This window comes from Eulemur rufifrons, chromosome 17 (genome assembly GCF_041146395.1).
Source record: "Eulemur rufifrons isolate Redbay chromosome 17, OSU_ERuf_1, whole genome shotgun sequence".
NCBI lineage: Eukaryota > Metazoa > Chordata > Mammalia > Primates > Lemuridae > Eulemur > Eulemur rufifrons.
In genome coordinates this window covers 36,714,552-36,858,730 of record NC_090999.1, presented here as the reverse complement: position 1 = coordinate 36,858,730, position 144,179 = coordinate 36,714,552, and positions in this window count along the sequence as shown.

Sequence of the window (144,179 nt, the reverse complement as noted above, 5' to 3'; positions counted from 1 at the left end):
CGATCCAGCAATCCCATTACTGGGCATCTACCCAGAAGAACAAAAGTCATTCTATAAGAAAGACACCTGCACCCGAATGTTTATAGCAGCACAATTCACAATCGCAAAGATGTGGAAACAACCCAAATGCCCATCGATTCATGAATGGATTAGCAAAATGTGGTATATGTATACCATGGAATATTACTCAGCTATTAGAAATGATGGCGATATGGCATCTCTTTGGTTCTCCTGGAGTGAGCTGGAACCCATTCTATTAAGTGAAGTATCCCAAGAATGGACAAACAAGCACCACATGTACTCACCAGCAAACTGGTTTCCCTGAGTGCACATTTGGGATTCACACCAATTGGGTATTGGACAGAGGTCGGGGCTGGGTGGAAGGGATGGGTGTATACCTACTTGATGAGTGCGATGCGCACTGCCTGGGGAATGGACACAATTGAAGTTCTGACTGGGGGGGATGGGGTGGGGGGAGGGGAGGAGTGCACACCTACATGATGAGTGTGATGTGCACTGTCTAGGGAATGGACACAACTAAAGCTCAGACTCGGGGGGATGGGGAGGCATGGGCAATGTATATAGCCTGATCTTTTGTACCCCCTTAATGAGCTTAAAAACAAACAAAAAATAAAAAAATAAAAAAAAATAAAAAAAAAAAAGAAGAAAAAGGTTAGTTATAAGAAGAACTGTCTGCACATAATCCTTCTTAAACACCAACTGAGATTGCCACAGGAAAGTGTGGGCTAGCTTTAGCAAGGACCTCTACTTTCAGGAAGGAAACCATCTATCAGGGAGTTTATCATATAAAGCCAGGCCATGTTTTTCCTGAAAAGTTTTTCTAACTTTATCTATCCTTGAGAAAAATATTTCTCTTTTGTAGGAAAATGCTCTGTATCATGCTTCTCCCACTCCTTAACAGTACCCCTAAGGAGCTACTTCATGCTCAAGTATTAATAATTTGTGTGGCATGGCATGATTAATTTTTCATTAGTCTCTAAATGTCTTAATATTCTCTCTCAGGGGTGGATAGGCACTAGGAATGAGTCAGAACCAAATTGTTCTTCTTGAAAGGATGTTCAATAAATGCAATAATTCATTTCTATCACATATAGTGAGGCTTTGATTTGCATTTCTAGAATCTAATTGTTACAAGGAAACTATCTTGTCTCTTGAATAATCCTTACTGAGGTAGACATTTTCAAAGAACACAGGAGTAAGTTCAAAAGAAGAAAGGTTGGCAGCATAATTCTAGCTGTCATCAAGGCCACAACCTGTTCTTTGGGATTCTGAATGCCAGCTTGGTATGACAGTGCACTCCACCCACTCTTGTCATACCAGCCTCCATGCCGGTGCTGAACATATGGTCTTCAGCTGCCTGCTCCATCCCCAAAGCTTCCCCGTGTCTCCAAAGAATATCATGTTCTTAAAGAAAAAAGAAAGTCATTTTTAAGTTCCAGTACCCCAAACCATTTGGGCTGTGTTTACAGGCTTAACACCAGAACCATTTTTATACTAACTCAGAACCAACTTTTGGTCAGCAGGTGTCTATTTTCATGAAGTTATAATTAGTAGCTACCCAGAATATCAGTCTCTACAAATATGTCACTGAGTCCAAGGATCATGTATAATTGGGTTGACCAAGAATCGGGAATCACAGTCAAAATTATTTTAGAATCATTTTAACAATCCGTGTGTGTAGACATTAAGAATTCAGGAAATTATAAATAAATTTGGGGGGCTGGTATGGCATGGGGCCAGTAGGAACTTGAATGAGGGTTCACATATTAAGTGAGAGATAATGATTTGTCTTTAAGCAGTTGGGGAACAAAGGTCAATTCTTGACTTCCCAGAGAGAATATTGGCAGGAATGGATGTACACTGTAATTATAGCGAATCAAGGACAACTTTTGCCCAACACTTACTGAGGATGGAGGAGAGAAAACAAGAAGAAGAGACAGGAGAATCAGCAAAGAGAAATTATTTTGAGTGCAGTAAGATGTGCTGTCAGTCCACTGATGCTTCATCCTAGACTACCAGTAGGAAACTGACTATTATGAACTAAAAATTCTAATGCACAGAAAATGAGTTATATTTCTAAGGGTGAGGTAAAAACTAAGGGCAGGTAATAGGCTGTCATAAAAGACCTATTATTGGTAATAGATAACCTTAGTCAAGTAATTGCTGGAGAGAAGCTAAAGAGCCTTGCCTTAGTGTGACAGATGCAAGTATTATGAGTTCAAGGTCAAAACTCAGAAATGCAATGTACTAGCATGGCCCTGATGAGTTAGCCTTGGCCTTCTAGAGCACATGTATCACACTCCTGAGGTCCATTTTCTCTGGAAAGAAAAACAATTATTTGACTTGTTATGAAAATATTCAAGTTTATACATGATTTGAAAAAATGATATACATATGAACTTCCTTGAACCAATGATGAAGCTTCAAAATTCTTCAATCATAGCCAAATTTGTTATATCTGTAATTCTTATCTACCAACTCACCCGAGATTTTGAAACAGATCCCTGATATCTTATATCATCTATAAACATTTCAGTATCTCCAAAAATGGGATTTCTTTTTAAAAACTTCAAAGATTAACACAACATCACACTTAAAATATTAACAAAAATTGAAGAAGAAAATTTTAAGGCAAGTAAAATGGGGGTTCCAGCAAATTCTCTAGAAAAGACTGAGCCAGACTACCAAAAGTGACCTGTAATATGACCTTCTTGAATCCCTGGTTGATGGAGCTTGGGAGTGAGGAAATGCGGAGATCTAGGAAGAGGACTCAGGTATTTGAATTAGAAACACTGTTCTGAGAATGTGTTGGCAGTAATGGAATGAATTTATCTTCGTTCAAGAAGAAATAACTCCTTTGGTTTTCTACATGCAAAGAGAAACTAATTTCAGTTTTTGCTTTGGTGTGAAACTTTTTCTATTGGTCCAGCAAGAAACAGAGTGAAATATAAGCAAAGACTATATTGCTGTTACTTACAAAATAACGATAAGTCTAATTGGTACTCATGGTTTTTTGCATGTCCATGCAATCCTCTCTATGAAGCTGAGTATGAAATACTTAAGAAAGTGGCTCCACATGACCACTTAACTGTGTATATGTTATAAGACCTGTCATATTTGGTAAGCATCCAGTTGTATCAGGTGGAATGTAATAAACGCCAGACCCACAAGAAGTCAACCCAGATTTATTAGTCTGCTCAGGTTGCCATAACAAAATACCACAGATTGGTGGGCTCCACAGAAATTTATTTATTTTCTTACAGTTCTGGAGACTAGATGTCAAAGACTAAGGTGCCAGTGGGTTGGTTTCTGGGGTTGGTTTCTGGGGCCTCTCTTCTTGGCCTGTAGACAGCCACCGTATCCATGTGTCCTTGCATGGCCTTTATTCTGTGCATGTGCACTCTTGGTGTCTCTTCATATAGGACACCAGTCTTGTTGGATTAGGGCCCCACCTTTATGATATCATTTAACCTTAATTACCTCCTTAAAGGCCTTGTCTCCAAATATAGTGATATTGAGAGTTAGAGCTTTAATATATGAATTTGCGAAGACAATTCAGTCCATAACATCAGCTATTTCTAAAGCCCTAGAAGAAATAACCTATTTATTATCCCTCTAAAATGATGATCATTCACCTGAAACATGAGATCCTATGTTTTAATTACTTCTCTTGCTATAGTTTAAGTCTCTTATTATATTTTTTAATATTTTTATTTAAAGTTTTGAGGTCATACTATGAATTCAGTTATGTATGCATGCATTTCATCTATATAATCTAAACACAGTTTGCTGTCAGGAAATATTACTTAATCCTAGTCCCTTGTTAACAACAGTTTTTTTCTAGGGGGGTCATAAACTGTTCCCATTCCCTACAGGGGACAGTCCTTAGGTATACATGTTTCACCAAGTGCCTCCACTTCTCTTTCCTCACCTACCCAACCCCAGGACAGTCAATCTGTGAGCTGGCCAGCAAACTACAAAGAAAGCTGGTATGGAAACATGGTCCAACAGCTTCCCTGTCTTTATAAGTTATATTAGGAAATATTGCAAGGTATGAGGGAGTTAGCAGAGAATCCCAAACTAGAAGGGCATTCCATTAGTCCTAAAAACTTTTAAAGTTGCACTGGAACTGAGTATGAAAATGATAATTATTTTACAGATGATAAAAACTAAGGCTCAAAGACTTTAAGTTAGTTACCCAAGAGCTATATATAAGATGCTGTACTGTATGAAACAGTCCTGTGTCCAAGTATTTGTCAAAGCTGGCACCATTGGAAGGGCCTCAGCAGATCAGCAGATGGGACTGCTGTAAGCAGTACCATGATTTAGGCAGTGGTGTCATCTGAGAGAAAATGATTCCTTCCCTCTCGGTCCATTTGAGAGTCAGTCAGCAACACTTGACAGATCCTACTGTGTATAACGCCAGCATGGTGGCCAGTTAACTTCTCTATGGTTACCATCCCCATTTTTCCTGCTTATTAACTACTTTTTGCAAGAACTTTAATTAGTTCCACTCTCCCTGTTCCAATAGCAGAACTGTGCTGCCCTGGAGACAGACTGATTAAAAGGCTACTAGGTTTTCTGGGATCCAACAAAGGACTAACCTAATTTAAACAACTCTAAACAGTTTATATATTTTTTCATCCAATCCTACTTTTTACCCATAACAGAAGCAAACTACTTTTAAACCATTTTACTCATGCCCGTCTACTTTCTACTATTCCTATTTTCCAAATAGTTTTTAACACATTAACTGCCATGTGAGTTGTATTTAACTCATGCTAGTTTTGAGCCAGGGGTCTCATGAAGCATATGTAACTCACACATCTCTTTACCTTAGGAGGCACGTGAACTATTTTTCAAGTTGCATATAACTCACACACAGAAAACAATAAAAAATAAAAAATTTTTTCATTAAATTAAAAGGGATCATTTTGTTTTCAAAGTTTTTTTTCATTTTATTTCATTTTTTATTTTTTGTCTTTCTGTGCCTAGTTTATTTCACTTAAAATAATGTCCTCCAGATCCATCCATGTTTCTGCAAATGACAAAATTTCCTATTTTCATGGCTAAATAATATTCCATTGTGTACATATACCACATCTTTTTTCGTAAAAAAACACCATGGCCCCAAGGAAAAAATTTTTTTTTTAGTGTGACAGTCAATGTGTTAAAAGTTTTGTTACTTTTATTCTCATTACAAAAGGGAATATTTTCCTTTTAAAAAATTGTTATTAGGGTTTATTCTATATTTTTTAAAGAAATTGAAACAAATACCTTAGGTCAATTAATCAAGCACAGACTTTCACCAGAACTTAAAATTCATACCTGTTCTTCCCCATCATTCATTGCTGTAACTGCTCTGATACAGTGCACCTCCCCTGGCTTCCTAAGAAATACTACTGGATAGCATTGGTAATTGTATCTTTAATATTTATTGTAATTTTTCCATTCAATCTCAGTATAATTTTATGAGTTGATAGGTTAGTGTTAATTTACATAGTTCTTTGAACTTTCTTTAAATGTTCATGATGGGAAATTAGGAAGAATTAAAAACATTATCCTCAAGAAACAGGATTTCCACTTCATTTAAGTGTGCTTACAGTTCCCAGGAATTGCAGAAATGCAATACATTTTACACCTGAGTTTGCAAATTTGACTAAACTCTTCATCTCGTTAGTGCAATACTTGTCCCTGGAGGTCCCATTCAGACACCACCACCCTGGGCAATCCTACAGAATTTGGCACAGATCGGTAACTAGATTTAATTAATCTGCTGCTAGTACAACCTACAGTGTTGAATCGAACGTGTTTCTGGAATAATCAACTCCTAAACAATAAATTAAGGCCAAATCCAATACCAACTGGCCGACATGTTTACCTTGGACATTTCTCTTTCTCATTAGGGCTGAGAGCAAGAAAATAATAAAAAATGGAAATCATTAGGAAGCTGAAGGACAGATATTGAAATATCCAGACAACAGAAGAGCCAAAAGCCAAATAATAAACGTAATCTTACTTCAAATGGACAATCACATTTTCAGAACACTGAGAGAGAGTGAATTATTTTGAAAACATTACTATCCACCTAAAGGGCCCTCTTTACAATGCTTCAAATAGCAAGCTGTTGAATTATTAACGTGAGCTATTAACACCCAGAAACACTTTATTTCCAAGGTTGTTATTACTTTGTTAAAGCCGAACTAACTTCTAAACTGAAACTTTTTATTAAGAAAATATTTTCTCTGGCTCATACTTCATGGTCCTATTTGACAGAAGAACTTAGCAAAGTAATTGATAGAAAATTAGCTCCCTCCTTAATCAGTACCCTCCAACAAGGATCTCCATGCCGCTGACTACATCATCTTACTTACATGGTAAAGTTTCCTTTGATGCTATCTTAAAACTTAGAAATCATGTTAATCTCATTAAAACTCTCAGGGACACATTTTTTAATTTTCACTAACAATGGAAGCAGTTACTTTCCTAGGAGAAACCATAAGGAGATACAAATGATTTTGAATTTCTATACCTGGGCTTCATAATTCTTTGTCCTTTACTGACCTTCTTGGTAATTGTGCTTGAGCTTAAGTTTTCTAATCTGAAAAATGGAATAGCTACTTTTAAGTTAAGAAGTGGAGGGGATGGTTCCTGGACGAGTGGAGTGGTACGTGATAGCCTTCATGTAGCCCTCCTCTTCTGCTGGGACATCTCTGTCCTTTACACCAAGGGTCCCAACAGCTAGACGATGTCATGTACTTACTTAATAAAGAACTTGTCACAAGTCCATGGTTAAATGAGAAAATCGAGAATGATGGAGTGAGTTTTCCTTGAAGGTAGGCAAACTCTTTACTTCTCACTAAATCTTTGGATGTAAAATATTTCTTCTTGTTGAACTAATTACTTATTTGTATTTAAGCATCTTTGCTTTGCAAAAGTAAAATGCAAGCAACCTGGCAGGGAGCTCTAGAATAAATATTGTCCAGTAAGAGTTGTCTCATGTGAGGCCAAAATGTCTAGGTCTTTATGTCCTATCTCTCTTAGTCACCAGATGTGGGCTGTCATTTGAAGGATGTTACCTCAGGCAAAGCAGGTTTCTGCGGCTGAGACCTGAAGGAGCTGACAGCTAGATGCTCTCTGCTGACCACACTCCTCACAGCTGGACATCAAGTCCTTCCCTGAACAGGGGACTGAGCAGTACAGCCCTGTTTCCGTCACGGCCCACCCTTGTGCCACACAGATTCCTTTCTTCACGCCATTTAGGTGGCAGCTCCTCCAGGATTTCAGGGGGCCTTTTTTCCCAAAGGAAAATAGTAGGATGAATTACAGCCACTGCAGGTAGTATCAAGCTACTATTATTACTCATTGTTTCTGTCTTCCAAAATCAATCTAAATTTCTGTCACTCTCAGCTACCAACTCTGCTGGAGCATGACCCGGACCCTTGTCACCAAGCATTCCCTGCTTCTGGTCACCATGTTCTTGCAGGCCAGAGTTGCTGTATCTGTCCATTTATAGTCACAATTACACAAGGAAGTATTGAGAGGTGCCAACAGATTACCTGTGTGCCAGACATACTCTTCCCTGCCCCCATTTTGCAATAGCAGCCTTATAACTTCCTGAAGATCAAGGTCACTATCCTTAGCAAGATGGTGATTCCTTTCCTTATTTGCTGGTTCCTAGAGAAAAGGAGCTCAAAGTTGTCAGGGAGCAGTAATAGCCCATAGTGTAATGAGGCTCCTTCTGTGTCCCCTGGTGAAAATATGCCCCCTTTGAAGACCAGGACCAGAGTTACATGTGGAAAAGCCAAAATCCCCCAGTGGGACATGAGAATTGATGCAAGTGAGGCCGCCCCTGCTTCTATTCTTTGGTAGCTTCCTTTCGAGGACAGAGCCCCATATAAGGTCTTTGATTCAATGTCTATATGCACTTCCTGAAGGATGGTGTCTCGTTCCTGCAACTCAGAGCTGGCACTCCAGCTGCGCCTTCAGTAGGCCATCAAATTGGCAGCTTTGGGTGGTTTAGTGTGTGGTACGTTTACTAAAGACCATGACCTGCGGAGAAAGAAATAGGAGAGCTTTATTTCCTATAAAGATTTACAAACTGCAGATTAGGAAATGGAGCCTCTGGAAAAAACCAAAAGTCAGGCAAAAGTCAGACAAAAGCGAGAGGCTGAGATTCATGCCCAACGAGATTAGCTGTATATGCATATTCAGTACGTTATAGGGGAATCTCACGGATATTTATGAGGGAGTCCTAATGAATGCATAGTGAATAAACATGTTACATATGTCCTGTGTTCACTTTGGGGTGAAGATTTAATATTAAAATGAAGTGAAACTTAGCTTTTTATCTCAGTAGGTGAAACACAGGGCACAAAGTCACCTTGTAAGCAGCCTCTGTGGACCGGCCAGGACCAGTGTGGGTCAGTGGTCAGTTTTCAAGATGGAATGCTTTGTCACGGTGAAGCTGCGATAAGGGAGGGGAGGTCAGCCCAGATGTCAGGTGGTCTGCAGGGATGGAGGGAGAAATCTTCCAGACGTTGTTTTTCAGGAACTTGTTTGTGTTTAATTGTAGGAAAGAAAGTCTTGAGGCGGTCAGTGAGGTAGGGGATTGTTGAGACGTGACTGATCTCCTGTCTTGTCAAAGCTGGGAAATCTAGTTTTCCAAAGTTGTCTGGGATCTCTTTTGCCACAAGGAGTTCCTTTCGTTTTGCCTGGGGGTCTAGGAGATTTGTTTTCATTTCACTGGTCTGACCATTGAATGCCTTAGTAATGATCCCATTTCTGCACTTGTCTTGCTACAAAGTGGGTTCCTTGGTCTGACACAGTATCATATGGGATCCTGGGCTGCTGGGTCTAATGTTTTATAAGCCCTATACTTGTAACACTACAAGTCTCTTTCTATGAAAACAAACCACCAGACTTTCTAAAGTGAAAGGGCCCAATGTAATCACCATGCCACCAAGAGACTGGTTGGTCCCTTCGAGGAATGGTGTGATTTTGGGTCTTCAGCATTAGTTTCTATAGCCAATGGGTTGGACAATCAATGGTGGCACCAGCTAGGTCAGCCCAGGTGAGTGGGAATACCTGCTGATTGGTTCATGCCTACCCTCCACCTTTGTCATCATGGCCACATTGTGTGCCCATCATACCAGCACTGAGTTGGCCAATGACAGAAACTGGTTGATGCCAGCTGGCTATGGTATTTTGTATACTTGGTTGTTCAGTGCCTTTTCCATGGTCTATACTCTGTAGTGTATGTTAAGATCTTCACACTTTGTGCCCACTCCCATATGTCCAATCACATGTCTCTACCCGAGACCTTTTTATCCCCAACCTTCTAATCTTTTTCCTTCCAGGCCTTTCACCAGCTGGCCAGGCCATCTGCCACCGCCCAGGAATTAGTATATATTCTAATTTCAGGCCACTTCTCCTTCCCACAAACAGGATAATAAACTCTTGGAGAGAATTTTTCTTTCAGGGCTATCTCTGGGTGAAGCTGGATATAGATGCCGTCATTTACAGCCAACCTAGTCTAGGCCAACTCAAATTTATCCTTCTTCTTCAGCTTATCCACTGAAGGGTACCACTTCTGCACCACTGCTGTTGTGCAGTGGATTGTCCCTGGGCCTGCCCAGCCTTGTAACTTGGTGGAGCTGACGGGACCCAGCTCACAATGAGCAGTTCAGGACTCGTGGTCACTCAGGGCCCTGTGCTCAGGAGTTTCATCTCGATCAGAGTCTAGTCTGAAGTCATTTTTCAAAAGGTGTACCCTTCTTTTCTAGAGATGGCCTCCAGGGACCTACATTGGATTTTTATTGAAGGTAGCTCCAGGAAACACCAGCAGATGTATGGAGGAGTGAGACAGGAAGAAGAAAGCAGGCAACAAAATATTTTTTTTTAATAAAGTTACCTGTGGGTAACTGGTGGTTAGTGTTTCCAGAGAAGGCTGTGATCCAGCATAATTGCCTCAGATTCATCCCACCTGAGTGTGCTGAAGCTGGGTTATTTGTACAATATCCCTTGCCAGTCATTAACTTCAGTGCCTTTTTCCAGACAGGGCAATAATTCCCTGCCTCTTCCAGCCTGCCTTGTGGACAGCAAAGTGAGCTGCAGAATGTGGAGAAAGCCTGCAGCAGAGAAATGCAGCTGGAATCTGGTCAGAGTGCACTGAACAGGTAAAGGTGAGAGCAGAGGGGCAGAGTGTCAACAGGATCTAATATAGTCCCTCTTTTATCATGTCTTTGAGATACTTGTTTGAATATTCCTCCTAGAGAGGGTCATATCAGTTTCTTGGGATTATGACATTTAGTATCACCCTTTGCCTCATTGAAAGGATAGTTTATTTGCTTTAAAATTTGTCGTAAATTAAGAGATATTCTAAAGAGGCACATTTCATATCGGGAGTTGGGAGGAAAGATGGGTTAGCCTGGATTGGAACCATACATGGGATCTTCCAAACCACTTGCAACACTCTGGTTGGAAATAAGTTTGCCCCCACCCTACCAAGGACAACAATGCTTTTTGTTGAATAATGGAAGTTTATTGTGTACGCAAAGCAGGTATAGACAGGAAGAAAGTGAAAATTGCTGAAGGGCTCAAATGTAAACCACCCAACTGTCACAGGTCGAACTTTTGTGCTGAGCAGAGAAAATGTGACTTTAGAGCAATTTCAATTCTACTGTCGTAAACCAGATGTCGTAACAAGTTTCAACTAAAGTGTCTCTTTTGGTCATAGGGATGATAAACTACTACTCTAAGCAAATAGTTTTCCTTATCAATAAAAAGAATTGCTTATTAATTAAAAGGAGTAGCACTGAAAGCTTACATATAAAGCCATGGCTTATTTCCAGAAGGGGAACAAAACTGATTCTAAGAGCAATATTCAGTAATAAAAGACATTAGCAACTCTGCTTGGCATTTTGTTTCCAGAGTGTTGTCATGGTCTTGAAGACTGTATGAGCTAAGCATAAGGTATAGAAAGTTAATAAACTTTTAGAAAAACACAATTTTAAGTAATATGCTAAAATTTTGTTCACCTTCCTTTTTATATTGGATTCCATGCTATGCTCCTTTGGCACTATGTTTATTTATCAGAAGTAAGGATGTTTGTTAAATGCTTTAAATTTTGCTTTCTGACAAGTCAAAGCATACCCTAACTGGCACATAGAAGACTTATGTCCAGACAAGCTAGAATGTCGGCTATATTAGCTGCAGAATAAATGGCTTTAGGTAAGAGATCGGATGGCTACATATCCAAAAAATAAGAAAGGATGCAAGGAAAAAAAAAAAATCCATTTTATTTCTGTTAACTGAACCATTCAAAACCAATAATAATGCACAATTGTCAAAAAGCTCTAGAAAACTCACATTCATTGAAGTAGATTCCACTGGTAGTTCTTGCCTAAAAATCTCCTTCCTGGGAGGGATAGTTGTCATTCCGGCAGAAAGTCATGGTGATGACAGATGGCCTCCTCCTGCCCCAGAGGCCAGGCTCTCAATCCGTGTGCACTTTGAAGAGCTTAGTGCTTTCCAGTTATAAATTTTGTCAGGGGAGTAGCTGCTTCATCATGTCAAATATAGCAACATCTTAGGAAATCTCAAAATATATTTTAGTGTATTATGTTTAGTTTTTGGTTACTGTTAAAATAAATAAGTAAAAATAATATTACAAGGAAAGGAGAAATAAAGTAAATATTGGGATAAATTTAGATTCAATGCAGGCTTTTTTCCTCATCATTAGACACGCCATCAATCAATATGAGCAGATAATTATTTAAGGCCAATATATATAAACAAAGACGTCCTTTTGTACACAAATATTGCACGTACAAATTTTACTAGTTAAAATTCTTTACTTCACAGTGTTCTAGTTTTCTATTGCTGCTATAACAAACTACCACAAACTTATTGGCTTAAAACAACAAAATTTATAGTTCTGGGGGTCATAAGTTCAAAATGGGTTTTATTGGGCTAAAATCTAGTGTCGGCATGGCTGGGTTTCCTCAGGGGAAATTCTCCCTAGGCTCTAGGGGAGAATTCATTCCTGACTTTTCCAGCTTCTCGAAGCCACCGCATTCCTTGGGTCACAGGAAGACCATCTTCAAAGCCAGCAGCATATCATCTGCCAATCTTTCTCTCTAACTCTGACCTACCTGACTTCGTTTTATAATGACCCTTGTAATGACATCGGGCCCACATGGGTAATCCAGGGTAACCTCACCATTTCAAAATCCTTAATTACATCTGCAAAGTTCCTTTTGCCATGTAATGTAATTTGTTCAAAGGTTCCAAGAGTTAGGATGTGGTCAACTTGGTGGTGGTTGAGAGGGTGCTATTCTGTCTATCACACATAGGGGTGTTATAAAAAGGGAAAAAGTAAAGTACATGTTTAAATAGCAGTCTCTGCTCTGGTAACCAAAGGACACAAAACGTAAAATAGTAATAACAACAATATTTATCATTTATACAGTGTCTGATAGATTGTAGGCATTTTGTAATGTCTTAATCCTCACACCCCATAGAGTCAGGATTATCATACTCTTCTCACGGCTGAAAAACCTTAAGCTACGAGAAGTTAAAAGTGTCACAGACCTAGTAATTTTAGTCTAGGATACTAAACTATAAGCCAGGCCAGGACTTTAAACCTAAGTCTTTTCAATTCCTAAACCAGGCTTCTTTCCATAGTTTCTCGTATGTCTATGCAGATTGCTACTCCACACTGACTCCGAAGACAGTACCACAGCCTGCCTTTTCATTGTGCAGAAAAAGAATTCAGAGGGCATGATTCACAGCTACCCGGGAAACACTGCCTGGCCTTCGTAGCTGCAGCCTTTTCTCTAGAGCCCAGTGCTGCCATCCTCCACGTGCCTTCTCTGACAGTGTCCCTGCTTCTGATGTGGATGGAGAGGGGAAGGGAAGTCACACTGAGCATAGAGAAGCTATAGTTTGTGCTTAATGGACCTGAAATGCAGGTTGCATGTCCAAAATGTGAGATAGACCACCCCGAAGCTTAAGGAGAAGTGGCACTTGCAAATATTCTTTGAAGCAAAACCTCTGAGCCTTGAATCTGAGAGCCTGAATTTAAGACCTGCCTTTGCCACTTTGTCACTCAATTTCTTTTTGACCCTGGGTAAATTCTTAATTTTTAAAATGAGGGTAAATTGTTATAATGAAGATGGCCTTTTGAAACCATAACTCTTAACAGATCACCTCTCTTCTCAAATTATTTCAATGGCTTCATCTTGTATTAGGGATAAAGCTAATTAATAATCTTCTGTGTGGCCCATGGAGGACCTGAGCAAATTGACCCAGGGCTCTCAACCAATCTCTGCTCATGCCCCATGGACTTCCTTTCTGTTCCTCTCATGTCCTGTCGTCCTTCTCACCTCAGGTCCTTTACGTGAGCTGTCTCTTCCACCTGGTATTATCTTCCTCCACTATATACCCTGTCGACTCCTACATATCCTTCAGATCTTAGCACAAACATCACTTCTTTCCATTGTCCAGCAGGCCATATGTCCTTCTCCCTCAAGTCCCAGAATGCCACCTGTCCTCCTTCTTTTGCTAATTAACAACCATCCTTCAGAATTCAGCTCAAAAGTCACCTGGAGAGAAAAGCTTTCCATAACTGCCTCTTCTCTGGATCAGTTAGATCTCCCTATTCTACTCTTTCCTGCACACCATGTTTCTTTTTAGTAGCACTTATCACAGTTCTGCTAAATGATTATTTACTTTCTTATTTGATGTTGAATTTCCTCACTAGAATGAGTGTTCCTGAGTGAGGAAGCTTCACTTATTGCTTGGCTAGCACAGTGCTTAGGCAAGGGTTAGGATACTCATTTAATGCTTGCTGGATGGATGTTGTATGAAAAGGACTTATCATCATCCTGACCAGGTTAAGTGCTCAATTTATCACATCTTTTAGATGACAGATCTTCTATAAAAGTAGCAAAGTCAACAGAAATCCTCATGTATTAGTCTTTCAGTTGTTCATTTTGAACACTACTTCTCAAGCACCTAATCTGGAAAAGGCACTGCTCAAAGAATGCCAAGAGATGAAAAATAAATGAGGAGTAGTCCTGCCTCCTAAGAGCTGATATGGAGTGAGAAGATAATATGTAAATGATAGCTTTAATTCAATATAAAGTATGCAAAGAATGATAACACAAGATACCCCTCCAAAAAAAAAAATTATGGAGGCTTAGGTGAAAGAAAGAAAATATCTGGTCTAAGGATGAGAAAAGGCTTAATGGAAGACAGGGATTTCTGTGGATTGATAGAAATTTCTAGAAGCAAAAAAGCATGGATATGAGCAGGATATTTCAGAAGAAGAGATGTACATAAGCAAAGTAGAGAGGAATATATGATTTATAATACAGCATAAGTAAACTGTATTAATCTGTCAGGTGATTGTTCTCCAAATAAAGTGTCCAAAATTTGCTGGTACTTCTTAGAATGAGTCTGACATGTAGACAAAAAATTAATCAGAATTATCTCCATATTAAAATAAATATTTCTGGATTCTGAGTACATACATGCAGTATTTTGAGACAAATCTATGCTTAACATTTCATCTTTAATTCATAGAACACCCTAAACATGTCTTAAGTTTTTAAAAGAGAGGAAAAACCAGAGAAGAATACGTCTCTTGTCTACTTGGATAGCTTTTTAGGTTTTGTGGTGGATTAAAGATGGCTACAATATTCTTTGACACTCCTGTCATTGAGTTCTGGGGCTTCCCTACCCCTTGAATCTTGGCTGGCTTTGTTAATCATTTTAGTGAAAGAATATGGCAGAAGAGATACTTCCTCATTTTCTGGGCTCAGGCCTTATGAGACTAGCAACTTCCATTTCTTGCTTCTTGGGACATTTGTTCCAGGAAAGCCAGCCACTGTCTAATAAGTCCAGCTACTGAGACCGTCACCTGGTGAGGAAGCTGAAGCTAGGCATGTTGAAAGACCACATGAGAAGAGAAGACCAGCCAGCCCCAGACAGTCTAGTTATGCCAGGACAGGTTCCAGAAATGTGAGTGAAAATAAGACAACTTTGATATGCAGCCAAGCCAAGGAACTCAGACAAAAGCCAGAACTGAGCCAGCAGATAAATGGCCCCATCCAAGCCACTTGCAGCCCATAGTGCCAACCAGCAGAGGCCCCAGCTATAGTGATTTAAGATGAGCTATCCCTGTGGTGCCCTGCCCAATTTTCTGACCCACAAAACTGTGTGCATAGTAAAATTATTGTTGTTTTGCACCACTAAGTTCAGGGGTGGTTTATGCACAGTAATAGATAAACAGAGAAGATATTTTTATTAGGGTTGACTATAAGATAAAGGAATATTTTTAAATGAACTCACTAGAACTTGCTTCTCAAAGTATTAGCATCTGAAGTTGTTGCTTTGGTAGAATATTTATTTATTTTAAATATTTTCCACCCTGAAAACATTTTTTGAAATTTCATTTACAGAAGCACTTTATAAGTCAAGGAACTGGAGAGAGCGGAGGAGGAGGGGGAGGAGGAGGAGGAGGAGGAGGGGGAGGAGGAGGAGGAGGAGGAGGAGGAGGAAAGGAGGGAAGGAGGGAAGGAGGAAAAATCATGCTTGTTATTTTAAAATCACATCTGAATTGGAGCTTAAGTAATGCAATTATCACCATATTCTCTAGACTTCACTCTGGCTTTTTCTTTTTTTTCCTTCACATTTTTCAAAACCAGTCATCAAGTACTGAGGAGTTGTCACCACTGAAAATGTTAAAAAGAAAGTGGCAGGCACTGTCAAGGCAACCGAAAGGGAAGAGGTAGCAACCCTGGGTTCATTGTGCAGCACATCCCCAAGGTGTCTGCTCTAAAGAACACAGAACTCATGTAGAGACATTTGACCCTATGAGCTAAGAAAAATCAATTCCATTATAAAGGGCAACTAAAGCAGAACAGAACAGAACTGTGATGACAATAAATTGGTTTGCTGCACTTGTTCCTTCCGCAATATCAATGAGCTTAAGTGCCACCATGCAGTTAATTTTTCTACATAGATTTATCCTGAATCCTTCAGCTGTTTGTGCAGAGAGGATTCAGTTTCAAGTAAAGATTTGTACAAATAGCTCTGTCCCTTACTAGCTCAATGGATAAGCTATTAACCTCTCTGAAACTTATTTTTGTTTTTTTATTTGCAAAAGGGGAAATTTAGTATTCACTTATTCAGTGAATACTAAAGTAGAACAATGAAAGTTTTCAAACCACCACATTCATACCTGACACATAGGAGGCTCTGAATCTCATATATTCTTGCAAACTAATCACCAGGCATTTTAATATATTATTATTGTTCTTTTTTTTTAAATTTTGTCTTAAAGAAGGAGCTGTAACCACTTCTTAAGTAGTTTTAGTAATCTTATCTCTTTTACCACGGCATATATAAAAAAGGACTCCATCATTCAAACATCAAGGATCTAATTCTAAATTTAGAAAATATTTAAGTTAAAAAGTAATAAAGTCAATTACTGTGTAATTTTGCCCAAAGAAAGTTAAAGGCAGCTTAGTTTACTTATTGCCTTGTTTGACGGTGGAAATAAACCGAGGTATGATATGAAAATAATTCTATTGGTATGATGAATAAGGCAATAATGTTTAGAAGACAGGAGAATGGTACTGTGATAAAGTATAGTCATTACTTGGGATTATGAAAATGAGTTTTGGGTAATTTTCTTTATATACCAACATAACAATCATGTCCTAAGCAAAGCTAAATAAACCACTATTAGATATTTCTGATGCCAACTCCTGTTAAGCATGATGAGCCAAACTTCTCTCTCTTATATCCTTCCTCAGTACCTGGTTGAGAGCGCTGAACTTAACAAATGCCATTTCCTCTGGAATTTTAAGTAGTACATAAGCACTTTAGATATTTTCACATAGAGACATGTGTGGGCTCTTCTTATGTCATGGAAGCTCCTAGGTAGCCATAGAAAATCTCAGATTTTAAAAAAAGAAAATTTTTTAAAAAATAAGCACAAGGTGATTGCCAGGCATTAAGCTTTGGAAATGCCACCTACAGAACTTGGAGAGAGTCCCAGTAGACATTCAACAGCTTCTAGATCTTCTATTATGAGAAGAGAGCTTGAAGTCTATATAACAGATGCTGTTCACCCTGGGATGCCATCTATAATTGACCACCAAGAGAACTGTCCGAACGATAGGCCATCCTGTATTATTAATGTCATTCTCCTTTTCTGGCAAGAAACTCTTTGAAAACAGGACAATTTCTTCCAGAATACAGATTTTAACAAAAGCCCTCGTTATATTGCACATAACTCCAGGAGAGTGTTTGTGTAGAGCAACTGGCAATGCAAATGAGATAGTCTGCTGTCTTTTATGGTTGATCAAATGTGTACACCATGTGCTTGCCACTGTCCAAAAACTTCTGTTACATATCAGCTAGGAATTTGATAGCAGCTGTAATGAATCATCATATTCTAAACCAAACAGAAGAGTGCTCTTCAACCAACTATCATTACAATCTTTATAATTTGGAAATCTGACAGAAAAACAAAAGAGTAAAAATAAATTAATTCTTAATCATCATAAGCCATTCTAACACTTCCCAGAGACTCGACTGAAATGCACACTATATTCAACACTCGCAAGGGTGGTGCATCCACAGCACAGCTTCTCACGTTACTAGCTGTGATTACCTTTAGTACTTTTACCACTGCGTTCTCTTTTAGGTGAATATCTTTACTACTGATGTTACTGTGTTTTTCACCTCTAGGTTGTAATCTCTGGACCTAAGAAATAAAAGGTTTAATTTTGAAACTGGAACTTTGGCAACACTGAGCCTACTTGCCCACATGGCGCTCATCAGCTGTACTGAGCCCCAGCTGCAGGCTGTGAAAACGTCCTGTCTTAGGGCCCGGACAGTCACTTCCAGGTTCACCCACTTGTGCTGCCTGTCTGGCCCCTGGAAGCATCTGGGAGTGTGACTCACACGCTCTCCAATCCTGATGATGCAAAGAAACAATTAACTTTCGTATTCTTTGGAAACTATTTGTTTTCTCATGATTTCTAATATGTACTACAAAATGCTACAAGCAGAATGGATTTATAAATTTAACAAAAAGAATTGAAAATAGTTGAGTGGTAGCAATCAAGGAAATAAGCAAACAAATATAACCACTGAGCACGCTTAAATTAGCAAAGAACAAGCCCAAATCCTCCCTTGTCTTTAGTGAAAATGGTACACTCATTTACTGTTAATGGCAGTAAAATTGGTAATATTCCTTTGGGAAGCAATTTGACATCACAAGAAAAGTCATTCATTTATTTATTTATTCAAAAATTTGATGATTGTTGTTTGTAACGATTACAACATGCCAGATGCCGTTCTAGGTGTAGAAAATACAAAAAGAATTAGGAAACAATTGTCGATTAGAAGTAACAGACAAAGAGAAAGAGAGAGGGAGTGGGGAGACACACACACACACACACACACACACACACAGAAAATGCTGCTCTGGGGAATTGAAAAAGCTTGTACAGAAGAGGTGAGATTTGGGCTCAATCATGTATTATTCATTCACTCATTTGTGCATTCTTTCATTTATCAAGTATTTAATGAGCACCTTCTCTATGTCAGGAGCTGTTCTAGGCGCCGGAGATGCAGCAGTGAGCGCAACAGACAAGATCTGTGCTCTCATGAAGGCTACATTTTAGTCACTGAGATAGAAAAGAAACAAGATAAATAAACAACATGTATAGCAGGTCGATAATAAGTGTTAAACAGGAAAAATAAAGTGGGATGGAGGAGTATGGGGGGCTGACATTTTAGGTAGGGTGCCAGGGAAGGCCTCATGCAGGAGGCAACATTTAATAAGAAGTCTAAAGCAGTTGAGGGATTGAGCCAAATAGAAACTTCTGGGCAGAACATTCCAGCGTGAGATGACCCTGAGGGTAAAGTCTCTGCGGGGCAACATATCTGTGAGGAAGAGCAGAAAAACCCATGTGGCTGGAGTGACGTGAATGAGGGGGGAGGACACGAAGGCTGGGAGGCCATGGAGCCTGGCTGCTCCAGTCGTTGAAATCATTTTGCTTTTTCTTCTAGTGCAATGTCAGGTCATTGGAGGGTTTGAGTATAGGAGTGACAAGATCATGTTTATGTTTTAATAAGTTCACTGCTCTGCTGCAAAAAAGGAGTGGGAACAGGGAGGCCAGTTAGGGGAATCAATGATTTAGGAAAGACATGATAATGTGTTTTAAAAGGGTGGAAGCCATGGAAGAGATGAGAAACAGTCATATTTCAGATTCATTTTAAGGCAAAGCTGGCAGAAGTTTTCAATGGATGGTGTGTCAGGAGTCCTCAAGACCACCCTCAGGTGCTGTGATGTGCTAGGAGGACTCACTGGACTCAGTAGATGGTTGTAGTTGCAGCTATAATTTACTATAGTGAAAGGATACAAAAAAAATCAGCAAAGGGAAAGGGCACATGGAGGAAGGCTGGAGGAAACCAGGCACAAGTTTCCAAGACTCCTCTCCCCATGGAGTCACACAGAACGTACTTCATTCCCCCAGCACTGAATTGTGACAACCCATATAAAATGTTGTCTACCAGGAAGCTCACTGGAGACTCAGTACCCAGGGTTAAACAAGGGCTAGCCATGTAGGCACCCTCTGCCTAGCATGTACCAAAATTCCAGACTCCCAGGAGAAAGCAGGCACCCAGCATGAACATGGTACAAATAGTATAGGTACCATGAGCCACTCTTATCAGTTAGGGAATGGTGGGAATTCTCCATAAATGTAAGTTCCTGACATCAGCCAAGGGCAACCAAGCAAGCAGCCCTTCTAGGGACAGCAGTCTTAGGCCTTCTATTTTAACTCTTTTCTGCAGAGATGGAATATGAGGCGTGAGATAAACAACTATTCCGGAAGAGAAATAGAGGATATGGGGTATCTAGGCAGTGAGAGAACAAGTGTGAAAGACTAGAAGAGCATAAATGCATGGTATCCCATCCTTCACTTAGATTTGTGCAATAAAACACACTGGAGACATGATGTTGTTTTCCATAGACATAGTTCCTCTCCCTGTGGAACTTATTTGCAATTTAATAGGAGAGCCAGATACTGATCAAATTATCCTCGCATCATCTGTCATTACCTTACCAACATGGGAGTGGTCAGCCCCAGCAGAGCAAACAGCATCATGAGGAAAGACCCTGAGGTGTTGAGTAACACGGTTCTGCCCACCCCTGAACAAAAGCCAGAGTAGCAAGAGTGTATTAACAGGATAGTTGTGAACAGGAGGCTGGACTTGGACGAGAGTTGTTCACACTTCCCAAGGCCTCAATTCTGCCAACTATTAACTATTTATTGACATCTTTGCCAAGGACTGACCCTGTTTGACATATTCATTCAATAAATATGTACTGAGCATTTGCTAACACCAATCAAGCACTAAGCAGTGGGAACATAGTTCCTGATGTCACGTTATTTGCAGCAGCAGAGAAAGAGATTCATTTGGTCCTGATAGTTTCCTTTGTATCTTCTCATAGGTTTGCCCTTCCTCTTCATTCTCACTATGCCCCGCAAATCTCTCTCAAACCTGGATCATCAGGAGCTCCTCCTCAATGATCTTCATTCTCTCCTTATTCGTCCTTCAGTATCTGTTAGTCCATTTTGTGCTGCTCTAAAGGAATACCCGAGGCTGGGTAATTTATAAAGAAAAGAGGTGTATCTGGCTCACATTTTTGCAGACTGTACAAGAAGCATGGCACCGGCATTTGCTTCTGGTGAGCACTTCAGGGAGCTTTCAATCAAGGCAGAAGCTGAAGGGGGAACAGGTGTGTCACATGAAGAGAAGGATCAAGAGAGAAAGGAGGTGGTGCCAGGCTCTGTAAAACAACCAGCTCTCTGGTGAACAAATAGAGCCAGAACTCACTCATTGTCATGGAGAGGGAACCAAGCCATTCATGAGGAATCCACCCCCATGACCAAAACACCTCCCACCAGGCCCCACTTCCAACACCAGGGATCAAATCTCAACATGAGATCTGAAGGGGCCAAACATCCAAACCATATCACAGTCTAAAACCAAATTAGTTTTCTTAAAATCTAAGTCCAAGATTATTTCTAATGCTTGAAAATGTTTAATATTTTTCTACTTCTCAGATTGTTTTCCAAGACCAGAAACTAGAGTTAAGGCCCTTACACACACACACACACACACACACACACTTATAAATTTCCCACAATAAATTTGCTTATTTCCATCACCATCTCTTCTGATCATATCCTTTCCACCAAGAAAAATTCTCTTGAATCGATTCTTAATTCTTCTATTGTGAGACACATCAGGTGCCATCTCTTCCAAAAGTCACTGACTGTCTGGTCTACCGTACAACATCCTTCCACTCTCTACAGGTCAAAATATCTGCAGAATGCAAGCACATCTCTCCAGATGCTCTTCTTATCTGAGGGTGGGACCTTGTGTTGCTTTAATTCCAACTTCAATGTCTGGAATCACTCTGGGCCATGGCGGGCCACTGCATCATGTTCTTTAGTTAATTCCTTGACTTTGCTATCCAAACTTCCAACCTGGATTCTTGCCCTACACTTAGGTATTAGTAATCTATTGCTGCATAATAAACTACCTTACAAATTATTAGCTTCTAATAACAATAAAAATTTGTTATCTCTCACATCTTCTGTGGGTCAGGAGTTGGTAGCAGCTTAGATGGATGGTTCTGGCTACAGGTTTCCCATGAGAATGCAATCAAGATGTCAGCTGGGGCTGTGGTGAGATGAAGGCTTGACTGAGCCTGGAGAAACTGCTTCTAGGGTGAGTTATTTATATGGCCAGCAAGCTGGAGCTGGGTGACAGCAGGAGACCTCACTTTCTCTCCTCATGGACTTTCCATGGACTACTTGAGTACTCTTATCCCATGGCACCTGGCTTCCTCCAGAGCAAGTGATGCAAGAGAGTACAAAAGAGAAAGCTCAAATGGTGTGTGACCTAGCCTTGCAGAAGTCAGCCACTGTCACTTCCACAATATCTTATTTGTCACATAGGTCAATAACATTCAACATAGGGAAGACCACACAAGGGCCTTGATGCAAGGGAGCAAGGATTGCTGGGAACCATCTTGGAAGCTTGCTACCATGCTACATTTGATTAAATTTTACTGCCTAGCATTTATTTTCTGTACAAAAGTGCTTTACTTTAAGCAAATCAAACATGAAACAAGTGGAAACACTAACGAAATGAACAATGATTTGGAGCTTTCACATAAGGACTTACCATTCTTCAAAAAAAGTCTTTGCAAGCAGACTTCAACCCCTTACCACCACACAAACATTTCCTCATTCTCTTTTCCTCCACTGATCCTCATAGATGTCCGCCCCCCTCTCCCACCATTTCCCTCAATCCTGACTTTCAATCCCTGAAGCATAGCCTTTTTTATGTGTAGGCCGAGTAAACAGCTTATGTGGAGTGATGTTAATAGAACTCAAGATTTCCTTTCCCACATCAAAATATTACCTCCACCTGCTCACTAATGCCTAACATTTTGCAATTAACAGAATTTTTAAAATTTCCTCTGACATGTGGTTTTCTTGCGTCAGGTTTAAAATACCAACATTCCTAGTAAATGGAAAGTATTATGATTTTAACAGCTGTCTGCTCATTAGCATGGGTTTTTCTGCATATCTCCTGAAAAGAAGTTTTCAGAAAGGGGAAGAAGTCAAAGAACACTAGGGAGAGGTAATTCTCCAAAGGGCAAAGTCAGGGTAGAGAAAGGAGGACCTTATAGAATAGAAGGATGCAATTCCTCACAATTTTGTTAAGGACCAATTCTTTTCTGAGACTCCATGAAGGGTACAAAATCAAAGGCCTCTAACTTCATTCTTGTATCAACCAAGCTTGCTATACTAAGCCATATTTCCTTTGTGCACCAACTTCCAAAGGCCATCAAAATGAGAAAATGAATCTTTTTAAAAAATAAAGAAAGGAAAAGAAATGAATGGTGAACATAAGTCATAAAGATGACAATGAAGAATTAGAAATGTATTAATACTATTCGTAGAGTGGCTGGCTTGTTAAATCTTGAGCTAAAGCTTGTTCATTTTAACAATAACTTTGGTCTGTAAGCCGTTAGTCCTGTTATTTATTCATAACCTTGCAGGGGTCTTGGATTTCTAATTTGCAAGTACAAAAATGAGAAGCAATTTGCACATGCCAGGTGTCTGGACAAATGCTCTCCATTATCTGCATAAACCAGATGCTCAAAGATTTGAACTAAGTTGAGCAGAATGCACAAGCTGGCATCACACTCCTACAGAGAACTTGGGTTTTACAAAGACTGTTCTGTGGCTTTTACCAATTATGGGAAAATCATTATTGAAAAAAATAAAAACTTTTCTTGATGATGTGCTCCCGACTATAATGGCTGGGCTGTCCACTAGAATTTAATAGCCCCAGACTCTTCTTATGATGCTTAAAATATGCCCCTAGGAAAACAGATTTAGAATACAGACACTAAAGCCAGGTTTACTCACTGCATCAAAGCAGTGCTTTTCTATTTTATTTGAACTGATTTCCAGGGGAAAGAAAACTAGCACTTATCAACACACATAGTGTGGACCAAGCATCATGCTAGGAGCTTCAGACATATTATTTCATTTAAGCAACTGACTGGATCATAAAATATCCAATTCAATTTTTCCTGTTAACCCAATTAGACTGTGGTTTGCCTATGTTTTTGTCTGGCAGAATAGGCTGTTCTGACAGCAGTAATTGAAGCAGAATTCAGATCCCCATGATTGAATGTGTTCACAATCTCACCTTGTTTTTGTAGTGCATTTGTGTTCTCATGCTCATGCATAACACGAAAGTGCCTACAGTGTCTCTGCTTCTGTGCATGGCAAGGGATGCTGATGGACTGATGTGAGGCAGAGCAAGCCTGGAAGAGCAGGATCAGAAGCTGGGATCAGCCATGTGTGTGTGAACAGTTCTGCAGACACCATCCATGCACCTACCGTGAGCATTGAGAATAGAGTCCACCGCCAGGCATAACATAAGGATACAATTTTCAGAATCTCGAGAGGAGTGCTTATATGAGTATCAGGATGTCCAAACAGGTCAAAAAGATGTAAGAAAAACTTGGCAAAGCTATTCAGACAAGAATTCAGCACACAGAGGTCCAAGTCAGGCAGGAGGAGTCACTGTGCAATAGCTAGGATTAAGAAATGCCCTGGACAAGAGAAGAAGGGTCAAAGCGTAAACCAGGGGAACAGGAAAGCACCAAGAATCTGAAATACAAAAGTGACATCATGGAACAGCCTACCTGGATAACCAGCATAGAGCCAGCTTACCTAGATAACCCAGATGAGCTTATATGCCTGTGCACAAGTTATGCTCTGGAATGATTACATGGGCTCCTCATCACCTCATAGCCTTGAAATGGACCTTGATAATGATGCTCTGGTACATCTGTATCAGATAGAAGAAACATTGAAGAGGAATTTTTCTTAATAGTAAACATCATTCAGTAGCACAGAGTTCTCCAGGTGATGACTAGGGCCAGGCTTCAAACGCACTCTAGGTATTGCCAACACGTTGATCCCATCCCTGGGCACATCTGGTAAACAGCTGCTACTTGTATAATATTATAATTTTATGTTACTGCTTAAACATAGTGAGGAACATAGTATAACAACTCCAGACCAGCAATTCTCAAACTTTAATGTGCATACAAATCACCTGGGGCTCCTGGTAAAATCCAGATTCTGATTCAATAGGTCTGGGTGGACCTGAGAATCCACATTCCCAACAAATTTGCAAGTGAAATGTATGTTGCTAGTCCTGGGGTCGCACTTTAACTGCAAGGACCTAGATTAAGCATAAGAGCCTTATTTTTGTTTTCTATCAACAAATGACACATAAAAATTCAATAGTAGTCCATACACAATTGCATATGAAAGAACATAGATCTTTGTTTTCTTGGTGATTTATATGTTTGGATAATTGTTTTTTATTAAATAAAACTCTCACATAAGGACTCATTTATGTTGCACGTAGTATTGCTCAAGGTTCTTCAGAGAAACAGAACCAACAGAATATATACGTGTGTGTGTGTGTTTACATATATGGAATTGGCTTGCACAATTATGGAGGCAGAGAAGTCCCATGATCTGCATCCTACAAGCTGGAGAACCAGGACAGCTGGTGGTATAGTTCCAGTCTGAGGCCAAAGGCCTGAGAACCTGGAGCACCAATGGTGTAAGTCCCAGTCTGAGGCCAGGAGAAGGCCAAAGTCCCATGTCAAGCCATCAAGCCAAAAATAGTGAATTCTCTCTTCCTCTGCCTTTTGGTTCTATTCAGGCCCTCCACAGACTGCATTATGCCCCCTCACATTGGGGAGGGCCATCTGCTTTATAGAATTCACCAATTCAAATGCCAATCTCTTCCAGAAACACCCTCACAGATGCGCCCAGAAATAATGTTTAACCGAATATCTGGGCATCCCATGACCCAGTCAAACTAACACAAAAAATTAACCATCACACACAAGTAAATAATTTTTCTGTTGTTTACTTTGGTCATGTCTGCAGGATGGCAAAATTCTAAGCCTATGCAAGATGGCTAAGAGCATGGATTCTGGAACCAGATTGACTCTTCCACTGCTCATTGCATGACCTTGGGCAAAGTAACCTCTCTGAGCCTCAGAGAGGAGATAAAATAGAGATAATTTGAGTACTTCAAAGGAATAGCATGAAGATAAAATATGTTATTTTTTAAATCATTGAGAATATTGTAAGAAATATGGTAATTGCTATTTTAGTGCTTGTAAAATTAAAATACATGAATAAATTTATAAAAAGTTAAATACTTAGAACTTATTAGAAATCTACCATTTATGTAGCATTATATCATACCTTATATATCATCTTTAAAAACCTTATAAAGGATTTTTCATCTCTATTCGACATATTAGGAAACTAGAAGAACAGAGACATGTAAAAAGTGACCCTTGAGACTGGACCCAACATTATTTGAAATCTTTGGAGGAGAAAATATACAGACCTAGACTACATGTGTATAGCTACATGCTGATATACTTTCAATGTTCTCCATGGACTAAGATTTAAGGTAGAATAACTCAGACTTTGACTAATGCACTGATGTCTGACTTCTTGACTATCTTGTGGGGTCCATAGGAACATGGCACACCCCTCTGGGCAGGAGAGAGTTTTCTCCTATAGTGAATGGATGCTGCTACAGTTAATAATCCTAGAAGGAAATGAAATCTGGAGCATAAATTGAAGGCTATGGAGATAGGCTTTCAAATGAGACAAGGAAAACACCTTCTTCTGTTTCTGTGGCTAAGAGTCAGTTATGCCTGGTCTCTGATGTCTGGAGAAGCCTGGAGCTCTGCCAGTCTTTCCGAGTGAGCTGCCCCTGGCACATGGAGACAGGCTGCTGTAAGATTAGGAGCCAGCTCAGAGAGGGACCACAGGGCCTGTTTAGTAGCTATGAGCTTTCCTTGATGTTGAACTTCCTACCCATTATTTCTAACTGCTCTTTATTTTGCATTAATAAAGATGCATAAACACTTACAGTCTGGTCTCTGTCTAATGTGGGGAGCTGAGAGGAAGGTCTTGTTTCCAGGCTTGGGAAGTAAGAAGCAAGAGTAATGTTGGCAGCAGAAAGGGTCTACAGAGGAGAGCTGGCTACTCACAACCTGTGAAACTTGGAAGAATTATCAATCCTCTCTGAGCAGCAAAAGTCAAGAGAGAGAACAGTGATCTAGTGAGATTTGGGGCATAGGACAGCTGGTAAGGACACAGGACATGGTCAGATGAACACAAAAGGCCCATCCTCAGAACCACAGAGACTGGCCAAAGAACACTTTTGCACAGGACTAATTTTCATGAAAAAAACCCAAATGTTTCTCATTTTTTCATAAATTGGGTTATGCATGCATGAAGACAGTTGAATCTTTTCATCTGCAGCCTACTGCTATTTCCAGTATATCACAAGACAGTCATATCATTAGGAAGATCTTGTACACATCATTGTCTTTATAAAAACTCCCAGAAATTTTAATGATTTTCCCATTTTTAATCTAGATCTTTAGCATAGCCTGAAATTTGAAGGCTATCAGACCATTGTTTTGTTTTGTTTGTATGCTTATTTGTTTTCAAATGCAAGTTACAACTAAAGTTAACTAAATTGCTCTCGATCAAAAAGAAAACATAATTCTTTCAATTCAGTTATATGGCGAGGAACCATTTTTAACAGACAACTAGAGCATTGCTAAACTATTTTGATGGAATTACAGGAGTATCACAAAGACTATGCAAGAATAATTTCCAGTGTGACAAGAAGTGCACTTAATTAAGCCACCAGATTTTGTCTGAGCTGGCCACCCATCACCTGTGAAACCTCAGAAGAACTATTGATCTTCTCAGAGCCTCTCAAGCTCTTCATGTCTCATACAGGGATAATAATCCTTGCTTTACTCAACTCAGGGTTGCCACTATCCCATGGTACACATTTGTGAGAATTAGAAGGTGTCCCCTCTGGGAAAATCCAGCCTGGTGTAGGTTCACAGTTTAGCAATAGGTGTGTGGATTAGGTTTGAGGCTCCACATGTTCCCTCAACCAGATGGTCATGTGTGCAGAGAACCAACTTGCACATCCATGTACTTTGGCCATGGCTTATTTCACAGGATGGTTAGTTGTGAAAATGAAATTAAGGCAATTTGCAAAATTTAAGGTGCAATACAAATCTAATAAAATGTATAGGTGTGAACATAATCAAATGTTGGCTTTGAAACAGAACATGTAGAAAGATCCCATGGCATGTGTATTTCTCAAAATTTTTAAATCAAAAGACACAAATTGTAAGTGCATGTGTCAAATAAATCAGTAACAGAGTATTTACTTAGCTTTGTACTTAGCCAGGGTGAAGAGCCAGAAGCATCTGAAATCTATTGGAAAGGACTTATTCTGAGCCCTTTCTGAAGAGTTCTGAATCAGAAGGTGTGAGATGGCTCTAACATCCTTATTTTACAAAGCTCCTCACGTTTTCTTTGACATATACCCTTGTCTGAGCATCACAGGCCTAAGGAATTCAAGCCTAGAAGCCAAATCAGGTATTTTTAAACCATAATCACTTCTCCTTTTCTTTTTTTTGCTTAAATTATCCAGAAAGCCATCAAATAAAATGGAAAGTGTATGATGTAAAGAATAATGAAAAAACTAAAAAAGATGCTATTTCCCCATTGAAAAAATCAACTAGGATATTGCTCAATAAGTTGATGGTTCATAAAATATGTATAAAATACATATAGCACAATATCTCTGTGTAGTCCCATTCACTGAGCTACCAGTGCAAAAATCCTAATTTTGTTCCCTATGTGGTCAGAGCCCACTGAGATGCAATGGAAATCCTAGACAAGTGTGTCTGTCATCAATTTTGATATCCAATGAGGCCAACATAAATCATGTCAAAGTAAGCAACTAATCATTCTTCTTTTATATAAATCCAATATTATCATATGTAAGCAATAATTTAAACCCAAGCATCCACAGTGAAACACTATAAATTAAGTGCCTCTTGAAAGCACACTTTTTCACTTTCATCTTGGATATTAAAACAGTTAGTTATATTCTTCTACCCCTTCTGCTGCTGTGTGTTCCAGGCATTGGACAATGAGATAGTACTTAGCACCTCTTTTAGGGCTTTATTAATACCATTGCTAGGAGAAGTTATAAGATTTTGAACAAAATAAAAAGTACCCATTTAAGTCTACAAAAAATAAGCTAGTGAATTTCCCCAGGGTGCTACATTAAAGTATTACATGTAGGATGTGAGCACTCTACTTTTATAAATCTCTAGAATTGGGTCTAGTTATCTCAGAATAGTGAAAAGTGGAAAATATACTGGACAAATGGCCAGGAACTGTGGGTTTTGAATTGACATATTACTCCCTCAAACTCACTGAACAGTCATTGTCCTTTAATTCAGGCTATGGACACACTAATTAATAAACAAACCAGTTTAGAATTTGATGTCTAATTCATCCTAAAATATTTTGGAGAAAAGCCTATATGTGGTCGATTAGATCTAGCATGTGTGGAGCCTTTCTATATAATGGATTTATAAAGTAATAATAGATAATGAACAATTAGAAAAACGAGTTGCTGGTTGCCATGACAAAACAGAGTACTACCGCCCACTCCAACAGCAACACTTAAACAATAAAAAGAGAGAGGTAATGGAGACTACATAGACGTGGATATCAAAAACTACAAAGCCAAACTCCAGACACTGCAGGGGTTCTGGTACCCTCAATACGATGACATAGGAAGTAGCCACTGAATAATAGGCAAATTTTCTTGAGACAGAGCTTAGACTGCTAAAATCCAGGAAGGTTCACACATGCCTTCACCCTGCTGTATGACAGACATCAAATTGTCATTTCTATGTCAGTAGGCAATTGCAGCTGACAGTTTTGCAGAGTGCTTATCAGACAGAGGAGAGAAAGTTTTAACCCATCCATCATGTAAATGAATGATAGCAGGTATGAACATGTAGTTAAAGCTATAAAAAGAAATGCTAATGAAAATGTTCTATTTAAAATTGTGAATTATGAAAAATGAATATATCATCTCTTAATGTAATAAAGGACAGGCCTACCTAGCAGAAATATACAGGCAAATACACAGGTAGAGGGGAGGTATAAACTGCATTTCTAAGAGAAAAATCTCACTGAGTGAACCCCCTGACAACTATGAACAAGGTCTGGGGTTCAGAATGAACATATTTTGAAAGTAATTCAATAAATCGTGTGCCTAGCTGATGTGTCATGTTACACTTGTATGCACTAAAAATTATATATATTTTTTTGTTCTTGTTTTTGTTTTTCAGCTTCCTACTTTATTTATAAAGTTTCTAATTTTATAACTAATTTATAAAGTTTCTTTAGCATCTTCTTTTTTTTTTATTTCAGCATATTACAGGGGTACAAATGTTTAGGTTACATATATTGCCTTTCCCGTATCTGAGTCAGAGCTTCAAGCATGTCCATCCCCCAGACGGTGCACACCTCTCCCATTAGGTGTGTATATACCCATCACCTCTTTCCCCCTCCCACCTGCCCGACACCTGATGAATGTTACTATTACATGTGCACATCAGTGTTGATCAGTTAATACCAATGTGATGGTGAGTACATGTCGTGTTTGTTTTTCCATTCTTGTGATACTTCACTTAGTAGAATGAGCTCCAGATCTATCCATGATAATACAAGAGGTGCTAGATCACCATTGTTTTTTGTGGCTGAGTAAAACCCCATGGTATACATATACCACATTTTATTAATCCACTCATGTATTGATAGGAACTAGGGTTGTTTTTGCATCTTTGCAATTGTGAATTGTGCTGCTATAAATATTTGAGTGCAGATGTCTTTTTTATAGAATTTATTTTGTTCCTTTGGGTAATCCAGTAATGGGATTGCTGGATCAAATGGTAGTTCTACTAGTAGCTCTTTGAGGTATCTCCATATTACTTTCTACAGAGGTTTTACTAGTTTGTAGTCCTACCAGCAGTGTAGAAGTGTTCCTATCTCTCCACATCCATGCCAACATTTATTGTTTAGGGACTTTGTGATAAAGGCCATTCTCACTGGAGTTAAGTAATATCTAATTGTGGTTTTGATTTGCATTTCCCTGATGATTAGAGATGTTGAGCATTTTTTCATGTGCTTTTTGGCCATTAGTCTGTCTTCCTTTGAAAGGTTTCTGTTCATGTTCTTTGTCCACTTTTTAATGGTGTTGTTTGATTTTTTTCTTGCTGATTTTCCTGCGTTCTATGTAGATTCTAGTTATCAGTCCTTTATTAGATGTGTAGCATGGGAATATTTTCTCCCATTCTGTAGTTTGTCTGTTTGTTCTTGTGATAGTTTCCTTGGCTGTGCAGAAGCTTTTTGATTTGATCAAGTCCCATTTATTTATCTTTGTTGTTGCTATGATTGCCTTTGGGGTCTTCTTCATAAATCCTTTCCGTAGGTCAATATGAACTCCAACAGAAACTCTCACCTCTAAACAAAGTCATAGAAATTAAACAACGTTCTGCTGAACAATTATTGGGTTAGGGAAGAAATTAAGATGGAAATCAAAATATTCTTTGGACTAAATGATAAAGGAGACACAAGTTATCAAAATCTGTGGGACACAGCTAAAGCAGTCCTAAGAGGAAAATTTATAACCATAAATGCCCACATCCAAAAGACAGAAAGATCACAAATCAACAATCTAATAAGTCATCTCAAAGAACTAGAAAAGGATGAGCAAACCAAACCCAAACCCAGCAGAAGAAAAGAAATAACAAAGATCAGAGAAGAACTAAATGAAATTGATAATAAAAAAAACTATACAGAGATTAATAAAACAAAAAGTTGGTTCTTTGAAAAAAATAAATAAAAATCGACGTGCCTCTCACTATATTAACAAAAAGCAGAAAAGAAAGGACTCTGATAAGCTCAATCAGGAATGAAAAAGGGGAAATTACTACTGATACCATGGAAATATAAAATATCATCTATGAATACTATAAAAACCTCTATGCACATAAACTGGAAAATGTGGAGGAAATGGACAACATCTTAGAAACACACAGCCTCCCTAGGCTCAATCAGGAAGAAATAGAATTCCTGAACAGACCAATATCAGGTACCAAAATTAAAGCAGCAATAAAAAACTTTCCTAAAAAGAAAAGTCCCAGACCAGATGGTTTCACACCTGAATTTTACCACACCTCCAAAGAAGAACTGGTGCCTATCCTGCAGAAATTATTCCACAACATTGAGAAGGAAGGAATCCTCCCCAACACGTTTTATGAAGACAACATCACCCTGATACCAAAACCAGGAAAGGACTCAACAAAAAAAGAAAACTAATTTGCTGGTGAGTACATGTGGTGCTTGTTTTTCCATTCTTGGGATACTTCACTTAATAGAATGGGTCCCAACTCTCTCCAGGAGAACAAAAGGGATTCTATATCACCAATTTGGTTTCCCTGATCATCACCTAAATGCACATTTGGGAATGACACCAATTGGGTATCAGACTGAGGTGGGGGGTGAGCGGAGGGGATGGGTGTATACCTGCATGACGAGTGCGTTGCGTACCATCTGGGGAATGGTCATGCTTGAATGTGCTGACTTGGGGGGATGGGGGGGAGGGGGAGGGGATGGGGTATAACTACATGATGAGTGCAATGTGCACTGTCTGGGGAATGGACACGCTTGAAGCTCTGACTTGGGGGGATGGGCGGTACATGGGCAATATATATAACCTGAACTTTTGTACCCCCATGATAAGCTGAAATAAAAAAAATTAAAATAAAATAAAGCTCTTTGCTAAAACAAACAACAAAAAAATATATATATAAACGTAATAGAATATTACTCAGCTTTTAAAAAACAGTAAATCTTGCAAAAATCTATAATAAAGATAAATCTTGAAGACATCATGCTAAATAAAAGACAGATACTGTAATATTCTACTTATATGAGATATCTAAAGTGTTTACACTCCAAGAAGCAGAGAACAAAATGGTGTTTATTAAGGGTCAGGAAATGAAGAAAATGGGTAGTTGTTGGTTCATATGTATTGTTTTTAGTTTTTCATTCTAGAGCTATGTTGCATAACAATGTAAATAGATGTGACATAACTAATATGAATAAAAACACTTAAGATTGCAAATTTAAAAAAGAAAAAGAAAACTACAGACCAATATCCCTTATGAATATAGATGCAAAAATTCTCAACAAAATCCTAGCAAACTGAATACAGGTGCTTATCAAAAAATTATATATTTTTAAAGTTACAAATGGTAAGAGTTTAAAGCCTAAGGATCATAGGTGTTTATCATTTATCTCCAACTTACAGCATGTTATCAACCAAAAGTTGACTTAAAAATTAATGTGTTTTCTATAAAACAATATGATAAATGTTGGGTAGGGTTTAGGCCAGATCATAAATGCTATTTAATTCACAACTAGCTAACTTATTATACTCTAGTTTCATTTCAGACCACAATAGACTTCCCTGACACAGGATAGTTTCTCCCCCATCACACCCCAAGTCTTCTGTATTCCCTTCCAATCCTTCTCCTAGTAGTGATGGCAAGAACAAAATTGCCTCCCACTTGCTCATGAAGATCTTGGAGAAGCTCTAGGGATACAAGTTGATTCCTACCAGAGTAACAGCAGTGCTCCTGATAGAGATAAACCTGATGATTTGGGTTAAAACAGATGCAGGGACACCCCAAATCAGCAGCCACTCCTGAGTTTAGGATATTCCTAAATTGGGTATTTATAGTTTTGGTGGAAGAAAATTAAACTGATCTATGCTCAGCCTTATTCCAGGTTTAAATACTCTTTGCCTCATTGAAGGAAGGTGAAGTGAATATAATTCTTGTATTTTACAAATGAAGAAAATGAAGCCATCAATTGAATAAGTCATAAAATTAGAAGCTATAATATTACTAGATAATGGAACTGGAATTTGAACACAGACCTGTGCTTTTAGTTATTAATACTATACACTACTAACCACTTTTTACTTATATGTTATATGCTTTTATCCCTGTACATATCTCACTACTTTGCGATTAACTGTTCATGTGTCTATCTTTCCTGCTAGACTATTTTCTTTAAGATTAGGGACTTTTTTGTTTTTTATTCCCAAAGCCTAACAGTAACTTGCTAGTGCATACTGGATATTAAAACAATCTTAGCTGGAATAAATTTTTTAAATATTAGCCCTCAGCAAATTACTTGCAGAATAAAGAGACATTACTTTTTGTAAATTTTGTTGCTCTATTCTGAGAATAAAACCTATATCCACATGAATATTTATGATGTGTTACAAAATAAGCTAAATCTTTTATTCTTGTTTTTTAGATAAACTGAAGATTGGGCATTTATGACATATTTAAAATGGTCTTTTCTGCACTTTTTTTTTTTTTTTTTTTTGGTCTGACTTATTCTGGAAACATCTCAAGCTGAAATTCTAATGTATTTAATATGTCAATTTATTAAAATTTTAACTATCAGTTAGAACAGAGTAGTGAAATGTTAGTATAGCAAGAAATCTTGAAGATTATCTGGTCCACTGCTAAAAAAGAAATAAACAGAGGAACAATTTCTCCAAAGAAAATGTTCTAAGAAAGCCCAATATACAAAAGAGACAGAAGTGAAGGTTCCAGTGAAAGCAGATGTAGAAACACGAAGCGCTGCCTAAGCATTTTCTCTGCTCTCTACCTTAGTGGCCTTTCAGGGGTTCTATAAAGCCCTAAGTTTTCTGAGGGACACAGATTGAAATCTAGTCCATTCTTTTCATTTTTGAGTTGAATTACTTAGGACCTATAGTACTTCATCCAAGCTCTCAACTTAATTAGTGGCTGAACCTTACCTAAAAATCCAGACTTTCATATTCTCAGTCCAGTGTTCATTCCACTTTACTGCCTCTTAATTATTACAGAAATAGAATGACATGGCAAGCTTCATTTTGCCCCAAATTATATTTTTATAAATGGAGATTACTAAAAACAAAGTTACAAATGCTGACATGATAGCACCGTGCTGAAAATAACCCGGTTCTAACTCAACCTTCAAAGAAACCGTGTCAAGAGGCCTACACCCAATCTTCGTTCTCTATTGACATGAATGTCACAATGTCTAAAAATCAGCACCTCTCAGAGACAGGTGTTTCCTTTTTTAGTTCATGAAGTGGGCTGGTTTACCTTTTTATTCCTTAAAATGACTGGAAATTTCATGCCTTCATAGCAAAATTATGAGATTTGCTTTGATAATACTTAGAATGTTAACTCTTGGGGGGAAATTCCTAACTCATGTATAACTTCAAAGTAAAGATTTTCATCAAATATAATGTAAACAAGAGAACAGTGCCTGCCAGCAGCCACGCCCAACCTCTTTCCTCTAAAGGGCTCCCTTCCTAATGCCACTTCAATAGCTGTGATTATCCCCCTCAAGAAACCATATCAGAATTATAATTAATGAGACTAGTAATATTAGCTGGAAAATCTCAGATCATCTCTATATTTTTTATTTTTTCTAATTTAGTTTTTTTTTTTTTAAAAAAATAAGTGGCAAATTACAGTGCCTCATGGTTGTTGTGCCTTTTTGCGACATTACCTTACAACTAACTAGGACATACTGAGGTATTGTTGAGAACTGCTGTTCTGGGGACTGATTTCCAAATCCTCACGGCTGCAGAGCCTGAACACTAAACAGTGACACAGTGAGTACTATAAAAAGTGCTTCCAATGCTACATATTTATAAAAACAATACTCTTGCTCCACTGAGTACCCCACACTGCTTACACATACTCTGTATGTTACTTATTTTACACGTGATTTCTCAGATAAATAAGGGTAATATCACTGTATCATGTGAGTGGAGAAGAATGAGTGACCTTTCAACAGTGCCTGGAAAAATACCCACACCCTACAATAGATATACATTGCCTTGAATGCAGCAGATCTGGATAGCTCCCCTCTGTATGGCCACCACAAGAGCAAGGTAGATCTCTTGGCCTCCATCTATATCCATAGAGTTGTTGCGCTCTGAGGACTTTTCTCCCATTGATCTAGTAATTTAATTGACAAATTTCATTAAGCCTCAGGTATGTGTCAGGTACTTTATAGGCATTGAGATATTATGGGGAGCAAATCAAACACCAAACCATGTTTCCAGAGCCCAGTGGAGAAGAGAGCCAAGAAAACAGGTGAATCCAACCTATTGCTGACATACGCTGAAAGAACGACCGAGGATTCCGGAGAGAGCACAAAGGATACCTGACTTAAACACGGAGGTCCAGAAAGACGACTCGAAGAAGGTAATGCCTAAGTTGAGACCAGAAAAACTTGATCCTCTGGCCTTTGTGCATATTTCTCCAACTGCCAGAACTATCTTCTCTTCATTGTTTAGCTTTCAGTTTAAATGTCACTTCCTCAGGGATACTTTCCTTCTCTCCCACTTCGCTTTCTGAACACTAATGACACTTTGCATTGTCACTGAGTCTCTCTCTGCAATCAGTCTGAAAGTCCATGAGGGTAAGGATTATGTCTGTTTTCTTGCCATTGATTTAGTTTTGGGGTTGAGTAGGTAAGCGAATGGAAGGACAGCGGGACACGAGAATTGGGAATGCTGGAAAGCAGTGTTCACATTGACAGTATATGAATCTGGATATTAATACTTCAGCTACCACTAGCAGATAGCAATGAACACTTTTTATAAGCCAACAATATTCTAGTAAAGCGAGGAGGGGACTTACATACAGGGTAAAAATGAGGGATCAAGAGGCTCCAGGTCTCAATGATGTTGAGGAACACATGTGGTGAGGGTAACTGAATAAGACAGCTATTGAATTAAAGGCAAGGGGTAAAGCAGTTCAGAATCATAACAAGACATGGAGACAGCCGTGGGGTGGGGCAGCTCAGATGGAGAGGAGGTAAAGGTGGTAGTGATGTCTAGGATGAGATCAAGAACTTGGATATTGATTGAGTTATCCATGAAGATGCAAATTTGGGAGAGAAGGAAAACTAAATTAAAGCAAAGAGGAGGGCCACAAGATGGCATAACAAGATGACCTGAGTTTCAAATGAGCAGGAATTTTGCAAAGAAATAAAGGAACAGAATGAGTTGAAAGTAGTGCTGGGGTGCAAGGAACATATCAAACCTACTCGAGTGGTTTGAATAGTGGCCCTCAAAACGATATGTCCACGTCCTAATCCCCAGAATCAAGAGTCTATGAATAGTACCTTAATAATGTTACCTCATTTGGAAAAAAAAGGTCTTTGCAGATGCAATTAAGTTAAGGATCTTGAGATGAGGAGATCATCCTGAATTGTGTAAAAATAGAAACAACCTGGCAGAAAAATAGGCAAAACTTAAAAACAGAGGAGAAAACAGGAAAGGTCAATATTTATATCAAAAGATGCTCACCTCAGAAATCAGATAGATGAAAATTTAAAGAGATATATATATATTTAATTTTGTACCCACTATACTGATAAAATGTAAATTTGGTAATATTGAATAATAGCCAAATGTGGGCTATAAAAAATATTATACATTTGGTGTATAAATTAGCAGGAATATAAAATGGTTAATCACTTGAAAAATAATTTGGTATTATCTTAAGTTAAACATTGTATACCCTATGACTCAGAAATTCTACTTCTAGAGAAATCCCTACACCTGTGTCCCAGGTGATACTATGAGAACGCTTAGAATATCATAACTAAACAAAGAGGTTGATGTTACCAGCCCAGAAGTTCAAAATGGAGAAATGTGAGAAAGATTTCTTAGCTACACTCAGAGGCTGACATTTGGTCATGGCTTCTCACTGACAGAAAAATCATGAAATATCAATTTTTTAGTCTTTTGTATACCCTATGTGTTTTAGCTGATAGATAAAAATCAGAAAACAGGAATTATCACATTTTGTCATATCTATCACGCCATCAGTTGCAAGATATCTCCTAATAGTATGTATCAAGAAGAAAAACCACCGTAAATAAACTATGAGACACCATGAAAGTTGTGTTCTGATTTTAGAAGTGTAAAACTAGGAATTGATAGGATGCTGTAGAGGAAGGACAAACATAAAGTTGCATCTTTCTGATTTCCAAGCTATCAGCTAGCCAACATCCATTGTCACAGGTCGTAAGGGCAGACCCACGTTCTGGAATAGCCCCAAAAGAAGTGATTATGTCAGTTTTTAAGGTTTTTCTAATAACAGATATAGCTAAATAATAAGCTCATCAAAACTCCTTAATGGAGTAAGGATTCAATAAATGCATCTTTATCATTATTATTGTTTTAATGCAAAGGTCCTAGAAGGCAGTCAGAGAGATGATTTGGGACTAGGTTCCGTTTACCAAAAAATAGTTATAACTCTAAGGCTCTTCTAAAAATACTGTATATTATTCCTCTAGTAGCACAGTGAACAAGTTCTCATTTCAAATATTCCTAAATCTTAATGTAACAGTTGAAAGTATAATAAAGAAAGCTTTCGTCAGTCAAATAGTATCTGGTATCTACATGGGCCTGTTTAATCAGTAGTAGAGATCTGGTCTTAGTTTTATGACTGTGTCAGTCATTGTCTCAAGTAACCAGATACTAAATTTCATTGTATTCACTTTCATCATTTTCCTACAGAATTCCTTTTTGCACAAGCAAAAGAAGTCTCTGTGAGTTGGTAGTAATTTAGTTCTGTACCTTACACATGTTTTTTAAATGAATGCCTTAATTAGGCATCTTTTAATTATACTGCACTACTACAAAGTGTTTGGAGTTCTTTAGAGAAAAAGTCATTCTTCCGACTAAACATATTTTGGTTTAAACTTTCCTGAGAGGAAATTAGTACGTGACTCACTTCAAAGATAAAGATTAAAATAACGTGGCCCTTAAGTGAGTAGAGCCTTTTCTTCATATAATAGCTTAAGAGGTCAAAGCTATTAACATTTTTTTGATTTTTTTTGTAACTTAAGCTGGGCACATTTGGAAGGGCATCTCAAACTCTTGTCACATTGCACAAGCAGAGGCTGGAAGCTCAAATGCACTAGAGCTTAAAACCCTTTGTGATCTGTGATCTTTTACAAACCCAAGCTATTGAGGAGTCAGCAAAAGACATATCAGAATGCCTTCCCTTCCCCTCCTTTCCTTTCCCTGTTCTTCGCCAGACCAAAAGTATGTAGGAAGCACAAATAGAACACGTACCCCTGAAGAAACACTAAATAGCTTTCGCATTTCTAAATATTCATCTGATTTAGTTACTGTGAGTTTGTCCTCAGTAAAATATAATCCATTCACATGGAAGCACAATGGAAAGTAATGAATATCTGAAATGTTAAGAGGTCAAATTTCAATGAGCAAAGACAAATATGTCAATGCAGAATTAATTTGACTGGGCAGCTTTGATCTTTTTTTCAAAGTCACATTGAGGGTTGGGTCAAATTCTCATGAGATAAATTTATTATAATTTATTAATGTGTCATCAAATAGCCTGCACAAATTGAAATATGAAGTGAATCAGAAATACATTTTTGTTGGATCATCTTGCATGTTATTACTTTATGTTTAACTATATATTCCTCATTTAATTTTAGAACAAAGATACACTTTAATGGATATGATTTCTAAATAGTCATCAACTTAAATGAAAATTTGGTGTGCAAGTAACAATTTTTTTGATCAATGATATGTTATAATACTTTCCTTTACTAGTTTCCTGAAATTACTTTTATAGCTCTTGGATTTTGTATTTTCTTGTTCTTTCCACTCATATTCAGATCTGAATAGGAAGGAATTATATAGAAATTTTCAACTCTTTTGATAAATAAATACAGATAATCAATTTAGATGAAATTTTTAAAGTTCTACATTAAACTTATTTTAGAAGCTACTGTGTACAATTTTAGTAAATATCAATGATCCAATTGGAGAACTGGACTGAATAAATTAGTGCCATACATGTTTTATTACTAATGGTTAAAATTTTATTCTCACTATTTTAATATCCATAAAGTATAGTATTTCATAAATTGTCATTGTTGATGAGGGAACAATAATTGTGAGAGTGTACAAATATATCAGCTAATCTAAAATTGAATAAATATATGGTAGATGACATATATACACTTTTATTTTTAAATATTTCCCTATATGAATGGATTAAATCCTAAACACCCTCATATAAAGATGCTTCAACTAGTGAGATCAGGCTGGTAAAAGCAGATATGAAGATGGTAGTTCCCAAGAAGTCTTCAGATAGGCCCTATTTATGCTGCTACCATGAACATTTATTAAGCCACTATTTCTTCCATAGAAATTCTTCCAAACCCTGGCAAATATTACTGTAACTTGGCCATATTTAATATTTGTCTTGAAGAATACAAAATCTTTTACTCATTCCGTGCAGCAAGCTGGTTCTTGTTTTAGGATTTTATTATCTTTCTAGCTTTGAATCAGTAGAAAAATAAAAGAAATAAAAGATAAAAAGTGAAACAAGTGAAAATTAAGAAATTAGGTTTTTAAAAGAGTATGAGAACACTTTTAACTTTCAAGTTTTTTCATGTGATGATGGTTTCTGTTTCTATGAAGAACATACCTGGCAAAGAGCACAGAGAAAGAGAGAGTCCCTCTGTGGTTCCCAGGGTTCCCAGAGGGAGCAGAGAAGGAAGGTGCTAGTGTGTCATGTATCCATGAAGAGTTTTATAAAATTACAGAGACCAACACACATACTCAATCCCCAGCACATTCTGGCCATGATTGTTCTATCCTTAGCAATGACAACTTAGCTCCTATGGAGACAGGAGGGAGAGATGCTATTAATAGAAAGAAATCCAGATTAATAATGATCATTATATGATCCACTGATTACAAAAAAAGTCACCAAGTCATTAAATGATGTATTTCATTATAATCATATGTTATTTTAATGAGTTTCTAAGTAAAAACTTTATTGATAAAGTTATATTTGAGCTTGAAGACTTGTACAGTTGAATAGATGCTTATAAAATTTGAAGGGTCTGTACAAAAGCACAAGAAAAGTACACAGTAGTCCCTCAATGAGTATTTTTTATTTAAAAATTTACTTGGAAGGAGGACAAACCACACCAGTGACATGTCAGACATTCCCACCCTACAAGCCGTCACCTTACCCAAAGAAGAGTATTTGATCAACTGCAGTAAACAATGGTAATGGCCCCAGTGACCCACCCTTGACTACAAGCCAAAGGTAGCTATCTTCGCCTCCCAAGACATTCTGATCCAACCTTTTCATTACGGTGGTAAAGTTATTTACACACGTCACCACCAAGTGGCCTTGGGGCTTGGGCATGAGTAGGGACAACCCCAAAAAAGGACAATGAACAGTGGAAATGTCAGTCAGTAAAATGAAATTTCATGCAGATACTGTGACAAAAGTGCAATAGAGAGAATGAGACAGTTATTTACAAAACGAAATTTATAAAAGTTGGTGTTTTCCAGCAGTAACATGTCCAATGGGAAAGGCTGAGCAGGCACACAGTTTAAGCTCTGTAAAAGCCTTCATAGCCAAAACTATAAGTAAAACGACATAGTTCTTCAAAATAGATACTTTAAAGTACATATTTATTTGGCCTGGGATCATGCTAGCGGGGGTTCAAAAATTAGAAAACAAAAAGGGACAGGGGCAACATTAGTGAGTGCTGTAACTGAGCACATAAAAAGTACAGGCGCAGGACAATAAGGCATGTGATAATAACAGTGGTCACAGCTAGCATTTACTGAGTCTAACTATATGCCAGACACTATAAGTACCTGACATATATTATCTCAATTGATTCTTATAACAACATAATGAGATAATAGTATTATTATCCTGTGTTATTGGTAAAGATAACTAGACCTAAGATATTATGTAGCATGCCCATAATCAGTTAGTTTCCCCCAAAGCCTGGACTTAAAAGCAGATCTATTATTTGCTCAAACATCACACATACAAGCTATGGCAAAAAAGATGTCAGTAATTACCATCTCTTTGGTGGTCATCATGAAGCCAGGCTCACACCTCTGGTTAATGTAGAACATGGTAATTTCCCTTTTATCAATCAACAGCCTGTATGTACCAAGTGAGGGAACCCAGAACACTGCATCAGGCAGGAGAAAATTACAATGGGAATAAAAGGCATGGTTTCACTGCTCTTGGACTGCTCACTGTGCAGTTAGAGAAAGTATTAAAGACCACTGTAAGTAAATGACAATTACAAATGAGATAAACATGAAAATATAATGATAAGAATATCAAGACACAAGGAAGACTGTAATGAAAATATGATGATAACAATACCAAGACACCAGGAAGAATAAAGAGAGAAGGTACCAGAATAATCAGTGGGACTAAAATCAAAGAAGGCTGATAAGTCTCTTCTGAAATAGCCTTTATCTCCTGCTTACTCCCACTTTAATTCTTTCAAAATTTCTACTTCTGCATGAGGACTTGGTGCTCATTCTTAATTCCCCAAATGCAAAATTTTATCACCATGTAGTCACAAAGATATTCTGATGAGATGATGAAAGAAAATAAGGAGAGTGTTTTGTCAATATACCTATCTATCTGTCCTTTCACCCTCCACTCCCCTTTTCTTTGGGGGTGCATATCAGAACTTGGTATTCATTTTGGTACTTAACATCATTCTCTATGGTTAGTTATTCCAATATCATAGACTACTCAGGGCATTATGCAAACAAAAGTCTTCCCTTCATGTCACCCTTTGGATTTGAATACGAGTTTGTGCAGACTGTTTTGTTGGGCCTCATCATCTCCACTGAAAGGGAAGGAATCCATCTGTTTCTCACACTTATTTCTCTCTGCTCCTTTGAAGGACAGGTAAAATTCTTAAGGCATGGTTATTTACTTAAACATTGACTATGAAATGACCCACATGACCTCAAACCAATTTTACTATCTAATTTTCTACTGAAATTTATGCAAATAAGGCTAAAAACTATTATAATAATGACTGAAAAGTTCCATACGGATTTTGTAAGCCAAAAAACTAGACAAAGGCTACCCACGAGTCTAGAAACCTATTATTGGATTGGTGATGATTGAGGTCACGTATTTTACAAACTTGGGCTTTGTATCTAGGAAGACCCATTTGAAACATAATTTGCAGAAGTCTTTTATATGTCTGACCTCTCAGAACAAAAGAAGAAAGCATTACCACATATCTATCTAAAAAGAAAAATGCTGCTGTTTTATAAAAATTCAGATAATTTAGTATACAACAGTTAAGATAAGGGTATATCTACAAATATAGCCATTTAAGAGTCCACTCTAAGCATTTGGTTTCAACTTCATGGCCAAGTAGTCACAATGTTTTGCTTTTTGCAAATTTGGCAAGGTCAAGGAGTTCATGGAAGTGCTGTAATGCCAATGTGATTTATTTAATAAAGACGAGACCTGTCATTATCCAGGGATGTGCTATGCTGTGGGTGTGGAGAGGAGAGAGCAGAGTTGCCTTGCTCTGGCAAGCAGAGTCGGCAGTAATATGTCCGTTTGTGGGACATTTTCATTGTGGACTTGGCAGGGCCCAGCCATCTAGTGACAAACACAGGACGCAGGCTGGATCCTGGCCCAAACTTTGGGGATCCTTTCAACCAGCTTGCCCAGACTGCTTTCAGACAATCTTATGGGCTCGGCTATCATCACTGAGCTAATCTTCATTTACCCAGGGATAAAATCAAGCTCCTGGCCTCTAAGAGGGCCCCTAGTAATGCCAAGGTTTTGGCATACTACAAGGAAAGGGGTGACTCCCTCTAAAATGTCTGTATTCTATTCTTCAGAATACAAATGATGAGGTTTGAGGAATAGAAATAAGAAAATAAAACATGTAATAGGAAAGGGAAAACATATTATTTTAACTAACAACATTCAAGAATTCAAAGGTAGGTATGCTAGATTAAAGATGGCCACAAGTTCTTGATACTCCTCCCATGGAAAGATGAAATTTATTTCCCTTCCCCTTGAAAGCAGGCCAGCCTTGTGACAAATCTGACTATCATACAAAAAGCCCAGTCTAGTCACGTGGAGGGACTATGCGGAGAAAAAGAGGTCCTAGCAGCTAGATGTCCCCACTAATCATCAGATATCCGAGTGAGCCATTTAGACATTCCAGGCTCGGTTGCCATCCTACCACATCTGCATGAGGAGATCCTTAACAAGACAGCAGAAAAGTTTAAAAAGTAGTTGTTTTAAGCCACTCCATTTGGAAATGGCTTTTTACAGAGCAATACATAGCTGAAAGCACTATTAGCAGCAGCTCTGAAAAACATTTTTCTCCATATTTGCATAGACATGCTGCTGAGATTATTACAATGCAATGATTCGACCTTATAAATGACAAGGACTAAAAAACAAAGTCATGAGTCCCATAACTCCTTAGATTTAAAGAGCTTCTTTGTCTAGCCGATGACCACTTTCCCTGTTGACTATTATTCTTCTTACGTAAATATTTTTTTTATTAATCTGGGCATGAAACACAGCCTGAATTTGCAAAAGGACAATTTTAGGTAAAATTTTTAGTAAGAAAAACAGTTCTAACAATGGCTTTTAATCTTTTGACCTACTCAAGAACAAAACAGCCATAAGTTGGGGAAAAAAGAATTTTGGCTATGTCTCAAGAACTACATTACCCCTAAAGCAACATAACTATTTCTTCCAAAATATACTCTGTTGCCTATGCATACTGTGAAAGGCGAATTGCTTTCCAATTTTCACTAGAAAGGAAAAGTGCCACGTATACACACAATTTTCTACTTCAGTGACCCTGAAGAGGACCAAGAAGCTGAGCTAAGAACTGTCCTGAGTATGTGATCATAGTCAAAATTCTTCTGCTCCTTTTCTTCCTATAGACCTGGACCTTTTTGTTTTCTCTGCTTCAGGCTTTAAGAGTTCCTAAATACACACTGCATATTTAATTTCCTTGATAGAGATCTGCATCTGTGACCTATGTCCATTGTATAATTTAATTCATGTGTCTATTGTTTGAAACTTTAAACTTGGCATCCTCTTTCACTAATTCACAGAAATTGTGAAGGATTGAAAATATATGGCAAAAAACAACCAATTTAAATCTAAAAATGTTTCTAATATTTAGTTAGTATATATTCATAAAACTTCTTATATAAGCATTATTTTACCATAGAATAGTTATCTATGGAGAGGGCTAAATCCATCATGTTGTCACTGAGTAGAATTAGTGTTACCCCATTTCAGTAGGTGAGAGCGGAAGTATGTTTGCTTATGTCTGGCTGCCATTTCTGCGTCTTTCTCTCTGGCTATGTCTATGGCATCACCTTGTCTAAATAGCCCCTAACCCACAAAGCAGAATGACTTGGAATATCTCTGTGCCTTATCTGGTGTATTGCTCAGCTAGTTGCCCAGACAAGTTCTTTCTGACCTAGTTTTTCCCACAGTTTATGGGGTCCCTGAAAGAGAAGGTTGAGTTGTGTCTTTTCTCCTTCTCTCATGGTATTTTCCTGCTATACCAATTTTATACATGAGCAACGAGAAACTCAGAGTTCAGTGACATCCCAAGACCACAACACTAATATGTGGTAGAATTGAGATTTGAACCCATGTCTGCTTGACTCTAAACCCCAGTCTACAACATAAATATTGGCCAGTAACAAACTTAGCATCCACGTTATTTCTACACGAAGTCCAAAACCAAGATAGTGCTTTTAGCAACTGGAGCTGTTGCCTCTTCAAACATACATAAATGAACTTCCTCTTTGGCTTAAGATGGTTGGAGTTAGGTTGCTGTCTCCTGCAGCATGAGGGTCCTGAATAATACAATCATGGTCATGTGGAGGCCTCGGGAAAAGGAGAAGTATGCCCCTAATAAGATGGTCTGGGAAGCCTGCCACAGTAGATAATGTGTTCATAGTTAGACTGTGGATTGGGTAGTAGTTAGAACTAGAGCATAGCCAAGACCTTTGGGGAACTTTCATTTTCAGCAGCTGGGCAACCTCAAAGCCTCATGATAACAGAGATTTAGTTATTGTAAAAAATGATGCTTTCCTACATACTTTCCTCCTTTTAGAGCTACATGTGTATTTCTTAAGTAATTCTCTATGAGCATGAAAATAAATCTCCCTAATTTTGAATTGTGTTTACTCACAGATTTCATCTTTATTGCTGTTACTTATGTGATATATGCTTTAAAATCTTTTTCCTGCTACCTGTCCACATTATATACATCCTAAGGTTGGAAACATGGAAGCGGTTGTAATTCAGGATATCTCAGTTTCAGAGTCAGAGAGCAAAAATTTTGTTTCTTATCTAAGTAATACCTGTTTAGTTCTTTTAGTACAACATATTTAGAAATTTTTCTTTTCCTTGAAAGTTAAATCAGTTGGGCTTCCTAAGACATATGCTATCATACAACAGCCTATAAATTACAAATTAGCGAGGTCAGATTTCAAAGTCTGCTCATATTATGGTGATGGGCAAGAATGATGACTTGGACTCAATTCAATGTTACTTTTACTCTTCTTTATTCGAAAAGCAAAGTTTATGGCTGGGCATGGAGGCTCATGCCTGTAATCCTAGCACTTTGGGAGGCTGAGGCTAGAGGATCACTTGAGGCCAGGAGTTTGAGACTACCCTGAGCAAGAGCAAGACCCTGTCTGTACAAAAACTAGAAAAATTATCTGGGCATAGTGGCACATGCCTGTAGTCCCACTACTCGGGAGGCTGAGGTAGGAGGATCGCTTGAGCTCAGGAGTTTGAGGTTGCAGTGATCTATGATCGTACCACTGCACTCTAGCCCAGGTGACAGAGTGAGACTCTGTCTCAAAAAAAAAAAAAAAAAAAAAAAATATATATATATATATATATATATATGAGTTTACTCAGGGCAAAGATGTAAGTGGGTATGCCTGGACCCCATTACTTCCTTTGTGCTCTCTGATGTTGGTGGTCTTGGAAGCTGGGGGGGAGGGAGATGTCCCCAAGGCCAGATGACTATAGCACTACTTTCTTTTATACCCAGAACATATCAGCATCCAGAAATAATGCATCAAGCAAAAGATCTACTACTTAGCATGCTACCCAGGCCACCTATCCGGGCGCAAGGCTTGGATGGTTTGCCACGCCAGCCCTGGCAACCTCCCCTGAACTGCTCCTATACTGCAGGACCCAAGAAGGCTCTACTCATGGCCACTACGTGCAAGCCTGGCCAACGCTTTCCACCACAAGTAACTAAATTATTGCTTCTTTCTCAGGTATGGATTCTCAAGAAAAAGTAATAAAAACAGATTACTATAGTGTACGCCAGTCTTCTCTTTTACATTCTGCATTTTTCTTCACCCCTAACTTCTTTAACCGGGTGGGTATAAAGGCAAATAAATGTAAGATGTGATTTTGAGATTTGTCAAATAAGGCAGTAGATATTCTATCTTTTCTTCATATGATTGTAACATGTGTTGTTAAATACTAGGTAAAGTTGCCTTTCATCCATAGAAGGACGGAAGGGCACATTCTTGTGTCCGCTGCTCAAGAAGGTTAGTATTTGTAATAGTGACCACAAAGCCTGGACTGTAGACCGAAAGATGAAAATGTGTAAGAAGCGTTGCTTTAGATGTATGTTGTATTCCAAACTGAAGGCTTATTTGTCTGGCTTACATGTGAGGCTCTGTATTAAGTTCCCATCCCAGGGAATTTTGCTAAAGACTAGGATTTAGGCCTCATAAGTCAAATAGAGCTAACCTATTTAGAATGAAAGTCTATCTCTCAGTGCTGAAGGGTTTTGAATAGGCTAATGCAGCAATTTTCATAAGTTACCAGTGGTTTTACCTCAATGTGTATATCTTTATGTGAGTTTAAAGCAGCGTCAAACTATGTATATAAGTGAAACTAAATATTAAAACCTGAGAAATAAAAGTTTTTAGCAAATATGGCCTAGAGAATTCATGGAATAAAGAGAAATTGGACATTGGGTTAAATCTTAAGAGATGTTCTGAAAAATAGGTAATTATCTCCCACCAGACATGGAACCTGGCCTAAAAAAATATAATGGAATATAAACAAATTTCAAAAATTGTTCACTGGCATTTTTGCAATCTAACAGACCTTTTAAATAATAATGAACATAAATTCTGTCTTGCCAGTGAGATAAGTGTAACCAGGCCTAGTTTAAATAAGGGAGGTGTATGATCTCCCAGGGTTATGGCAAAGATGGTGGTGAGTTAGCATACTTTGATTATGGTTGGTGATAAAAGTAATCCCTAGTTCACTGCTAGAACCCAAAATAAGTCATAAAATTGACCTAATGAAAAGAAGTTAATTGGTTTATTGAGAAACTTATTATACCTAAAAGGGTTGAAATCTATGTGGGAATAGGGAATGCAATGTATCAGTCACTGCCAAATGTTTCTGTACTTGGATTTGGCTATATGGAGTAAACAGATACAGGTTCAAATCTCAATTCTATGACTTTTAGCTATGTGAATTTTGGAAATGATCCTTGCTGAACCTATGTTTTCTCTTAGATATATAAAAACAGGCATACAGGCATGAATAAAAAAAACAAAGAAAAAATAAAAACAGACATACAAATCTATGGTGTTCCGTGAGAAATTAATTAGATAAACTATTAAAGGCCTAAATCTGTGCTTGGTCCATCATAGGGGTTTGATACATAGAAGCTATTATTATTTTTCTTACTGTTTTATTTTAATCTTGCAGCATAAGAGGCAATACAAAGAAGTAGAAGCTTGGTAAGGAGTGTTCAGGTCAACATATTTTTATTATTTCATCCCAGTCTTGAAAAAAAGATATTTAATGATTCTGGTGTGGAACCTGCAGGAGCCAAATAAAAGAAACTGCAGAAAGTCACTCCCATCCAGGCATCCAACCACATAGCTCCTGCTCCCTAATGCTCTGCGAATACGTTCCAAAAATGCTGTCCTTACAGATTCCGACAGTTACCTGGACCTTGGAAAATGTCCCATTTATCGCCTCTGTATTCAAGCATTCCTCACAGATCAGTTGCTCTCACCAAAACAAAGGTAGTTTCATTAGGCTTCCAGCCAAGTACCTGAGCAGGTAGGATTTCCTTTTCTCGTGTGAGAACTGCAGGCAGGCAGGTAGGTCACCCTGGAGCCCACAGGTCCTCATGACAGCTCTGGATTTTCCACTGCAAACACCCCTTTTCCTATGATTATCACTGATAATCACCAGGCCTCCTCTCAGTTTCAAGGCTCAAAATAAAATATTCGGTTGCCTAAATCATGCTGACATGACAACTTGGTAAAAATTATAATTAAAATACAGGGCAAAGGCAACATTTTAAAATGACACAGGCTTAAAAAGATATTGCATAGTTCAGGCTCAGCACTAGGATATTTTAAGGTGATAAATTAATGATTGAGGGCAAGTTATTAATATTTCCTACGTGTAACTAGCTATGTTCCACCCCACTGGTTACCCATAAGTGAACTATAACAAAATATATATATATACTTTTAGATAATAAAATTATCATCCCAAACCTTCCTGTTTTATTATCTATAAAATCAAGATATTAATAGTATTGACTTCCTAGGATTACCAAAAGCATTTAAATAAAATGATATATGTAGAACATTTGAAACAGTTACTATGTCCCAGGAGACATAGAAATTACTTAATAATTCTCTAATAATAAAATGAATTATTAGACCAGTAGTGTGATGAACAGTATCTTAGTACATGAAATATGTACTACAGTGTCCCAAGTGCCACCATAAATTTAGCCAAGGTGAGTTGAACAATGTAAGGATGTATACATAGAAAATGTCACTTAATACAATAGCTTCTGAAAGGTTCTGGGGGCATGGTGCAACCACACAGATCACAGTACCAACCATATTATGTTAGTCTGCTTGGGCTGCTATGATAATAACATACCCTGAGTGGCTTAAACAGATATTTATTGCTCACAGTTCTGGAGGCTGGAAGTTCAAGATCAAGGTGCCATCTGATTCAGTTCCTGGTGATGATCCTCTTCCTGGTTTGTGTAAGGCTGCCTTCTGGCTGTGTCCTCATGTTGGGGGGAGGGAGAGAGAGAGAGTGCGAGCGAGCACGTAAGAGCACTGTGATGCTCTTCTTCTTGTAAGGACACTAATCCTATCATGGGGTCACACCCTCATGACCTCATCTAAACCTATTTACCTCCCAAAGGTTCCACTTCAAATGCTATCATATGGAAGTTAGAGCTTCAACATACAAATTTGAAGGACACATTCAGTCCATAACACATCCCCAAATATGGGGACACATTCAGCCCATAACATATATGCTGAAAAGTAAATTTACCCTGAATTTTTCTTCTCTAGCTGTTGGGAAGCAGAAGAGTGAAATGGGCAAGCTAGAAATGCATTCATCATTTTCTTGAAAGGCTAAGCATGACAGATTTATGCCAATAAAACCAGGATAGATATGGAGACAAAATGCAACACGGAGAAAAGGAGGGGAAAGAGCAAAAGAAAAGAGGCAGAATTTTTTTTTTTTTTTTTTTGCATATTCAGAAGCACTATAGGCTTCAATGTGACTTGCTAGCTAAAGGTTCAAGACTTGATGTGTCCTTTCAAGCAGATACCCCCCAAAATTCCTCTTATCCATCAAATGGAGTATCAGAATCCTTTGGTCATTAGTATAAGACAATTATATTTGGATATTTATAACAATTCAATTATTAACAATGTACCAAAATCTGATAGATTCTAGAATGTTTCACTTTTCTCTTGTCATCAAATCTTACCTACCTGAAGTTCTCTTGCATCAGCTTTGTTCACTGACACTCAGGCTTTAAGCTCTTTTAAAGGCACCTGTGTCCTAACAGAAAAGATTTCAGTGAAAGACATACTCAAACTCAGGCTCTGCCACTCATTAGCCCTGTGACAGGGGACAGTGCGTGGAACTATTTATACCTTGAGTAACTCATTTGTATAATGAAGTTACTAATACCTACCTCAGGAGAGTGTGAGAATTTCTAAAATTCAATAAATTTGAAATATTTTGTAACCTCTAAGGTTGCACTGGGTTATCAAGTGCAAATACTCCCAGAATGTGTGGTACTTTAAACTGTTTCCATTCTTTCATGCAAAGGTGACAGACATGGCAGATTCTTCCATGAGAGCAGGTTTTGAATATACTTGGCAGTTTGAGGAGAAAGCAGGAAGGATTAAGAAGGAGATGTTAAGGGTGGGGGGTGGGAGGGCCCCATTGTGAAAACAAATTTCACTAGTTCACATTGTGTATTGGTCAAGTATGCTTTGCTCTCACTTGTATACCTGAAGGAAACAAGTTGGTGAATGGAGATAATCTCACATATATTCTCTACACTATGACCGTATGTTTTCATTGCACTTTTTAAGACAAGGTCTCAGTGGGAGGGATTAGATTTGGAGAATATTTTCCTCTGGAGGTGGATCCCTGTGACAGGTAGAGAAGAAGAAAGGGGGTATAGAAAACCTAGCCTTGGCTGAAGTGAGGGGGAGTCAAGCTGCCACTAGGTTTGGAAGGGGCTGGAGCTTCCATTGGAGGAAAATTTTTAAGGTGTGTGGCCGCTCATCTTTTAAAATCCTAACACAAAGAAATGTTGAATGCCTGAGGTGATGGATACCCCAGTTCCCCTGATTTGAGTAATTCACCTTGTATGCCTGTATCAAAACGTCACATATACCCTACAAAGACATACAACTATTATGTACCTATAATAATTTTTAAAAAATGAGAACTAACTATAATATCAGGGGAAATCCTTGGGTTGTTTCTATTTCTACTTACCATGAACTCAGTCCAGGCCTAGGTTTAGCTCTATCTTTTGGAAAACCTAAAAAATAAAAGTTGTTTAGTGTGAGTTTTTCTATCTTCCCCAGACCCAGAAAATATGGCCAAGCCAGCTTTTATTATAATAATTTATATTAAGTTAATCATCCTCAGATTGACTTGGAGTCATTTGTTTATTTTTATCATTTTAAAATGTATTGATTGGATTTATTATTTTTGAATATACTTATTGAATTAGTAATGAGTAGGAACCTTCTGTAGTCTGGAATACAAGTACTCAAGTCACTTTGGGTCATGATAAAAGTTGTACAAATCTTATTGCTCATGGAGTTTTTTCTTATCTTCTGTTTGTTTGGGGGATTTAAGCTACAGAGCTATGTTCTTCTTGCATACCGTCCAGGGCCAGAGGGCACTTGGTCTCCTGTTAACCTTTCCCTTGGTTGGGAAGTTTGACTGGAATAATGGAGGTTCAAAACTCTATAAAATTATATAAAGTATCTGTAACACATACAATATATATCACAAGGAGAGGTATGAGGCGGAAAATGAGGAAATAACAGAGAAAGTAAAATAAATTTCAGGAATTTTAGGGGTTTCTAGAATAATTACACACGATATTAGACAGATGATATGAAGTACCATTCCCATCCACTAAAGGAAGTTGATGATACAGCAGTCCCTAAACATATTACCGTTCCAACTAAACCTTTAATTCATTATCACAAACATTTACTGAGAATCCTTGTGGCAAAAGCCAGGACACATTAAGGAGAGAATACAACTCCTTAAAATCGGCATGCTCCTGGTTGAAAATATATGCCAGTGGAAAATGTTCGTGATCAAGAACATCACAGACGGATAGATACTAGGGAATTAAGTTAAAAGACATAATTTTTAGTCAGCCATAAACTTGCACCAAGGTTTAATGGTAAGAAAGATCTGAGTATCCATATCAGAAGGCAGCGGGCTGCCACATGCATAGGGGAATTCCTAGCCACAAAATGTGGAATGTTGGTTTTTGGACGTGCCAACGGTTTATTTCAAGCAAAGTAAAGACATTAGGATGGAATGAAAATTGTCTCACTTATGATGCTAAGTACTGATGACTGTAACAAGAAATTACAGATAGGAATTTGAGAAAGAGAAAAGTTTCTATCACTTGGAATACAAACAATTTAATGTTAGTGATGACTGACTTTATGCACAGAAGGGATTTTTAAAGCCTGGCAAGATAAACACAGAGAAGCATTGAATCTCATTTCACAGATACAGAGAATAGAAGAGGGGGAGTCTGTGAGGTAAAGGTGGCCATTGACTCCCTGTACAGGGGCACCAACTCTTCAGTGGTGGGGAGGGGAAGAGGTAAGGGATTTGGTAGAGCAATGTTTTGTGGAAGAGGATGCCTTTTGAGGTGACTGATTCAATTTAGCAGCTGGAGAGTTACCAGGGCTGTAGAAACAGTCCCTAGTACATGGACTTGAAAATGTGTCAAATTGACACCATTGATTCCAGACCTTAACTTAAAAATTACATACTGAGAAAATCTTACAAAGAATGACCTTCACTGCCCTTAATTACATGCTGTAAAACCAGCTAATTTCTTTGATTTTTAAGATTCTTCATGAAATGCAAGACTGCAAGCATACAATGAAAATGTTCCTGTGGGATGATACAATTGTAATATCTCTTTGTCAATTTGGCACAAATATATAACAATCAATAGCAATTACCTCAAGAAATAGAGGTCAAGGTTGGGGTGAGAGAGGTACTTTTACTTTTTATCTTTTGGTAACATTTAGATTTTTTATCATGAATATAATTTTATTAAAAACTAGCTAATTAGGAAACAAAATTGTTTATATGTTATGATTTCAGTTTTGATGCAATATACAAACTTCCCAAGACAAAAGAATATTTATATGCATATTAAAGAAATACAGGTAGTATTATTTGCAATGCTGCAAATAATCACACAGTAGTATATTACCAATGGAGAGAATATTTTGATTTTAGATCAATGGCAGAATATTATTCTTTTTTTTTTTTCTTTTTTTGAGACAGAGTCTCACTCTGTCACCCAGGCTAGAGTGCTGTGGCATCAGCTCAGCTCACAGCAACCTCAAACTCCTGGGCTAAAGCCTCCTCCTACCTCAGCCTCCCAAGTAGCTGGGACTACAGGCATGTGCCACCGTGCCCGGCTAATTTTTCTATATATATTTTTAGCTGTCCATATAATTTCTTTCTATTTTTAGTAGAGACAGGGTCTCGCTCTTGCTCAGGCTGGTCTCGAACTCCTGAGCTCAAACAATCCACCCGCCTCGGCCTCCCAGAGTGCTAGGATTACAGGCATGAGCCACCATGCCCGGCCAATGGCAGAATATTCTATGAATTAACAGATGGATTTAAATAATCTTTCTTATTGTGCTTATATAGTTGAAAGTCATCGTAAATAGAAAGGCCTTTGATTCTGGTTTTAAGCATTCCACACCCACTCTCTTTATAGACCCAAATCCCATTCAAGTTATTCTGCATAAACACAGTTAGAACCCATATGCCAGATTTCATTACACCTTTAAAGACAGCAGTGAGAACACAGCATAAATTCAAGGACACCAGAATGAATTTTTTTATTGGTTGTATAAACAAGTATTAAGAGACACAATTTGGTTTCATTCTATAACAGATTTAATATCTTTATATTCATTTTTCTTGTAAATAAATAAACCATGCATAATTAAATAAATTTAACTTCATTGTACACAAAAAGCCAAACTACTATTTGACATTATGTTAATCAACAAAATTTGATCCTCTCTGATTTTAACCAAGCCTTTTGCTTTCTTTCCTAACTTTATCCAATCTTGCTGGTATATTCCACTGAGGAGAAGGATCATCAAGGTTAATGACTTTTTCCAAAAGTGTCTCCTGTTATTCTGATTACAAAGAAGAGAGTAAGACTGACTGAATTCTTGGGAATGTTTCCAGGAGCCTAAACTCATTCTCAAAGGTGTGGTGGAATTCTTCTTTGCTTTGTCATTGCATACTTACGGAGGATTTAATCTCCAGATCATGACATGGTAACAACTCCCTGAGCACTTTTTCTATGTACCCTGTTGGGTCAATAAACTCTCCAGGACTTCAGTCCATGGGTCAGCATTTGGCTCATGTTTGCAGTCATGTCTGCACCCTGCCCTAAAGGGTGGGACAAGCTTATACCTTTCTGAGAAAAACAAAAATTCGAATGTAAATAGTGGTGCATCAATTACTGCTCTTAGGAGCTATTGCTCAAGTCCATCCTGCCTTCCATCTCGAATATGAAATTGGGTCTTTAATTGACCCAAGCTTTTGCTAAAGAACTAGAGCTGAAGAGTTGATGAGCAGGTCTTTTGACTGATTGCTTTTTTAATTTTTTGAGGAAAACCTGACATCCCCCCTGGTTCACTCTACTCTAGTATCATTGGCCTTCATACACAAGCACGCTTTTATGTTTGGACCATGTCCTGGGTCTTCTGGCTTCTGGAATGCTCTTCCTCTAAGTATCTGCAGGGCTTACTCCCTCACTTCCTTTCTGCCTTTGAGCAAAGATTAGTCTATGCTGACCTTCTTATTTAAAATGGCAACTCTCCCCACTCTCGATTCCCCTTACTTTGGTCCATTTCTTTCTCCATAGCATTTATCATGTCCTTAATTTTTATGCTATGGTCTATCATCCCTCTCCTTCCACTAGAATGTAATTCCATCAGAGTTGGGCTTTTGTCTGTTTTGTTCTTTGGTGAATGTTCAGTGCCTGGAACAAAGTCTGACACATAGAAGGTACCCAGTAAATATTTGCTGAACAAATGAATGAATGAGAGAATGAGTGAATTAATTCACCAGCCTATCTAAGAACAGAAAAATCCCATTCTTATATAAATGCAAAACAAATGTTCATGAACATAAAAACTGTGTTAAATCATGTGATTTTCTTTTGCCCTCCCCTAACATTTTTCAGCAGTAAAAAAGTGTTGGGATTTTTCACTTGTATCTATCTACCTGTTTTAGATTAATAAAGCACAGTGGCTAAGTGTGTTTTGGTTCTGCGACTGAATCCTACCTCTACCACTCATTAGTTAATAATTTGGGGGGAAGTTACCTAACTTCTCATGGGCTCCATCTCCCTCCTCATTTGTAAAACAGATTTTAATAAGTCACTATCTAAAGCAGTTGGTGCATGCCACATAATAAGCTTTTGGTAGATGATAGCTATAATATTCTTTGGACTTGTGTAGTGTATTTATTCCCATAAACTTTAATCACTTTTTAAAGGTGAAGTGAAGAGTAAAATATTACTGGGCCAGTATTCTAATTAGAAAAAAAGAAAAAGAATAATATTAAATTCATGATCTCCAGGATCTATCATGGAGTATTACGAGATGAGAAGACAATGAGATGGTGAAGGAAACATGTTGACATGCAAGTCAAAGCTGCTTCTACAATAACAAATTCACAAGGATCAGAAATTTATAACTACAGCATTCCAAAACGGCATAATATAAATATTTTTCACACAGTACAACGAATTGATGTATCACATTTTATAAATTCATGTGATGATACAGTCCTAGTGTCCTAAAGGATGTATCCCTGTGTTCAGCAATATTGAGGAACTACAGTAGAACTAAAGTTGTTGCACATTTGCAAATGAGATATTAAATTCAGACTACTACAAAGGAAACATTATATAGCTGTGTATCTCTACCTGTCAACCTGTGGTGGACACCGTGATGCTACCGAGAACCCCCTTTAGGACTGAAGAACTTGTTCCCTTAGTGACCAGGAGTATTGTTGAGGGACAGCCTCACCTGGGACCTGCTTCTGGGATTATCTCTGCTGGAGAAAGCCACCTTGCCCAAGGTCGGGTCGCCTTCCCATGTTACCCACATCCAATAACTAATCTCAATGGGGTGTTAATGTCCCAGCCGTTCTGCCTCAGCTCGGATCAGCTCTGAAAAGTCACTTACTGTCCCAGTCCCTCCATGGTAGGCAGGGTGTCCACAGTGAGTGTATCACAGCTGTCCAACCCGCTTTCCTTCCTTTCCCTTCCATACGGGTCATTCCCAGGAGTCTACCGTAAACCTCCTGCACGGCAAACTCCACCTCGGAGTCGGCATTCTGGGATCCTGAGGTTCAGTTCTTTCTATTTAAACTGAAAATTTAAATGAAAAATCCAGATAACCTGAGCACAGAATGCCAAGCATCTGGCTCTTCAACTGAGTAACTGGCTGCTTTTCCATTCTTTAACTAAATGGTTGGGGTAGCCAAGTTTTATCCACCTACTTGCTTTGTTTCTAAAAGTTAGAGGGACTTGAAAATCTCAAGAAAGAAACATACCTTGTCAATTGCCTTGTCTTAAGAAAGCATAGTGCCCGACATCCTCATCTAGGACTTTTGGAGTTTGCCATTTTAAAGTTCACTGAACGACCATCCAAGTCAGTCTTCCTCTACAGCAGGTCAATTCACTGCTACTGCATCATAACATCGAAAATTTATAATTGGATTCAATAACTAGTATTCCCAGTATTAATAGAAAGGTATTTCTGTAACATGCTACAATGAGTTCATAAACTGTTCAAGTTTAAGTACACAGGTTAGAAAGTACAACAGCTGAGAGGTCTCTTTTAATATGTCTACAGTCTATATATATATATATATATATTTTTTTTTTTTTTTTTGAGACAGAGTCTTGCTTTGTTGCCTGGGCTAGAGTGAGTGCCATGGCATCAGCCTAGCTCACAGCAACATCAAACTCCTGGGCTTAAGCAATCCTACTGCCTCAGCCTCCCGGGTAGCTGGGACTACAGGCATGAGCCACCATGCCTGGCTAATTTTTTCTATATATATATTTTAGTTGGCTAGATAATTTCTTTCCATTTTTAGTAGAGACGGGGTCTCTCTCTCGCTCAGGCTGGTCTTGAACTCCTGAGCTCAAAAGATCCATCCACCTCAGCCTCCCAGAATGCTAGGATTACAGGCATGAGCCACCGCACCCGGCCCTACAGTCTATATTTTTAATATAGAAAAAATATAATGACCAGAATTCTTTAGTATTTATGAAATTCCCACAATCACTCAGGTTAAAGGTTTTCTATGGGTTCTATACAAAGAAATCCCCTTTTCATATGAAATAACTCAAGTTGCCAAAGATGTTATCAAAGGATTACATTTCTTGATTGTTCATTTCTCAGGTGATGACACTTGCTACAGGGGTAATTAAAATATGTTGGGTAAGCTACTTTAAAATATATAAAGAAAAAATATTAAGTATTGCATTCAATGTTATGCTAGATAAGCTTGAAAATGAGAAAAGATTGAAAAATACTAGCACCAGAATTGAAAGTTTCTTTGTAAATGCAAAGCCATAGTTTTTATTTATACTAAAAATATGCTGCTGCTTTTATTGTCTTCAGCCCACTATGGAATAAGGCAATATTTATGAATTACACTGATCAACCTCCTTTTCTTAAACACACACACACACACACACATCCTCCAGCTTATAATTTATTGTGTTATGGTCAAATGGTATATTTTTAGGTAGATCCCAATAGAGTAATAATTCTCAGATTAAAATTCAGACTGTTTTTGCAATTTGAAACATTTTGAGAAGACATGCTGATTTATTTCAAATCCTCTTACCTTTAAAGATATAATTAGATCTCAGTGATGAGATCCAGATCAAAAAATAAGACAGTTTAATCTTAGCCCATATCCTGTAAGTTTCATATCAAACTCCCCCATTACCGTCAAAACTTGGCATACCTGTAGAAAAATGCAGCTTTGTAACTTCCTAGATAAGCAATATATGTCTAACACAGTATCTCAGCTCTGTAGAACTGTGTCAAATTGCACTCGTCTGCTTTTGTTTCACTAAGTCAATAGCCTTAGGACGGTGACATTTAAAACACAGTTGAATTATCAAGATGGAGACTTATCTAGCCCAATCCCTGCATTTCATAGAGAAAATGAGATGAACCGAAGTGGTCACGGGCTTTGGAGGTAGAGAGAGACTACGCTTCTCACGCCGGTATCACATTTTAGCGGCATGACTTTTGGCATTATTTTAATTTTTTGAGTATATTTTTCACTATTTGGAAAAGGAAGATGATAAAATGTACCTTGCAGAATGTTGGGAGAATTAAATGAAACCAGGCAAGTAATTCACTTAGCACAGTAGCTGAGACATAGAGGCTTCTCAACAAATGGTAACTGTTACATATAGAAGAGAAAATGGAGGCTGGTGGAATTAAGTGAACAGGCAGCTGGTCAGGTGCAGGATCAAGGCCAGCTGTGCAGACCTGGTGCAGTACTCTGCTGTAGTAGACAGTCCTCTCCAGTGCCTGTTGGAGAGTGACAGCAGCAACACTGTGCTGAGGTTAGGCACTCGTGCAACTCTGGTACAGCACCAAGCATTTGGGATCTCTTGCTTATTCCACATCAACCTTTGGGCATTCTGTTTTCACATGCGCTCTCAGCCATATGTGGTCAGTCAGGGCATGCCTGTGGAATTCCTCTTCCTGTAACAGTTGACTAATGGCAAAGTGGGCTCCATATGTCATGTTGTAGTAGAGAAAATACCAATCGTGCTTCAACTTGTAGGGTGACCTCAGACTTTGGAGGTGAACTGCCCCTCAAGGCACACTGACTTACACCTACCCTGGCAAACTCCTTTCATCAAGCCACCTGGTGAACTCCTACTCATCTTTTACACGCAACACAAATGCTACCTTCCCTGTAGCCTTCCCTGACCTCTGTGTCAGGGACAGTTGTGATAACCCCATCTGTGGGCTCATGTAACACTGTACATACTGTATCTCTATAATATGGCAATTCTCACGTAGTCTTCTATTACATAATTACTTGCTTATGTTAACTGTCAGCCTCTTCAATGGCTTTTAAATCAACCCCTTTAAGGATTGTTTTATATCTCAGGTTATTCTCACTAAAGCACACACACACACACACATACACCACTTGGGAGGATTACAGGCACCTTGAAACAATCATTCACTCTTAGAGATCCATGGACCCAATGTCAGGAACCCATGCTCAAGCCCTTGTGCATCACTAGTTATGTTTTCCTTGCAAATCACAGTGACTGGCATATTGTAGGCATTTGATAAACAGATGAATAAATGAACAAATGACAGTCTACCTTAAAAAAAAAGGCAAGATTTTCCCTTAAAAACTTATGCAAGGAATCCACAATTGTCTCAGAAGAAACTAGATATTAGAGGGTCTCTGAAGAACCCTTGATCAATTTATGGCCGGTGACACAGTCCCCCCAAAAAAGGCTTTCTAGTGTCATTGACCTAATCCTATCTTGACTCTCTTTCTAATACTCCTGTGTAGTGAAGACCATGGGCAGAGGGCAGGATTAGTTACACTCAGTTTCTGAAATATAAGCTATAGCAATTTTTCACAGGGGCACAGGTTAAACGGGGGGAGATTATTTCCCCTTTTGGTCATTGTTTCTATTACAGACCATTCAAAGGCAAACGGAGATTAATGTGTTTTGCCTTTTTGGAAAAACAGCGAAACTTCATCTACCAGTCTCTCCTTACAGATGTGTCCCATCTGTTGCTGCAGCATGGGATTCAGGCCTCGGGCCTGGCATTGAAGGTGGCAAGCACCTAGGATGGGGGTTACCCAGGAGCTGCAGGAAAAAGTGGGGCAAGGTGACCTACAGGAGCATTTTATTCAGCTTCCTAAGAATGCGCAAGAGCTCAGGGACTGGGAGTAAACTCATCTTCCCTCATGCCTGACAGAAGAGGTTCTCAAACACCGAAAATTGAACCCAGCTTCCTGATGTCAGTATGAAGAACCCCTTAGAGAAAGAGACTTTCAGCCTATGAAGACCTCTATTTTGTCATTTTTATGGCATTGCTTTAAGACACAGAAATTCTTTCCACTTCAGTCTTTCACAACACACCTGCTTGAATGAGCCTCAATTTGCCTAAGAAAAAAATGAGAGAAAGAGGGAAACATATTACAGAATTATTTCCCTTTGATGGTAAACTCCACCTTCTCCCAGGGGCAATTGGCAAACTCATAGCCTCTGCTGCTTCTAGAGAAACGCCCAGTGATTAGAACTGCTTCCCAGCCCTCCTGTGATCAGCGAGAGGTCTCTAGTGGAAATCCGGAGCAATCACAACTTTGACCAGGTGTGGCTGCCTGGAAGGACCCTGGCACTGCATAATGGTCAAGAAGAGCCCATAGCAGTGGCCACTTTCCAAATACATAAATACGGGATTGGCTAGAATTCCATTAGCCACATGTCCCCAACTTCAAAGATTCTTGGGAATTTGGAGAGCTGATTGGGATCAGGCTTTGAAAAGGAAACAAAAGATATAATCAGTTCTTATCTTTTTTTTCCTTTTTGCCTAACTCAGAAACTGTGTAGCTAAAGAGGTTAGAATTCCAAGGAGCTCTGAGTATATTACAAATGTGAGACATACTCTGCCATAAATTAGGACTGGTGTGAGACTATGTAAATTACCATGAGCTTGTCAAGAGCAGTAGGTTTGCAAATATCCAGGCTCCATGAGAGCAGCATGAGGGTAAGAATCTTTTCTCATATACAAGGTGTCCAAGAGTTGCAGATTCTCCTTATCAGACATTATAGCATTTTAATATTTTTCTTTTTTTAATATTTTTTCAAATAGTGAATGACCACATGATTCCAAGAGAGAAAAGACAATCAAGAATGGAGAAACCCATAACTGGGTTTCATTTGTTTGTGCAGCCAACAATGTCATCTCAGCGGAAAAGGTGCTCTTAATACATAGTCAAGAGTAGCCTTTAAACCTGCCTGGCTGTTTGGAAAGAAATTCTATTCTAATGAATAATTTAAGAATGTTTGTGTTTTACATACTTGAGGATAGAATGTGATTTACTGCAGTACAAAGAAGTAAGTTGGAAACATTTGCCCCACAGAGTGCTAGTAAAATCATAGTGAAGGAAGCTTAGGTAATTTGGAAAATGGGCAGACTGATCTTGCCAGTTTCCACTGCCATCACCAAGTTCAAAACCTGCTCCTAGCAGTTGCCTGTAACCGTGGAACTGTGGCAGGCCTCTGAAAATATGGGGATTGGTTTTGGTCACCCCCATTGGCAATCTTGAAGTGCTCCATATTGATGACTATAAAGTCAGCACATTTAAAGCTTAAATGAGGAAATCAAACAAACCACCAAAATAAGTAAAAGAAAAATGTCAGTGAAATGGGAGGATTTTTATAGTAACAACAACAAATACCTCTAAGCAACATTTCTAGGTATCAGAACGTTCACATTCTCTTAAGCTCCCAGACCCAGGCACCTCTGTAATACTGTGTGGTTCTGGATTTGTTCTCCTAAGAGGTGTTATAATTGCTTGTTAGATAATTGCCCTCCCTGCTGTAATAAATACTCCATGATGTGTAGCAATACCAGTTCTCTTTACTCTGTCCCTGTTGTTTCGGGTGCGGTGTAATTCTTATCACATAATTGTGAATTACATTCGTAACTAATACACAAATGTAGTACAATGATGTATTTTCAAAAAGGATTAATTATAATAGATAGACTCCAAAGAAATTTGACTAAACTACTTGTATTAGATTGACACTGTTTTTGTATTGGCATACTATAACACTAGAAAGAAAAGGAGGATGAGTTATACTAAAAACATTTAACAAAACAAGAAAGTAATTAAAAATAAATTTTTAATTTATTCCCTTGCTCTTTTAATGGCCAAATCTCATTTGTTCCTCCCAACAACCCTCTGAAGGGGATATTATTATACCTATTTTACAGAGAGAAGGAAAGGTTAAGGGACTATAAGAAGCAAGGGACAGTTTCTAATCCATGTGACTCAAAGCACAAATATAATCACTAGGCTCTAGTTAAGGAGGGAGAAGAGGTAGTCCAAATCTGACAAAATGTATTCTGATGAGGAAATATAGTCGGGATGGAAGTGTGGAGTAAGATCATATGGAGTAAGGAGAGAGTAGAGGAACTAAAAAGAGAGCAAAGTGAAGCCCGGAGTGCAATGTGCAAGGGAAGGCAACTGTCCAAGAGTCTTATTTTGATACGAGATTTACCCTAGCTACAGCCCCGAAAGTGGTGGAAATCCATGTCATTGTTTAGGGAACCACCAGTTGATGGTTCCACTGAATCTCAGTCATCACAAATTTTAATTTCAAAATTAATAGAGACCTGTGAAAATATGAAAATCATCACAAATGTGTACCCTGATGTTGTTTGAGGGCAGACCTGTCCCTCTAGGGAAGACACTTCCATAGGTAACTCCCGGTAAGGACACCTTGTGCTCGGAATCCTCCAGCAGCTTCACAGCCCTCCCCAAACAGAGCCCAGCCTGGCTAGGACCTTACAAGATCCCACCGAAGCCAGCTCCCACTCCTGCCTCTCTTTCCACTGCACCCCACACTCAATCTGCTCCAGCCACACTAGCCCCTTTGCTATTCTTAGAACTTCTTCTATATGTCAGATATCTTTATCCAGATATCCACTCAGCAAACCCTTCATTTCCCACAGTTCTCTTCCTTGGCAATTTTTTCTAAGATTTCACACACACACCCTGTTTTATCCCCCCAACCCTATATTTCATAACCCCCTACACTGTTTATCATTCTCTTCTTAGCTGTTATCACTATCTAACATGATATTTCACTTCCTTATCTTGATTATTGACTCTCTCCCTTACTGGAATGTCAGCTCCATAACGGCAGGCATTCATGTCTATTTTATTAGGCACACGCCTCAAACAGGTGCTCAGAAATGCTTGTTGAATGGGTGGATGGAACACAGAAAAGTTTATCATCTTTCCTTTCCAAAGTCAAAAGAAGCAAGTGCAAACGCTGAGTTGTATCTCTGTTTCTCTGGAGGTTGCAGCAGGTAGGGAGCAACCTGCCTATGTATTAGACTGAAGTTTTGAAGAAAGAGTCTGATACAGTTCACATAAGGCAGGATTTGCAGAAGCTTCTCTGGGGCAATTTGTTTCTTCCATGCAGAATCAGGGTTTCTAGGGGAACTTGATTATGCAGTCTGACTGCTTTTACCAATCCACACCTACTACTTGGGATGGCAACTTCCAGGCCCAGGATACGGGTACAACATGCTTGCGACATCTCAGGCTCCTCTCAGAAGAGCAAAGAAGTCTGGTAAGGTTGCTGCAGTCATGAGGACTCCTCTCCTGGCAAGGACAGGGAAAGGCTCCACCCCAGACTGCTGTGGGTTAGAAAATCTCTGAGTGCTTTCCTAGTCTCAGGAATGACTCTTTTTCCAGAAAATTCTCAAAAACATAAAATTACACTCACCTTTTGAAAGCATACGTTTACCATCTGTACTATGAACTCACCTCTTCTGAGGGCTCCTGGTGGAGTAATAGGAACAGAGGGACGGAACTTTGGTATTAATTACCAGCCACTTCCTATCATTTCTTTGCAGCAGGCTCCATTCATTTGCAAAAGAAATCAAAGGCCTTGCAGAGGAAGTTGCTATACTTTAAACAGAGAAACACAACTATTGATTAGAATGCTTTTCATTAACTCTATTAAATCATATCTAGGCCTAGCTTGGATACTATTTTCAAAGAAAAACAAATGTGTGTTTTTTACGTTTAAGATCATTCTTTAAAGGGCCAGAGCTATGCCGGGTTTGTGCAATCTTTTGTTCCTAGCGGCTAGGAATTTTCTCCTATGCATCAAGTGCTTCCTGAAATACAGCCTAATGTCTCTGAGTATATCTAAGCCTGTACATCATCAGACCTTTGTATATATTTGCATTGTAGCACATTTTAACTACCAGTTCCTCTGTGTGTCTCCCACACTAAAATGTAAGATCCTCAAGGGTAATAGCTGGGTTTCATTGATCATATTTTCCCCCAGCACTTAGCTCGGCAAACAGCAAATGCTCAGTAATTTCAACCGTTCATTCACCACTGAAGGGCCCGTTATGTGCCAGGCACAGGGACACAATGATGAACAAGACAGACACAGCCAGCCAGTCCTCATACTCACAGCCCAGGATCTGGGTGTGGAAAGCAACCCAACGGTTACTGGAGCAATTACCGAAAGGACAATGTGAGTTTAGGTTCTTACTGTGGAAGAACAAGCAGGCCACTAATATATTTTAAGAATCTGGCAAGGCTCTGCAGAAGAAATGGTATTTATGGTAAGACTGAGAGGATGGATAAGAGTTATTCAAGAAGGGTGGTGGAGAAGAGTGTTCCAGGTAGAGGAAACAGCATATGGCAAGATTTCATGTTCCCAAATTTCTGATAGCTTTTGAGATTTTGACAGATTTGAGATTTTGATAGGCTTTGAGATTCAGCAATGAGAAATTTGAATTCCCAGAAATTCTTGGGAATTCCCAAATCATAAGTATGTTTCTGAAATAATAATGATGGACCACAATATAAGCAAATCATTTTTCAGCAATAAAGTTACAACTAAAATTACAAAGGCATTCTGTAACTTCATTCTCACAAAGTATAACAATCTTTCAAGCGCTATACAAACAGGGCTTAACGAATTTTTCAAAGAATGCCTTTAAGACATTAATTAGGTTTCCCTGCTGAGAAACAAAAGCAAAGAGAATAAAAGAAAGAGAGAGAGACTTGGCAAAGAAACCAATACTGTAACTGTCATAGAAGTCAGGTCGCCTACCTCTCTCTTAAAATAACTTCGAAATCTACCAGTGGCCTAAGCACTGTGCCACTGAGGTAAAATGATCAAAGTGTCTAGAAAGCATGAGATGAAAACCACCTTAAATCCAGGTTTTTCTTTCTATAGGTTTGGAGATTAAAATCATAAAGTATTTTGCCAAGGGCTAAAGATGGATTTTCTAGGAAGCTTTAGACAATGTTAGTGCTCAGAAGAACACCAAATGGCTATCTAGGTCACTTACCCACTCAGACACTATCCCAGATAAATAGAATATGCTCTATTTTCAAATACTTTTATATAGAAATTCAACAATCTTCATTGGAAAACAAGTTCAATATTTAACAGCCTTTGCTGTGAAGAAAATAGGTACTACTATTAAGCTCAAGTCACTTAAATTGCAGTGTTTCCCACCTATTTGGGCAAAGAGACCAGTGACATAGAAAAGTGTACACACTGCCAGTGACAGGTGAACAGGTTTGGGCTTTAGGGTTGCCTGACACTGAGACTCCATCAGGGACGTGGTCCCCAGTAGCTTCATTCTGAGTGCTGCAAACAAATGAGCTGGGGTCTTAGCAGATCTTCATGCTAGCCTAGCAAAGCTACCAAGACGTAATTAGTCCTGACCACACAGTGCTAGGGAGGAAGAGCTTTCCTGACAGCCACTAGTGTGGAGATTGCAGCTGACTCACCCCAAATGGGAGTGGAAATCCCAGCAAACGTTTCTAAGATTCCTAAAGGAGAAAATAAATAACATTACTCTGTTTCCTTCTTCATATCCAGGCAATCCCAGAGATCTTAGGAGAAGAGTACGAGAAAATCTAGGCAATGAGGGAAACAACCTACGGTGATTAGTACAAATATGTATGCATGTGCATGCACTTACATAAGTATGCATGTTTGTGTGTTCATATGTGTACATATGTGCCTTCATCTATTTGAGCTGCTATAACAAATTACCATAGACTGGGTGGCTTATAACAACAGAAATGTCTCACAGTTCTGGAGGCTGGGAAGTCCAAGATAAAGGCACTTGCAGATTAGATGTCTGGGGAAGCCCTCTTCTGAGTTGCATACTACCAACTTCTCATTTTACCCTCACATGGTGGAAAGAGAGCTCTCTTTATAAGGGCACTAATCCTATTCATGAGGGCTCCACCCTCATGACCTAATCACCTCCTAAAGGCCCTACCTCCAAATACCATCACATTAGGAATTAGGCTTCGGCATATGAATTTTAAGACATAAACATTCAGTCCATAACAATGCATATGCATGTCTATGTGTCTATGCATGTGTTTGTGTGCACTGTGTATGTGCACATTAGTATAAGAGTAATTATATATGTATTTGCAGTTGTGTTTATGTGCTTATTTGTGTATATGTGAATGTATAAGTGGTTTCATGTGCTTGAGTGTATGTGTGTGTGCGTATGTGCATGCATACACATATTTGCACAGATATATCTGTATTTGTGTGCTTATGTTTATGTGTATGTGTGTGTGTACATGTAGGTATGTGTGGCAGGGAAACCAATGTTAGAGGTCTGAAAAGGCAGATTGAATAGCCTAACAACAGATGTAACTAATTAATGAGAAGCCTGAGTGATATAGGCTTATAGATTCCAGTCCTCAGGAAGAAAGATAACAGAAATTTTAAAAGAATATTTGAAGCCAAGCCATGCAGGGACTGTTTCTCTAAAGTAAAGAGTTATTGCTCAAGCCTCTTGAACAAAGGTAATGTGGTCTCTCCCTTCATAATGGTTAATGCCCTGCCTTCCCACCTGAGCACCCCACCTACTTAGACCTGTCACCCCATGATTAGCATGTGAAGGCTCTTAGAAGGGAAGAAACTCAATGTCCGGTGAAGAACTCAAAGAATTTCATGTAATTTCACTAATTCACCACCAAAATTTTGAGGAATAGGTGTATGATTAGTTTTTCTATTCCAAATTTGTAGGATAAAAAAGGAGAGGCAGAACGAACATATCTCCTACATTTATGATTATCCTTACTATTCAATATCAATAATAATGAGTGAATTGGCCTAGCACAGTTTATTTTTATGTTGACATTTTATTTCTTTTGGAGTCCAAACACTTCAGTAACTGAGACACACTAAACTATGTGACGATACTATAATCTATTGCAACCTAATATTGATAATGATATTACTATAAAGTTCAAATTACTTCATGAAGGATATATTAATATGTTAATGAGCACCTACCAGGTGCTGAGAAGGCCAAGTATAAGACACTGTCCCTGCCCTTGAGGAGATGCAGGTCAGCTGAGGACATAGAACAATAAATTGTGTAACAAGCTGAAGAAGCCATCTGCCTGTGCAGAGTGCTGGACAGCATGGAGCAGAAAGTGTGGAGGACCACCTGGGAGAACTGAAGAAGCTGGACAGGAAAGGCACCAGTTTTGTGTCTGTCATAAAGGATGAATAAGCAGGAACACTGTACAGGCAAATGGACAGAGTCATACACATATATATTAATATAATACCAAATATATCATAATATATATGTAGGTCCTATATATATATTTCTACACATATATCATACATATAATTGGTACCATATTATACATATGTATACCATATACATGTAATTGGTACTTATTTTCTATATATACATATATTCCCTTCTCTCTACATAAATATACACACACACAATATATAGTAACGCACTGCATAACAATGTTTTGGTCAATGATGGACTGCATATATGACAGTGGTCTCATAAGATTATACTACTGTATTTTTACTGTAACTTTTCGATGTTTTAGATACACAAATACTTACCATTGTGTTACAATTGCCCACACTATTCAATGTAGTAACATACTGTACAGGTGTGTAGCCGAGGAGCAATAGGCTGTACCACATAGCCTAGGTGAAAGTATACTCTGCGATATTTGTACAGTGATGGAATTGCCTGACAACCCATTTCTCAGAACATATCACCATTTGTTAAGTAACACATGACTATGTATATGTATATACATGTATATATGTATATACACACACACATAAATATATATATTTGGTACTTTCTGTCTCTCTTTCTCTCTCTCTCTCCCTCCATATATAATATATGTAAGTGCCATATAGATGTAGCATCTATCTCTTTCTCTCTCTCTCTCATAGATATAATACCTATATAGAAAGAAGGAAATATGTATATGTATATATGGAGAGAGAGAAAGAGAAAAAAGAAAATAGCTTAGTATTATATAGAAAAAATTGGTGTTATATACTATATATAGAAGAATTACTAAATATAACATAATATTTAATATCAAATGGCATATATGCATATTTAATTACTATGTATAATACCAATCTAGCTTCCTTTCAATCACAGATATTTTTATGTTGATGTACTTCAAGGTTCTTAATTATTCTCTACATCTACCCCTACCCAAAATTGAGGAGAGAAATAACATATTAATAGGGCTTTTAGTAATGGAGGTATTACATACAAAAATTATTATGGAACATGTAGCTTTCATGGCTTTTAAGTTGGACCATCTCTGAGTTATCGCCAGCAAGTCAGCCCCTGCATATTGTTTATTTTAAAAACAACCAAGAAATCTTAACGGAAATTTTGGTGAGAACTCAGCTAAACCATTTGTCATCTCTCTGAATCCCTAAATTGATCTACTTCATGGAGAGAAAAGACGTTTTTGCCAATTTTATTTGATCTACCTGAAATTACGCTGAACCACAATCTCTGGGGACTTAAGGACCACTTCAAGCTAGTAGCAAGCAGCGTTCTGACTGAGGAAAGGGCTTGCGTGAAAGTGCCACTGGCAGGTCTGTGAAGAGACAGGGGCTTCTGATTAGAAGCAGAGCCTCTTGTCTGCTACACACTTAGAGCTCTAATTAGTCTGGGACCTCCATGGGAGGGAAGCAGGTAGCAGGACTGTCCTATCCCAGGCATGGGACATTTGGTGCCATTCACCTCACACATTCTAGCTCAGCTTTGCAATTGAAAATTCAGTACCTTTCACAGCTGGAAGAGAAAGCTATGCCAGTAACAAAACTAGAACACTGCGGGGAAATTAATAGCACTTTGCACTCCAGGCTTCCTGGGAGGATGCGCCATACATATTAAGTAAGCATGACACAATTTAACAGCAACAGCCTGGCTGGACTCAAGCTGTTCCTTTTAAATTCCAGGTACTGTGAGGAAGAGTCGATTTGATAAGTGGCCATGTGGCCACTGTAAAGGCTTCTGGAAAGAGGGGAAATGAGGATGCTTTCAGGAAATTCTCAACCTGAAACCAGAAATGCTCACAGAGAATCTCCCGCATACACTTAAAGGGCACTCAAGGAAATTTTGAGTGGTATTTTATAGCAGGGAATTTTTGAAGAATAAAATCACATTGGAATTACAGTTGTGCTGGAATTAATAAGCATAGAAAGCACTAAAGTAAGTGATGCTGTTTTGTAAAAGCTGGACATTGAGCCTGTGGACTCCACTGTGCAATGTGGTTGTCACCGGTACGAGCTTTGACACATGGCAGATCCAGATTTCCGTTTCTGGCTCTGCCCCTTGCTAGCTGTGGAACCTTGGGCAAGTTACTTCATGTCTCTGAACCCTGGTTTCCCCATCTGTCAAAAAGAGATAATTACACTTACTTCACAGGGGAGTTGGGAAAATGAAATTGCATCGCATATCTAAAGAATCTAGTCTAGTAGCTGGCAAATGGCAGTGAACAAAAAGTCAAACAAGACAAGCAGAAATATACTTCCTTTCTGTTGTATTTGTATTTTATTACTTCTGAGGTAATAGCAGAAGTACAAGTACTAACAGTAGTTGTAGTACCAGCACAATAAGTAGTGATAATAATCTAACTATCATATCAAGTACTTACCTATCATATTGAGTAGTGACCACATTAAGATGGTGTACTCTATACTTTATATAAATTTTTTCTTTTAATTATGTATACAACCTCAAATAAAATAAATAAGACGTTATTTTCCCTTCCTTTTTTTTTTTTTTTTTTGAACAGACTCAGAGATTGAGTTATGCAGAGATAGTAAGATGCTGAACTCAGGTTGAAACCCAGGTCTGTCTTACTCTGAAACCTAGGATTTTCCTTATATGATTCCTAGATAGAGGTAAACACAGCTGGATGAGTATTCTTTCTGCCCAAGGGAGTTCAGAAAGGTGTATAGAAAGATAATATTTGAGCTGAGTCTTAGAGGGTGGACAGCTCTTTTGAGGTGACAAAGGCATCCCAGGCAGGAAGAACTGACTGAGCAGCTGACACAGGCCTGAATTACATAGCACATGTAGCACGCGCCAGGCTTGGAGGTCAGGGCCCACCAAAGGGGGCAGAGGCCTGGGCCTTCAGAGGTGCTGTGGCAACCACTGGCGTCACAGGATATTAAAAGCAACTCTCTCTGTTGCCCTGGAGTTTTGGCAGAGATACAAAGGCCAAGAACAAAACAGTAGATGCCCAGTATTCACAGTCTAGACTGAGCTGCTAGACCACCTTGATAAGATTAGAAAAGAGGGTGGCCCCAAGCCAGGTCTGCCAGAATTAGGTGATCTGCCCTCTCCACCCACATAAAAGGCTGAGGTTGAAAAAAATCAAAAGGCAAAATTCCTGTGGAAAAAGCTGTTGAGCGCTTTTTTCTTCTTCTCTTTTATTTCCGAATATTACAAGGATATAAACGTTTTGGTTACATAAATTGCTTTTGGACCATTTGAATCAAAGTTATAAGTGTGCCCATCCCCCAGATAGCGTGTGTTGGACCCATTAGGTGTGACTTTACCCATCCCTTCCTCACCTCCCACCTGCTTGATTTCCAATGAATGTTATTGCCATATGTGCACATAGGTGTTGATCAATTAGTTCCAATTTAATTCATCTGCACAACAAATACAGGATATAGAAATATTATTTCCATTTTTAAAATAATAAAACAGGGTGGGGGGGCAAGGGCAATATACGTAACCTAAACTTTTGTACCCTTACAATATGCTAAAATAATAAAAATAAATAAATAATGATAATAAAACAAACTCAAAGGGGTTAAATGATCTTCCCAAGGTTATCCAGCTAGTAAGAAACCTAGCTGGATTCAATCTGACTCCAAATCAGGGTTTTTTGCTATTGAGCTCTTTGGCCTCCCACCCCTAGGGCAATCACTAGGATTTCCTATTTACAGTGCAGTTCTGACTACAAGGATAAATTCCTGTCCCTGGGTTGACACTTTTCACTCCCTAAAAGAATTTCATGAAATAATTCCATAGATTGGACAAGAAAAGTTTTAGAAACTTATTCCTGAAGAGAAAAATGTTATTGCACTTTGAGGGAAAAGTGATTTGAGTTAGAATCTTTGAAATTACTCAAATTCACACAAAGACACAAGTGTGAAATGAGGCTGACCCGCTGAAACTGAGAAAAAGGTGTGGCCCACCTACGGCTGTGGACTGCACTCTACCCCAAACCTCAGAGCCGTTCATAGGATTTAGGTTATTAGTGGTGGGCAGTCAATTTCTAATTCTTCTTATTGTTCAAAGCAAATTAAATCAATATTATAGACTGTTATTTTTCTAGTGATAAAATGCTATTTGGTCTACTAAAATTTCCTGTGACAGCATAGCACTGGGCAGACCAGGATATGAAAATATACAGGCAATTCGTCAGCATCAGGTTAGTGCTGATTTTCAATATTCGTTCCCACTCTGTAGTTTTGCTAGACTAGAGCTACTATAACATTAACTGATTTGAGATTTATAGCCGACATAGGCCAAGCTTTACTCATACACTGGTGGATGACTGTGAAAAGCCAGAAAACCTTCCAAAAGTTAAGAACAGAAATAAGTTGGGAAAAGAGCAGCATCAGATAACATAAGCCCTGCAATGCCACACTTGAATATTAAGAGTCAGTGGTGGTTACCTGGCACCTTCCGTCCTTGAAATCATAGAGCGCCAATTAGCCCAACGTGCAAAGTTTTGACTAGGCCTTGACAACACTAAGTCCCCTTCCTGACACTGACTCATTTTGTGTACTTGCACTAGTCACATAACCTTGTTGAACCTCAGTTTCTTCACCTGCAAAATGGAAATAATATGTATGGTAAAGGGGTGTTGCAGAGTTTAATTAGCATTTCTAAAATACTGTGAGATGATCAGATGAAAGGTACACTTTAAATTGACATCATTAATTATTATTTTTATTGTATATAATCATTTGAAAATACTAGAAGCTGTTGGGTGTTGTTTTACTGTCACTTAATACGTATTATAGTGCATGCATCTTTCTGAAAACTGTGTTCTCATGGTCAATAGCAACTCATTCATAGATTATTCCCAAAAAAAAAAAATCAACTTGGGAAAATATGCAAAATAGAATAAGCAACAGGACCAGAGAAAGGCATAACAGGAAAGTATTGGTTTAGCCAGTTAAAGTAGACACACCCGAGTGTTGAAGTAAACACAGCAGCAGAAGGGATAATTGAAGGAAAGGAAGATATAGCTTCATTGCACGACAATATAATCGTGCTTCCATTTGAAGTGTACTTTTCTTCTTGGAGACTCAAAGCAATTTACCAATATTATCTCCTTAATTCTCATAACATCCCTATAAAGAAGAGAGCAAAGAAGAATCCACCTTAGAGATAGATGAATAGAGACTTAGTGACTAAATGGTTTGCACAAGGTCAGAGTCCATTGCTAGCAATGAGGCTTAAGCTGTCCTTTTACTGGATGGGGTCAAAGAGTTTACTAGAGTTGGGGCTGCTACTGGAACTCAGATGTTTTGTATCTCATAAGTAGGCGAGTTACCTCTCTTCAAACAAATGGTATAGTCTGAGGATAAAGACATCTTACAAAAGAATCTTCTTCAATATCTAAATAAAAATTCTATTAATATTAGAGACTCTCAGTAAGGCTGAGTAGGTTTCCCCTGGATTAATAATACCTGGGAAAGCATGTTATTTATTCAAGTGTTTATTTGCTACAATTTCTATCAATGATGGTGAAAATTTAAAAGGAGTTTTCTTTTTTAAGGAGCATTTCACATCACTGTGGAAAAAAAATTAACCTCTTGAAGAGGGTAATTAGAACTTCAAAACATGTTCAATAGATCATTTATTTTGTATCAGGAAATATTCAAGATTTTTTATTCTAACCTAAGTCTCAGGAAGCATTAGCATGTATTCATCTCAGATAAATCAGACCTTAAAACTCTCTTTCTACATGTCTACTTTTTGGCTTATCAAACACCCTTAATACAATTCTCACCCACACTTCCAAGATATAGAATGTGGGAAAAATCCCACTGATGTTAGACTTTGAGCATTTTGTAATATCTGAACTACTCAACTGCCAAAAACTACCCCAAAATGCCATTACCAGCTTTTTGTGTGTGTTAATTTGACTAAGGCATTTAGTATTAATAAAAATCTTTTATGTGATTAGGATTTATCATGAGATAACACCTTGATGATATTTCTGCCTATTGAGCTAGTATTTTCCCTTGATGTTCTGTTTTCAAGTTCAAGCCATTCACTCTCTCTCTCCCTCCAAAAGGTATACTGTAGATTTTAAATAATTATTTCATGTAGAGACTCAGGAAATATGTAAAATACAAAGTCAAAGATAAAAAAAGGAAGAGGTAGAGGTAAAAGAAAAAAACTATGTATGCAAAACAGCTGTTCCAGAAAAAGTTAAATTGATGGGGTATTTGATAAGGTCTAACAAATTGTCACATTAAGGATGTGTTTACATACTTGCAACTTGATATGAAAAATAATCCCTAGACTTCCTCCATTTAATTCTTCATAATTTAGTTGGTATTTACAATTGAATGACATCATAAATAAAGTTGTGTTGAGTGGCAATATCTTAAACCAGGAATCAGTTCCAAACTTTTGAATCATTTTTTTTTTTTAATTTTGTATAGCCTGTAGATCCAAAATGGTGGTTGTCTTTCATCTAGAGCAGTCTGACAGACTAATCCTACCATGACTCACACCACTTAGGTTCACAGAACTGTGATTAATCAGCTGGGAGAGTTTCTACCTTGTCTTATTTATCACACGATCTCCAGCTTTAAGACTTGTATCAACTCTCTGGGCCAAACAGTACAACATACGGCAAGTTGTAAAGAGTTCTTTTCAAATAAACTCAGCTTCCAAATAACCGACACCCACACTAGTCCGCAACAGTTAGTCCTCTAATACCCAGACATATCATCAAAAAGGGTAGCAATGATCTAACCCAGAGTTAATACAAGTAGCTTAATTTCCCTAGAAATGAGAAGTGCCTTGTGTGATTTGGATTTTTCACAGTACTATTTAGGAACCTAGAAAGGGTATTACATGGTAGGCTTTTAAAAAATGACTCTGTGGGTAAGTTTTCTGGGCCAAAAGGATAAATTGTATTAATTGCCAAACACTCAGAATCTTCCAATTGGCATTACTTTGGATTTTCTGCAATAGTTTCCATGCCAGCTGGACCTCCTCCCCATTCATAATTCCACCTTGGGATGTTGTGGGGGCAGTGGAGCTACTTGTATCTGCAGAGGAGGAAACAATACCTTTGGAGAGAGACCCAATTAGAAAATACAGCTTACCAGGTTTAAATTGAGTTAGAGAATCCAGTGGTTGAGAGCAGTATACAAAGGCCAGAACTCAGTCCACATTTTTAATCATGAGAAACCCAAAAAAGTGCTCATGTTAGCTCAGCTTGAGCTTCAGTTCAAGGGTAACAACAATGCTACTAATAAGGTGTTGGCAAAATCCTACCCGAAACATGATGTTCTGTTTCATTTACTTGCCTTAAAAAGCTACTTATGTTTAGTCTAGAAATGGAATACAGGTTCTCCAATATAGTTTTAAGGGCCCTTATGCAGGATCCTAAACATAATCTGCTCTACCTGCAAAGTGCAGCATGGCCTGCTTCTGGGAGCTGCCGCTACGGTATTTAAAAGTTATGAGTAAAGACGTGTCTTTCCTTGGAGATAATGAAAACCTACCGTATTGTAATGTGAGGAGCCAGGAGTACTGTTGAAATGTGTTTGCATCAAAGAGCAATGGCTGGATTACAATGTGGTTGAACAGCAGCACGCCCTCACAGAAAGGCATCTTCAGCTCCAATTCTTGTAGATTCAACATGGCCAACCCATATCTCCGGGAGACAGCTACATGAACTTCAATCTCAATGTTTCTCTCATTTCCTCAGTTTCCAGAAATGAGTAGGGCCACAACTACACCATGCCTGCCTCTTTCCTTATGTGTACTCCCCTGGTTGAGGAAGCTGCTTAATAGTGCAGCCTGGAGCTCACATCCAGTTCTATACTAATTCAGCAGCTCCAAAGCCAAGCTCATGGAATCCCAGGATGATCTCTCCTCACTCCCTGTAAATCTGCTTTGGCTCTGCTGGGTGTCCAGTGGACTGAGTCATGTAATTACCCCATGAGAAACACAGGATGGGACTGTATTTAAATGCCATGGACTGATCCCATAAGCTCCATTATTTATTTTAATAAAACATGGTTGTGCTTGTTTGGTGTACGTATTTGTTTTAATAGTAATCAAAATTATATGGACTCTAATTTTTAATGAATGCATCTTAATCATAAAGAAAGGTATAATTAATTAGCTTGGTAGGGGAAGCCTTTGGTTCTCACACACACTCTGTGTCTCTTGCACACACACTCTGCCCCCCACTACCTCCCACTCCTCTATTTTAGGCCATAAAGGTATATAAGTTGTTGTAGGCTTTCCTCTCTCACAAGATATTGACAGTGACTTTTATGATTCTCATCCATAGGGAGCACAAAAGCAAACACTGACCATTCTGTCATTTATACTCCAATTAAATATCCTAATATGAGGGTTTCTGGTGAATGTCAATTCAGGTTTATCAAATATAAAATGACATATAGCTCATGCCATGCAAATCATTGCAAAGGCTTATTCTAAGATCCATTGCTGCATGTGTTCATGATTTAGTGTTATGTGGGTTGGAACTTTCACTCTCTGAAGACTTCTTGGCTTAGATATTAAATCATGATCAGACACACTGGGTGACATTTTTCTCTTCTTCTTAATTCCCACATAAAACTCCCACAGAAGTGACAAAGAACAGTCTTGTATGGGGGAGGCTGATTTGATATTCACATGGGTTCTGTAACCGGCAAAAAGGAGTCACATTTTGCTCACAATGCATCAGTACATGTAATCATCTGCCCTTCTGGCATCAACAACTCAATTTCAGTTTAGAAACTAGGATGGTAAGCATTACACATGCTCCAAAATGCAGGCATACAGCCTCTTATAAAAGAATTTGGCTTTTCTAGAATTTAACGGTGCAAATCTATTAATGTAAACCAAGCTCAATATGGCAAAATCCTACGCAGCTTGAAAACTCAGTGGTAGGAGTTGAAGTCAGCCTGCCCAGTTGACAAGTGACTCAACAGTGAAGTTTAATTGTCTTTGCTGTTTGCCAGTAACTCTAAGAAGGTACTTATCTTGGCCTCACCGTGCTGGTTCACCGGCATTTTTCAGTTGGGAAAGTAACTATGTGAACCACAGTGGCTATGCTAGATAAAAATAGGTGTATTATCATTGGCATTTTGGATAAGCCTTCAGCATTTCATTACCCTGGAACAGCACACAAGAGCATTACACTGTATGCAACGAGATGGGCCAAGATGATGAAATGTTGGCCCTCTGCCAATATTTCAAGTGGTTTACACCCAGTACCGGCTGGAAGGCATTTGTTCACACATACAGTGATATTCTCAGCTTACAAAAGCCTGGGAACTTACCTTCTTTTGCTCACTCATACACTCATACAGATTTACAAATACAAAACTTGATATCTAAAACTCACAATGCTTCTAACAGGAATATAAATCATGAGATAATTCATAGGCTACAGACTAGTGATTTATGTGATTGAATAAGGTTCAACACTGGAGTTTTGAATCATGAAAAGTTGAAGATTTTGTAGGATAAGTTCCAATGTATTTTTAGTTAAGGCTTCAGTTTTTTATGTCATTAATATTTTAGAACAAATAAAATCCATAGATATTATAATTACCAAAAATAATTTCAATCTTTCCAGCAACATTCCCTCTCCCCCAAACTCCCACCAAACCACTAGTGGTGAAAGAATAGCTGTGTATTTTACCACCTTTTTTTTTTCTTTTTTCCTGAGAACTAAGGAACAGGGAAATAAACCAACAGTGAGTGGGAGGAGCCTAAGATAATTGATTGTCTGACTAATTAAGGACCAGTGGTAGTTCTCAGAAGGAAGCAGCTTCCCTGTGGCAAGTGCAAGGGTGCTATATTCTATGTAGCCTTTCTTGATCAGAAGGAACTCTGTTCTGTGAAACAAGTATTACAGTATTGGGGACCACTTTAGGCCATCAGAAAGCTTTGTGGCCTTGGGCAAACCGCTTGACCTCTTTGGACCTCAGTTTCCTTATCAGCAAAGGACTTAGCTTAATTATCTTTAAGGACCTTTCCAACTTAACCTATCTGGATTTTATGTTGCAACCATTGGACTGACATTTTTACAATGACTTTGCTATTGTACTTTATTGGAGGAACAAGAGAATTAAATTCCCTCATACTTTCTTTCTTTAATTATCTACCTCTGGGAAAATGTATTATTTACAAAGCCAGTGGTAGAGCAAAATTGATGTTTATGCCTCTATATGCTGCCTACAGCAGGAGGGATGCATATTCATTCACATCTTTCCACACTACTGAGTTCTTGTGACTTTCTGGAAGTACCACAGAATCTCTCTGATAGTCTAGAAATATGTATTGTAATCTCTACCACTTTAGCTCTTTGAAAACTTTTAAGATGTCGTGGCCCTATAGAAATCATCATATATTATATTTTTTTGGTGTGAAGAGAGCTGGAAAAATGATTTTTAGTCCTCACCACTCCAGAAATGCCTTGATGTTCCCTGCCATATTCTAGACTCATGAAGGAAAAAATGGTTCTGTAATAAAGGAAAAGGAGAGAACATCTTCCCCATTTCCACTTTAGCTTCAATAACAAACAATTCATGTCAACCTAATTGACTTTCAAGTCAGTCTTCTTATTTAAATTGACATTAAATTTATCATTGGTGCCATGAAACAATTGCCAACTGGATTCTTTGAAATTCTGATGGACACTCTTATGTCCTATCACCAAAGTTTTGCATTTTTGGAATAAACTTTATTTAAATACTGAAAGAAAATTCATTGCATAAGACCATTATCATAATGAAGTGGATACCCTAGGACCAAAGAATAAAGTACTCCTCAATGTAGGTCAGGAGATCTCAGAACTACAAGAGCGGTTGTTTGTTTACACAAACCCTATTCCTTTAACTCTGGCCAGCTTATTCTGTAGCCAGAATACAATAAAATAAACAAGCTCTAGACAGCCTAGTTGGATTCATGGTCAATGTCCTGAATGCCTGACTTTACTTCTGCCTTGACTTGACCCTGACACTCATGCTGGTGTTGCATTCTACTGGCTCTAGGGCTCCTGAATTATCTCTGAATGTTGGGCCCACACACTTGTCTCCTGGTTACGTTCTCTGACACTAACCCTCAGCTCTCATCTCTGGGCACAACTGGACACTCAACCTTAAGCCTATTCCATTTAAGATCACTGGGGAAGTGTTTTTCCTGATCTAATGTCAGCCCCAGAGCCTACTACATCAGAACCTTTGGTTTGTACTTTGGCAATGTCTGAGCAGGACCACCGCAAGGGATATGCCCCTGTCTAACAGTCAACAGGCCATGAGACCAATCAGCCCTAAACAATACGGCTGAGAATAAGGCTAAATGGAATCAATACAACACAGCAGAGGAAAGAATGTAGCCTGGCTGGGATTTATAAACCTGTTCTGTCAATTCATCTAACGTACATTTGGCAAATAATGAAAAGAAAATAAAAAGCTACCTCAACAGTAAACAGATTCATATCTGTTCCTTTCCTAAATACCAATGCAGAAATCACTGCATATTAGCTGTTCTCAACTTTGATTACACACTGGAATCATCTGAGGAGCTTTAAAACATTCTGGTACCTGGGCCCTACCTGCAGATTCCCATTTAATTGGTTTAGGGAGGATCCTAGATACAGATTCAGGAGTGAGGAACCTGTAGCCCTACAGATCCCAAGTGCAAGAACAAATTTATCCTGTAAAATCTGGATTCAGTCAAGGGGCCACACTCAAGGATCCAGAAGGCCACATGTGGTCTTAAGGCTGCAGGGTCCCCACCCCTGGCTGGACTGAAACCTGAGCTTCTGCAGTTCTAACAAGCTCCCAGGTGTTGCTGATACTTGTTGGCTCATAAACAACACTCTGAAACTAAGGGATGGAAACTAATCCCCAACACCTGAGAAACAATCCACCACATTTGCTAAGTTGGTTTTTCCACCTGCATGTGGTTGGCTCATAACAACAAAAGCCAGTGGAGACTCACCTTCCCCATTCCTTACTGCAGTCTTATAAGCTAATTTCATATGACATGCAAGTTGCAATGTTTAGACTTACTCTATCCACAATCACTGTTATCCACCCCCTTCACCCTGAGAGCCGTTCCAACTCCTCCTCACACCATTAGGCTGAGCAAACCCTCACATGGTTTCTCTGAAAACAGAAAGTCCATCAAAGCCAAACAGAAATAAACCACAAATATCTACTGGGCAAAGGACTCTGGGAAAATGCAAAGAAATACAAGACATTGCCCCTGCCAGTGCTCTTTGCCCGATGAGAGACAAACCACTCACAGAAAAACAGGGCCTTCAATTCAGAGAAGAAACACTCAGGGCCAAATGAGTGGTATTGAGAGGAAGCACTGTAGGAGAAGGGAGCTGAAAAATGTCCCTGTAGGCTGGGTAATTAGGGATAGAGTAGAGGATTGCGGGGGAGTCTCACATAAGACAGTAACTAACACAATTCAAGGTAGATGGAAAGTGGTCAGGATCCCAGAATCATTCCAGGGAGGGTTAAATGGGCACGACCATAGGACAGAGCAGGAGAACCAAAGCTGGGACCAGGAATAGTGAGGAAACCACTTCAAGATATTAAGGGAAATCAGAATTTACTAAATCCTAATCCTTTGAGGCCTACTTTTCTCTAGGACTGCTACTTGAAATATAATGTCATGTTGAGAGATAATGGGATACCATGGATATTCATTGCTTTTAAGTCTACACATATCAGAGTTTTATATAATAATAGCAATACTTAACAGCCATGATATACTTCCTATGTACCAGGCACAGTTGTAAGTACTTTATGTATAAAGGCTTATTTTAACATCACAACAATCCTATAATATAGATGCTGGTATCATTATAGCTAGAATGTAACATACAGAAAATAAGTGGTTTTGTATATCTTGTTCACTCCTGCAACTCTCATTCTCGAAGCAGTGATTGAATCAACAAATCCTGATTCTGTGGATGAGAAATGGGGGCACAGAGAGATTAAATAATGTCATAAAACCATATAGTTAATAAACAGCAGAGCAGGGATGCAACCCAGGTTGTTTGGCTTTGGTCCCTGCAGCTTAGTGATCACACCACAAAGCCACTAGTTTAAGAGCAGATCCTTTGGATTTCATCATCTTTACCATGTTACAACTAACACTTGCCTTCATATTAATGGATACGGTTGCAATGAATTTAACCAAAGAAGTTAAATGAGAATTTGCTATGGAGTCCTGGGTCTGGTATAGAAAAAATAGTGCCCTTTGACACATACAAGATTTTTCATTCTCACAATGACACTGAATGGTGAGTTTAAGTGATGACCTGGAGCTCAGCAAGGTTGACCCCAGATCCGAATCACACAGATAGTACCTGACAGGTTGAATGCAGATCCTCAGATTCTAAGTCTGGTTACTTTTCATCCTAAGCTTGTTTCTTCAAGGTATAAAACTTTCTCTGTTAAATTCCTAATGACTTTCTTATTTACTTAAAATTTTTGGTAAGGTACATCTTTCTATTTATCTCTCAATATATATTTGTTGAGTGCCAGTTATCATTCTGATACTTGATACAGAAACCCCCTATCCTGGAAGGGCCCAAAGTCTAGGCTAGGACAGGTAGATACATAAACCAACAAAAAGTGAGAGGACAGCCCCACAGTCTGGTAACTGAGGCCCATGGAATGAGGGCAACAGCCCTTCTTGCAGGATCAGGGATGGTTTTCCAGAAGAGGACCACACAAAGTGTGTCTAATGAAGCCTTCATGACACCACGGTGGCAGACACATGTGGCTGCCTTCTTTTCCCCTGTCCCCCCACCCTATGTTCTGGTCACACAGAACTATTTGGAGTCTTCCAGTTGTCTTCTTCCTTCATGTCTCTGCTCGTCCTGCAGGCCCTTCAGTTCCTTGCCTGCCTGGATTGGGCCTATTCCTTTTCTCCGGACAAGGCAAGTTTCCTCTCCTCAATGAAGGCTCCCTTAATCACCAGCCAGTCACCTCTTCCCTTGCACCTGCACTGTATCATATCCCTCCTCATACTCCCATCTAACATACCTGTAATAGACTATTTCTCTTATATAATCACATGTATGTCTCCCTCTAGCAGACTGTAAGTTTCAGACAGTCAGAGACCACATATTAATCATCTTTTCACACTCTGTGGCTAGGCCTTTCATAATGTCAGGGTTTTCCTTTGAAGATGATAGTTTTTGGTGGCTCATTTATTTTCTAGTTTCCAAATATATGTGTGGATTGGTTGTCCAGGGCTGAAGAGTACAGAACAGATACTCCATACAACAGTAAATAATCAGTGTCTATGATTAACCCAGAGGGTTACAACAGTAAATGAAACATTTATAGGCAGCAGGGTGGGAACACTCCAGTCGCTGGTGAATAGAAAGTGATAAACAGTAATAATTTCTGACATTGTGTAGCCCTTTTAGCACTTATCTACATTTTATGGAAGGTGAAACTGAGACATGGAAAGACTGAGTGACTTATCTTTTGTCTCTTTATGACCAAGTGAGGACTCTAATTGGATTCTTGACTGTAGTTCTGTATCCTTATATTATGACATGAATGATGATATTTTTGGTATTTAATATGTATAACATATGAAAAGTGCCATACCAGTTCTGTTCCCTAGAGATATACAAATAAAAGAAAAAGTTATAAGCCTCAATAAATTCACAGCCCAGTGAAAATTCACAGCCCAGTGAAAATTATAGCAGATAATTAAAATTCAGTGTGACAAGCATTAGCATATAGGCATGTCAGAAATGTCACAGGGACTCACAGGAACATTTAACCAGTCAGGGAGTTTTCTTTTGGCAAGGAGACATGGGAGTGGGGGTGGTGAGAAAGGGAATCTGGTCAGCAAAAGCTTCCCTGGGAAGACAGTGATTGAAGGAGATGTCCTAGGTAGCTAAGAAAGGAATTAAGAGTAGAGGAACAATCATCCGGAGCAGAAACAGCAGAATGTGCAAAGGCACAGAGACATGCAAAAAGATGGCACAATCTTTCTGGTGGCTCCTCAAATTGTTACTTCCAAGGCTCCTCAAATTGTTACTTCCTTAAATGTATTAGTTCTGGTGTCCAGATCCTTCTTCAATGGAGGGCTTTTTGACCCAGCTGTTTGGAGAGATGCCAGCAGGCAGCTGTTAGCTGTTGGCGTCTTCAGTGATTGCCCCAGTTGCACAGCTGAGGTCATGCCCTTTCCCAGGGACACCCACATCCAATAACTGATCGACACAGGAGTATAAAGACCTGACAATCTTGGCCCAGCTCAGGATACCTCTGAAGGGCCATTTTAGCTCCAAGGGTCCCTGTGGTATCTGAGGCTGTTGTCAAGCTGCATTTCAGCTCAATTCTTCTTTTGCCTAGTCCTGTTTTCTTCTCCTCTCTTCCATAGGTGCCAGTCTATAGGGCCCTCTTTAATAAATATGTAGCATGTTCTGATACTGGTCTGAGAGCTGCTTCATGGGAAACGCTAGTCTAACCCATGACAGTTGGTACAAGGAGTGCTATAAAAATGTAGGAAATAACATGGGGTTTAGGGACGTATCCCTTGCTGTTTTGCTGGCCATGCAAACCACATCACTGGCAGTAGGTGGGGCACAGGCCGTCCTGGCACTAGGTGGGGGTGCTGTTGTTCTAACTTTCACTGGTGAATTGGGGTGTTACAAAGGTGAGTGGGGTGCACCACTAGTGCTATGTATCAGGCATTTGAATAATAAGACAGCAATAGATACTATAAGAACATTAGAATTATCAGCTATTTTCTAAGCCCCTTTTTCTAGAAGGAAGATAGCAAAAGCTAAGAGAAATTTATAGGTAATTGAAAGCCAGTGTGAAATGGAAAAGTAGAGAGCCTTCTGGGTAACATATAAAAAGGATCTCATTTTCTGCAGCAGGAGGACATAGAAATACGAGGACAAGGAGTAGCCAAGAAGTCTAAATTCCTAATCAAGACAGATCTATGCCCTGGTGAAAGAGTAGGACCCTGACACATGGGATAGGTATCTACATGGAGGCACCTAAAAATCCTGAATACTTAGATTCCCCCCAATCTTATGAGACTGCAGAAGTTCCCCTCACCCCACATCGAAAAGTAACACCCTCTCCCCTTGCCCCCTTGCAGGAAGAAAATACAGAGGCCTTCCCCTGAAAGACATTGTGAGTGTCCCTCAGGGTATGCTCCTATTTCTTTTTCTGGCTACTTGGCTGATAGCTAAGGTTAAGGTGCAGCAAAAGCAATTCAGGAACATGCTGGGCCTAACTAGGGAAGAAAGATACTGTGCCCCAAAGGAACTGCAAGACCCAGCATGCACCAACAGGAGCTGGGAAAGTATATATGAGATTGCATGTTAAGGGTGCTTGATCAAGGAGGTCATGACATATTTTGGGATAAGGGAGAGTTTGTCATTTTGAGAATACTCTCTCAGTATATAGGATTTAGAATCTTGGCAAAGACCCCAGAAGACAGTGCCAACCATCTTTCCGCAGAAGTTCCTAGACCCTCTACTTTATATAGAAAGAGAAGTGGCCCAAGGTTAGATCATGTATATGGACTCATGAGCAGTGGCAAGTGGCTTGGCAGGCTGATTAAGGACTGGAGAGAGAAAAGTGGGAAGATCAGGGACAAGGGGTTCTGGAGTCGACGCATGTAGATAAACATATGGGAGTGGGCTAAATCATACAAATCTTTGTATCACATGATTACACCTACCAGAGAACATTCAACACAAAAGAGGTATTAAGCATCAATGCAGCTAAAATGACTCAGACAGGTAACATCAGCCTGCCTCTGTTATTGTCTACCCCAAAGCTGATACAATGGGCACATGAACAGAGTAGCTAAGGTGGTAAGAATGAAGTTATAGAGGTGTCCAAGAACATAGGTTCCCACTTACCAATGCTAATTTAGCTATTACTCCTGATAAATATCCAATCTGCCAACAGAAACCCACAGTGACTCCCTGTCATGGTACCACCCCTTGAGGAGACAAGCTTACCACTTAGTTTGCCTTTCTTGCAAGCAGGGCCTTAGCCAGCACCACTATCCAACGGTTTATAAAGTGTTTGATCTACTGGCATAGGATCTTACAAAACATTGCGTCAGTTGGCTTATAATAATGGACTCCTCTGGGCATGTTGTATAGCTCACTACACAAAAGCTAGCTTGATACAGCATTGGAGGCATAACTGAAATCCCAGCTCAGGGCTAATGCTTTACCAGGATAGTGTGTTATCTTCTAGGACTAGTATACACTTTGATCCAAAGACCTTCATATAGGACTGTATCACCCAAAGGAAAAACACATGGTTCTAGGAACTAAAAGGTGGAAGCAAAAGGAATCTCACCTCTCATTTTTCTCAGTGACCTACTTGAATAATTTGTACATTCTCTCTCTGCGACACTGGGTTTTGTGGGTTTTGAGATCCTGGTTCTCAACAGGAGAACTCTTATGCCAAAGGATACAGTAACAATCCCATTGTATGATAAGCTCTGACTGTAGCCTCCTCCAAGAGGAGGAGTCATTGTTTTGGCAAAGCGAGTTACCAATCATCAGGTAGAGGCTGGGCTGCTATTACACAATGTGACAGAGAGGAATAAGTCTGGCAGCCAGGTAACCCACCTGGGCACTTCTTGGTACTTTCTTTCCCAATGGTGATGCCAAATGGGTAAGTGCAGCAATCGTGGTTTGGAAAAGGGCATGGTGACCAGGGGCTAAGACTACTCAAGGCTAAGAGTATGGGTTGTCCCAACAGGCTATGCAACTGAGACCAACAGAGATGCTTGGTGAAAGCGAGAAAAATCTAGAATTAATAGTGAAGGAGGGAGACAATGAGTATAAGTTAAATTTGTCTTACTAACTTCCTATTCGCGGTTTACTCAAGGAAGAGAAGTCCAGCAGAATCCTAAAGAGCTTCTTCCTAAATGTATATTGACAAGTGAATCTGAATGGAGTATGGAGTAACCTGTGGTAGATACTATAATTCACCACCCAGATCTCTCTTCAATAAAAGACTTGTTCCAGCTACTTAGAATGCTGTTAGCAGACAGCCATCATCTGTCAGCCCCTTCAGGGGCTGCCTCAGCTGCAGAGAGTCCTCCTGCCCAAGGTTATGCCTTTGCTTAGGGACGCTCACATCTGATGACTAATTGATGCAGGAGTATAAAGGCCTGGCCATTTCCGGCCAACTCAGGACAACTCTGAAGGGCCATTCCAGTTCGAGAGATTCCTGTGGGGCTGACTGAGATTGTTGTCAAGTCTGTGTCTCAGCTCAATACTGCCTCTTCCTAATCCTGTTTCTTTTTCCACCCCTCCAAAGGTGTTGGTCCCAAGGATACACCATAAAAAATGTTCTGTACTCCATCTCAGAGTTTTTTAACATCACACAACCTGCAACAGATTAAAATGTCTGAAGAGAGAAATAATAAATTCTAATCACTTATCTATTGGAAAAAGAAGATACTTTCTATTTCCTAAAGCAATTTGGTAATAGAGTGTTAAAAGGTCTAGCATGAAGTGAGGAAGCAGTGTAGCTGCCCAAGCTTTATGTTCCTCTCCACTGGAAATTCCATCAAGATGTAGGGGATGGAGAGTGGCAAGTGAGTAGCAGGAAAGAGAAACAAAGTGGCCACGTGGCAGGTCATGTATATCGTGCAGGTCTATTGGCTGTGCTTATGAAAGTGGTGCCCTACAACAGGTTCTGGGTTTCTGCCAACCCAGATTTGGAAAAAGTCTTTTGCTTGGCATGGAGGAGAGGCAGAGGGAGGCTACTGTGGGGCAACTCCAGAATGAGATGTGCCTTATAGACAGAAAAGGAATAGACATGTCCCTTCCTCCCTGCTGACAGCTCTCAGAGGCAGCACCTGACTCAAGAGACTTCAGAGGCCCAAAGGATCCCGAGATCACGGAGAAGCAAGTGCAGGAAACAGTGTAGTCATCAATGCCTTAATAGAGATTGCAACTGGCCAAGTTTTCAGCCCAAATAAAACCATAATCTTGGCAGACAAATAGAATTCTGAGGACAGAAGGAAGCCTTCGAATGTTTATGTAATTTTCTACAGGGGAAGAGCGTACTGATTCTAGGAAGGGTGGGCCCTTCAAGGGCTGGCTGCCACATTCTGGTGACTACTCTGAACCTTAATGCTTTGGAAATTCACCTTTAAAATGTCTTGTCTTACTGTCAAAGCACAATAGGCAATTCATTCATTTCCTCCCAGAGGACCTAGCACATGTGGCCATCTCCTGAGAAAGGCAATTATCACCTCGAGGTGGTCTGCCTGAAACATCCTTCTCTAAGGCTGATTGAGAGGAAGTAGGCCCATGTGACTGTCTCAAAAGGCTAATCACAAGATTGGGAAACAAGATTGGGAAGAACTTTTATAATATGCTTCTCAGTTAAGCACACACAACTTCAAAACCTAGAGGAGTTTTTCTAAGTTCTCTCATTTTTATTCATTTCCATCTCAATTTCTAGGCAGGCAGAATGTCTATCAATTTGTTATTATTATCTTTAAACTCATTTCTTTGAGGGCCCAAATTGTATTTACTTTGTATGATATAATGCACAGAGATACCCATACTCAGGTGGCTCCTGGAAAAGGTATATTCTTCACTTGCAAGATGGGATCTTTAGACAGTGTGTTAGTGCTGAAAAGAGACAATGAAAAGGTGGGTCAGGAAATAAGAGAAAATAGCTCATAGTGTTTCATCTGAAGGCAGCAATCCCATTTCTGCCCATCTCTGTTCCATGATTCAAATCCACTTCTGCCTCCTCCACCAAGTCCTCCATGAATGCCCCCACAACAACCCAGAGTGGACCTCTCATGTGTCTGTCAGGACAGTTGTGTTTTATTCATCCTAGCACTTACAGAAGACTGCCTGTGCATGTCTGTCTCCCCACCTTCTCCAGGAAAAGAGCCATGTCTTTTAAGTCTTGTGTATTTTAGATAATTAGAGTGCCTTTCATATACTAAGTATTGCATAAGTATTATTGAAATGAATCAAACCGATGCAACTGTGTTACAGGAATAGTTCTTCCAAAAGATAGAAGCATACAGAATAGGATGACACATGACCCTTTGTTTCAAGATGAGACTTGAGCCACTTCTCAGAGCTTCTGTCTACTCAATGGATGTAACCAATTAACCTTCACTTCAATTTTTCACCTTGAAACCGAATGATTGTTTTCTACCTATGTTTTTTAAGAACAGCATGAAAGAAGGTGGTAATGTTTGTGAAATGCTCTATGGTCCTTTTATAAAGGTCTTCAGATATTGTTTCTGTTATTATAAATAAAAATCAATTTTTCCTGAAGGACATTCACATCCATAGAAGGAAGCAGAAAGGTGAAGCTATGGGGGCGTTGATATGTTGGCAACAAATCAAATGAGGCTGAGCTATGCAACGTGTTGGGGAAATACAAGAGGGCAGATGAGCCAAGACATTAGCTGGAGAAACATGTTGCATAGCTGTGCAGGTGGGAAGCACATCAAGAGGCAAAGAACATTCTGGGGGAGAGTAGGGAAGTAGTATCGAATGTCATGTGATAGGACAAAGAGAAGCACTCAGGTTAGGAAATGTAATCATCATGGAAATAAAAAATGTACAAGGTGAGCCAAGAACAATTCTGAAGAAGTTGAGTTGTAGGTGAAAGCATCCAGGGTGGGGAAAAAAAAGAAAAACAAAACTCAGAGAGGAGGAAGAGGTGGAGAGAAGTTCAGGTAAATATTAGTCAAGTAAAGAGAATGAGATCTGTCTGCAGGAGACAAGGGCTGCTGTTCATCTATCCACCTGCTGAATTGCGCCCAACAGGATACAACATGGAAACTTTCCTTAGTGCAACTCATCATTGCAAATAGTGCTAAGTGCCAGTGAGGGACAAGGAAATATTGTTCAGCTGTCCTTGGAAAAAGTCACATAAAGCTATTGATTATTTTTATCAAAACCAAAATTTATGCAGGGGTATCAAGTGGTAGAGATGGAAAACATGGGCTTTAACTTGAATTTTAATCCAACCAATTATACTTACATAAAAGACACAAAAACTGTGTAATAAAGACATGTTCTGCAAGATGTTATCATTCCACCGTTTTCTGATTTTCACCAACAGTATGAATCCACTCTTTCCCACTGCCTCTCACTGCGATCCATGCTTCCTCCTATCAATTTGCTGTCACAACTACAAACGACGCTCAAAACACAGAGGACCCCACAGCCTCTTTATATCTCAAGAATCAGAGACTGCAACACAATTCACAATTGCAAAGATGTGTAAACAACCCACGTGTCCATCAACACATGCGTGGATTAATAAAATGTGGTATATGTATACCATGAGTACTACTCAGCCACAAGAAACAATGGGGAACTAACACCTCTTATATTCTCCTCTATGGAGCTGGAGCTCATTCTCTGACGTGAAATATTGTAAGAATGGAAAAACAAACACCACATGTACTCAACATTAAATTGGCGCTAACTGATCAACACTTATGTGCACATATGGGAAGTAACATTCATCGGGTGTCGAGCAGGTGGGAGGGGGGAGGAAGGGTTGGGTATATTCACATCTAGGGGTGCGGTGTGCACTTTCTTGGGGATGGGCACACTTGTAGCTCTGACTCAGGTGGTGCAAAGGCAATATATGTAACCAAATTGTGTGTACTCCTGTAATATTCTGAAATTTAAAAAAAATTAGAGACTGCAAAATCTTGAAGAAGACAGCTAAGGATAGAAAAGAGATGCAGAGTGTTAAATCCTCAGAGCTCAAACAAAATTCTTCCCATTTTGAAGTGCTGAAATCTGTAAAGAGGTAATAATTTTCCATTGCACAAAAGTTCACTGTAATAAATTGGTGATTACAGAGAAGAACAAAATTAGTGGCTCTCAACTCCAGGTTCTGTATTCTCCCTTGGAAACTCCTGGTTTGACCTAACAGCAATATCTCTCACGGAAATGAGACTAATGGCTGGGAATATTTGGTATGCGCTGAATTAAAACCATTAAATTGACAGATTAGTGTTTTAGGTCTAAGGACACTAAATTACAGTTTTTTCCAAAATGGTAAAAATGTAATTGTGCTGCTATATTTTTGTCCAGATTTTTTTTCCATAATTGTCTGAAACAAAGATCATAACAGGTAAGGAAATGCACAGGTTTATAATGATTTTGTTTTCTGTGCCTAAACCAAGAATTTACAAATTAAGTGCTTAAACTAGTCAATGCAAAGTTTAAAAAAACAAAAAGGTTAAAAAAAGAGTGGCAAAGTCTAGACTCTGAGATTTGCTATTTCATGTTCTACATGGTGCGTAAAAGTGATTTTACTTCCCTTTCCCAGATCTGTCATCTAGTTGGTCTTAAGTATCTTAAGCATGTTAACCACACGGTTCAACAAAGACACAATTATTCAGTACTACAGGCTTCCTTCTCACTGACTCAGCAAGCTAATTCCTACCACCTAGCTCTCTATGCGGCTACTAAGTTGAAGGCAAAAGAAATTTAAGAGCTAAGTATCCAAACAGTTGATCACCAACAATTTCACTATTTGGAAATATGCCACATAAAAATATTTGGAATGTCAAAAGTTCTGTGGTCCAATTTCAACAGATAATAACTGGCGTGGCTTTGAATGAAATTATGTTTCTAAATTTTCCACATACCTCACAAGGGAACACCTCATTTTTTTATGGATATTTTTGAGATTTATTTAGATTGTTTGAGATTAGAATGGAATTCTCTCTTAAAAGACATGTCTTTCTATTCTTTATTAAGGAAACCCAATTATTGCTTAAAATTCTTGGATTTGGGGAATTTAGAGATGGATGAAAAGAAAAATCTTTTCACTTAAACCAGTGAACCTGATTCTGATTGGGCATGACAATTACATTCAAAACAATAATCATTAGCACTTAAAATAAAGCTTTAGTTTTAATTAATAGATTCATTTGATAGAGAGTACTTAATTAAATCACCATAAATAGAAGAAAGGGAAAGAGTTATTTGGGGTATTCATTTAATCTTGACCTTACTCTTTATAACAAAAGGTTGTAAAATGAACTCCCTGGAGAAAAAACTGGAATCATTTTATCTTCAGAACCAATTCTTATTGGCTGAAGTAGTCAGTAAGTCCCACAATAGGAGAAATATGCTTGTTTGGCTTAATGACCTATTCTCAGCTACTAATAAATAGTAAATTCTTCACATTTTTGAAAATATAAATATCATTCTAACTGGTCCCTTTATTGGGGTACCAGTTGTATTTGTATTGAAGGTGGTTATGCTTCCAAATAAAATATTTATGGATAGATAGATACTAATCCAAAAAGACCAAAGGAACTATGATTGTCCCACTGAACTCAGTAACAATGAATTACATAAATAATAATATGAACAATCCACTTATTCAGTCAATAAATATTTATGTACTGCCATTTGTTAGGGCCTCTCAATCTTCAGTGGTAGATTAGGGACCTGCCAAAAGCAAAATATGTGTAGCTCACAACACAAGCTAGCATATTCTTTTATTTATCTTTTATTTTTTTAATGTTTCTTTCCCTGTTTCTTTTTTTGTTGTTGTTTTTATTTTTTTTGTTGTTTCAGAGTATTATGGGGGGTACAAATGCTTTGGTTATATAAATTGCCTTTGCACCGCCCAACAAGCATACCCATCCCCCAGATGGTGCACACCACATCCATTGGGTGTGGATTTACCCATCCCTTCATTCCCCCTCCCACCTGCCTGACATCCTATGAATGTTACTTCCCATATGTGCACGTTAGTGTTGATCAATTAGGACCAATTTAATGGAGAGTACATGTGGTGTTTGTTTTTCCATTCTTGTGATACTTCACTTAGAAGAATGGGCTCCAGCTCCATCCAGTATAATACAAGAGGTAGCTCATTGATTTTTGTGGCTGAGTAGTACTCCATGGTATATGTATACCACATTTTGTTAATCCACTCATGTATTGATGGGTGCTTGGGTTGTTTCCACATCTTTGCAATTGTGAATTGTGCTGCTATAAACATTCAAGTGCAGATATCTTTTTTATAGAATGTCTGTTTTCCTTTCGGTAGATACCCAGTAGTGGAATTGCTGGCACATTCTTTTAAATTTGTGTCCTGGGATTGAATTTAAAGCACTTTAACTGTGTCTGAAATGAGATATCTCTGAATAAGATTTGGTCTACTCCACAGACCAATGATTAGGAAGTTCCTAAATGGAACATTTCAGATGAACATTGTGAAGAACATCAGCAGAAGGGGAGCTAATGGATTGTGACTCCATTTCCCCAGGAAAGTACTAAAAGGGTCCCGAAAATAATTGTAACCCTCATGTTGGACAAACATATCCTCCTGGCAGAGACTCAAACAGTTGTTCCAATTGGGTCATTAACAAAATAACTTAGATCAAAAGTCACCATTGGGATTGTTCTTTAGAACAGTTCTGCTGTCAAGCAGGAAGAAATGGACTGTGTACTGTTTGATGCTTTTGGACTTAAAAATAGAAGGACTGAAGTATAACAGCATGTTGCAGAGGAAGAATTCTACAATGAGTTTGCACTTGATGACCTGCTAAATCTTTACCATCTCTCATTTGTGTGTTTCAACTGTATTGCAGTTAAGCACACTATAAAAATAAAGCCATGTGGGAACATGCCCATCAATAACAACAAAAATAATAACACTCTGAGCTCCTTCCTTAGATGAAAGGCTCTGTGTTTTTACAAAGCACTTTGCAAATGTTATCTTTTTAATTCTCACAACACTCAAGGTGTGTAGGAGAAAAGTATTATTATCCCATTTTGCAAATGGAGAAATTGAGGTTCATGGAGTTTGACTTGCCCATGGCCACAAAACAAGTCAACAAAGGAACTGAATATTGACACTCAGAAGTGAGCTTCTAGAGAACTAGATCGTTTGCCTTAATTAAATATTGTAGGTCAAGATAAAGTTTGTTTCTAGTAAAAAACAATGATATAAATAAGAAAAAGTGAATAAAATTACAATTCTATGTAAAAGAATCAGAGCAAGATGATGTGAGCGTTAACAAAAGTTAAAACACATTGAGAGAAAATGAATTAGGATACTCTCCCAAAGGATGGCTTTGCAAAGGATAAAAAGTGGAAGCAAGAAAAAGTTAAGCTTCTGAATTAATGTATGTGGCAGTATTTTGAGAAAATTAAGAAAAAAACTGGAAGAAAAGCCTGTTGTCTGCTGTTTCATTACAATGATAATCAGACTAACTGGAATTCTATCATCCTAAATATTCAGGTCCAAATTTTCTAACAATATTTAATGTACAGTACACCAATTCTGTATTTCAACCTCAGAGCAAGTATCTGTACTATCTGGCCATTAAACAGAACTATTATAAATGAATGATCATGTGATTGAATGAATCAGTGAATAAACAGATCAATTAAATTTTTAAAAAAAACAAAAGAAAGAAACATGTTTGGCACATTCTCATCTTTTGGAACATAACTAAGACTTTCTTATATAAATAATAGCTAAATTGAACCTAACTCATTGTTCAAACTGGCAATGTCTTAGTCTGTTTTGTGCTGCTTATAACAGAATACCACAGACTGGATAGTTTAGAATGAACAGAAATTTATTGGCTCACAGTTCTGGAAGCTGGGAAGTCCAATATGAAGATGCTAGATCTGGCAAGGGCCTCTTGCTACATCATCATGTGGTAGAAGACATCACGTGGAGGAAGGGCAAAGAGAGCAAGATGGGAAAAACCCACTCCCATGACAATGATAATGAACCCACTCCCATAATAGTAGTCCATTCATGAGCACAGAGCCCAAATGACCCAAACACCTCCCCATACAGTCACGATGGCAATTAAATTTCAACATAAGTTTTGGAGGGGACAAATATTCAACCATAGCAGACAAGGAAGATCTAACAGAAGAAAAATGTAACAATAATGGTAATTTTCATTTTAGAAGGGCCACTGTTCTCCAGATTGCTGTGAGCACCTGTATTTCCTAATTCAAAGCACAGCTCAGTTCATTCAAGGCATGTGCCCCATATACTGCAGCTTCACCTGAACAAGTTGAAGCCACTCTTCCTTTCAATCATTGTGATCACATTACACATACTTTCTGGGCACGAGATATTGACCCTCACTCTATTTACTTGGTCTATTCCCTTCCATTTCGGCCATTCTCATCAACTAACACAAGTTGATGAGACTTCAAGGAGCCACGGAGGTCCTAAGCACTTTCCATTTAGACTGCTGAATCAGAGGGACGGGAAGAGTGAAGGAGCCAGCAGGTGGGGACTCGTGGCATCTGAGGACTAAACCCAAAAGGAATGCGTACACTAGGCCTCTCCTTTCTTTTCGTCAGACATGTGGGTATTCTCTACATTTATTGTTTGTGGTTAGACATATGCCTTATCAAACTTTTGGAATATAACTATCAGTTGATGAGAATGACTAAAATGGAAAGAAATTGACCAAGTAAATAGAGGGAGGGTCGATGTAATTTCTGAGGAATAAATGTTTATTCTTTTTAAAACCAGACCTTTTACCAAATGTTGATTTTGTATTTTTTTCTGTCTCCACTTGTTATTAGCCTTTAGAACCAACAAACATATAAAAATAAAGTTATTAAGCCCAGCACCGTTCTATATGCACACAATCGTGTGACAGACCTTTACATTTTTATTACTGGCACAGAAACAATACATCTTATGGTGGTAGGAAGCATGAGAACAAGAGGTACTGTGCTTTTACACCGTCTTGAACCAGAGACAGGTACCCTACATTTTCGATTTGTAGGCACTACATTGACCAATTATTAATTCTTACAAGTCCAGCTTTCATCTGATCCAGGCAATTATTGCCTTTACCATTTGACTATTCAATAAGTATATATTTTATAATTATATAAATATTTGTTTATACATTGTATATATTCATGTATTTTACCACATATTATCAGTACATATATACATTTGTTGCATGTACAGAAATTTATTAAGAATTGTACTTGTCACTGTGGTGAATACTGTATTATATCACCCAGATCCTTCGTAAGGAATGAAGGGCTTATTCCCCCAGCTGTTGGAAGCACTGCAGGAAAACAGTATTCTCTGTCTGTCCTGCTTTGAGAGTCTCTCACCTGAATAAAAATATCTCACTCCAAATCACACCTCCTCCCTGTTACAGCTATTCCACACCCTGTAACTGATCAGCTAGGGGAGCCCCCTTTTACCCAACTCAGAGCAGCTCAGAAGGGCCATCCCAGCTTGAGAGTTCCCAGCAAGCTTGGCTAGTCCCTGGTTGACACTACAGCATGGCTCAACTGTTTTCTTCTGCCAAATTCTGCTTCTTTGCCCTCTCTTCCCCAGAATTTATCCCCAAGAGCCCTTCCTAACGAATGCCCCATGTGCTTATTTCCATCTTGGAATCTACTTTCTGGGGATTTCTGCCAACATACCACAGTCATATCAGTGTTTCTCCTAAAGTCTCAAAATAAGATAATAAATATATTAGTCTAAAGGCTGGACAGAGCAAGGATGTCATGATTATGCCTGGAGTTTGAGAAATGTATGTAGGGTGAATGGTCTTTTTATTCAATAGGAAAATAAACCTTCAAAATGAATTCCATAATTTTCAGAGATCTTTATGTAGGATGTTAGGATGATTCTATTTAGAAATACATCCAAATGTTATTTTAAGGTTCTTGAGAGAAAGCTGAATTCAATACTAACTGATGTGTATTTGCACTCCATCGTGAGAGTTGCCTAGTGACAGCTGAAAACCAGGAGGGAATGGGAGGACACTAGAGTGAAACACCAACTCATTACATTTTCTGTGCAGTCTTAGTAAAGTCACTTAACCTCTTTGAGCCTCATTTCCCTGATCTGTTAATGGAAAACTATGATAAAATGATATACATTCTGTGATCTGCTCAGCTCAATGCTTGGCACATTGCAATAGCTCAATAACTGGTTTCCTTCTGAGGTTGAAGAGTAGTGTTACCTTTTAACCTCATAGTAAGGGAGGTCCACATTCCAGTAAAGCTCCAGGGAAGTACAAAGAAGATTCAGAGATATGTATGGTATGATACAGATATTCTTAACAATCTATACATTATGAAAGCTTCAGTGAAGCTTTCACTAATATCTCAGACTCAGGTTTTCTACCTTCTATTTGACCTCACCATATCTTCTAGAACTTGACTATTCCCTAATAGGCTCATTGTATGTTAATTTCCTTCATTTAAAAAAAATATTTATTTTTATTTACTTACCTATTTATTTTTATTTCAGAATATTATGGGGGTGCAAATGTTTAGGTTACATATATTGCCTTTGCCCCACCTGAGTCAGAGCTACAAGCGTGCCCATCCCCGAGACCTTTTGTATTATCCTGGATGGAGCCGGAGCCCATTCTACTAAGTGAAGTATCACAAGAATGGAAAAACAGGCACCATATGTACTCACCATCAAATTGGTACTAATTTCCTTCACTGAATCAAGTCCCCAGATGAAAGACAAATAGCCTCTAGTGCCTACCAGAAATGAGCCCTTCATATTCATTCATTCTAACAGAGATCTGTTGACTGTTAATTTTAGTAATAGCCTGAACGACTTCAAACATTGAATTCTATTTTCAATCAAATATAATCTCAGTTTTCTCAAATTTAACCAACCTGATGGATTTTATCAAGAATCATTCACATTTCACTGACTCATGTCCCCATTAGCTGATGCTCTTTCAAGGCCCTTCCATTTCTCCTCTCATTTGTTTTCTGGGAGCCTGTAAGGAGAGTCTTCCACAATCTCATTAAGTCCCCTCCTACTCTCCAGCCCCCACCTCAGAAGCCACTTGAGAGTGGCACCTTTGCTGTTCCTGCCGTGCCCCCATGACAGCGCTGATGCCTGGGAGCCTCCTGCTGAGGTCTAGAAAGTGACAAACACTCAGGAGCCAACAGCACTCTGTGTCCCCTGCAGCCTTCAGTGCACTCAAGCTAAGCCTTGCAGTGAGTGGTGGGCAAGGAAGCTAGAGAGGAGGGAGGGACCAGAGACAGGGCTTGTCCACCATGCTAACAGGTTGGACTTAGCCTGTAGTTCAGCAGGGAGTCATTTCAGGGTTTAAATAGGGGCTTGACATATGTATTTGTGTATTAGCCAACATCACTCTAACCGAAGTCTAGAGGATGCATTGGCCAGAGACTGTGATTGCTGAGTAAAGAATGGTGATGAGGATTCTGTAACAGCGCAAGAAAGAGATAGTGGAGGCAATGTCTCTGTGCTATCGAGAAAGAAGGCTGACTTCTCTGTTCTATGTTTACTGGCTTCTTTGTCGGCTATTTTTTTTATTAGGTTTGGCCAGTGACATTTACTGACAGGAGATTGGAAGGTAGGAAGAAAGAAAAATTCAGTGTATTTCTCCCTCTGTCTCTAGGCCCAGGTGACACCTCCTGCAGCCATTGTATTTTCTCCTTGGCTTTAGCTGCCTCCATGCACACGTGCCACAGTTCTGGCTTTTGCTCAAGGATCCCGCCCCTGGGATCTGGGAACCCCACTTCCTCCCTTTGTCCCTGCAGCCCACGGTTGATTGTAGCTTCCTGCTGTTGCTAACATCTGAGTTGCTTCATTGTCTTCTGTTTGGCTTTTCACCTATCCCATCACCTGTACAACCAAGTCTCTATATAAAATTATCTCTTTTAAAATATTTGAAGAGGTTTATCTTTTCCTGGTTGGACCCTGACCTATACAACAGGGGATGCATTTGAGAACTATTTAGAAGGCAGAGTCATCATGAATTTATAAATATAAACATTTGTTTATGTTTATATAATATGTAAATACTCTGAAATAAAATAAAATAAAAAAGATAACCCTTACCGTCTAAATCAAAGTTGACCTCACTCTTTTCTATATTCCTGAGCTGAAGTTTGTTGTATTGAGTCCTCAGCCACCTGGCTATAACCTCTTCACCCTCTTCCATGGGAAGCCATCTGCAGTATTGCACAGATTGACAGCACTCAAATTCTTTGTAACAATGCTAAAAGATCAAAAACCACAGGATGCTTCCTGTGTGAGGCAGACAAGTCTCTGCAGGTGTTTGACTTCCAGGAGCCATTCATGGTCTGGGACTCCCAGGCTTCAGACTGGCAGCTTCTACAGAGGGAGAGGGAGAACCCTGGCGGACAAAGCCAGATCTGACCGCCCAGACGTCAGTACCTGGTGAAGGACACATCACATGAAGACCCAACAGGACAAAGCTGATAAAATATTATTCTGTTGGGTAGAATCAGGACAAGAAATATCAGTTTCCAATGGCCAGGAAAAGAGCAGGGAAGTGCTGCTGAGCACATGGATATCCAGGTTACAGGGGAAGGCACAGCACAAACGTGGAGCACGCATAGCCTGTGGGCACTGATGCCCCGTGAGATGCTGAAGACGCTGCCAGGCTGTCCTGCCTGAGTGGTAGAGGGAGCCTGCCCAGGAGGAGTCACCTCTCTTCTGGAGAACTAATAAAAGCTCAATGGGAGTTGATCAGACATTCTATTTTATTTCATTTTTTGATAAAGTAAACTTTTAATTTCAGAAGTTATAGATTTAAATAAAAGTTGTAAAGATAGTACAGAGAGTCCCTGTATAACCCTCACCCATTTTTCCCTATTGTTAGCATCTTACGTTACTATGATACGTTTGTCACAACTAAGAAACCAATATTTGATATGTTACTGCTAACTAAATACCCCACTTTCTGTGAATTTCTCTAGTGTTTCCTTAACTGCCATTTTTTTTTTTCTGGATCCAACAATCTTACATTTAGAGGCATTTGATTTTCATTTTCAATCTACCTTAATTTTTAAAAGGAAAAATATTTGCTCTCATTTATTTTATTAGAGTACCCAAATAAATGCAAAAAAAAAAAGTATTAATATTGTTCCAAACTTTAGTACATTTCCTCAAGGAAGATCAGGCCAAATTCTCTTGTTTACCAGAGTGTACTTACAGTGCACAGAGGCACAGTAACCAAATCACATGGTTCATGTCACAGTCTGCTACTTTATATCTGGGCAGCCTTGGAAAAGTACTTAAGTATTTAATCCCTCTGGGCTTTGATTTTCTCATCTATAAAATGGAAAGTGATAGTACCTTACCTCATAGATGTGATATGTACATTAAAATTAATAATGTATAAAAATCACTTAGAACAGTGCCTGGGTACATAGTGAGCATGGAATTAGCCTTCGTTGTTAATATGATCACTATTGCTATATGATTCCAGAGTATCCTCTGCAATTGTATGTATTTCTTTTTTTGACACTCATCATATTTTTAATTACATATTTCATATCTGTCTTCTCTTCTAGAGTGCAATCTTCATGAGTTCAGAGACATTCCTGCCTGACTCATAGTAGGTGCTCAGGAAATAATCATTTAATTGTCTTCCATGCTTAATGCAGAGCCATCAATCAACCTTATGAGATGTATAATAAAGTCTGAAGGAAGAGAAAATGAAGGGGTGCAGACAGACATAGAGATATAGAAATATAGACAGATAAATACAAAGGTCAAATGGGGACAATTTCTTATTGTTTTAATTGACAAATAAAAATTGCATATATTTACATGCACAACATGATGTTTTGAAATATGTATGCATTTGGAATGGCTATGTCAAGCTAATTAACATATGTATTACCTCACATATTTTTTTGTGGTGAGCACACATAAAATCTACTCTCTCAGCAATTTTCAAGTATGCATACATCGTTATTAACTATAGCCACCATGTTGTACAATAAATCTCTTGAATTTATTCTTCTCTAAATTTTGCTTCCCAGTCATTGATACATGATATTCTGTTGCTGCTCTTGTTTAACCTCAGTTTCTCTCTATGTGCTACCTGATGCTGAAAGGGAATGTATTTTTCTGAGTTAACAATTTAAAAGTTCAACAGGAGGACACTACCCTTTCCAGCACTGGTCGTGAAGAATTGCAGAGGGAATTCTGGATGTAACTCTCAGCTACCGCTTTCTGGTAAAGCGGGCATCAGTGGTGCACAGGAGGAGATGGATAAGTATTATATTGGCATCGATATTCAAGTTTCTTGCCAAATGCTCTGAAAAACTGATTGTGCTTCATGTACAACTGTACACTTGGGCTCTGTGAATCGCAGGCACAGATGTCTGTAAAGCCATATATATTCCTGCAATCAATGCAACTTTAAAATGTGCTCCACTCTTATCCAGACCTCCAGACAAGGAAGTTGTTAAATGCATGTTTTTCCTTCTTTCCTGTATGTTGCCTTTGCCTTTGAAATATTGCTAAGCAGTTGTCCTGCAGGGTGGAGGTGGATCAGCAGCTGCAGCATGTCTTGTGCTGTCATCTCTTTGGTATGTGGCTTCCTTTCACGCTCACGGTGGGGAAGATCCCACCCATCCTTTGCATTCCTCCTGAGCAAGTTGTGTCAAGGAAAGGCGAGAGAGGAAGCGATTCCCATCCTCTGGGGTGTAATCAAAAAGGAAGGTTTTAATTAGTTTCTCAGGATGTTCTCAGTTTCTGCACAGAACAGCCCTTCCCTTCTTTGGCATGAGAGTGCTTGGATTCTTCAAGAAACACAACAGTTTTGCTCCCTGACGCACTAAACTATGTGTATTCAAATGTGATAAGGAGTCGAGAAGCCTCTTTTTCTTAGCACTTATCACAGTTGTAATCTTACATTTATCTGTATAATTAGTTGATCTGCGACTGTCTCTTCAGTATGCTGAGGATTCCATAAAGCCAGTGAGTGACGTGTCTGCTTTTGTTCTCCGTTGTATATGGAGCACCACGCAGTATGCCCGGCACATAGCAGGCACTCGATAAGTGGTTGCAAAATAAAATAATGAACATATGATTGAAGAAGCTTCTACTGCAGCAAACAAAATGGCACCTGAAGCATATATGGCCCTCAGAGATGGCTTCTGCATGAGGTTCCTAGAAGAGGAACTGATGATGATATGTTCTCGTTTATGTACCAGAAACTATTCTAAATGCATCACATGTGTTGTGTCTACTAATCCAAATAATCCTCATAACAACACTGTGAACTAGATTCTGCCATTATCTCCATTTACAGATGGGAAATCTGAGACATAGAGAGAAAGATTTGGTGAAATTTCCAGGGTCACATAGCAGGTAGAGGTGGCAGAGGAGCCTGGAATGGAGCCAGCCCAGTTGCAATAGAGATTGTGCTGGATCCGCCGCAATTCTGCCTCCTGTGAGGCCGTACAGTTAGTGCTTTGGATCCACAGAGTGTCAGTGACAAGAGTGATAATACTCCTAACTAGCCAAAAGAAAAACTCAAGTCTGCACAGATGCGGATAAATTTATAAATCATCTTTGATAGTTAGGGATGCCCACATACAAACATACACTTCAGATTTAACGAGACCCAGGATTGTGTATTATCACTAGTGAAAATAAACATAGGCAAAAATTCTCTTTTGAATGTCTTTAATGTCAAGTACACTCATAGACATGTACCAAGTCAAAAATCTTACTTATTTTTTTTTTCTAAAATATCACCTAAGGACAGTTGTCATGTAAAAATGCAAATTAACTGCCCATTCTATTCCAAATGCCTCATGCAAAACTGGCCAATCCCAAGTGGCTGAAGAATAGAGATTATATTCTATAAAATAAAATTTATATGTGAAGAAATGTTCCTACAGATCTGAAAGACATATACTCCAATTCCAAGTGGAGTTTTAGACACAAAGAAATGAGAGGAAAACATTTTTCTTTTCTCTGAATTCCCATTGCACATTGGGCCATTTTTCTTGTTCTTGACATTTAATGCATTGTATTCTGATGTCTGTGCACATGTCTTATCTCTCCACAAAAACTGTTAACTTGGCCGGGAGCAGCTCACACCTGTAATCCTAGCACTCTGGGAGACCGAGGCCGGAGTATTACTTGAGGTCAGGAGTTCCAGACCAGCCTGAGCAACAGCAAGACCCCGTCTCTACTAAAAATGGAAAAAATTAGCTGAGTGTGGTGACACACACCTGTAGTCCCAGCTACTCGGGAGGCTGAGGCAGAAGGATCTCTTGAGCCCAGGAGCTTGGGGTTGTAGTGAACTATGATGACGCCAGGGCAACAGAGTGAGACCCTGTCTCAAAAAAAAAAAAAAAAAAGCCAAAACAGAAACAAAACTGTAAACTCCTTAAAACAGGAACTATGCCTTGCAGTAAAAAATAGGGTGCTTGAAAGAAACAAACAAGATTTTCATTAGTAAGTGGAACTTATTTGTACAACCTTGGGCAAGTTAGTAAATTTCTCCCATCCTTGATTTATTCCTCTATAAAAAGAGTTTAATAATGGTATATGGTATTATTAGCTAGAATTTTAAAAGCGTATTTGAGACTTTGATTAAACATGAAAGATTGAAACATATATGCTTTACTCCAGTAACTCATTCAAAGTTCAGTAAATAAATAATAACTTCTTAAGCCCATAATGGCAAAGAAAGCAAGGAAAGAGATAAAACAGAATACAAATATATTATACATACATATATAAAAAACAATGGACTGATTTGTAGTCGCTGATTTAGCAAACACAAAATCCCTGCTGTGAATAAAGTCATGAAGAAGGCTTATCTGCATTTCAGAATCTCAGAGTGTTTAAGAATCAGGAGTGGAGGCACAAGCGGCTTTGGCAGTGGGGTGCCGGTGAGATGAAAAGAGGAGGGTTGATTGTAAGGAGCAGTGAATCCCCTGAATCCCTCTTCCCACACTGCCAGGTGTCTACATGGCTTAACTGGGAATAATATTTATATAAGCATAACAATGTATAGATTACATAGTGATCTGACCAAAAATTATAATTTTCACGATACCATAAAACAAGGGAAGTAGAAGTGTGTGCTGGGGTGAGAGGAGGTATTTATGGAAGCCAAATCATTGCCACTGTAGGATGTTCTTAGGTAATATCTAAAATCAGAAATTAACAAACAGCAGTATAGTTTATTATATAAAACTGGAGGCAAATGCCAGAAGAAATGGGCAAAAGGATTGAAAGTGGTTTTCTCTAGGGGATGAGAGGTGAGGGTGGCTGGGGGAAACAGGAGATGATGCTTTACATCAAGCCTGAAAGAATACTTGACTTTTATATCCATGTATATTTTTAATTATAAAAAATATTTTTAAATGAGTGCTGGACTACAGAAGGCGGTCAATAAACATCAACAGCAGCTCCCTTGAATCCTTGTTCATTTTTTATTTTCCCCATGTATTTATTTATATTCATGTTTATTGCTCTGTAGGTTCTCATGAAATGTTTGCTAAATTACTAAGCGAATCACTCTTCAAGGTTTACATACTGAATCACCAAGAAAAGCTTCAGAAGATAAAAAAAGAAGGGACATGTTTATTATCTTAGATTTTATAATGTAAGGAAATGAACTGTCACCCATGAATAAAGTTTTGAAGTAAATGGTCAGTCTTTTTGGTATATTTTGTGGGAGGGACAGGGAGAAGCTGGTATAAATATGAAATCAGGTAACTGTTCCAAAGGTGTGGCCTGTGAAATATGAAAATAATGTTCAACTTGAAAAACTCCCTTAAAATACTATTAGCTACCTAAACATGACAGGTAAATTAATCTGACAGCATCAACTCTTAAAATGACCTTTGCTGTCATCACCGTTGCATGTGTCCACATTGCCCTGCACCCTCCTTCCATTCCACAAGCACATGGTGATTGATTTATCATTTGCATTGATCAGGTGACAAGATCCCTGACACCAGGCATATTTACTCTTGGGGAGCTTGGCCGCACCTTAGCGCATGCACACACATACCCAGAATTTACACAGCACAAACAAGCAACTATCACCTTTAAAAACAAATTTCACATCCTGGTTTTATATTCATTATTCTACCCAGAGAGATTGTTCTCTCCACAGTTTTCCATTCGTACTGTTTTCCCCCCACTCCCCACTCTCCCAGCATCCTTTCCTTAGGATTAATGAGGGTGAAGAGTAATGAGGGTAGGAAGAGAGAAGCAAAGCCATGTGGCAAGTTCTATTCCTTCCATTAGTCCACCCTGCTGGCTGGTTTCTTTAGTGACCCCTGTCTGCCCTGGCCACAACTTGTGCACTGGAGCTGGAATCAAGGTCTGGACCTCAATCAAGGGAGAAGTACTTTGTTTGCCTATTTGTTGAAATGCATGAAGGGAAAATAGCACAAGGAGACAAGACAGTATATCTTTTCTTTTCTAAAACAAGTGCTTCTGAACAATCCAGATGACATGCACGTTTGGAGATTTTTTTTAAATCACATTTCCAATAGTAACAAGAAGTTAAGTTCTTTCTCCTAACAACCACACATACTGCTCAGCTGGTGACTTATGATTAACAGTCCCCTCTGAAATACAAAACTCAGTCAAACAGCAGAGGTTCAGATTAAACCCGAGCCAAATCAACAGATGCCTGGAACTGTGTACTAAATGCCAGCAAAGGAAGCAGTGGGAAGGGAATTCCAGAGATTCTGAGTCAGCCTCAGAGCCATCTTACTGTTGCAGGGCATGGGAGTGACATGGGAAAAGTCCCAGGTAAAGTGTTCAAGTTTGGCTGAATCAATTTTCTTATTAAAAACCTTCAATGATATAAGGAATCTGAATGCTATTTTTATTACCTTATATGAATTAAATATCAAAAGACGATAAGAATGATATCCCAAAGGAGAATAGTATATCTGCAATTTGAGGAAAATGTCCATGGATATGTGCTATGAATTAATCTAAGCCAATTTTGCTGTGCATAATTATTAGAGTTTTTGTGGTGGATAAGTCCTATAGTAAGAGGTATGTAAGTGTTCCTGGTCTCTCTCCTACGACCTTGCTATCAAGTACGATGTTGAGTCTCAAACTCGATTCTGCTACAGATACAAATATTTATTATCAAACAGGCACAAAAAGCATCACACACCACACCACTGGTATTGTATGCTTTAGATAGCTTGCACTATGACATTCTGGTGCTTGGATTGCATCCTGCAGGAAAAGCTCCCTCAAAGCAGATGCAAAAGTATTTTAGAAGCAAGATTTAGCTAAATTCAGGCAAAGAAGCACTCTGAATCAGCAGACTAACAGGAGGCTGTCAGTGGTGGGCACCATGCTCAAGTATGTAGATTACAGACCTCCCTATATTTTTATTCCTCGTTCATGCAAAGGTAGGGACAGTGTCTTTAATGTTTCCAGTCAGTTCACATATCCAAACACACTAATTTCATGAATGAAAACCTATTTCTAACATTTGCTGTGCCACCCAAGTCTGCCATTCATCAGGCAGCTGAATTTCTTGCAATTACTAACTCTGCGGTGTGACCTTTTAATTAGATGCTAACTAATAACTCATGTACACTGGGTTGAAGAGTGTCCCCTCAAAATTCATGTCCACTAGGAATTTGTGAAGGTGGTCTTATGTGGAAATAGGATCTTTGCAGATGTATCAAGTTAAGATAGGGTTATACTGGATTAGGGTGAGCCCTAATCCAATGACTGGTGTTCTACTAAGAAGAGGAAAATTTGCACACAGATACAAACAGAGAGGAGAACACCCTGTGGAGATGGAGGCAGATATTGAAGTGATGCATCTACAAGCCAAGGAATGCCAAGGATTGCTGGCAACCACCAGACGCTAGGAGAGGAGTGTGGAACGGATTCTCCCTCATAGCCTTTAAAAAGAATCAACCCTGACAACATTTTGATTTTGGACTTCCAGCCTCCAGAACTGTGAAAAAATAAATTTATGTTGTTTTAAGCCACATAGTCTATGTGAATTTGTTATAATAGCCCTAGGAACATAATATACCAAGGAATAGGTATTTCCAACTTGGGCAATTAACCACCCCAGGGAGTAGAATGAAACTAACCCCTACACACACACACACACACACACACACACACACACACAAGCACAAACACATCTCACAATGTTAGTGCTGAATTATTTTGAAGTAAAGCAAGCATGACAATATGCTAGTAGTTTTGCCTTACATATAATTATAACATCTGTATTTTTAACAGCTGTGCAAAGAAACTAAGCACACACACAAGATGCAGATTACCTTTCCATCCTTGAGCCTGCTATTCATTGCAGCTTTCATATTAAATGGAATAGAAGACAGAGTGCTTCCTACTTCTTCTTTTCTAAAGAGTTTTGGAGCCTTTCCAGGTCATGGCTCGTTCACAGATAGTTTGCCATTGGTCAACAGGCATCCATTTGTGCCACTATAGGAAGCCAAGTCCAATATACAATTTTATCAACTTGCTTGACCAAAAGTTTCATTTTTTGAGATGGAAAGATGAAGAATTATTTGAAGGAATCCTTTCTCATAACTTTTATACTGTAGAAATACCAATAAAGGAAATAAAACAAAATGAGAGGTATGATTTGTCATCATTTATCCAGATTATTTGCTGTTTCTCAGCATGTACACATTTTATTTAAATCCTAATATTTTTGTGCCCGTTGAATCTTTGGTGTTAAGTCACCCTGAATGTAAATCCTAGTTCTGAAACTTCTTGTTCATGTGACCTGGAGAAAGTTTAATGTCTGTACAATGATAACAACACAAGCTTCACAAGCTTGTAGTGAGGATTCAGTCCGATCATATGTGTGAAATCCCAAACATAGTGGTAGATAAATAGTTGCTTCTTTCCTCCATTGATGAATGTTTTTCATTTTTTGTAAGATTGCATTTTGTTTCAATATGGATTTCACCATTTTCTGTTGTGGGACCCAGAACAATAAAGGCACAAGTGACAGGCATAGATGCTCACTTTCCTTCAGGTTTGCCTATAGACTCCCGAGTGCTGGGGCTCATGAATGCTCAGGCTCCCAGCCCAGGAATGGTCAGGCCCCTACAAAGAGGAGGGTAAGTGCCCCATTTCCTCCAGCCTCCTTCCCCTCCTGAATAACAGTGGCTAGAATAGCATTTAGGACAAGCAGAGTTCCACCCCTGTACCAGGAAACGAAAACAACCTCCACTTTTAGGACTAAAACTGGAATGGGCTGAAGGTACTTCAAAAGTGGGGCTCCACTGTGCAAGTGCCTGACCACAGCACTATCCTGCCTCAGCTGAAAGCACATGGCCTGGGAACCTGAGAGAGTGGGTTCGGATTTTGTCCCCACCTTTTACTACTGTGTCATCGTAAGATATTGAGATAAAGTTTCTCAGCCTCAACTTCTCCCCTGAAAAATTAGAGCTATTATTTTCCCTTTTGTTGACTTGCAGTGACGATTAAATAAGATAATAGGCATAAAACACTCTGACAGTGTCTGACTCATAATTGGCTCTCGACAAACCATAATCCCCCCAATCTTAAATATATATAAGGAAGGAGGGCACAGTGGATAGAATAAATATATATTTTTCTATTCAATGTGTCCTCCTTCCTCTTCTATTCTCATATTAATATCATTCTTCTCTCAAAAGCTGGCTTGTCACAACTCCATGATCTTCCTTTGTCCCCTTGTGCTCAGTGAGCTCTTCCTATACTTCTTTTCCTGGTCTCTCTTTTAATGGTAACCAGAACTTTCATGTTTTTGAGCCTTACTATGTGAAAAACCTGCATAAATACTCTCACATTCTCATCGCAACTCTCCAATACAGATAATATTGTCCCAAATTTAGAGAAAAAGAAATCTAGGCTGGGAGAGATTAAATTTCCCAAGCTAACAAGTGAGTGAATCAGAATTCAACACAGGTGTGTCTAACTCTACAGCCTCTACCCTGCGTCACCTGTAAGACCTCCTCAGCACATACAATATTGCCTTTAATGTTATGGTCACATTTCAGGGATGTGATCTGTATGCCAATGGATAACATACATGAGGATGGGTTTAGTCCATGCTTAGTCCATAGTAAATGCCAAAAAAGTGTTAGTTAATGGTTATTACAAATTGTTGGTAAATAGTTGATGATGACGAAGTAATTGCAAATGTGCTTATTGACCTATGGACATTTTCAGGCAAAAGAAAATACTAAAGCAAGGAAGGATTTACTCTGTATTTTTAGAGGGATTTTTAAAAGTTACAGATTAAGCCAGAATCCACTTATGACTTTTATAAAACCAGATGGTTGAAAGAGAACTGGGAAGAAGGTACGGGTCCATTCCAGAAGCACAGCTAGGCTCCTCCTCAGCATAACCTCTGAAAGTGGCACATTTTGATGTTTTCAAAAGTAGTCTGTTGATGTGTTGGCATGACAGTTGTTAAGGCTGTGATGAAATGATATTAAAAGAAGAAGGGTGAAAAACAAGACTATGAGCCATGGAGAGATGGTAATGAAGGGTGGCCCATTTTTTATCTACTTGCTCATCTCACCAGCCAACAGCAAAGGCCTCACCCCATCTCTCTGCTGGAATTCTGCTCCACCATAGCCTGGAGTTAGAGTAACACAAGAATAGTCCTGTAGTGGTGGGACTCTGGTTCCTTCAAATCTAGGTACAATGAAAGCCTTCGTATTACCCATCAATTTCAGCAAGACTACCCTGAACTGATTTTGTCATCTGTGTAAAATGTTTTTATCTCCCAATTCAAATAGAGATTGCTGATATTTTCCTACCAGTTTTATTTAATTTTTAAATTTTAATTATTATGGGCATATACTAGTTGTATGTCTTTACAGGGTACATATGATGTTTTGACATAGGCATACAATGTAAATTAAGCAGATAAGAGCAATTGGGGTATCCGTCACCTTAGTATTTAACATTTTATTCCATTAGGAACATTCCACTCTTACCAGTTTTAAGGACCAAGTGGCCAGCAATGAAGGAAAGCAAGATCTCTGTCTCAGATCCTATGAAAGAGCACCAGTGGGTAAGTGTTCAGGGCTCCTACCATCTCCATTGAGACAAAGCCAGAGCAGTGCTGCCGCCCATGTGACAAAGAATTTTCCCTGATAAAAATATTACCACTGATTTCCTGATAATGAAAAAATGCGATATAATGTGTTTTCCGGCAGAGCTATGATGCTGAATGGTCCTAGGTGGTTGTTGTTGTTTTGTTTTGTTTCCCTGAGGGAGGAGGTGAATGCATGTTTTGACATTACATCTGGCACCCCGCCCTCTCCAAGGGAAGGGCTTCTGACTCCTGCCAGCGTGAACTTCGTTGCTTTCACCTGCATTTTACTCATCTGAATGATCAAATCACAGGCAGAGAAGAGGCTTCCCCAACCCAGAGTGCCCCCACACACCAGCCCTGAATGTAATGTGTATTGATAATAGCCTGAAACAGCCTTGACTTCAGTTCCCAGGGGAGCAATGATCAACTCTGTACAACTGGAGTTCCCCCAGATATCCAAAGTTCATAGATCCAATAAAATGAAAAGCAATTCCTGGAGAATCTGGACATTAAAAACAAGAAAACAAAATGGCAAAAACCTCATGACCGACCACCATTATTTCATAAAATAAGGACATTTTCACAACAAAAAAATAAGTTCATAATGTCAGTATAAAGGATAGTCTTTTAAATCACTCATTTAGTACCATACTAAAAACAAACAAACAAACAAACAAACAACATTCTGACTATCCTTACAAAACTTCAAACCAGTGAAAACATCAAAAATGCAGAGTATTGTTTTCCATATTCATGGAAATCCTTAACTATGATTCAACAAGTAATCCTGGATGAGGGTATTGCATTCATAAAATACATTTAAGGTGTACATACGGGAGTTTTGGTATGGAATTTTTAAAATTGTAAGTTTGCTCACTTCTCCCCTTGAATTCTCTCCTATGGAGCCATGATGAGACATACCACTTGGTGCTGAATTTCACAGCACCTAATACTATCTTTCCTATAGACGGCTCACAGCACTTATTTAATGTGGTGAGTGTAGAATAGGTATCCCATACATATTTTCTGCAGGTTATTTCTGAGCTTATTCTATGTCCAAGGGCAAGAGAGTACCTGGAAACATTGAGGTTCAACAATAACTATGGAAGTCTTTGTAGTAAGATTAGGAATTTCAAATACCTACATGAATAGGATAACAAGAACATAGAAAATTGGTAAACATGTAAATCCAATTGTTAAAAAAATTATTGAGGCATCTAAAAAGAAATCCTGGGAGCCAAAACAAGACCTTCCAGGTACCATGTCTGTTCCTCAGGCTCTCTGCCCACCATGGTCATGTAGGATGGCTTTGCCTTCTTCCTTTCAAGTCCAGCCCCTCTTCTCTGAAGACTTTTTAACTGCTCCAACCTTCAGTGATTCTTTTTCCTCTAATGAACTCATGGGATATTTATTATCTCTTCTCTGCTCCCCTATATCAGAAGTTAAGCTCATTATAGATACAACCAAGAATAAATAATAGATCTTTTCTCTTCCTGCCTCCACTTCCCTGCATACTACATGAGATATTCCCACTCCCATCTTCTATACCAGGAAAATCCTACTCATTCCTCACAGTCAGATAAGCACGGTTGCTTTCTCCTCTTTTATACTTGCCTGGACTCTCTTCCCTTCTACCCCAATCAATTACTTCCCTCTCTATGCCCCCATGTGAATTTTTTTTTTCATTGAGCAAAAATAACAAATATATTATGGTGAAATTATTGAGATTCAAACTCAAATGAGCTGCTAACACTGCCTGACATCTTCTTGGGTTGCTCAATCCAATCTGCAATGACTAACGAAACTTCTCCTCTCCCTTCAAACCTCTGAAACAGTCTTGCTTCTCCTGGTATTTAGCATATATACTTCCTCTTAGTTTAAAGAGAAGACAGAGACTACCAGATGAGAATTCCCAAATATTAAATATTTTCCTAATATTAAATATGCAAAAAAACTATTAGTATACCTTCTTGGTACAGAGGAGGAAATGATTTTTCTTCCATTTAAAACCAATCCTTTTGGATCCCATCATTTTTCACCTTTTCCTGAGCTATAAATATTTGATATCCCTTCTTTTTCTCCTCCTATATATCAAACTCTCAACTGTATTCTATCATCTGGCTCATAAGCATGTATATGCCTCTTCCATTTAAAAAACAAAACATTTACCCTTGTTCAAACCCTTCATCCTTCCATTCCTATCTCCAGCTCCTACAGGATCTCTCTTAGACCTTTCACAGCTAAATTTCTGCAAGCTTGCCTGTACTTGTCACCATTTTCTCACTTTCCACAAACTTCACCACTTCAATCTACCATGAAGTGGCCCCTTTATACTTCTGTCCCATTACCTTTCACCAGGTATCCTCTTCCTAGGGTTGTGAGGTTTAACATATAAAAATACAGAATTCCCCATTAAATTTGAGTTTCAGATAAACAACAAATATTTTTAGCAGATTTTTACTTGCAGTATAGGACACACTTATACTAAAAGAGTGCTGCTTTTCTGAAATTCAAAATATAACTAGCCATCCTATATTTTATTCAGCACCTCTACCTCTACCACATAGTAGAATCCAGCCATCCTGGATTTCTTCTGATCCTTTGGATTTAGAATATTTTTCATGTCACAGGACTTTGACAGATACTTGTTGTATTAGTTTCCTAGGGACGTTGTAACAAAGAACTACAAAATAGGTGGCTTAACAAAACAGAAATTTGTTATCTCACAGTATCAGAGGCTAGAAATCCAAAGTCAAGGTGATGCAGAGTTATATTCTGGGTCTTTAGGGGAGGATGTTTCTTTGCTTCTTCTAATTTCTGGTAGCCCCAGGCATTCCTTGGTTTGTAGCAGCATCACTCCAATCTCTGGCTCAGCAGTCTTCCCTCTCTGTCTTTTCCTCTTCATATAAGGACATGAATCACATTGCAACAAGGGCCCACTCCACTCCAGTATGACTTCACCTTAACTAATTATATCTGCAACGATCATATTTTCAAATAAGATCACATTCTGAGGCACTAGGAGTTAGAACTTGAACATATGTTTTGGGAAGACACAAGTCAATGCATAACACTGGTCCCTCTGCTAGGAATGTGCTATTTTCTCCTAATTTCATAGGCACTCCTACTCCTACCCACTCTTTAGATTTCAACATAATGTCTCTCACTTTCTTGACCAAATCCTGTTCCCCAATTTTGCACTTTTATAGAACTATATACTTCTCCTCATTGTGCTTTTAGATTCTATTGGATGATGCTACATGCACTTGCTTGATAATCTGATGACCCTCTATGTTCCCCACTGGACTGTGAAGTCCATAAAGGTCTGTTGGTTCATCAATACATCCTTAGCTCTGAGCAGAGCACTTTACCCTTAGTACGTACTAAGACCTGTCCTATAAATGAAGAAGTCTTTTACAGTGTGAGTGGTCTGAGGGAAGAACAAACTCTTTATATTCCCAAAGCCTGGTACAGGCTTAGAAAATCAGTATTCAATAAGAAATTTCTTAGTAAGTAATTAGTTGCTTCTATTCCTACTCTTGTGTTGTTTTTATCCTGAAAAGAGTATTAGGAAGACAATTAGCCAGCCAAGATAGAGATGTGTGTTTATTAAATATATAAAATGCCACATTCATTTTCCTCTGAGTTTTTGGATCCAGATATTGTCACAAAAAGATCATGTTTGACCTTTGAATAGTAAAAAAGTTGAATCAATTTCAAACACTTATAGGAAAATTACCCCCTAAAATTTAGATAAAATGTTTACTGAAGTTTTAAAATATTCTTCAATTTTATAGGATAAAGTCTACTTCTATGCCTTTGAAATGGCAAAGTATAAAAATGTCTTTAAATATCCAGACTTTTAACTTTACTCTTATAAGCTATGAAATGACAAAAACAGTGTCAAAGAGTACTTTTGAGATTTTCTTAGGATTACATGTGTGCTTAAAAAAGCAAAAGTAGGCCCAAGAACTAAGAAGTTTTTGATATTGAACCTGGAAATAAAGCTTATTAATTGTTTCCATCCTCCTCTGCTAACTTCTTGGAAGAGGTAATGCATATCTATGTCTGAGTCAGTGGAATCTCTTGGCCATAGCTTGATGGTGAACAAGAGGATTTTGCCAAAGTCTGTGTGGAGACAGAGGAACATTTATTGAGATCTGCATTGAGATTTCATTAGTTTGGATTTCAGGTTAGCTTTTGCTCATTAGGAACCATTGATTGATTTTGGGGTGGCATAGATCTGAATTGAACTAAAATAGTGTCTTCTAAGAATCTGTACAGCTTTGGTAAATCAGTGTTAAAAGTTGAACTTGTTAACATTTAGGTAAGCAAAAGATATAATCAATTATGCCTAAAAGGACTTAGACAAATAGAATTTAAATATTTCTAATGTAGTCTGATTCTCAATATGCCCCAGAGCTGTTGGCTTTAATTGTGTTTAGTAGACACATGATATAGTCATACTGTGTACAATAGCATGTTACTGTATGCTTTGTAATCTAATGGGAAAGTAAATTTTAAGTGGACCCTCTTATATAAGCATCTACTCTTCCAATGGAATTAGCCCATTCTGTCCTCATACAAGGATTCCAGTGATGAATTTCTTTCAAATGGCCTCAATGGAAAGAGATTGTGGAATTTTCTTTTGCTATGTGGGTGTTTAAATATAAATAATATCCCTGTTTTAACAGAAATCTCATTGCTTTGTACATATTTTTTGTCTGTACTTTCTTATAACTAATCTAGCTCATCTGGTTTATATACATTTTTCAATACATTCCAGTAGTAATATAATGTTTGTTGACAGCCAAATTTAGTTTTTTCAACCCCATTTCTTTCTTTTTTTACAAACAATTGTTTTCATTGTAAAGGTGTTTTAAAATTTTTATTAAATCAGATAAAGAAGAAATTATCTGAGCTATATATCAAAGGGGGAAAAGAAAAATTTGCAATGAGATCTTTAACTTACAAGGAAAGAGGCTCTTTTAATTTTAAACATTGTTCCACTTATTTCTATTTTTGAATGAAAATAGGAAGTTATTGGGTTAGAGAATGAAACAAACTATGACTTTAGGCTTACTTCAAGGACGTAGAGAGTTCTAAAGAGTTTTAAGATTAGGTCAAGCTGTAAACTTGCTACCTGAGATAATATAAAAAGTTGCAAGTGAAGACAAGGAGCTGAAGTGGGCATTCGTCAACCCTAATACCCTTGCCTGAGTGGAGAAAAATGCCAACAAGCAACCCACTTACCAAAGCATAGTAAACCCAATGCTGTTCAGGATACTAATCTTGTTCACTGTTTTATCAGAATCACACTACAATGACTTCAAATCAAATGCAACAGGCACTTCTATTCATGACTGTCACCACCAAGCTGTGAATGAAGCTGATCCTATTCAGATTGCTGCAGCAGCCAAGATAAAGGCCCAGACTAGAAGCACCTGTAGTGACCCAGACGGTGCCACCATTTCTCAACTCTCCTCAGACAGGACTCTGGGGAAGGCTTGGCAATTCTTCTCTTGATGCTATTTAGATAATGCAAAAACACAGGCCTCAACGTGGAGCATCTGAAGGTGGAATATGTTCAAACAACAGGCAGAGTCCTTCCTGCCTGGTACAGGACTAACAAATTTGATAGAGAAGTAGATATGCCCTTCTGTGGAGATATCAACATCTTCTCTGGGCTCAGGGAAAGAAGGGTTGGAACACAAGTTTTGCTAATGATCCTTTCATCTTGTTGGAAATATTGACAATTAAATGGTATATTGTATTAAAGTAGTGATCAGGAGGCAACATATAGATCAGGTCATCAAGTTTGAGTCCCAGGGTTAGCAGAAGAGAAAGGAAAGAATCTGAGCAACAAGAGACCACTACAGGGGCAGGCAGGGGTGGGCAGTACAGTCAAATGCATCTGCACCCTGATTCTACATTCCTAGCTGAAGGGCCCTCAGCACATGGCTTAACTGTCAAGTTTCCTTCCCACATCTGTCAATAGAGGGAAAATACCTACTGTAGAGAGCAGTTATGTGAGATAAATGAGATAAATTATGCTTACTGGCCGGCTTGCAGAGCAGAGGTCTACCCATGTGAAAAGGAATGCTGTTGATGAAGCAAGCAAATATGCAGTGGTTGGATTAAAGATCTACATGAATTCCTGAGGGTAGAAATTGTTGTAAAATAAACCAACTTCCCAGGGACTGCTTTTCAATTTCTAAAAACCACAATTTTGTTATGCACTCATGAAATTTGCTAAAACCATTAGCAAGCCACACCCAGTTTGCAACTGTGGGGATTAGGATTGGTAAGAAAGGGCTTTGTCTTCATGCCTTTGTTTTTATCTGGGTGTTTTGTTACTACTAACAAGTTTTTCATATTCTTTTTGTCTGTGTTTACATTTATCAGTGTCGAACTGATACCCAATGGAGGGGATAATTTATAGGACCATGCACTGTTCTCTCTATGTACACAGACACACAGACAGATACACACACACAGACACACTCCTTCCTCGGAGACACACTTTCAGTCACAGATACTCACATGTACACACATAACCCCATGAGACTGTCTTGACCCATGCATAATCTCACTTAAATTACTAGCAGCTATGAGGGTTTCTAAATTATTTCCATAAGAATATCAGATACAACAAAGAAATTACAGACTTTATTTTAATAAAAATGATAGATTTATATTTATGTTCTATAGCTAAGAGGTATTCAGACTACTGTAAAGAAAAAAAATCCTGCATTTTATCTATGACCTGATTCTAAAAATTATTTATAAATTTGTATGCAACCCAGCTATACTTTCGTTTATATTTGACATTAGTTTGTGCTGCTTGTATAAACAGAAGATGTATCATAGATATCATACAACTCACTTGATTTAAATTTGATAATTTTTTTTAGCTATAGGACAGTCAATGTGAGAATGTTCTGTTCAAAATGGAATACTTGGCAACTTTATTTTAATAAAATGATAGATTTATATTTATGTTCTATAATTAGGAGGTATTCAGACTATTGTAAAGAAGAAAAAAAAAATCCTACATTTCATCTATGACCTAAGACAGTGAAAATATGGCTGGGAAACAAACAAGACAGAGCACTCTCCTAATATAGCAAGTAGGAGCAATGGAATGAGGCGGAGATGACAGTAACCCAACAAACAATGCCGCGGACAGTGACTCTCAGGCTAGTCATGCAGAACAGGCAGCAGCCCGACGATCAGGGAGCACCACCTTGAACCACAAGACTTTCATATTTCCATAGTGAGGAAGAATCAATATGAGGACAGAACTTGAAAAAATTCATACAACGGTACAAGAGTTTCATTAAGGGCATGTGTGGTATTTGATCCTTGACTTTACGAACCTCTGAGGGAAGCCCCATCCTTCCATTTCACTACTACTGTATGTGCACATAAGAGAAGGTTCATGTGCATTTCATAGAAAATATTGTTCTATTGACATATATGCTATTAAACAATGCACTGAAACATCTCCCCTTGGCTCCTATTCTGTGTTCTCTCAACTCAACAATAATTTCCGTTCATGCACTGACCATATTCCACAGCACTGTGCATTGTGCCTTGCCTAGTGCATTGCTCTACACACACAGTTTGTTCTTTTTGTTTTATTATTTCATTTCATAGTATTACAGAGGTACAGACATTGTGGTTACATAAATTGTTTTTTTACATTTTGAGTCAAAGTTATAAGTGTGCCCATGACCCAGATAGTGTGCCTTGTACCCATTAGGTGTGAATTTACCCATCCCCTTCTTCCCCCTCCCACCTGCTTGATTTTCGATGAGTTTTATTTATATATGTGCTTATAAGCGTTGTTTGATTAGTTCCACTTAATGCTGTAAGGGGAAGAAATTCAGTTCACCTTCTGTCAGTCCTTTAATTATATTGAAAATTCCAATGTTGATGGTGAATAAAGGAAAGACTGGCAACTGGGAGTGAACTTATAGGCAAAGCAGCAGCTATGGGCCAAAAGCAACATGTTGGGAGGATTAAATGAGATAATGTCTGTGAAAGTGCTTATAAATGGGAGCACACTAACTGGGATGATGATATGGTTGGTGAAATCAGATAGATGCAAATGTAAATTTCTTGCATACACGTTATAATAAATCCATTGTACAAACATCGGATGAGACAGGACTTGGCTGGAGAGCATCTCAGTAGAAACCAGCAGTCTGATTTGGCTGCTGGAAATGTTTAGGTAATCTGCAATTACAGGTGGGTGGATCACATCTAGGCTATGGTGTTTATTTCTGGGAGTCACATTTTAAGCGTATGTGAACCAACTGGACCATCCTCCCTACCCTCACAGAAGAACAGAAGAGAGTGGCCAAGTTAAAGAGAGGTTGAAAGCCCTATCATATGAGGAATGGTTGTGAGAAATGAAAATAAATAGTTTTTCTCAAATATTTGAAGAAAACAGTTAGAGTGAAGCATGAGAAAACATACCAAAATCAAGGTAGAAGTTACATACTGGCAGAATTGAGCTCAATACAAGGAAAAACTTTCCAATCATGAGAACTGACTATATAAATCTATATATACATATATATATATATATATATATAAAATGGACTGTCCTTTTCTTCCTTCTTTTCATTTTCCTTCCTCCCTTCCTCCCTTTCTCTCTCCCTCCCTTCCTTCTTCCTTCCTTCCTTCCTTCCTTCCATTCTTCCATTACAACACTGACTTTTTCAGAGAAGCCTCTGCGTGTCTACCCATAGCGACAGGTACTTTCTCAGCTCAGTTGCCATGCTCTGTAGCATGTGTCCCTACCTTCTGACCATGACTGATTAGCACAAGAGTGGCTCTCTGACCCAAGGGCCACAGCCAATGAAATGGTTGAGCCAGAGACACCTGCCTAACAGGGGCCCTCTATTAGGATAATGGTTAATGAAGCCAATCAAATCCTCTGTCTTTCAAAGTTTGATTTTTAGAAGTACATAAAAAGAATCTTCTAGCTGATAGCAGCAAGAAAAGTAAAAGCAGGGAGAGTGAGGGCAAGAAAAGAGAAAGATAAGGAGCAAGAGAAAACCTGTAGCCACAGGGACCCAGGCAGAGGTGAAGAGTCAGGATCAATGACCCAGAGCAGGCATTTAAAAAATGCTGGTTTAATCTTGTGTGTAGATGACAAGTTAGTAGTTGTAGGTCTGTGTTCCGACTAACATTCAAGGGTCTGACGTGGAGGCCTGACTGCAAAGTTAGCTTTATTGTCCATGGTTCAACTGATAAGACTCTTTTCTCTTTTCTCTTTGCTTTTCTATGTTCTTATACTTAGTCCCCAGTCACAGAGGCAACATAAGCATGTTTCAGGGGAACCTTCCTACGTGAAGGAGCCTAATGTTATTACAGTATAATAACATAGATGAAGGAAAAAAATCATCAATAATCCTACTCTAGAGATAAAAACTGATAAAATTGATAGATATTATAAACCCTAAGGCAACCATTAAAATACTAAAAATGATAATAATGAAAATGCTAAACATGTCATGAAAATACCACTAATGCCACTAAAATATTAAAAATAAACTACAGTTATTGCTAATAAGCCATAAAATTTTAAAAAATGGAATCATAAAAAATAGTTAATACAAAAGAAGGCATAAAAATGGAAAAAGAAGAAAAAAAGAGATGGAGATGGGACACATATGGAACAAATAGAACACAAATAACAAGACGGTGTCTTTAATACTAATTGTATCAATATTTGCACTGAACATAAATATCCCAATTAAAAGTCAATGACCATTACATCAGATGAAAAACAAGATCAGCTATATGCTGCCTACAGGAAAACAAGTTTAAATATAAAAACACAAAAAAGTTCATCATAAAAGAATAGAAAATATATACCATGTTAACACTATTTTTTTGAAGAGCTAGAATGTCAATAGTAGGCAAAGAAATATAAAAACAAAGAATATTACCAGAAATAATTGTTATTTCATAATGATAAAGAGTTCAATTCATCAAGAAGATATAAGAATCCCAAATCATTTATGCACCCAAATAACAGAGCTTCAAATACATAAAGCAAAAGTTGATAGAAATGCAAAGAGAAATAGATAAATCCACAATTATTGTTGGAAATTTCAATACCTCTCTTTTAATAATTGATAGAACAAGTAGACAAAAGTAAGGATATAGAAAACTTGAATAACACTAACAACTAACTTGACTTAATTGATATTTATAGACTACTATAACCCCAAATAGCAGAGCACATATTCTTTTCAAGTACAGATGGAACATTTATCAAGATAGGCATATTCTAGGTCATAAAATGTCTCAATAAATATAAAAGCTTTCTATCATACAGGAAAACCAATAGAAAAATTCAAATGAATTCAAAAGTTAGTTCTTTGAAAAAAATTAATTAAATTTATAAACCTTTAGCCAGAATAATCAGAAATAAAAAGAGAAGACACAATTTCTAATTTCAGAAATGAGAAAGGCAATATTACTACAGATACTACAAGGATGAAAAGGAAATATTACGAACAACTCTATATCAATAAATTCAAAAACTTATATGAAATGGAGAAATTTCTTGAGATTAACTTTCTCAACCTGATAAAAGGCATGCACTTATTGCAAAAAAAATCACACGCATAGCAGAATACATTATGAAGGAAGACTGAATTAATTCTTTCCCCCTAACACCAAGAATAGGACAGGATGTCTGCACTTAATAGAAAATAGAAATTCCATTCTAGCTCTTGCAATAAGTCAAGCACAAGAAATGAAAGGCATCTAGATTGAAAAGGAAAATGGAACCTCTCTTTATTTGTATATGACATGCTCATCTTTGCAGAAAATCCAATGGAATCTACAAAAATCTACTATAACTAACAAGGGAATTTTTAGGAAGGTGAAAAGATAGAAGATCAATATAAAAATCAATTCTATTTCTATAGGCCAGCAACATTAAGATATTTAAATTAAAAAAACAAAACCATTTACAGTATCATCAAGTAAATGAAATATTTAGGGATAAACTGGACAAAAGATGTATAAGATCTATACACTAAAAACTTCAAAACATCACTGAGAAATTTTAAAAGGCCTAAACAAATGGAGACATATATCTTATTCATAACATAAAGAACTCAATATTGTTTGAATGTCAAATCTTCTCAAATATCTAGAGTCAATGAAATCCTAGCAGCAATCTCTGTAGAAATTGATAAGCTTATTCTAATATTCACATGGAAATGCAAAGGATATAGATAGCCAAACCAACTTTGAAAAAGAACAAAGTTGGAGAACTAGAACTTCCTGATTTTAAAATTTGTAAAGCTACAGTAAAAAAGAGAAAACAAAATGGCCAATTAGATCAATGGAATAGAACAGAAATATGCTCACTCATATACATGGGCAAATGATTTTTGACCAAGGTGCAAAGGCAATTCAGTGTAGAATAAACATTCTTTTCAATAAATAGTGCTTAAGCAATTAGATGTCCATATAAAAAAAACTTTAATGAATACTTCTAATCATATAAATAATAAACTCAAAATGGACCATAGACCTAATTTTAAAATCTAAAACATGCAACTTTCCAGGAGAAAACCTTTGTTACACTGAGTTAATCAAAGATTTATTAGATATAACACCAAAAACAGAATCCATAAAAAGAAAACAATTGATAATTTGGACTTTATCAAAACTGAAAACTGCCACTCTTTGAAAGATTCTGATAGGGGAATGAAAACACAAGCCATAGGCTAGGAGATGATATTTTCAAATCACATATCTGACAAAGGACTTTCTATATACAAGAGCCTCTATAGTGTCTGGTTAAGAGTATGGTTTCTGAAGTCTGACTACCTGAGTGGTATCATTGCTAGCTACTGAATAACAGAGTTTTTGTTTTTGTTTTTAAACTTTTAAATGCTTTAGTTTTCTTATTTGTTAAAAGAGAAAATTTAGAGTACATACCTCAAAGCAGTATTGTGAGGATTAAATGTATTTATTAATGCAGGGTTCGTAGGCTAATACCTAGCACAGAGAGAGTGATCAATACATTTGAGAAAGAGAGTGGGAGCAAGAGCAAACCTATAATTGTTTACCTCTACAATATTGGAATGATTGGAATTATAACCAGCTCTGCTGTTTGTTGTGCTCTTAAACATTAACCTGGGAATTAGTTTCTCCCAAAATAAGTAGGAAAAGCTATTATGCTAATGCATAGGACACAGAAATGAAATCTGTCTCCAAGAAGCATCAGTATGTCTTACAAGAGTAAAAGAGAAAAACAGGGTCAAGAATTCAATTTCATGCTTTGTCCACTGCTTTTCTGGGTAGCCAAGAAATCACATAATACCTTCCTAGTAAAAGAATAAGCAAACATTTGCCTCCAAATGATGTTTAACCTAGGGTATAAGAGAGCAAATCTTGGTCACAGAGGACAAATGATTGAGGGCATGAATCTTGAATAGGAAAGCAAAATGTGATGCTATGAATTTTTACTTTTGCTAAGAGTCAGCTAAAAAACATTGTTGTCTGCATACACACACACACACGCACACACACACACAAATGACCCAGAAAATTCATGCCAAATCAAATGTTGGATTGATCTACTTCTTGAAAGTCATTTCCTATGGACAAAAAAGATTACAGATTTTTAAATGGCCTTTATGGTCCTTGATTTTACAATGATGCACAGATTCCCAATGCTTCAGACTTCAATACCAAAGCTGCAGAGGAGTGAAGACCCACAGCATGCTACATACCAGGCACTGAGTCCATTCACACTTCTACCTGCGGGACCCCTTTGATCGAGCAGCAACACCACACGTCGTGAAAGGACAATCACTAAGGTGGGTCTCTCCAATTATTTCTATAGTTAGTGGGTTTATAATAGCACTAACATGTTAGTTCTGGGGTTCAGAGCTTAAAGTTAGATACAAAACAAGGCAGAAAGGAAGTTAAAATATGAAGTAACAGAACTCTGTGTCACTTCTGAAGTCAATTTAGGGAAAGTAATAGATTGCTTTGGAAAAGGTGTAACCCATATGCAGCTAACAGATGTTCAGTGTGGCTGCTGAATTTTGGCATAAGGCACCCTGTGACTCAAAAGTGTAGATTGCTTCATACGCTTCTACATTGGAAGGCAATTCTCACCCTTTTCCTCAAGCTGTTCTTCACAAACCTTTCTAGTTTCTTAGGGCTAGACCTTATACACCCCTTCAAGGCAGAAATAGAAGAATTTTCTGGAACAGAAAATCTGCGAATCTCCTATCTATCTTGGAAAACAGATATTGAAAATTCAAAACAAATGCAAAGTAGCCCTGGCTCTCTTTGGGGCCAGGCCGTTCCAAACTATGCTTTTGAAAAAGTTTGGAGACAAGAATGGTGAGCTTCATAACTTAGACAAGCAAAGGAAATACTGTCCTTGGGAATGTAAAATATCTAGATGCAGAAGGATGATCTCAGTCACAACAGCAGCCTGGTCCTGCTGGGAAGATTTCCTTCAGCAAACTGTCCTTTAGGTAACACAGAATCCCAAACCACCACCAGCCATGTGAATGGCAGGCCAACTTCGTTCTTTTAGTTTGGATCTGGGAAGTTTTGTATAGCTGCACTCATTTAAAACTATAGCAAAACAAATATTTCTCATTTATTCATTAAATCAACAAATACTTACTAAGCTCCAACTAAGTGCCAAGCACCATTTTATAACAATGAACACAATGCCAGCTCTCAAGGAACTCCATGGTTTATGGCAGTGATTCTTCAAGGGTGAGGGTTTTTCAGACTAATGGGGTTTCTCTTATTCCTGAGGCATTAAGAAAAAAAAAAAATGAGACCTGTTGTGATGGAAATCAGTGCGCCAGGTTTGTATTACTATCTTAGATCCTAAGAGAATGTTAGTGGGTCTTCAAGATGGAGAAATAGGTCAGACTTGATCCCCTCTGTCCATTCTCTATTTGAAGAGTGCACAGGATACAAAAGAGAGGGAAAGAAAGGGAAGGGGCAGTGCCAGGTCTTTCTGAAAATGTGCATGTGGACCAGTTCCTGCAGAGCCTTCCCACACCCTTTGCATAGAATGCACAGAAGCTCTGCCCAGCTTTTAGCTCTCCTTATTTGGAAGTGAGGACTGAAGTCAGCACAGTAGTGTCTCTGGTATTTGTAATTGGTAGAGATGGCCAGGGAAACCAGCACAGAGATTTCACAGTTGCATGACTGTTGCTGATGAAGTGATTCATTTGCCTCGGAATACATTGCTAACCATGAGGTCAACTTCAGAGCAGTCAACAGCACTCAGCAAGAGAACCGATCAGTGGGAGGTGTATTCTTCAAAGATAAGAGTGAATCTTTCTCCTGTCATGCATAGTAAAAGAGAAGCCCAGCTAAAGAAAATATGTTCAACTTTTACCATAAATTTATGAAAGAACCAAGTCAGCAGGTGTAGCTAAGCCCATATTGACTTTGGGGGCTTAGATAAAAATATTTGTTTTTTTCTGCTAGGATGTAAATAGGTTTATAGAAAAATAGAAAAAATTTCTATAAAAAGAAATTGAAGGAGCTTATGTAAGAACTTTGATTTACTCTTATAATGCCCTAAAATGCTATTTTCTCTGTCATTCTACCAGGTGAAATGTCTATTAATCAGTTTGCATGTGCTCTGTGAGTGCCCTTCAGATAGTTCACCCTTCTAATTCTTTCAAATCATCAAAATTACAGTTCAATACTGCTTTTCAGTCAGATTTTACTGACTACTGAATGACCCTATCTCATGAAAAATGAAGAAAGGATTTAACAAAAGACTAGACCAGAAGGACTCTTGAGGTTTCAGATACTTCTTTAATTGATAAATTACATATTTTTGAGTGACCAACATACAGAAAAGTTTTATCATGGAGTATTCTCAAAACAACATAAGAGGAAGAATAAGATGTTTTGTGAGTTGCCAGATTGAGATGGTAGGCTAGTGAACACCAGGGAGAGCAACCTCTAAAAAATAAAACTAGCCTCCATTAGTTGAAGTTTGCCTCCCCAACCCCACCTTGTTGGCATAGGCTCTTCATATCTGCTAAACAGCATCACCAAGTAAGGACACGAAAAGTTGTGGACTGTCTGCTCCACCCACTAGAAGATGAATTTCATGTAGGCAAGGATTCTGTTTTACTTACAGTCATATATTCAGTATCTGAAACAATGCATATCACAGAGTGGGTACACAATATTTAAGAATGCATTGAATAAATTATGGGAAAGTTTCCACCTGCAAAGGGATATTGTGATTCAACTTTTCAAATAAATACCCAGAGCTTAACTTTTGTCTTATTACCGCCTCTTGAGCATTTGAAGGACTCACAGATCCTAGTTGTTTGACACAGGCTTTGTCTGATAAATTTAGATATCTGTTTTTTTAGACAAATATATGCAAGATTTTTATAACGGAGTTTGGTATGGTTATTTGTGAAGCCCAAACTATAAACATTCTTTGGAAATTTTAGATTGACTTCAGCAGGTCACCAATGGGTATGATGTCAGAAGTAAATTCAGAGAGGTCAATCACTGAAAGGTGAAGCTGGACACAATCTTTGTGGAAACCCTGGCTCTTTTGAGTTCAGAATGAGAAAGGACCTGTGGTTGTTTCCCTACTGATCATGTAAGGGGAGAATAGAAACCAGCCACTGAAGTTGGGAAAGAGGGGATAGGGATCTAGGTAATTATTTTAGGAGCTGATATAAAATAATCCTGTGATTATAAGTTGGGCCTTTATTTTCCATGGTGATTGAGAATTGGAAAAAGATGGTTATGAATGAATTTTGAGAATTCTATTAAGAATAAATTGCTTTAGAAAGAGTATATTCTATCAAAGTAGATAATTTTATAGAGTAAAACAAATATTTGGGAAAAAACAACATGTGAAACCTCTAAGTTTTAAAAGGTAATTGTATTTTCCCTTTGTAGTTTATGACTATTACTAAGAGGGATCATTTAAACCAGAATTAATTTGGAGACAGAAGTCTCCAGCTGTTGAATAATCAGTTGTGGGACTTCCAACTAAAAGTTCTTCCTGGTACATTATCTAAGCTGCCAGCTCATATATTCCTTGTATGAAATCTTTCCTCTTCATATTTGGACCAGGCAAGACCTCTACTCAGCTATATTCATTCATTCATATTTTTTTCAGTTCACTGACGAATTCTCAATTCCTCTTCCTAAAACTCTGAGACAGAAGGGTTAAAAAAGGGAATAGATGAGAACTCTGTAGTTTCTGTTGTACACATCTGTGGTAATTCTACTAATTAGGGAAAATCTTTTCAACTGAAACACACACACACACACACACACACACACACACACACAGAAGTCCAAGTCAAAACACAGACTCTTGGTCTTCCACCCCCCCCAGCCCCGCCTCGTGGCCTTTTCAAGTAGTGTATAATTAAGGTATCTACTTATAGTTGCTTGTCAGTAATCAATTTTTAGTTGGTTACCCTTTGCAGCATTTTTGCTCTTCATTAGCTAGAAATATATCTTTAAGCATGTATTAGAAAAGTAAATGCTATACAAAGAAGCAAATGAAATAAGAAGTCACTTCATCAAACTTAGTTATTTTTACTTTCTTTTTGAATAATATAGATTGTTCTAGATACAGTTCAAAAAAATTAGAGCAAATGCCATATTTGTGATCTGCTGTCCTCCTTGAACAAGAATAGCTGTCTTACATTTATATTTTAAAGAATTGCTCTCTGTTTTTTATATTTTATCTCCCTAAAATTTACATTCGATAATAATTTTCTTTTTTTTTATTTATGCAGTTTTTTTTTATTTCAGCTCATTATGGGGGTACAAAAGTTCAGGTGGGAATGGACACTCTTGAAGCTCAGACTTGGGGAGATGGGGGGCATGGGCAAATAATAATTTTCTTAAAGGTATAATAGCAATTTTTCTTCAGCCTTAACCTGTAGTATTTCAAAATATTATTGAGTTAATCTTTGACCTTCAGTCATGGAGTGAAGAAACTAATAAAAAAAATTTATGCTCATCTTAAGAGATGGAAAAATAACATTTTCTTCATGTCTTCTGAGCAATGGAGGACAGTCTGTAATAGTTTCAAAGCTTTCTTTTTTACACAGCATTTTCCAAACTAATGTTACAAATATGTATTCAGCAGAAAATAGAATCCCTCACAAAAGGATTTTTCACAACTCTATTCACTAACTAGGCAGTATTTTGTTTTCCCATCCACAGAAATGACAGCTGCTCTATTTTCTCAAGGTTCTTCTGGCTTTTCCCAGTACATTTATTATATTTAATGATAGGCATGTAGGAGAGAAAGCTTGGCTCTTATTGTGAAAGTAGAGCTTCATACAGCTTTTTAAAAAATCATTTAAGTGATCCTATAGCCAGGAAGCAAGATACTGATTAGATTTTCAGTTGTGAACCAAAGCACCTAAGGATGAGAATTCTTTCCAAATCTTTCCTAAAGAGACGTAAAATGAATAAGACTTCCTGGACTGACACAATAACGGGTTTTTTTTTTTCTTAAATCTTTTCTTGTTTTAAGAGTTGTCGTATGAATGTAAAACTTGATCCTGCTATTTTGTATTTCAGGAAATTATGTAAAATGATTTCTAAGGAAATTTTCACAGATGTACTAGTGTACAAATGACCTTCTCCTAGAAGGATACCTCCTTCTTTCTTTTTCCCATTTTTTATTTCAACTCAATTCAGTTCAATTCACAATTGTTTATTAAGTTCTCATTATATATAAGACACTGTAAAAATTTAAAATATTAATAAAGCATAGTAACTCTGCTGGAATTAGAGACCCTTTAAAAGGGGAATTCAGTGAGCATAGTGTGAATGGAGATGAAAATGAGGCTTGTAGGAGACTCTGAGAAAGAAGTTGAGAAGGTGGCTAAAGGATGAGCTCTGTAGGGATGAAGCTCGTGCCTTTATGTTCATTTGCAGGGCATGGGGCAAGACTACAAATGAAAGCCCATGCATTGTATGTTTAAATGTAGAAAAGTTAATAAATTAGACTTGCAAGTGGTGATTTAATCTATGTTCTATCCTCTTACTTTGACAAATTTATCATAAAATAACAAAATTGAAAATATATGAAAGTTATGTTTTGATATTACTAAAAGTTGGCAAAATTAAAAAACACAACTGAAGTATTATTATTGTAAATATCTGAGCACTCCATTCATGGATCAGCAATATTTGGATAAGAGATAAAGTAAAAGTATCCCTTTTGAATAAATTTATTTTTCCCACCTCTATTTCAATGGGATCACTATGCTATGCTGCTTAAGACATTTTACACAATTTGTGTTCTAGTAACATCAATAATCTAAAGGATTAAAAATGTTAGTATAATATAGTTTTTAAAATTTGAATGTATTTTTGTCAAAATTGCATAAGAAAGTAAATAGAAATAAGTGAAGGTTATTTTTCATATACATTTGCAAAAATATTGTTCTAAAATATTCAAAATTATCAAAATTATAAGGTAAAACAAATTATAATTCATAAAAAAATTTAAATTATAATTATTTTAATAAAGCTAAATATTTTCACTTCATTTTGGAAAATGTAACTTATTCTTATAAAACACTTTTATAAAAATAAAACTATTTGAAATTCAGTGGCTAATAGGAAAGAATTGGCTCCATTGTGTTACACCTAGACTTGTAGGTTTATTTATTTAAGAGTTCTATGAATTATTTAATATTGTAAAATGCTCCTTATTCTCCATGTGCAACAGTAATGAATAATGGTACCTCCTGCACCATGAATTGTAAAGAATGAGAAGCAAAAAAATAAACGCTCAGCACTACTAGGAAATGATATCTGGCTAAGTTATTAAAGACAATTCATTGCATTCATGCTTTCTGAGAGAAAGAATATGACAAGTAAAAAATAGTTTGTATTTTTTTTCCTTAAGTTTCCCACTGCTCAAATCCTCCTCATACTGCAAAGAGGTGTCCAAATTCAACATTGGCAGTGGCGCAATCAACCAATCTTCATGGCATTTGGAGCTGCCACTTTTTCTTTCAAGGTAATAGGGCAAGAGATGTGGAGAAGCATTTCTTTGGACTGTAAGAATATCTGTGTAGGTACTGAGCTCTGGATCCTAGGTGAGAAAGAAGCCTGTGAGATTTTAAATAATTTTTAATGTGGATTTATAACATGGTAGGGTCTTCAAAAGCTTAAGGGCTCAAGGCAGAGAAACCTTTAACCCAAGTCCAAAGCCATTACTATCCAGCACCCAGCACACTACCTTTATATAGTAGGGTTCAATAAATGTCTTAGTGGCTATAGAAGACGCTAACTACTTATATATAAGCAAAGCACAATGATAATATTTGAAGACTGTTAAGAGGGAATTTAATAAGTCTAGAAAAAAAAAGATGGGTAAAAAAAGAGGATGAATTAATTTTCAAACATTGAGGTTTAGAAAAATTTGAGATATTGGTAAATTTGGGGTTTTGGTAGAATTTCTATTAAGCAGTATCTATTAAGCAACTGAAACTCCTGGGTTTGATCAAAGTAAAATAATCAGTAAGGGTTGAAATATCAAGACTCAAACCTTAGGGTTTTTCTTTTTTACGTTAAAAAAATACAAAATATTCTAAAGAGTAATGTGTAAGCTTCCCAATTTAAAGACGGCGGTGTAAAGTGGGTATTTCTTCCCTTCCTAAGAATAAAAATCAAAACTCAAAATGCAAACTTTATTTTTGGTAAAAATAGAAAATAGCTAAAGTGCCAAACGACAGAGTAGAACTAGAGGTTGTTCATACAATGGGAACATGCTAGAAAGAATCAGAGAGGAACTCACAGCAGTAGATCTGAGGAGAAAAAAAAAAAAAAACAGTAAAGATAGTTTCTTGAAAGGGAGGAACATAACCTGAGTCACAGTTGCTAAATCCTTTGTTTGTAACAGCTGGACAGTGGTACCTACACTGGGGGAAGAGGTAAATAAGGGTGGAGCTAAAAAAAACAATCACACAGTCAAGCTATATTTTCAGGAAGCTGTCTCCACAGCAACAAAGAGAAGAGCGACCTTACATTGTAAACAGCCCCCAAGCTAGGGAGCAGTAAATGCTATCTGAGCTCTCTGCACACCCAAGGATCATAAGAAAATTCCAGTTAGCCTAGAATACTACACGGATTCCTCAGGTATTTTCTGTCAATACCCGATCCAGGAAAATTTTACTTCCTTCAAAGATGAATATTGAACATAAAAGACTGGAAAAATATCTACATAAAAATTCTACAAGAAAAAAATGTAGAAAGAAGTATGTAAAAGTCAAAAAAGAAAAGCCAGCAGAAAAAAATGAAACAAAATACCCCATCATGACTAGCCCCCCAAAATTAAAGAATGAATTGTTCCCATAATAAAAAGGAAACAAAGGAGAAATATCAGTGTTCAAGGATGAAATATTAACACAAAAAGGGACAAAAGTGTGAAAACAGCTCAGAAAAAAAGAAACGAAATGCATAAATGAAGACAAAATTGGAAGAAACAAAGAGAAAATGGGTAGTATTAAAAACACAATGTGGAAGTAGATAATTGATGTGAGAAAAGAAAATAAAAAGGAAATTATGATGATTTCTTTTTAATTTGAAGGAAAATGACAAGGAGCATAAAGAGGATTACATACATAATTGAAGTCCCCAAAGAAGAAATCTAGAAATAATTAAACAGCATAAATGTATAAGAATAAAATTCAAGAAAACATTTCTAAAACTAAAGAAGACCTGAAGTTAAATATTAATATGGCATATCATGTCCTAGGCAATATGGACCCCGATGAGTCAACATGAGTCATATCCCTGTTAAAAAGATTTCAAACATAAAGAAATATTCCTTTGGTAGTCAAAAAATAATTAAGTGATTGTTAAACACGTGAAAAGCTGCCTCTGTCACTCATAATTGGAGTGGTGACTTGGTGGGCATTACAGCTGGAGAGGAGAGCATGGGCTGAATTCCACCCCTATTTGTACCCTCGTGAAGTTGTGGCACTCTTGTGCTGTGAAACACCTGCCCACTTGTAGATGGTGGTCCTGTCCATAATCTTTCCCCCAAACTGAGACAAATGCTGACCATCCAACTACAGCAAACTTATGAGATCCAATTTCCTCTTCTCCTTACTGTGTCAACTTCTTAGGACTGAAACTTGACTCCCAGTAGAAGCTGAACTTTGCACCTTTCTTTCCTCCATAACTATTCTCTCAGCTGGGGGTATAGAAATGGCCTCAGAACATTGATTTGACGATTAAACAAGGTAATTCATGTATAGTACTGACCTTTTGTCTACCCTTGAGTGTGTGCACAATAAGTCTCAGTTGTTCTTCCCACATGGTGCTGTATATGTTAAAAAGAAACTGTACTATTAATATGAAGGTATTCATTGCCACCTGCGTACTGGTGAAGTGCTACAAAGCCTTAGAGAAAGTCCATGAGAAGCAGAATCTGAGCATCACCAAGAAGCTTGTGTGTCCTCCTATGTGAATTTGGGAGGATAGTTTGTTAACAGAATTTAACCATGACACTCACTTCAACAACCCCCCCTGACTTTCTTAGTCTGTCAATAATTCCAAAAACCCCATGTACCATACTTTCCTGAGCTCTGTGCTGTGCCTTGTTCAAATGAGACCCATTTAAAAGATGAAAATATTGATGCTCAAATATTTTTTCATTTCAAAACATTAAGGGGATATCAATGTTCTTGTTACATGGATACTTTTTGTAATGCTTGAGTCAGGGCCAATAGTGTGCCCATCACCCAAATAGTGTTCATTGTACACTTTGAGTAGGTTTTTGTCCTTCCCTCCTCCCCTCTCCCCACTGCTTGATTTCCAGTGACTTTTGTTCCCTCTGTGCCCATATGTGCCCATCAGTTAGTTCTAATTTATTAGAAAGTACATGTGGTGTTTGAATATTTTAAGTGATTTACCCAAAGTCACACAACTTGAGGCAGAGTCCAGGTCTTGTCTAGACTCTATGTCTAGTTTTCTTTTGACCAAACTCTTTTTACCTAAATATAATGTGCCAGTAATAACATATTTGTCATTTTTCTGTCACAATTAATACTACTGACTCAACATTAATTAAGAACCAGGAAGAAAGTGTGTGTGTGTGGTGGGATCAGTCACCAAACTTGCATCATTAGAATTTATTTAGGGATGAGCTTTTATTCTCACAGACCTTCCAAACACAGGGTGTAAAAAGTCGTGAAACTCAAGCTCCTCAATTTACATGAGTCGTAGCAATTCATTCAGTCTGAGCAACCCATTTCCAAGCCTGGATCTTCTTGTGACCAGTGTCATACATGAGAGATCTCTGGTCAAGCTATGGTTATTTCTTTATATGAGAAATAAGAGAAAAAAACAAGTTTCTTAAAAGACTGATCTCTGAGCCTTTGACTTATTTGCAAGGAAGGAAACATATATTTTTCTACATATTTCATTAATATTCAATACACTAATAAAGCCCCAAACACAGCATGCCCACTATTTGGGGTGTGCATGTGTATATACACATACATATACATATATACACACATATAAATATAAATATATAAAAATATATATATAAATTTTTATTTTGGTCTCTATTAACTCAAATGAGGGAAATAAGAAGGAGGTCTGATCTATTTTAGGTCCCAAATTAAAATTAATCAACACAGTATTTATAAATAAAACAAGACTCAGTTAAGCTGGTAACACTTCCTCCCTGTCTCCCACTCTCTGAAGTGTTGCAAGCTTACCTTTAGACCTAAAAATAGGGCAGCCTTGCTGAGTCATTAATAAATTTTACCCTTATACCTCACAAGAACATAAAACGCTTGACAACAATACTTAAAAGCTTATCTTCCTGAGCCCACACTCTTGTCATGGAACCAGATGCAAATTCCATTATGGTTCCACAAAACTATTCCTGGCATATCAGATCATTGCCAGTGACTTACAGGCACCCACTTACTTTGGCACAGAGGGGACTTGCCTCCTTACAGAAGTAGAAATGAGGTTATCTACCTTAGCTCTGTCAGTCACCAAATTGCCCTTATTAGTGATTTATTTTGAGAAGAGCCTTTCTGCTTTTGGGAACTCAGAGATTCAGACAGACTGTTGGGGCTGAAAGGGACTGAGAAATCATAAAACCCAAGTGCCTCATTGTACACCTAAAAAATAACAGCAAACACCAGACTGTCAGGAGTAGTGTTATGTGTAACTATTAATAACTGTTTTTTTTTTTAAAAAAAAAAAAAAAAAAAAAAACCTCCAGAATTCTAGTTGTCTTGCTCCTGTAATTTCTTAACAGCATGGCAAGATGAAATCCAATGAATAATACAAAATTACTTTATATTCATGCATTCATTCATTCAGTCTATAATATTCAGTGTGAATTTGTGCAAATTCCTGTACTAGATACTAGCTATACAACAAGGGACGCAATTGACATGGCTTCTGCCTTCTCAGGATTTAGTTTAGTGGGTTAGACAGACAATAGGATGCTGTGATACTTACATATGAGGGAAGAACAGGGGTGCTATAGGAGTGTATAGGTAAAGAAATTGGTATAGAGGGATTGCTAAAACATTCCTAACCTGGATTTGGATATCGAGGAAGGATTTCTGGACCAACTAACACCTAAGTTATGACCTGAATGATGAGTTAAGAGCTAGTCTGAATATGAAAATGAGGGTAAAAAGGAAGAGTGTCCCAAGGAAATCCAAAGACCCAGAAGTAAGCAAAAGGAGGAAAACTGGACGAGCCAAAAGACATTCCATCTTAGCAGGAGCCCTGGTGGTCCAGGACAGCATGGTGATCCACAAGGCTGGAGAAGGAAGCAACAGCCAGATTATAAAATGCATCATTATAAGCTGCATTAAGGAGTTTGAACTTTTGTCTAAGGGTTGTGGAACCTAATAAAGAACTTTAGCAAACGAAATCAGTTAGGGAGAGGCTGCTCAGGCATCCAGACAGACAATGTGGTAGTCTGAACTAAAATCAGTGAATGCATTTCAAAAATTCTTATGCAATTGAATGGGCAGAAATGTGATTTTACCAGGGCAAATAAGAATACTGATGGGCTCGTCTCCTTCTATATCTCCCTTGCTCCACAGCCCATAAATACAAAAGATCACAGATCAAGCCAGCAATAAAACTCTCAGAAGTAACCACCCAACTTCCAATGCTGCCAGGTTTACAGTCTTTAGGATTTATAGGATGAAGGCTAACCAAAACCTTCCTCTCTCATTAGTGTTCATCCCACAGATATTTATTGAGGGTCTACTGTGTTTCAAACATTAGCCTAGATCCTAGAATGTCTGGCCATGGCATGATGTAATGGTGTTAACAATAGGGATGGAGAGAAAAATGAAGGTGAGAATATCTTAGCAGAAAGCATTGTTAGAATTTTGTGATAGATTGTATTGGAGCTGGTAAGGAGCAGGACAAAAAGAAGTGCAGTTGGTTTCTAATTTGAGGGAATTGGTAGATCTAACCAGTGAGGTAGAGAACACGAAGATGAGTTCATTTTGCCTATTGCATTATAAATGTCTAGGTAACATATAACTGGAGATCTAGTATGTTGGTGTATATGTGAGTCCAGATAATCAAGAAGATATAGACTTTTGAGTTAGCATACATGTGGCAAAAAGACCTTAGGAACAAAGAGAAGTATCTATTTCTTTATTGTCTAATTAACCAAATACATATTTAATACCTTATAGGTGTATAAAAACATTACATAAAGGAGCAGTGTGACAAGAACAGAACCCTGACAGCTAAAAAGACTAATATTTAAGAGGTGAAAAAAAAGCAGAAGTGTCTGGCAACCAATGAAAAATACTAAAATATGAAGAAGCAGGAAAATGTAGTCCATAACCAGGAGAAAAATCAATCAAAAGAAACAGACCCAGAAGTGACAGAGATGGTAAAATTAGCAGGTGAGCACATTTAAAAAACTATTATAAATATATTACAAATACTAAAATATGCCAAGGAAAACATGAATATAATGAAAAAAAAGGTGATGTAAAGAGGAATAAAATGTAACTTTTTGAGATTAAAAATTACACTGAATGGTATTTAACAATAGGATAGATTCTGTGGAAGAAGATATCAGAATATATCAACAAACTTGAAGACACAGCAACAAGATCTATTCAAAATTAAGCATACAGAGAAAAAACTACTAAAATAAAAACAAAAACTGAACAGAGACTTCATAACCAATATGATAAACCATGTGGTCTAACATACAAGTAATTGAAGTTTCAGAAGGAGAAAGACTGTATGTGTGTGCGGAGGGACCAGGAAAATAAATAAAAATATTTGAAGAAATTATAGCTAAAATTTTCCAAATTTCATGACAACTAATAACTCATAAATCCAAGGAGCTCAGTAAAATCCAAACAGGATAAACACATACTTGCACATATACACATATACAAATGTACCCACAGATCAAAGCACATCATAATAATACTGCTAAAAATAGAGATAAAAAGAAAATTTTTAAAGTATTCAAAGAAAAAATGTATATTTTTCAGAAAAAGAAACATAAGATTTATAATAGATTTATCATCCAAAACGATGCAAGCAGAATACAATGGAATTGGAAGAAAAAAAATCTGTCAACCTGAAATTCTATATAGAGTGAAAATATCTTTTAAAACAAAAGCAAAATTAAAACTTTTTCAGACAAACTAAAGCTAAGAAAATCTGTCAACAGCAGATCTTTATTATAAGGAATAATAAAAGAAGTTCTTGAAGCAAAAGGAAAATGATGCCAGATAGAAACTCAGGTCTATAGAAATGAAAGAATACTGGAAATGTAAATATGTAAATAAATGATACTTTTCTTTTTTTTTCTCACTTATTTAAATTATTGAAAAGAACAGTGAATGTTTAAGGCAAAATAAATAACAGGATGGGGCATAACATATGCAACAGTAAAACATAATCCAATGAATGGGAGAAAGGAAATGAAATTAACTTGTAGTAAGTAGTGTGATACTATATGAAAATAGATTGTGATAAGTTAAAGATATATTGTAAACTATAGAGTAATCATTAAAAATAAAACAAAGGTACTGCTAATAACCTAATAGTAGGATAACATAAATATCCTTTAAAAAATGTTCAGTTAGGCCAAAAGAAGATACTAAAAAAAATAGAAAAGAACAGATGGGACCCATAGAAAACAAATAGCAAGATGGCAGCTATAAACCCAATCATATCAATAATTGTGCAAACTAGTAAAGGCTCAATATTCCAATTAAATAACAAAAATTGTCAAATTGAAAAAAGACAAGAAGCAAGACCCAAAATAGCTGTTGTCTGCAAAAAGTACATTTTAGATACAAAGATACAAATAGCTTAGAAATGAGAGGGTGAAAAAAATATGCCATGAAAACATCAATATAAAGAAAGCTGAAATGGCTATATTAATATCAGAAAAAGTAGCTCTCAGAACAAAGAATACTTCCAGGTATAAAGAAGGACATTTCATGATATCAATTTATCTAGAAGAAATAATAATTGTAATGTCTATTCAGCAAACATCAGAGCTTCCAAATACATGAAACATTATTCACAGAACCAAAAGGAAAAACAGGCAAATGTGCAATTACAACTGGAGATTTTAACACCCCTCTCCCAGTAAATAATAAAATAAGCAGACAGAAAATCAATACAGAGACGGAAAATCTGATCTATACTATCAATTTAAACTAATTGGCTTTAATAAGAAAACTCATTACAGTGCAGAATATACTTCTCTCCCAAAGCATATGAAACATTCACTAAGATTGACAATATTCTGGGCCATAAAAAATTCTCATCAAGTTCAAAAGAACAGAAATCATACACAGCATGTTCTCTAATCACAAGAGAATGACTAGAAATCAGTAACAGAAAGATATTGGAAAATGTCCAAATAGTTGTAAATTAAAGAACACACTTCTAATTAACCCTTAGAGTAAAAAAAGAAACCTCAGAGGAAATTAGTAAATATTTTAAACTGAAAACACAATGATTTATAGAGGAGAAAAGACTCGAAAGGAAGTTGTTACCTTTCTCAGGATTCTGAAAATTCCTTATAATATTGCTACTGTATTTGTCTTTTCCACTACTATTAACTCCATTCTGATCTGTCCTTTCTAGTTAGAGGCCCTCAGCCCCATCTCCTGGGCATCTACCCCAAAAGTGGTGGGACAAACACTGGATTTGGATTGAAGTCTTAACTTTGCCACTAGCCAGTTGCTATGGTCTGAATGTGTCCCCCAAACTTTTATATGTTGAAACTTGATATCCAATGTGATAGAATTAAGAGATGGGGCATTTAGAACATGATTAGATATTGGCCGGGCGCGGTGGCTCACGCCTGTAATCCTAGCACTCTGGGAGGCCGAGGCGGGTGGATCGCTCAAGGTCAGGAGTTCGAGAACATGATTAGACCACGGAGACTCTACCCTTATGAACGGGATTAATGCCCTTATAAAGAGGTTTTAGGGAGCTGCCCAGCCCTTTGATCTCTTCCACACGTGAGGACAGAGCAAGAAGCCACAGCCTTCACCAGACACTGCATTTCTGGCACCTTGATCTTGGATTTCCCAGTCTGCAGAACGGTGAGAAAATAAATTTCTGCTCATTATAAATTAATGAGTTTGAGGTATTTCATCATAGCAGCACAAACAAACTAAAACACCAGTCATTTCCCCTAACTGAGCCTTGTTTTTTCATGTGTAAAGTGACAAAGTTGGGCAGAATAATCTCAACAATAGGTGACCAACGTGTTACAGGTGGCCTTGGCACTGAAAGCCCTGAATCGCAAGAAACTCCCCAGTTCTAGAAAACCACATGGTTAGTCTTTCTATTTCAAAGATCCTCCCAACTCTAACACTTCACTATCCAAAGCCTTTCACTAATATTTTACATTTACAATATCTTTTTTTCATCTCATCCTCCTGATTCTGTTCTCTTAGGGGGCTCGAGGTAAAAGTCCCTTGACCTTTGACTCATATAAATGTTGATCCAGTTCCAGAAGAATTTCATGCCATTTGACCATTGACTAAACTGAATTCAGGGGAGTCTGGTGATCATCACCATTGTGAATAGGCCTACAGGACCAACAGAATTTTCAGACTTTTTTTCTAATTCTTAAGATCCAGTATATTTCCATGGAATAGATTATTCTATTGTGGTTCTTGGGTTATCCACTAAGCTTACCTCAGATATATGGCAGGGTAGTCCAAATTAATGGCTACTGGAATCAGTACATTGGTGATTGAGTGCATTAATCAATTATATTGTCCTTATTTTCTCTAAGCCTTTGATTCCATTCTTTGGACACTTTCATAATCTTACCTTGCTATTCTTACTCAGTTGAGGGGGAAAAAATCAAATTATAAAATGGCGAACCATCTCTTTGCCTTTCTTAGATGGAATCATACAAAAAGCAATATTTTTTCAATCATATAATACACAAATTATGTAATTAAATATGATTAATATACTAATCATTCTCATCATCCATAGCAAACATTCAAGGGAAGGGAAACAATGCTTCTTCTAATGCCTCAAAAGAATTGACAAGATGACTAGGTCTACGGCTTTTACATTTGATAACACGAGATCAGCATGTTAGCATGAATTAAATTATGTAATAAATAAACCACTGCAGTTTGTTGGAAGGCAATCAATTTTTCTTTCAAACATGATACTTCAAGGAAATAAAGAATAAAGAAATATATCTACATAACATAAATCACCTAATGTAAATTTCCCATGATTTTTAAAGTTAGAAGAAAAAAATGAAATAAGTATCATGGAAGAATATGTGCAGTGACAATGCCTCTTACTACTTATTACAATTAAATTAAGTGGGCTTTACTTGTCTCTTTTCTGGATAAAATCTCTGATGAAAGAAAGACAGAAGGAAAGGAAGGAAGGACAGAAGGAAGGGAGGGAGGGAAGGAAAGGAAGGGAGAAAGAAACTACAGCATTTCCTCTAAAAAGCCCCTGAATGCAGCAAAGCTTTGATATGTCTGCTAATGGAGTTAAGAAAACCTCTGAATTTTGTATTATTCTGTGCACTGGTCCCAAAATAGTGCTATTTTTTATTTTACAAGAGAACAAGTCCTTCAGTTTTTGTTCGTAGTTTCCTCCGAATCTAAGACTCAGACATAAATCCATGGAAGTTGAGTTGAAGACATTTAGAGTGACAGCTCATATTGTATTCATAATCACCCACTCCCCCCACCCTACTACTGGAGAAAGCCATCTGCACCAGATATCATATGGATCCCTTATGCAAATGCAACCCTCCTGAGTATTGCCTCCAATCTACCACATATGCCCAGGCAAGCCTACAGCCCAAAGAAACAGATTAGACTTAAAATAAGCCTTTCTAAAGAGAGAAGGGTCTACCCTCTGCCTCCAGATTACCAGCACTGGAACCCTGTGATTCCTACCTTCAGCTGTACAATGTGTCTTCATTTAGAACTATTCTTATTTCATACTTAGGAACACTTGTGCAGTAGCTTCAAGGATTGTGTATCAAGCCCTATTGCTAGTTACTCTCTGGCCTTTATGCTCCAGCATTAATAACAGGGTTTCTGCCATGCTTCTGTAGCCAAGTACCAACATTTCTACTGAGATCAAGAAGCTGGACCTCAATCCCTGCCTGAATAACCTGTATGGGGCTCCAGCATCCCCCAGAAACGGTGTCTGCAAGCAACTCTTCCACCTTTGAAAACACATCAAATAAAGAAGCCTGACCCTTTCCAGGTTAGCCTCGCTCATCTCTTGTGCAGGTCTGGGCTTTTCTGCTGACACTATCCTTCATGCAGCAGCAGGACAACAGGTTGGATACTATTCGGGACAGTTGTGAAGTCCAGGGAGGGAAACTCAGACTTGACTCAGTAGACAATGAGAAGCTGGGCTAAGGGCTTAAGTAGGAATGCAACATAATGAAAGTGGCTTTCAGGAAAGTAAGTCTGGCAAGAGTAAGACAATGACGAAATACAAACAAATCTGCTTCCTATACAGCCTGGTAGGTACATTCATACTACCTTTTCCCGTAATGGATACAAGTTTATGTTGCTCCACCCTTCTTACCCTGAAAGTGAACCAGAAATAAGGGTTTGAGGAGGCTGGTAATTCTTACCCTCTCTAGGTTTCTTCTTCTGCTTTACATCACTTACATCTTTCGAAAGACAAAAACCTGCTGCTTCTATGTCGAGAATAATAAAACAGTGATGGTGATAAGGTACTTAAAAAATGCCCAGAGTAAAATTGAAACCAACTTAGGCATTCTCAAATATCATAAGTGCCTCTCCAAATGTTTGAGTTCCAAAACAATTCAAATGCATTTAGTAGGATGTTTTCCATTTCTTACTTAATCCCAGGTGGGCTTTAAAGAAAACAGAATTCAAGGATTTCTTATCCCTTCACACTGGAGTAAGCCAAATATGATGTGGAAGGAGCTATCTGATATCCAACCTTTCTACTTTTTAATGAGCTTTTTCCCCTTAAAAGAAGTAATAAGCATTCTAATGCAAACCAACTCAGAATCCTCCAAGTATAACCAGAAACTTAAGCCACAAATATTCAACTCAGTGTGTTTCTTTGTTTTCTAGTAATGTGCCCCTCTCCCTTGTCCATTTTAGGAGACATTTCATATCTATGGTGTAATTCCCACCCTTAAACCTCGGTGTCCATTTTCATGGCCACAGCAGCGATCAGCTAAGCCAGTGCATAATAGGCTTTCAACAGATATTGTTAGCAAATTGATGTGGGTGTAGATTTTACCCCAGGTCCAAAACAGAGTGAAAACAACAGCTACAGGGTGCCCAGACTGGAATAGGGAAGATTGAAATTTCACTGAAGAAAGGCCAATAAAAAACCGACTGACTTAAAGTATAGCAGATAGTATTTGAAAGAATCCTAGAAATCAGACACAGAGAAATAGTTTAAGAAAGGGAATTTAACAGCTCTGCAATATTCTTGGGTACTCTTCTCTGTCCCTTTCATACAAGAATTCTTCAGAATGCTGAGGGGAAAATACTTACCAGTTGGACAGTGGGAGAGGGGAAAGGTTGAGTTCCTGCCCGCATCATACAGATGTCCATTTTTAAAGGCTGATGAACACTGTAGTGAAAGCAAACATTTTTTGAGAAGCAAAAAATGGAATTTGAAAAAACCTGGTTTTGACTACCAGCCCTTATAAACTTATAAATTTACTAGCTGAGTAAGCAGAACAGTTCACTGAACTGCTCAAAAACTCAGTCCCCTGATTCGGTTAAATTAGACAACAATATCTGCTTCATAGGGTAGTCTAAGAGTACGTCATTCTAGAGATTGTCATCACTCCCTTCCATACATGTGCCTCCTTTTTCCATTTGGAAAATGAAGTACCAAATGGAACATCTAATGGAATATCTGACACACATATTCTTTCCCTAACACTTTTACAAGCAAGGACTAAGGTGACCTAAAACTTACATTGAAATTCTAAAATATGAAACAATGTTCAAAAAAAAGACGTTGTATTATTGAAAGAGATCTAAATACTCGATAGAAAAAGTGCAGCGAAGTCCCCCAGGGAGGCAGGACCTGACAGAGAATGTCCACGTGAGCTTGGTCATTTTTACTCACTGGCTGAAAGCCAGTCTGCCTCAGGGATGTGGAACTACCTGGGAAGGGCTGTTCCAGAGTGGTCATGAACCTACACATGTCTGAACCTACATCATCCAAATATTCACCAAGCCTGAGTCTCTGCCTCATTAGTTTGATTTTATAAAACACCTGGACTTTTGGATGTTTCCTGGACTAGGGATTACCCAGGGCCTGCCAATTTTCACCAAATCGCAAGACAATTTGTCCCTGCCAAGCCTCCTCTGGGAAGAATTGACATCTTGAACCTCTAGAAAAATAATTCAGTCATTAAGAATGGAGAGTCAGGATCCTTGTGAAAAATAGATGGTCCACTAAAAGTGGGTAACATGAACAGAGTTTAAAGAACATTTTTAAAGTGTGAGTAGACCACAGGGAAACCAAAGTAGAGGGAAGGAGGGAGAGAATTATTAACCTAAAGCACGAAGTTTTGAAGAAGCCCATAAGGGTCCCTGAAGGCAAAGAAATCTGTGTGGATAAGATCCCTTCACAGGACACAGCCAGCCTGTAGTGATGCTCCTATCCTCATGGAGGGGACTCCTCTAGGAATAAATACCCCCCACCCAACTCTGCCCCACTCTCCTCTTCCATCATATCTCCTGCCTTTGCTAAACCCAACGGAAAGCCAGAGGTCAAGGGGGATCCCTTGGTACAGTCCATGTTGGCCTGCCTCTCAGGACACAGAACAAAATGGAAAATACACCCAGAGGTCAAAGAGAAGATATCCAGCACAGAGAGATTTGCTATTTGCTTAATGTTATGGGTTGAATTATATCTCCCCAAGAAGCTACGTTGAAGTCCTAATCCCTAGTACTTCAGAATGTGACCTTATTTGTAAATAGGGTCTTTGCAGAAGTAATCAAGTTAAAATGAAGTCATCACAGTGGGCCCTATCCAATGTGACTTTCATTATAAAAAGTGGAAATTTAGACACAGAGACAGACACATACATACACAGAGGGAAGACCACATGAAGACACATGAGAGAAGATGGTAACACAATTGGAGTGACGTAGGTACAAGCCAAGGGATGCCAGGGATCCTCAAACACCAAAAGGTAGAAGAAGCCAGGAGAGAGTCTCCCCTAGAGTCATCAGAAGACCTTAGCCCTGCTTGCACCTTGATTTCAAACTTCTAGCCTCTAGAACTGTGAGAAAATAAATTTCTATTGTTTTAAGCCACTGAGTTTATGGTATCTTGTTACGGCAGACTTAAGAGGCTAATATGCTTGCTAAGGTGCAACTGGCCCTTGATTGAGCAGCCTTGATTTTTCAGAGTAGATGTTAGCTTCAAAATGGGCCTTAGAGAAGATTACGTCCAACCCTTTTCACTTTACAAATAAGAAAACTGAGACATAAGAGAGACATGCTTACAGCCACACAACTGGTAACCAAACTCCAATGACAGAGCCCCAGAAAAGCTCTCTGTCTGCTCCACATTGACAAGAGGTCAGTGACATAATTCTCAACCTAGCTGAGCTAACACATTGCACAACACTCTGTCACACCCCTAGGATATTAGCCATATTACAGGACTCTCCAGAATAATGACAAGTGTCATCCTTTCCTGAACTCCCAGATCTCTGCAGTACCAGCAGCTTCTACAGGGGCACCCAGCTGAAGAAAACAATTCAGAAGTGAAAATGTGCCTCTGTTCTTTCTTAGTGCTAAAGAAAAATGCCTAATAATCCTGAGAAAGACTATCACAAACTCTCCAAGACAAAGTATTTTACTTCCTTGTGAATTAGCCATAAAAAGAGTTACCCAAACAAAACTCATTGTTTGAAGATTGACTGCCCCTCATATCCTAAAGAAATGATAAGAAACTACACAGTCAGCAGTTAAAAGAGTTGAGAGAGAGAGAGCCCGGGAGCCCGTGCGCAGGCGAGCTCCACCCAGAAGCAAATAGATTTCCTATAGTACTGTGATCTTTCTTATCTAGAGGAAGGTTTTGTTTCCTTGTCAATCAATCCCCGCAGATCTTCTGAGGACTGACCACACCTTGGGCTGGGGAACGCTCAGGAAGGAATGTGGGAAGGAAGAGGGGAGAGGCGATTTCCTTGTGGGTCAGCTGCTGGCAAGTGTCTGTACCCTGGGAAAGTGGCGGTGTAGGAATTCCTCTCCTAGGAGAGCCACCAGAGCAGCAGGAACAATGCTGTGAACCGCTCGTGGTAACTCCCAGGTCACGCCTTGAGCAGCAAGGTCCCCGGGCAGCGGGTTCTGCCAGAACATGTCCTGGATCTCAGAGCGTGGTATTGACTCTCCTTGTTCAATCCAGCCGCCAAAACGCAGCATTGTTCTCAAAGCTAGTTCTCTTCGAGAGAGAAAATTAGCTTCACAGAAGATTAAAGCATCAGAGTAACTTTTAAAAGGCAAACCGCAGAAGAGAAGCCCCGTTAGGACTTCCAGCCTGCCAGTTTCTTGGCTCTCGGCTAATAGTTCTTCTGAGGGAAGCTGTGTTTTGACTAGCAAAGGGATCCCTTTATTTGCAGTTTCTGGTTCATCTGCAGAGATATAAGAACTTGGGGTGTTGTCCTCCCTAGGAGGCAACTCAAAAATTATATAACAGTTAAAGGGCCGTGTTTCCCTGCCTTGGTGTGCCCATGACCTCTGAGGACAGTGCACTGAGGGGGCACATAGAGACCATCGCCTTGGCCAAAGCACCACTGAGAGTAATGCGCCTTTGATGGAGGCTCAAATAGCCTATTTCTACATCAGTTTGTCTCCTATTTAGAAAAGTTTCTTCTCTTACCTTCAGAATTAAGCTACTTGTTAACAAGCATTTTACCATTATAAGACAAAATTTCCTCCAGCTAGATCAATGCAGGGAAAAGCCAAAATAAACCAAGAAAAAACAATGTGAAAATGTCTTATTCAAAACAAGATTTCCTCCTTCTTAAGAGACTAGCTGGAGAGCAACCGTTAGGATAATTTATTTGCCTTATTTTCTCTATCATTCAAATGAGCAGGACATATGGCTCTTCCTGAGCATGTTGGAAGCCTCCGTGGCCTCCTAATCTGGTGCATTAGTGACCTCTAGAGGACAGAATTTTGTTCCAGCCTCAATATTAATGACAAACAATCCATCGCCCTGGGGAGAATGTGAATTCATTACCAATTTTATAGCTGCAAAATACTTTTTGGCTCTTATGGGCACAAGAGGTTTCAAGAAATTATCTTCCTCCAGGTAAACTCTCCAAGGTGTCAAGTGATCCATTTTCTTGTAAATGAGAGAATTTTGTTGTTGATGGAAATCTAAAAAAAAAGATGGATTTTTTGTCCTCCCAAGATGTAGCCCATTTTCTGACAGATTCCCAACTTGGCTGAAACATCAGTGCTTACTTGAAGTGGATGTCTTTAGCTATCCTTTGCCTACTCGCTACCCTTCAGTGCCCTGAGCAATTTTCAACAGAAGTATTCGGGAATGTCAGAAATGAATCCCTCTAAGCCAACAAGGCTTTGCATTTCCTGGATCTTAGTGAAGTAGCCAGCCGCGCTTCACCACAATTCCTTCACCAGCGGGAACTTTAACAGCGGTGAGAGGAGTTGGGGGGGTTTCGGCCACAGAGGTTGGGTTGAGGCATGATTGGGCTCTAAGCTCCACAGCGTTTCCAAGAGGTCCTGGGACAGAGTTGCCTTTCATACATATACAGAGCCAGGAGCTTGGCATCACTTTTACTCTTAAGCAGTAAATAGATTCCATGCTACCTATCCATGGGGGGCAAGTCAGACCTCAACCTGCAGTGTAGGGCCATTTAGGACCAGGTCATGGTGTCATTGAATAAAAATTATTTTTTTTATTTAAAACCATCTACATTCTGGGCAACTTTCCAGATGTTTATTGCATATCATCTTTCATTTTTACAACTACCCTGCAAAGTATGCATTATTCTTTTCATTTTTACTATTAAGAAACCAAGAGAGATCACTTGATCAGGATCATAGAGCATATAA